The 124,724-nt window shown below is 35.6% G+C and overlaps 5 protein-coding genes and 1 long non-coding RNA gene across 10 annotated transcripts; 2 read left to right on the top strand and 4 right to left on the bottom strand.

Annotated features, from left to right (window-relative positions):
• Positions 1 to 9,719: 9,719 nt before the first annotated feature.
• On the bottom strand, positions 9,720 to 15,392 carry LOC127862847 (uncharacterized). Of its 2 annotated transcripts, XM_052402104.1 has the most exons (9): positions 15,320 to 15,392; positions 14,146 to 14,161; positions 13,479 to 13,717; positions 12,792 to 12,931; positions 12,002 to 12,262; positions 11,540 to 11,637; positions 10,741 to 10,853; positions 10,297 to 10,405; positions 9,720 to 10,145 (listed from the first exon to the last, which is right to left on the bottom strand). In XM_052402104.1, the coding sequence occupies exons 4-9, from the start codon at positions 12,797 to 12,799 to the stop codon at positions 10,003 to 10,005; spliced, it is 732 nt and encodes a 243-aa protein (XP_052258064.1). In that variant the 5' UTR covers positions 12,800 to 12,931; positions 13,479 to 13,717; positions 14,146 to 14,161; positions 15,320 to 15,392; the 3' UTR covers positions 9,720 to 10,002. The 2 variants fall into 2 exon arrangements, with proteins under 2 accessions (XP_052258064.1, XP_052258063.1); XM_052402103.1 differs by lacking the exons at positions 12,792 to 12,931; positions 13,479 to 13,717; positions 14,146 to 14,161; positions 15,320 to 15,392 and having other exon boundaries at positions 12,002 to 12,513.
• Positions 15,393 to 43,430: 28,038 nt separating this feature from the next.
• LOC127862268 (uncharacterized) lies at positions 43,431 to 48,423 on the bottom strand. Its single transcript, XR_008040524.1, has 3 exons — positions 47,806 to 48,423; positions 46,705 to 47,105; positions 43,431 to 45,192 (listed from the first exon to the last, which is right to left on the bottom strand). It is a non-coding gene; the product is annotated as an uncharacterized LOC127862268 (long non-coding RNA).
• A 5,049-nt stretch (positions 48,424 to 53,472) lies between these two features.
• On the top strand, positions 53,473 to 83,986 carry LOC127862257 (ornithine decarboxylase 1-like). Of its 3 annotated transcripts, XM_052401316.1 has the most exons (11): positions 53,473 to 53,640; positions 59,739 to 59,864; positions 63,224 to 63,391; positions 64,289 to 64,385; positions 64,678 to 64,754; positions 72,489 to 72,661; positions 73,297 to 73,600; positions 74,340 to 74,499; positions 76,601 to 76,731; positions 77,221 to 77,435; positions 82,164 to 83,986. In XM_052401316.1, exons 3-11 carry the CDS (start codon positions 63,293 to 63,295, stop codon positions 82,309 to 82,311), a joined length of 1,404 nt encoding a protein of 467 aa, XP_052257276.1. In that variant the 5' UTR covers positions 53,473 to 53,640; positions 59,739 to 59,864; positions 63,224 to 63,292; the 3' UTR covers positions 82,312 to 83,986. The 3 variants fall into 3 exon arrangements, with proteins under 3 accessions (XP_052257276.1, XP_052257279.1, XP_052257277.1); XM_052401319.1 differs by lacking the exon at positions 82,164 to 83,986 and having other exon boundaries at positions 63,222 to 63,391; positions 77,221 to 77,439; XM_052401317.1 differs by lacking the exons at positions 53,473 to 53,640; positions 59,739 to 59,864 and adding an exon at positions 63,767 to 63,800.
• Positions 83,987 to 86,450: 2,464 nt separating this feature from the next.
• LOC127862255 (zinc finger protein 260-like) lies at positions 86,451 to 98,499 on the top strand. Of its 2 annotated transcripts, none has more exons than XM_052401311.1 (4): positions 86,451 to 86,578; positions 91,036 to 91,332; positions 91,655 to 92,462; positions 93,461 to 98,499. In XM_052401311.1, exons 1-4 carry the CDS (start codon positions 86,546 to 86,548, stop codon positions 93,904 to 93,906), a joined length of 1,584 nt encoding a protein of 527 aa, XP_052257271.1. In that variant the 5' UTR covers positions 86,451 to 86,545; the 3' UTR covers positions 93,907 to 98,499. The 2 variants fall into 2 exon arrangements, with proteins under 2 accessions (XP_052257271.1, XP_052257272.1); XM_052401312.1 differs by lacking the exon at positions 86,451 to 86,578 and adding an exon at positions 88,788 to 88,999.
• A 1,986-nt stretch (positions 98,500 to 100,485) lies between these two features.
• Positions 100,486 to 109,874, bottom strand: LOC127862262 (keratin-associated protein 21-1-like). Its single transcript, XM_052401328.1, has 3 exons — positions 109,843 to 109,874; positions 100,828 to 101,394; positions 100,486 to 100,610 (listed from the first exon to the last, which is right to left on the bottom strand). The coding sequence occupies exons 2-3, from the start codon at positions 101,384 to 101,386 to the stop codon at positions 100,591 to 100,593; spliced, it is 579 nt and encodes a 192-aa protein (XP_052257288.1). The 5' UTR covers positions 101,387 to 101,394; positions 109,843 to 109,874; the 3' UTR covers positions 100,486 to 100,590.
• Positions 109,875 to 112,722: 2,848 nt separating this feature from the next.
• LOC127862263 (keratin-associated protein 19-2-like) lies at positions 112,723 to 114,170 on the bottom strand. The gene is made up of 3 exons (XM_052401329.1): positions 114,133 to 114,170; positions 113,065 to 113,523; positions 112,723 to 112,847 (listed from the first exon to the last, which is right to left on the bottom strand). Exons 2-3 carry the CDS (start codon positions 113,513 to 113,515, stop codon positions 112,828 to 112,830), a joined length of 471 nt encoding a protein of 156 aa, XP_052257289.1. The 5' UTR covers positions 113,516 to 113,523; positions 114,133 to 114,170; the 3' UTR covers positions 112,723 to 112,827.
• Positions 114,171 to 124,724: the final 10,554 nt, after the last annotated feature.

Below are 124,724 nucleotides of genomic sequence, written 5' to 3'. Positions count from 1 at the left end.
ATCAATACTTGCTTCAGAAACTAAGCAATACATTTTTAATGCAACTTAACAGTTGTTGTCATAAAACTGAGCAGTGTTTGTTTCATGTAACTTCGTTTTGTTCGTCCCCGGCAACTGACCATTGTTTGCTTCATACAACGAAGCACTTAAATGAGAAAGGTTTGCGTCATGCAACTAATCAATCTTTGCTTTATCAACTGAGCTTTTGAGCAGCTGATATAAAAAACACCCGAATATATACATTATCGAACATTTGATTAAACAATAATGTTCTTTTTATTTCTAACACATAAGATTAGTTCACTGTAACACGCCTAGCTTAAATTGGGCTGTTTGACAAACTAACTTGTTTTCATGGTGTAAAGTATTGGTGAGAAGCGTTTGAAGTACGCCTATTCAGCCGTTTAGGCAAATCTATTAAAAAGATTAAAATAATAAAGCGTATTTAGCCTTTTTAGCCTACAAAGCAGTCTAGTCTGTCTCCTATTGACTATTGATATATCGAAGGATTCATTGAAATGATTTGGGTTTAAATAATAGTATATGTGTTTATAATAGTATGATGTGTGCTTGCCATATTATGCTGTGCGTTTGTGATGGTATGCTGTCAGTGTGTGTTTGTGATGGTATGCTGTGTTTTTGTGATGATATGCTGTGTGTTTTTGATTATATGCTGTGTGTTAACCATAGTCTGCTGTGTTCATGGTATGTTGTGTGTTTGTCATGGCATTCCATGTGTTTGAAATAGTATGCTGTGTGCTTGTGACGGTACGCTGTGTGTTTATGAGATATGCTGTGAGTGTCATTGAAATGCTGTGGGTTTAAATCATATTATATGTGTTTATAATACTATGCTGTGTGCTTGAAAGAGTATGTGTGTATGTGATGGTATGTCTGTGTGTGTTAGTGTATGCTGTGTGTTTTCGTCATGGTATGCTGTGTATTTGTCATGGTATGCTTGGTGTTTATCATGGTATGCTGTGTTTTTGTTGTACTATCCTGTGGTTTTATCGAACATGATGTCATTTTCATTCGCTATGATGTAAGTTGCGAACAAATGGGCATGCGGACGTACAGAATGGCGGACGGACAGACAAAAAACAGACAGACAAACAGACGAGACAGACGGACACACGGAAATAAGGACACACGGACGGACGGACATACGAACGGACGAACAGAGAGAAAGGCAGACACACCGACAGACAGACAACAGACAGACGAACGGAGAGAAACACAAACAGATAGACAGAAAGACAGACACACAGACAGAAACACAGACAAAGAGGTAGACGCACGGACGGACGGAAATACGGACGTACGGACCGACGGATATACGTATGACGTAACCATTAGTTCTTTGACAAAAACCGAGTGTTCCGAATGAAAATATCACCAACTTACATCATAGCGAATGAAAAGGACATCATGTTAGACAAACCCACAGAATAGTACAGCAAACACACAGCATACCATGGTTAACACACAGCATACCATGACAAACACACAGCATACCATGACGAAAACACAGCATACCATGACAAACACACAGCATACAATGACAAACACATAGCATACCATGTCAAAACACAGCATACCATGAACGGCACACAGCATACCATCACAAACACACAGAATACAATCGCAAACACACACCATACTATGGCAAGCACACATCATAGTAATATAAGCACATAGCATATGATTTAAACCCACATCATTTCAATGACATTCACAGCATACCATAACAAACACACAGCGTACCATCACAAACACACAGCATACCATTTCAAACACACAGCATGCCATGACAAACACACAACATACCATGACAGACACACGGCAGACTATGGTAAACACATATCATATCATCACAAACACACGGAATAACATCACAAACACACAGCATACCATCACAAACACACAGCATAATATGGCAAGCACACAGTATACTATTATAAACACCTATCATATTATTTAAACCCACATCATTTGAATGAAACCATCGATATACCAATAGTCAACAGGAGACAGACAAGGCGTTCCATATATTAAGCCTTTGCAATGTTATTATATAGGTTGAAAATAAATTATATTCAGCTTTATCTCATTTAGATTTAAACTTATATCTATTTTGACCATTTTAGCCTAATAAGCCTATTTAGCAAATTTGTTAAATAGGTTTAGTTACACATTATATGCAGACCTCTTAGCATATTTAGCAACCTGCTTAACCTTTTTTTAAATTCAGTTAATAGGTTCAAACATTCACCATATTAGCCTTATTCGGCCTATTAAGCCACCTATTTAGCCTATTTAGCAAATTAATAGATGATATGTGTTGGATTCGATGGAATATCGATTTTATTTCACGAGTGATCATATAAAATGTGTATTTTCTATTATCAAGAGTGAATTAAAATCGATATTTCATCGAATTCAACACATTTTCCTTTTATTTTATGCTTTTTTTTCACCGTTAATTTAAATTGTAAAAGAGTTTAACTGGATAATTTCGCTGCATTTATGACGTCATTTCGTCGAAAAAATCTCGTCATTTCACAGTAAAACAGTGAAAAATATCAATTTTTCACTATTCAAAACAGTGAAATACCAGTTTTATTGCACTGATATTTCTCTATAAACCACCGGAAAGCATACAATAAAAATGCGTTTCTAAAGTTATTAAAAGAATGTCGGTTTATCGGTAGTTAAATAATACAACAGTTACTGACTAGAGGGTCATTTCATATGATCTGGTATTCACATGTGAAAGGCATATTGACCGAGGCGATTTATGTGAAGTTAGTCGATAGGTAATAGTTAGCCTATTTAACATGTAGTCTAACAATGATGAAATAATAAACTTATAAGCTTATTTAGCAGCCTATTAAGCATATTTAGCCTACTAAGCAAGTAACAAAAATACGATGGATAAAATGCCTAGTGAATATATGCAGTATATTTAGCATAATTAAGGGAATAAAGCATGATCATGAATCAGATTAAATAAACGCCTTATTTAGGCATATTCATGTTTTATTAGTAAGGTGAAATACACAAAACCGTTTGCATTCTTTCGTGTTGTATGCAGTATATTATTCAGCTTATTTTACTTTTTTGCCACGTTTACCTAATAGTATGAGATATAAGCCCATGTAACATAAGAACATATGATAAGAAATAAAATAGTACAATGTTAGCTTAGATAGCAAAAGGATGCGTTCTTTATTCAGCTTATTTAGAAGAAAAAAAGGCCTACTTAGTTTATTTATCTTTTAAAGTAACATGTATACAACTTACAGCCTACTTAGCTATCTTTGTAAATATGATAAAAATGCTGCATACCGGTAATAGTAAATGGACCGTGATTTGTGAAAAGGGCGTTTAATGCATGTACGTAATGTGTCGTCACAGGTTAGCCTCTGCAGTCAGCGGAGACTTATCAGGGAGGGCAGTTTCCTCTTTTACGGTATTTTTCAATTACAGTATCTTCTTAGCAAAAATCCATTTATGGCGGAAAGTGTCGTCCCTGATTAGCCTGTGCTGACTGCACTGGCTAACGCGGGGCGAAACTTTAAGCACATGCAGTTTACCCCCTTTTCACAGAGCACGACGCATATGTATTAAAATAAACATAATACGCATATAAGGTAAACAGGTAAAAATGAATTTTTTAACTTGGTTGAAAAATTCCACACAGTGCATGCGGCAGAATTAACAAAGATGTCTTTAATGTAATAGAAGTTCACATAATATAGGTTACACAAATATGTAACTTATTAGATATATAATAGAGCGACGCAGAGAGAAGGATCGAGGGACTAGCATGCACAAGCACCATCCACTGCCAAGCAATAACAATTACATACTCAATAGTAAAAATAATAACAAAGCATTTTCGGCAATCAAATGCCAACGCCTGCCTACATGCATTCTCTTCTAAAACAGTTGATCCGTCAATTAATATGAGGTCCGACTGTAAAAAGTTAACTGGACGCTAACATAAGTGGTTCGGAGGGTCACATTGACGAAAGCTGTGACAATCGTCGCATTCATAATATTCTTGAGCAACTTTCAATGGAAACAAAGCTTCATCAAGCAAGGGACTTCATACCTCCGAGCTTCAAACTACTTAAACCAGAGGCATGATGTAAAAAGATATCGAGGATGAAAAGGCCACGACGTTCCGAAGACAACCTTATGAAGCACCTGACGGACATTAAACAATAGCAAAGTCAGTGACCAAATGATAAATCATGCAATCCACAGTCCACGACGACAATTAATTGTCTGTGACACTGCCAGACAGTACATAACTGAGAATGTGGTGCGATTCGCGACAGCGAGTTGTACGAAGCAAAGTCTTGTTTAATAACTGCATTGGTGCGCTTCATTAAGTGTCTGACTGTCCATCAAGAACACGCTGTATGAAATAGAATGGTTATCATACGCCATTGTCATAAGACAATATGCTAGAGAAGTGAGACAATAGCTTCACAGACGAAACAACCTGTAGCTTCCGGGAACAATGGACTTAGGGTACGGGTACCACCGGAAGAAATAACAAATAGGCACAACCCAAAGAATGAAGTGTCGCCATTTTTATTTATCCACCAAACCCTGTCGCTGTTAAGTCCTTTAGACTTGAGTTGCCCCATTACACACTGGACAACATACCCGAGATCGAAACTTCTTTTTATGAAAGCGCTAAAGCGATAATCATTCATATAACAGACGACGGAAATCTTAACAGCTGCAAACATACGGAATGGAAAAATACAGGCATTGGATTTTGGAGATCCTGCAATTACTTGGCTGAATTAACCGTCTGCAATTATTCATATTGCGATTGAAACTGGTGATTTATTATCTGTCTTTGTGTTTATCCTGCCAGTTAATGTATAGTCGGTCGACAACAGATGTCGTAAATCAGTAATGATTCTAACATACGTGAAAGGATTGAATATTGCACATCTGGTAACCATGGTTTAAATTCAGATTGTAAATCTACTCATTTTGGCACTTTTTGAATAGATTTATGAGCGGGCCGTTATTCGAATCTTGGCCAATACGAGTAGTTTCGATTTAAACAATCCGATCGCGCGACATTCACTTAACAAAACGGCGACCACACGAAATCTAAGCCACCGATGATTAACAATTTAGATTAAAATAATTAAACAAATCGAAAATAATCATGTTTATACGCGGCCCACAACTCTTGATTGTCAGAAAGTGGCCATTTATTCCTATGCATTCCCTGTAAAAATTGCATTCAGCATGATGTACATCCCTTCTGATCTCCAACATGATTAAAACCTTTGCATAAAACTAGGTCATACTGATGGGCAACCAAAAGGTGGTTGGCGTTCACAAGTTCGCTACTGTGGATAAGTGTTGTTTGTCGGAAAGAGCGCCCATCAAAGGTGTCAAACCATTCACTGGACATAATAAATGTGGTATATATGTGTATCATCTGACCCCAACCCTAATTAAAACCTTGGAGCAAATCTTGATCATCCCGATGGGAAGCCGACTGGAGCTCGAGGTCTCTACCAGGGGATAACAATTGTTTGTGACAAAGGGGGCATTGAAGGTACCTACTAACTAACTGGACATTACCCCATTGGCATTTATTTACATCCTCGACCCCCTAATTAAAACCTTAACCCGAAACGGGTCATACGAACGAAGGTGTGGCGTGTACTAATTCGCTTATTTATTTTGTTTTGTGGGAGGGGGGGGGCATTGCAGCCAAGTCTTAATTTCAAAATTTGTCATTATTATAAGATAGACATATTATTGGGAATTCAATTTCCAATAAATTAGATGCAGTGTATACACTAGATGTGCATAGTCTGCCTACAATTGATTTGGATGTGCATATCGTCAGATTAATGTAAATACCTTCACTAAATAATTATCTTTAGGATTATTCTGAACATAAGTGTTTTCTCTCATGGTATGTATATGCATTTACAGAGTAACACAATGTTTGAACACGGACCTGACCTTTGGGTTTAACCAAAAGTTTCCTGTTTGTAGACGACAATTAGGTATTTCAAGAAACTTGTTTCCAAAGCTTGTTCTAATATCTCCTAAAAATATTATAGCTTAATTAGTAAAAAAATAGTTCGTGTGAAAACAGCAAGAAAACTGTTTCTATTCATACGCAAGTTCAACTCAAAAAAATATGTTGAAACAATACATTAACATACAATTTGTTTAATCAAAAAATCAGACGAAAAGTAGTCAGTTTTTCGATATTAGCCTTACCAAATGTATACTCTAAATTTGTGTATATAGTTTAATCTTAATATTTGATTCGGATTTTCAAAGAGAGAATGATCAAGTTAAAGCAAGCAGTCGGTGATGAACTTGTTTTTTTTTGTATACTGCAGAGTCGCGTACGTATTTTTGATAACGCCGAAATCTCGTTCAATCTAACATTCAAAGCCGGATTCGTTGGTTTTGACATTTTTGTGACCAATTACGTTATACTTTGATCAAGTAAGAATGTTAAGCAATAAAAACTCACGGCAATCTTTTGTCGACACTACCAGGCGTTACAACTTATATAAGAATATAATTGACATCACCGACTTACACAAAATAAAAACGTTATTGTCAAACTGAAAACTCATGACTAATGTTCACAAGGTATACCGAATGACACTGATTGAACGATTTCTTGTAACATTCACCGCTCTTACCAAAACACCCATTTTAACCTTTGCCAAAAACTAGGTCTTCCGGAGGGGTACCCGACGGGAGGTTGGCAAAGGGTCTGAACGAAAAATAACTTTTCCTAGTCAGAAAAGGGCCAGTAAAGGTGCCGAACCATTCACTGGAAGTTATGTCCTCGGCAAGTATATACACCACCTTATTTCCACCGTAAACAAAACATTGGACCTAAACTAGGTCATCCTATCTGGCCGACGGCGGATGGTTAGCGTGCAATATGTCGATAACGGAGGGCAATTTTTATTTGTCCCAAAAGGACCATTAAGATAATGCTGTCAAAGCGTCTTTATAACCTAAAGATGCTTAACATTTCGTTCTACATAGGCTATATTTGTTATCGTTTTTCATAAACATTTCTTAATATTCCAAGAAGGCTAAATAAGCTGCAAAATATGCCACAGTTACTTAATTGGCTGTTTTATCATTTTCAAATAGAATTCGTCAAATAGATTTTTAAAAGGTTAAATAGGCTTACTTCACATACGTGATACGCGGTCAGTTTCTGGGTACGTTCAGGGTTACTTTTTAAGTGTGTAAATGTGTTTTATGTGCTCTTACTAAAATGTTATGTATGTGTATGCATAATTTTTGCAAATTGTATTCATTATAAATTCAGTATTTTGTTCGAATAACAGGATATAACAGTCATAAATTATAATCACATTCTTTGCGATAATATACAAAACGTTTAGTTACCATGTTGTCTATCAGTCCATCAGCCATTTTGAAACTATTTAAATGTGATTGTTTCACGATTATAAAGGTGGTTACAAAGTTTTTATTGCGAAGCCCAATAAGTTTTAATGGAATTGCATTAGGAATATATTAGTAATTTATTAAGAATTTCATCACGAAAAATAACTCGCCTCGACTGTTTTTGCCGTTCAAAATGTGTGTATTCCCCCAAGGGAACACATTAAGTAATCGCATCATCAGTTCGATCGTCCGTCCTCCTTTTATCCCACTACTCTTTATTTTTTTTAATTTTTCGTAATGCAATGAAATGTGCGCAAATTAAGTTTAAAATATAATACTGTCATTCAATGTAACTTACCGGGGAATATGTTAACTAAACAGCATTAGTGTTATTTTATATAACGGCATCAACTTTATAATATTAGAACCAGACAAAAAATAAGAGACGGTAGCAAATTATTTGTATCACATTCATCAGAATTTTCGAGAAATCATTGTTAACTTGTTAGAAATATCTATCATTTGTGATAGATATACAATAGCCACTGACAAGAAAAAAGTTTTTCATTCATGTCACCCAGCCTAATATCGTTAAGAGGTCGCCGTGGCGAAATGGATAGGGTGTCCGTCTAGCGACCGGGAGGTCATGGGTTCGATCCCCACCTGAGCCTCCTTTAGCTCTCTCCCATAGACACCAAGTACGGGTTCGAGAATCGGACTCGAGAGTGTTTATATAAGCCTTAGGCTTTCGATGCAATCGAGCTAAAATTAATAGCTTTATACTTAAACTATAAATATTGTTATAACATTGCCTTTAAGTTTCTTGCATCGGCGTTTGCTTCTTCAGTAAAATGTCCATGTTCACTTTTATAAAAAGACAAGAAGATAGCCCACTCGTCGATGGCTGACATTGTTTAAGCTAGTCGTCAATGTATTCTTTTTGTATTAATAGTTTATGTATTATTACTCAACCCGGCGACGCCTCATTCGTAGTGAACGATCCGAGAATCAAGTGACACAGCGGTTTGGTGGTTTTTTCACGTATCAATCGATATCACATATATAAACGACATCATTCACAAATTAGAACGCATGACTCATCGTATAGTGTCAGTCAAATCTTTACGGTTTATACTAGGTATTATTATAGAACAATTATTAACTATACAACCATATAAAGTGGCTGCGCCTCTGCCAATATCAATGAATATCAGTTCGTAATAATGTACCCTCTAGTTAATAAGTGTATATTGTTTTAACACACACTTGTTATTCATTAGTAGTTTCAAATCATAACTTTGCAAACAACCTCGTGTTTCAATTAAAATTAAAAGGTAGTAAACCTGCAATTATCAAAAGCTAACATGCATTTCGGCCGGATGTCGCTTGTAGCTTCGTCTTTGTTTCTGAAAGTGTAATCGGTTATTGTGATGACTTTGACTTCAATTTGGTGTTCCTCAATTGCCCTTTAGTAAGTTTTCTTGTGCTTTGCATACTTCCCTTAGTATTGAAGGTATTTAAATATAAATGTTCGCACTGATAGATAATATTGAGCGTAAATACAAAGGACAAGGATCAAAACTTGCTTGTAAGCATATTTGGAGTGCTTGCATTTTGCTTAATGTTATATTGTCTGTTTCATGTGTCGAGCAACTTTTGAACAATTCAAATGAATCTTCATAAAAGCATAAATGCCGAGTGAATGGCCGTTACACTATCTTTCTCGGCATATACAGAGTTTTTGCCGTTGTTGTTCCATGTGTGGGTATTCATAAGTATTTAATGAGTTAAGTTGTTTTTTTCGATTTTTAAGCTTTACTCTTTCAGTTTTTCGGGAATTTAACAAACGTTCATACAGTGATAAGAACTACTGAGGAGCAGTGCATAGTAAAAATATCATTACTTTTTCTGGGGCGTTTCCGAGTGATTGTTATTTCTGTTTGTTTGGTTTTTGTTGTTGTTGTGTTTCATAAATAAATATAACGTGCATGTTTTCCCTTATTATAATAACACGATCAATCGTTTGGGTCAAAACAATACTTCACCGGATATTTTAGTGACATAACTAAGTTATATCTCTGTTTGTGCTCGTTGTTTAGAGTATGGCGACCGCAAAACAGAATTTTACTGGGATCTCCTTTCTTCAAATCCTGCGCGGAAATATATGTTTATTATTGTTTAATTAAATTACAGCTTAAAGGTTTTTTAATCTTCATACATATGTCGGCGTCAGGTAGTATACCAATACAAAACATGTCATAAAACAATATTGCGCATGTAATTAATAATTTATTCATTTTAAGCATGTTAAACAACATTTTGCACACCTCCAGATTAGTATTTGTAGAAAAGAAAAGTATACTTTTGTATTATTGCTAAATTAAACAGGTTATGTAAGTAAACGAGTGTTAAGTACACAGTTGAATTAATTAAAGTCGTAAAATGAAGGAAACATACGTCACAAAAAACATCATACAATCATTTTATTTCGCGATTCGTTAGTTTGTTTGCCGGTTAAATTTAAAAGCCCGGTTTTTCTTGGAACCTGACCGAACGTTGTTATTCAGTGCGCAGTCGACACAAGACGAACATGGCTACCATGGTAACAATCAGCAAGGTGATACCAAGCACGACAGCGAGGATCCAGTAGGTATTGTCGGCGACACATTCCTGAGCATGTATGTTATTTACCGAGCCAATATCTGGTAATGTAAAGAAACAAATGTTGCTTAATGGAACATGTCAGTAGGTATTGCATAATATTAAAAACGTTCATACATTGTTTACTATTTGCATTCAAGTTCAATATGTTTGGTAAAGTCGTGTATTTATGTATGTGTAAGAAATGCTTACCTTGTTTCATGAGGGCTTCTCCGGGCATTGCTATCTGTATGTAAAAGGAAAGTGTTGTATTTCCTCCGTCGTCAGTTGCCCTTTTATTTCTAAGAGTTGTGCAGTAGTTCTACAACAAACAGATTTTAATTGCTACGGCGAAAATGGTTGTGATATAAATCTCCCATTCAATAATTTAAATCAATGTCAAAGTCAGTGTCTTCTTTATTTAAATATAAAGGTAAAATACATATGCATGCTTTAATATTACGTAAATTAATTAAGAATGATACTATGTAATCTGTTCAGTCTGTTAAAGAGTTCAGTTGTAGTTTTTGTTGTGATATATCATGTACATTAAGTCTTACACAAGGTTTTAACTCATCATGACATCATGCCATTTCATTTATTCAAATTGGAGAAAACAATAACAGATCTATAATGTAATTTGAAAGTTGCTCCTACCGTCTGATTGAAGCATTTTTGTTGATTAAGGTTGTAGCACTCGGCCATGTAGCGTACTTTGAAGTTAAGCTGTTTAGATGTAGTCGTGGCAAACATAGCAATTCTAAACGGTCCTTAAACAAATATAACAAATGAACCATACGAGTTAAAAATTATATGCGGACTTAATGAATGTTATATCTTGCGTTTCTTATTTTAAATTGTTTTTGCCAATATGAAACCACCAAAATCATGCTTTGAAATTATTCTTGGGAATTTAAACGTGAACGGCATACATTAATTGTTCTGAAACTTAGTCGCCACGAATCATCAAAGATTTTTGTATTGTAAATCTGACAAAAACGGAATATAAGTTGAACAGTTATGTAATTAGTTATAAATAACTATACAATCAAGAATTGTGTTGAAATGGTATTGTTCCCATAAAAGAAAAGTTTAGCTCTGAGCACAAACAGAACACTTTCTTTAACAAAACATATACCTTTTACTTTTCCGTTAAAAGTTATTCTAATAATTAAGACTTAGAAGACCTATATTAACTATCAATAACAACGGTGGTTAATGAATTATAGAAAACAAGAAAATTTAATCCACAATCATATATGGCGTAATAATAGATTAAACGCTCTTAAAAATGAGTTGGGGGGGGGGGGGCAAACCTACGCAAAATACTTTTTGAAAAAAGAATAATGCACTTTTAATTTGTAATTATGTTTTTATAATGCTTTAACGAATGAGATTTGTGATGTTACTCACGAGTGTCATTTTAATGCAGCCATATAGAAACAGTTCTTCTAACCTGTCTCAAACACTCGTCGGGTTCCAGTACTACTGAGTCGCCTATTGTATGCAAACGTTTGTGTCAGGCCAAATGGATTTGGTGTGGAAGGAACACACCTTGATAAAATGAAACAGCAGAAAATACACAACGAAGTAACCATACACATTTCATTAGTATACTATATATTAAAATACAAAATGCAAGGAAATCATGATAATTATACTAACTCTTATAATCATAATAAAAATGATAATAATTTTATATTATTATTATTTTAATGATGATAGGGATAAAAACAATAATAATAATAATAATAATAATAATAATAATAATAATAATAATAATAATAATAATAATTATTATTATAATAATCATTATCATCATCATTATAAAAATATCAATAATCATAATAAAAATCATATATATGTAATACTAAAAAAACATAATACTATAAATAATTTTAAAAAATGATAAAAATACCCATTGTCGGTAATAAGTTGAACCCGTCCGCTTTCTCCATTCCCTGGTCCTACTGTTAGATCAAAGTTGTGGAGGCCGATCGGGTATTCCCCGACTGTAGCGGCAAGATCGAGTGTGTAAGTCATCCGCACCCGTACCCTACCACCCAGGAGGACCGGATTTTTTACTGGAAAGCCGCTGCCTGTTCCACCCACTTTGATCAACTGCACGGTCACTTTGTCCTTTCGAGTGACTGCTGCGTTAATGGTTGGGACGTATGCTCTTAAAAATACCAGAAACAATAATCGTTGAATATACAGTAAAAATAATAAGGAGACCCAACGAACGAAGTTGAGTAAATTGTTTGTTTCTTTGATTTGTTTTGCAAGAGTAATCACATACATTATAATTTTAAACTTTTGGCAACTTAGTTAAAAGGCACCCTGAAAAACTACTCTAACCGTCGTTTAAAATTTTAATATATTTTCTTTTCATCAAAGTAATAATCTTGATTTTCGAAAGTTCATGCTTTCACTTTAATTGAAGTTCAGTCTATTATTTCTATAACGTCTTCATTTTTAAATCCCAATTCAATGCGCTATTTGTGATTTAAAATAAAAATATTGTGCTCTGCATAAAACTCAAGACTATGTTTATAACCCGTTCAGTTAAATGTCATTTTTTGTAATTTTGATCGCAAACAGCCATAGCTTTAGGTACAAATATAAACAACTTTTTAAAATCAGCTAAAATGTATAATAAACGTTAATATGTATAAGTGGAACTTTGATGTCGACCGGTGAATACCTACATGTGCATGCCTAACAAATTTTAAAAACCTAAATCTGCAGCGTTTGTGTTACAATCTACTTCATATAAGCGGTCGGTTATCGTCACAAAATCCGGGTTTCCTTGTACTGCTACCTTTACACTAAATGTAGCGGCTGAATACTGAAAAAAATCGTTAAAATATATGAAGTATTAATAGAACATTAAACACATTAATTAACATTCACATCTTTTATTTTCTTAACAAGTATTTAAAAATCTGAATCAATAATATAAGCATTTTTCGATACGAAATTAAATCCTATCAAATGGGAGACATAAAGGTCTAATTAATTTGGTGCTCTAACTTAAGACAATAATACGCAATGAGACTTAGCCAGGTTCACCAGGTTTGATGCATTTACCACAATGAATAAAATACCAACTTATTACATGCATGTTAACAAGAATCATTGATATCAAACGAAAACCAAACAAACAAGTCGAACACAATGTCATAATAAGGAACTGGCACAGCCATGCGACACTTGAGGACTGCTATACGTCATACGTAAAGCCTTATGGAAAAAACAAAAGATATTGCCTGGACTACCATAAATAAATCAATTATCCATCAATAAATTGTATTCAAATATTCTACCAAAAGCATCAATATTAAATCAGGAAAGGAGACTGATATATTTTTTCTAGCTTTCAAAGGACAAAATACCGTAACAAAGCAGTCGTTGGTTGACGGGTTCGGGGTTGTTTGAGTAGCAGATGATATCTTGTATTTGATAACCAGCTCGTTAATTGATCCCGTGACTTCGCTTTAACAATTGGTCGGCGCGTTGCTTATTCCATTCAACGCAATGATTTGCATGGCGTCACCGGTAAAGAATTGTGCACGCATTACCAACGTATAGACGTCTGCATCATCATTGTCGTCATGATAGCACCGTTTTTCAACTGTAAGGCGAAACCAACATTTATAACTTCAACGGACATTAACAAGCAAATGTTTAATATGCATTAAGTCATAATTTTAAATGAAAATACCTTGAAGTAATTATTTTTTGTGCGAAATGTATTATCGTTGACTTTGAGGGTATACCAATCCACGAAATTTGAAATTTACGAAAATACAATGAACGACATAATTGTTTTTCTTTTTTTACATAATCATAAATCATAATTTTTATGTGTCCACGAAAAGGTACTCTTTTTACCACAATATTTCATGCCGACGACATAAATTATTTTCCTTAAATGTATTGATAGATATTGCTGTATTGCAGAAAAAAAATTGTCTTTCACGAAACTAAATTTGAGTGGCACTGTATCTGTACAACATATATTGGATAATCTTTACGAAAAGAAAGCAAAGTTTTACTCACATCCATAAGCGCCATTCTGAAATAGAATATAACTTACAAATAGTCAGATATTTAGTTTATTATACATGTATAACCTTAGTAAATAGCACATACAGAATAGACAGTATTTGTTGTTGTTCGCCTGCGAATAACAAATGTTACTACGTCTTACTGTACTTTTGCAGCGAGAAAGTCCTTTGATTCACCAAAGCTCACACAAATATGTTAAGTTTGGACTGTAATTTTTTTTTCCTTTTTATGACACTTTCTATTCGGATTCACGAAGAGAAAAAAAAATCCGTTTGAAGCTATTATTGATTGTTTAATGGTTACCTTTTTTTATAATAACATTTTAATTTTTAAGCCTTATGTCCTTCGCTAACAAAACAGTTTAATCAAAGCGGCACCTATTTCGTTTTAAATTAATTGTGGCAACAAGCATTTAGTGATTTATATTAAGTCATTTTGTTTTTATTATAAAAATAATTAAATGAATTGTGGCCTGTTAAACCACCCTTTTATGAAAACCTAACATTGGTGCTCAACTTCAAAGTACGTTACCGTAGGAATGCACTTTTGTGTCAAATAGACTCTGGTTTTTAACAACATGCATTGTGATCGATTTTTTGCTGATTGTTATCGCAAATTTTAAAATAAATTACAGTTTTACATATCATTCTTTTCCTTGTAAATCTGCATAATAATCCTGCCCACCAGCGTGATCATCAGCCACAGAACACCTATGTCATCAAAGCGTCAATAATGTCGAAAATACCAACCATCATCATCATTATCATCATTAATGACAACACAACAATCGTTGTCATCAACAGTGACTTACACGTCAAAATCATCTTTACCGACATCAAAGTATTATCATGCGATCGAATTATAAGCAAATACTACACGGTATAAAAATCTTCATTATAAATGTATTTATATCATTTAATTTATTATTTTGACAAAGACAACCAAAGTGCGTTTTCTTTCATTATATATATGTACCACTTTGATGCAATGTTGGTCTTAAAACCCGAAGTTAGATTTACACCAAAGTGCGATACTACAGTGCCTTCTGCTAATACACTAGCAAACTACTGTATTGCCGTCAGCGCTCTTATTTCAAATTACTCTATAGCTAACAAGTGCATTCACTCATTTTTTTAAAGAAATTATTAGATGATTAAAAACTCACGATTAACACGATGGCGATTACAAGGAACACTTGCAGTGTGTTGTTGTTGGTCATCGTCTCTGGCAGTATTTATCTAGTTTGCTCATGCAAGAATAAAGACATAAAACTACTATTCAACGAACAAAGGGACAAAAGGCGATTAAATGATCCTGAAAATATGTTTTTGAAATTCCAAAACATCGAATAAAAACCTTTCAGCCTCTTAACCCATTTATGCCGAGTGGACTCTTCCATCCTTCTAAATTGGATCAATTTATTTCCAAAATAAGGGATGTCCATTTATTTCTATATTTAGAATATTTCTTACAGAAATTCCTTTAAGCAAACAGCGCAGACCCAGATGAGACGCCGCATCATGTGGCGTCTCATCTGGGTCTACGCTGTTTGCAATGTCCTTTTTCAGGACGCTAGGCATAAATGGGTTAAGTAAACAAATTCCAATCTGAACTTGTGTTTTACAAAATTTGTGATCCGTTGATTATTTGCAAATAATCCCTGCAAACATAAATGTTTTTGTAGGTAAATATTTTTTAAATTCATTCTGAAATAAAATTATATATTGTTTTCCCTTTCATAATAATCGCTTAAATATTTCAACGAAACATATAATGTGCTAAATAAATCTTTAAATAATTACCTTATATCCTAAAAAGCGATTGTTTGTCGTGTTTTACAATAAATTAATTTCCCCCAGATATGTGTATCCTAAAAAGCGATATTTCCTTTGAAAATCACGTTTACCGCATAACTGTAAACAGTGTTGGGTTTACTTCATTACTGAGTCAGGCAACTGTAATAGCAATAGGTATAAACACAGGCATGTACGCATAAACGAGTTTACATTTTTATTAGCGTGTGAATTTGTTGTGATTTCTGCGCATATACATTGGAGCTTAATTGAAGTGTGTATCAAATTATAGTAATATGTCAACAGACTCATAGTAGTTGTTCTTGAAGGACAAACGATCAGACTGCCATTGGAATGGTTCACAAATAAAACACACACACACATATACATATAAGCAAATTCTTCTGACATGTTTATGGTAGTGCTGCTGTTACTGGTGACGACGACAAAAGCTACATACAATAGTTATGCTTGTCATCATAATCAAGACATTAAGTTTCTTATGGTGATTATTTTTCAACTGGACGTGAACGGCTGCGGCGTTAAACTGGTTATTTGTTTCTTTTTACCTGAGCGAACATTATTATGTGTACCGACCAAATCTGTTTGAATGGTATTCCAGATCGAGTTTTCGAAGAAACTTGATAAATTCACTGAATTTATTTTAAGATGTGCGATCCTTATAGCTACACAATGAAATGTGCGCTAAATTCGTTTAAAGCCTGCGTCTAAAATAGGATTGTTTGTCGTGTTTTACAATAAATTAATTTCCCCCAGATATGTGTTTTACATTTTTCACTCTCAATTGACGTTGGCCTCCAACTTCTGATAATAAGGCGAAATGGTTATAATACGGATAACCAATACTGCCACACCCCCTGCTTCACATGAGTAATGTCAATATGAAAAATGCAGTTTTACAAGAAGCAACCGAGTAATTCTGACCCAAAATGTAGTGTGGTCATCAAATTATCGAATATAGTCTCACAGTGTTCGTCTGTGCTTAGACAATGAGCGAATCAGAAGCACGCAAGCGAAAGCGATACGTGCAGTCATTAGTAAATAAATGAAGGGAAATAATCCATGCGAATAATGTGGTTTTAAAATGTACAATTATGTTGGTCCCCCTTGCTTCACCGAAGTAAAGTAAAACAATGCAAATAGCCAAATACACATGTTTCAACCGCTTTAATATTTACGAACACATAACTCTGTGACCGATCACAGTCTCTCTGAACTATGTGTAACGAAACCAATATTTTGCTTCCGGTGGAAAAAAACAACACACAAAAACAAAATGTGAATCGCAGCCGTAAAAAAATAACGTTTGCCTGCAACCTGGGTACACCTTGTCTGATCCACAAAACATAATATTCTTATTTGTAAATGATATCCAAAACCTTGTAAAATTAATTTTACTTATCGTTACTTTGCAATTTTATAAGGTCACTGTATTTAACAAGTAATTGTAACATCCGTGTTGACTTTGCAAGATACAGACACCTTTTACTTAATTATATCATTACGTTAGCTTAGTTCAAATATGATTTGATTGGATTGAACATTCATTTTACATGATAACCACCGATCAAAACAGATATTACTGTAAAACAATATCATTTCAATGAACATAAAATTGTAAGAATTCCATACTGTAAGCTACCTTACAGGAAAGATTCACTTGCTGAAAATGCGTTCATCTCTATGCGCTCGAATGTAGATTTGTGTCTTAATCTTGTTTAGACATTGCGTTTCTTCGTAAATAAAACAGTCGATTCTAGTATTCTCAAGTCGATGCTGATTCGAGTTTGAGTCAAGCAACACACTCTAAGGATGACGGAGTTCGTTTAAAGTTTTACATATTGCCTCTTTATTCTTACAAGCATAACATATTATATTGTATTATACTAGCTCTAGATCTATTCTGCTCATATATTGACTAAATAAATTACGGACGTTTGGCGAACAGTTGTCCTGCTTTAAAATTGTCAATAGGATAAAATAGTGCTTATATTCTATGAAATACTCAAACATTCGTTTTACTTTTACTTACAATACCAGTAAAGTTAGAAGTTCATGTAACAAAAATGCTGTTTAGTACTTTTATTTCGTGAAAGGAAAATGTTATTTCTATGAAGTAATAATGTTTGTTTCTTACTGTTTGAAGGCTTTTTGAATTGAAGAACAGAGTTATTTGTTGTTAGCAACTGTTGCCAAAACTAAACGGAAAACTTCCTTATATACCCTTGGGATGCTGCAGATTTGGCTGCAGCCAATCATAATCGTGCAGCATCCTGCAGCATACATGGAAGTTATGCGGCTGCATGTAAACAAGAATACAATTTTATTTATAACAAATCAACAATCATCATAAATATCACTTCTTAATCACAGAAGGCAATAAATTTGATGAATTTAAACAATAAAAATCTTTAAATATGCATGTATAACAATACAATATTAAATGCTGCAGCATGAAAACTTTAGTAATTCTTACCGGCAGTCAGCGGCTCATATAGTTCCCTGCAAATTATTATGTTTTAATAATAAATATGAATGAATAGCTGTCAAGTTAAAACAAAAAATCATCTTTTTATATTAAAAGAGGAGTGAATATTAGAATTGTACAGCCTATTTGAAAGTCAAATGCATGCATAACACTCCACCATATTTCTACGTATGACGTCATCAATTTACATTGCTGCAAAGATTTTGACAGTGCAGGAATTTCAGAAATTTTGGATTATTCTCACAACAAACAACATATAATGGACTAAGCGCAAGGTAAATACACATATATAAATATATATGATCTTGGAAAACATTATCTTGCTAAATGCAGTGCACTGTATACTGTAGACAAAATTTGAACAACAGAAATAATGTACACGGATATTTGGATGAGGAATGAATTCGGATGATATGTACATGTAATACGTGAAATGTACATTACAATACATAGAGAGTAAGAGAAACAATATCAACATGTATATTAGTTCAGATCTTTCAAAAAGTGCATTCATCACTCACTGAATCACTCAATAAGTCACTTTGACATACTAAATATTGGTTAGTGATTGGTTAATTAATTTCATGAAAGCCTTAAACTAGCCCAGGTAACACCAATTTATAAAAAAGATGATCCCTTCAGCGAAAAAAACTACAGGCCAGTAAGTATTCTCCCTACAATGTCTAAAATATATGAAAGGGTTATTCAAGACCAGCTTTCAGGTCACTTCGAACATGTTTTTCACCCCTTTCTGGCTGCATTCAGAAAGCCCTATGGCTGCCAGACTACATTGCTCAGGTTAGTGGAAGATTGGAAGAAGGCCTTAGATGCAAATACGTACATAGGTGCAATTTTTATGGACTTATCTAAGGCGTTCGAATGTATTCCTCATGACCTTATACTCCTTAAGCTTAAGGCGTATGGTCTGGCTGACAATGCCTGTAAACTTATGAGCAGCTAACTCCAAAATAGGAAACAACGGGTCAAACTGCATCAGTCAATGGTATTACATCATCAAAGGGGTACCCCAAGGCTCCATACTAGAGCCCCTTGTCTTTAACATCTTTATAAATGATATTTTCTATTTAATTGATAAGTCCAAATTATATAATTATGCAGATGATAACACCTTATCTTTCTGGAATAAAAATATGAATGTTGTCAAATCTACCCTTGAAAATGAAAGAAGCGTCCTCATAGGCTGGTTTAAATCCAATCAAATGCATGCCAACCCTGAGAAGTTCCAGGCCATCTCAGTAGGGGTTAAATCTAATAAAGAAATTAAGTCCTTTGATATAAGCGGCAATATCATTCAATGTGAAGAACAGGTCAAGCTTCTTGGCGTAGAGATAGACTATCTCCTTAATTTTGCTGCCCAAATCTCCAAAATTTGCCAAAAAGCCGCTAAACAGTTAAACGTCCTGCAAAGATTAAGCAAGTTCCTTCATGTCCCCACTAGGCTCACTATATTTAAGTCTTTTGTAAAGTCAAACTTTAATTTCTGCCCTATTGTGTGGCATTTCTGCAGCAAGGCCAACACAAGCAAACTTGAAAAACTCCAGTAAGAGCCTTGCGCATTGTCTACAATTACTACACATCATCATATTATGATAGTCTACTACAAAAGGTTAAACTCCAAACTCTCCACTTAAACAGGTTACACAACATATTGCCATTGAGACTTTCAAATGCTTGCACCAAATATCCCCACCATATATCCAAGACCTAGCAAAATTCAAATTTTCTGTTTACAATTGCAGGTATGATCATATGATAGAGATGCCTACAGTAAGGACAACAGGGTATGGACAAAATTCCTTCCGTTTTGAGGTTGCTCGGGTGTGGAGCAGTCTCCCCCCTGATTTAAGGCGCTCGGACAACTACAAAGAGTTCAGGAGACTGGTCCGCACCTGGACAGGCCCAAAATGTAAATGTTCTTTGTGTCGCCTGTAGCGCATGCCCTGCTTTATTCTGCTTTATTTTGCATTCCCAGTTGTATGTATTTACTATGCTTTGCTTTTGTTTTTTTGCTTGGGTTTCATTCTTGATTTGCTTTGTAATTTTCTTATTATTTTGCTTGCTTTTTTGCTTCGGTTTATTACATATATTATTAAGTGCTCAGCGTTTTCCATCCCACCAGTATGCATGATGTTTTCATGTTTTTGTGTCTACTTGCATCCTTGTAGGCTATGGCCCCAATCTAGCAGGAGGTAAAATTGTATGACGCCCTGAGGTATGGCTCTCTGCTGGTAGTGAGATACTATCTCACACTGCCCAGAGAGCTAGCTGGGTTCAGGACCATAACACTACTGATGATATGTAGGTCTTAGAGCCATGAATGGTCTACTACACATCCCTACCTTTTCGTTTCGAGTAGGCATGTTCTTCTTCATAGTTCTTCATTTTTATTTTATTTATTTATTTATTTTTTTTCGTAGTAAGTATACATCTTTTTTACCATCTATTGATAATTTAATCCAACACTTTTAAATATCCTTCTAATGCAAGGGACATTATACCTCTTACATCTTTTGTTTAAACTTAGTACTAGTTACTTCCCCTTATCATATGTCATGTTTAACCGCCAAATAGCATTGTACACCATCTGTTAAAAACAGAGTTATGGCCCTTTGTATCTTGAAAAAATGATTTTACTATAGGCACTTTTGTGTCCGGAGCCATATCTTGGAAGTGCTTTGGCGGATTTCATTGAAACTTGGGTGTATATATATGCATAACAGGATGATGCACGCCAAATGGCATCGTACACCATCTGTTAAAAACAGAGTTATGGCCCTTTGTATCTTGAAAAAATGCTTTTTATTATAGGCACTTTTGTGTCCGGAGCCATATCTTGGAAGTGCTTCGGCGGATTTCATTGAAACTTGGTATGAGTATATATATGCATAAGAGGATGATGCACGCCAAATGGCATTGTATACCATCTATCTGTTAAAAACAGAGTTATGGCCCTTTGTATCTTGAAAAAATGCTTTTTGCTATAGGTACTTTTGTGTCCGCAGCCATATCTTGGAAGCGCTTTGGCGGTTTTCATTGAAACTTGGTATGAGTATATATATGGATAAGAGGATGATGCGCGCCAAATGTCATTGTACACCATCTGTTAATAACGGAGTTATGGCCCTTTGTATCTTGAAAAAATGCATTTGTTTGCGTGTCGGCAGCCATATCTTGAAAGTGCTTTGGCGGATTTCATTGAAACTTGGAATGAGTATATATATTGATAAAATGATAATGCACGCCAAATGGCATTGTACATTATCTGTTAATAATGGAGTTATGGCCCTTTTATCTTGAAAAAATGATTTTTTTAGTGTCAAATATAACACTTTTGTGTCCAGCAGCATATTGGCGGGGGATATCAATTCAACGAATTTGCTTGTTATATCTATACTTGCTTGTCTGCCAATCATTATTTCTTTCAAGTTATCCACTGTTATTCCTGTATTACTTTTTATCAGTAAAGTGATGCCTTGTTTATTTGTATGTTGTCCGCTAAGATAAATATCTCCGTCCCATGCACGTTCCAATGTTTGTGCGAAGGTACGTGTGATGTGATTTTCCTGTAAAAGACTTTTTTCGTCTAACCATTTGAAAATTTAAGTGTGTTTGTTTTTGTTATTTAGCCCTTTTACATTTAGAGTACATATGTTAATATTCATACAAAAGGAGGAGAAATACATGCCACTTTTCTTGTTTCTAACATTTTAAAATCATTTTGTAGAGCTAGATTATTTGTTAATACTAAATTATGCAAAATTATATTACGCTTTGACGTTAAAAACAATAACCTTCCATGTCCTACAGGTTGTTGATACAGTCTGTTCATTAAATTGATCTACGTACTTGTTCATTTATTATGCCCCCCTTCGAAGAAGAGGGGGTATATTGCTTTGCACATGTCGGTCGGTCGGTCTGTCGGTCGGTCCGTCCACCAGCTGGTTTCCGGATGATAACTCAAGAACGCTTGGGCCTAGGATCATGAAGCTTCATAGGTACATTGATCATGACTTGCAGATGACCCCTATTGATTTTGAGGTCACAAGGTCAAAGGCCAAGGTCACGGTGACCCGAAAATAGTAAAATGGTTTCCGGATGATAAATCAAGAACTCTTAGGCCTATGATCATGAAACTTGATAGGTAGATTGATCATGACTCGCAGATGACCCCTATTGATTTGAGGTCACTAGGTCAAAGGTCAAGGTCACAGTGACCCGTAATAGTAAAATGGTTTCCGGATGATAACTCAAGAACGCTTAGGCCTAGGATCATGAAACTTGATAGGTAGATTGATCATAACTTGCAGATGACCCCTATTGATTTTCAGGTCACTAGGTCAGAGGTCAAGGTCACAGTGACCCGAAATAGTAAAAATGGTTTATGGATGATAACTCAATAACACTTACGCCTAGGATCATGAAACTTCATAGGTACATTGATCATGACTCGCAGATGACCCATATTGATTTTCAAGGCACTAGGTCAAAGTTCAAGGTCACGGTGACCCGAAACAGTAAAATTGTTTCCGGATGATAACTCAAGAACGCTTTTAGCTAGGATCATGACACTTCATAGGTACATTGATCATGACTCGCAGATGACCCCTATTGATTTTCAGGTCACTAGGTCAAAGGTCAAGGTCATAGTGACAAAAAACGTATTCACACAATGGCTGCCACTACAACGGACAGCCCATATGGGGGACATGCATGTTTTACAAACAGCCCTTGTTATTACCGACTTACAATTTCTAAAACACTATCGAAGCTTTCAACTTCGAAGTCTATGCACTTGTAGAATATCAACACCTTCATCTACTGACAACAGAAGACAACTATTCCATATTTTGTAAGAGTTATTCCCCCTTTCCGACTTCAATTTCTCAATCATTAAAAGCTTTCAACTTGAAATTAAACACTCTTGTAGAATGATTATGTGATGACCTTCTTCTATTGACATGAGGAAACTATTCCTCTTTTTGGATTTGAAACTTAGTCTGTGTTAAGCACTTGTATTCCAGCGTCCTGCACCCGTTGGCAGTGCTCTTGTCAACACTTGATACTGCTTGTCCAGAGTATAAATGAGAAGCTTGACATCCGATTAACACTTCAGTTAAAGAAAACTAGCCTTACTTATGAATCTTCCTCTTCATCTCTTGAAAATGTTTGTCTGTTAAATACAACCATAAATCTAATATTTAATTTAAACTTGTTCATACATACATTGTTTTTATGCCCCAAAGGCAGGCATATGGTTTCTGAACTGTCTGTCCGAAAAATTATACTTTTGCCATAACTTCCATACTACAGAATAATTTTTTCACTTGATATTTGTACTAACTCTTCTTTGATCAACACCTTCCCACGGACATATTTCTTGATGACCTTGGCCCTTGAACTCAAAAGTCAAAGCACCCAATAACTTAACATTCAACATACATTTGTGGTTCGTGATTGGATTTACTTTAAATTTGTCCATAACTCCCCTTTGGACAAGACCTTCCCACTGACCTATTTTATGATGACCTTGACAATTGAATGACCTTAGCTTAAAGGTCGAAGTGTTTAAAACTAGATAGACATATTAAGCACGAGTCCATATTAAACCTTCAACTTCATAACATCAGCATACATGTGCACTGTATCTGGCAGCAAAATAGCGTGGATCCGTTTACATTTACTTCAGTTTAGTCACTACACTTCTTTCCAAGCACCCTAAATCTAGCCCAGGCCTTCAGCGCCTACGGCGCTTTGATTAACCCACTGTATTAACTTTTTAATTTGTACTAACTGTGATAATGTCATGTTTTAAATCCGTCATTGTATTAGTATGTCTTAATATGCATGTCTTTGTTTTATGATTACCATGTGCTTTCATCTTACAGCTGCTTTTATTTTGTTATGTATACCACGTACTGTTGTTTGTCGGGAAAAAGCTATTAGCTTAAGTTTGTTTTTATCATGTCCGACGTTAAATAAATTTTCTTGTATCTTGTATCTTGTACTTCATACCTTACTTGTTTCAGAATGTTTATCAAAGTCGGTATATCATGGAGTATCGAAATTTCAAATTTAAATACTCTAAACATTGCTTGTAATTTTCATTTATAGACAGTTAAATGAATATGAAGTGCTTGTAATTTAAATATAAGTGCTAACTCGTCCTGGACGGAACCAGAAGAGACTATTCCCTTTTTTAGCTAGCAAGTGAAACAAAAGACTGTAGCATCTTTATGTAAATTATCATAACAAAGTAATTTACTTATAAAATCTGACATTAAGTCAAAATAAATTGGTAATTTTCTTCCCAAACTGTATTTATCTAAGTTATTCATTTTCCTCCAAATTTTCAGCATTTAAAGTATGTGGAGTAGTCGTATGATGCTGGCAATTTATGTAAATGTGCGCTGACCACAATAAGTTTATTCTGGATAAGATTGGTGATCATAACAGGCAAAATGTAACAGGATTTGCGCCACAAAACTGTGTATATGAAGTTTTATAAGAATGCAACACAGTCGTTTGAATGAATAAACTCCGGGACTTTACTAAATCCACTCGAGCATTGGAACATATTTATTCTGCAAAAAGTTATCGAAACACACACTCAAAATGTCGAACAGTAGTTCGATATGTTATTTTAATAAAGTGTAATACCACTTTATACAAGTGCGTTTCAGCAATAGATTTAATTCGGAACTCGCGCGCAGTGGGTATTTCCGATTTCTGAGCGCGCGCGGGAGGTACAAACATTGTGATTAATTCAGTAATGACCAGTAGCTTCGCTATCCGATTTGCTTCCCATTCAGTAGTGGATAATAAATAAGTATTTAATCGACAGTAGTGTTTTTATTAGAAATGTGTGTTTAAGTCAACATTTGTATACGAAAATTATTTAGATTTATTACCTAAATCACTAAGACACTATGTCGCAAAGCTTCGATCTTCCATCCTACCACTGAAAATTCAAACTGGAAGATATGCTGGTCAAAATATACCACGAAATGAACGTTTTTGCCTTTGTTGTAACGAATTGGATATTGAAGATGAGTACCATTTTGTCTGTAAATGTCCATTATACGTTGATATTAGAAAAAACTATTTAAAGAAATGTTATTACAATAGGCCTTCTGTTTACAAATTCCACCAGTTGCTGAATACAACGAATAAATTTGAACTTATTAAGTTAGCCAAATTTGTAAAAGAAGCTCTGATTTTAAGAAATAATATTACTAATGTTGTTAATTAATTTATATAGCAATCCTCCATATATTACCTTGCTTTTTCGTAACCGTATACGATGCTGATTATGTTATTGTTACTACTATGTTTATCTCTGTAACTTTTCTTAAACGTAAACGATGCTCCTTATGTGTATATTATTACTATGTTTATCTCTGTGACATAATTGTATGTGAAATATCTAGTGTTTAGACGATGTACACAGTGCAAGTCTGAATAAATATTTGTCTTGTCTTTGTCTTGTGTTTGATGGTATTACTATTATTATTAATAAATACACATAACAAATCAATCACTGATATACATGTATGCCAGGCGTATAATACAGGATTAAAGTCTAAATACACCGTTCAGATGTACAGTCGCCTATTTGAATGGGTCCAGTAGCTAACATCCTTAAAATACATGAAAAACAGACTTTGTCAGCTGTATGGTAATGACGGAACCTATATAAACCACAGGTGGAAGTAACGTACCTTGGATAGTATTTTTTTTTGGAGCCCAATATATTATAATAAATATAAAAAATCATGTTTAATGAGAAAAAAATTGACAAAGAGCCATGAAAAAATCCCCACCCTCTGATATTGAAATCATAACAAGGTCATTAACTAGACTTTATTATAGACCTGTCTTCGCGGGCCGCAAAAATGTCAAAAATAGCTTTAATCCAAAGCATCCCTTGATCCTCCTATGGGCAATTGGACAACCTTTCAAAAAAAAGTTAACTTCAAAAATATCTGTCCAGCCGTTAACTCACAGTCAGTCGAAAACCGAGCAATATTTCGAGTCCGTTTGTCAACTATAATAAATCTTCTACAGACTTTCAAACAATATTTTTGACTTTTCTCCCCTTATTCGATAGCTCGCGTCCTATTCATTTAAAACAACGAGGCGTGTCACATAATGCATGCATATGCAACCACTTACACCTAAAAACTAATTCCAATACAATCAGAATGATAAGTATTTTTCATTTATTTACTTTTATTAAAACATAGTTGTTGTTGTTGATTGGATATTTATGTGCCTGGCTCTGTCAGTGTTATTCACCGGCATGCCGGGTTCAAGAGCGATGGCTTCTTTCGTTTTCAAGTAAATCAAATTTAGAGTTAAAACAGTTGTTGCAAAGAAAATAAATAACATTTTGGAATTAGTTTTTAGGGGTAAGTGGTTGCATATGCATGCATTATGTGACACGCCTCGTTGTTTTAAATGAATAGGACGCGAGCTATCGAATAAGGGGAGAAAAGTCAAAAATATTGTTTGAAAGTCTGTAGAAGATTTATTCGGGTTGACAAACGGACTCGAAATATTGCTCGGTTTTCGACTGACTGTGAGTTAACGGCTGGACAGATATTTTTGAAGTTAACTTTTTTTGAAAGGTTGTCCAATTGCCCATAGGAGGATCAAGGGATGCTTTGGATTAAAGCTATTTTTGACATTTTTGCGGCCCGCGAAGACAGGTCTATAATAAAGTCTTGTTAATGACCTTGTTATGATTCCAATATCAGCGGGTGGGGATTTTTTTTCATGGCTCTTTGTCAATTTTTTTCTCATTAAACATGATTTTTTATATTTATTTGAATATATTGGGCTCCTAAAAAAAATACTATCTAAGGTACGTTACTTCCACCTGTGATATAAACGACTTGACATACATGTATGCACTATTTCTTCTGAAAAACATTATTCATGTTCTTGTTTTTTCGGCATGCTTTAGCAAATAAAAGTAATGTATTGTAAAGCTCGTTAGTGATGTGCCTTCTAATCTTGAGGTCTTAGTCTTTAGCGAATAATTTTCTTTACTTTTCAGATTAGATTAGAGAAAAGCAACACAATAGAGCTATATCAATAGACATATAAATATCCAACTGATATTGAATGATATATTAGTTCTAGTACTACGAATGGACTGAGGATAGTAAGGTTTTTGTTGTATGGTACTTGTCTGTATGATTTTAAATATATCTGAATGGTATAATATATATATACGATGGAGTCAATGTCTTGGTAGTTTCGTTGACAAACTTCCATTAAAACGGTATGCCCAGGCCTATGCACAGTATATGCAATGACACAGTTACGTGACCAAAGCTTAAATACGATCGAGATTAGTTGATATGCAGAAAAATGATTAAATCGTGGTATTTTGATCAACTATAACGAACGTTTGAGCAGAAAAAATGTGGTGTTTACTATTCAGCGATAAGAGAAATTATTGATTCACACTCTTTTAAAATATGCTATTCAGCTTTTGTTTGTAACTACCGCGCATGCCCAAATATCGGAAAAACCCAGACTGGAGAGTTCCGATTAACAACTATTGGAGCTAATATTAGAGTTGCCCAATTTCAAAATGAACAGAAGGAATCCGTGTTGTTTCAAGTACATAAACGATTTTCTCGAACCATTGTTAGCAGTTGTGTAATATACTATACTTTAATGTAACTGCAATTTGTCAATGATATTCAACATGCCTCAGAAGAAAATCAGTGAAACGGTGAAGGGCATTGTTTTATGCCTTTCGAGATGCAAATGCAGTTACAGAAGCAAAATGGGCTGAACAGATGGGCCATGCTATTTCTTTGGGAAGTATACGGAATATTCGACATGACGCTACTTTACAGCGCAGTACAACGCCTGGTAGCGCTACAATTTAAACTTCAAGTAGACGTCCATATAAGGTTACACCTGACGCCGTATGCAAAATTCGTCGCTGAATCTCTAAAATCATTCCGCCGACCCAGGGAAAAATGGCATTGTACACAGGAATGTCCAGGGGAACAGTATACTACATCATCAGGAATGTTTTGAAAGCAAAACTACGGAAGAAGTGCAAGGTTCATCAGCTCAACATGGCACAGATTCAGAAGCGCAGGGCCAGGTCTTGGAAGCTATATCTAAAGCTTAAATGTAGCAAGTGGATAGATTTTGTTACATCTGACGAGGCGATGTTTTATGTTGATGGAAGTTATGGAAGAAGAAGAGTAGGTTATGTCAGAATGGGAGAAAACGTTGGGGATAAACTGAAGTTTGTAAAACGCGATGCGTTTGCTAGTGGCTTCATGGCGTGTGCTGCTGTATCGTCCAGAGGTAAATCTGAGATCAGAATAATTTCCAAAAGGACCAAGGTAAACTCAGAATACTGTATCAATACATTCTGAAACCATTTATACGAAAGGATGTCCCGAAACTCTTTCCGGAGGGTAAACACGTCATGACGTTCCATCAGGACAGTGCATCTAGCCACACTTCCAAACACACAGTGAGTTTTCTAAAAGATCAAAACATTAAGTTCATAACACCCGATGAATGGATGCCAAAGTCTCCAGATGCGGCCCAAATGGATTTTGGTATATGGGGGAAACTAAAACGACGATTACAGAAACGACAAGTCAACGCACATTCTGGTCTCAAATAAGCTCTGAAGGACGAATGGCGCAAATTCGAACAAACTACCATCAACAAGACTTTGAAATCGTGGCCAAAGCATTGCAGGATGATTTACAATTGTCATGGATCTCATATTGAGAATTTGTTGCAATAAATGTATTTAGATTATAAATAATTCATGTTTTTGTTTTGTTCATCATGACATTGGGCTACTCTCATAATTATACAAGAGTCTGATGAAAATTGCATAAATGTCAGAGAAATTGAGCACATCAGCTTTTATACGTTATTTCAAACAAGCGCACTAACTCTATGGAAAACTTGGAATCGTGAAACAAAATCATGAACGGCACTTGTAGATAATTATTGTGTCAAAATTTGATGAAAATGGAAAGCAAATTGTAAACGGAGTTGCATACATATCCATATAAATGATTTTTTAAGGAACAAAGCCATTAATACATTCAGCAATTGCAAAGTAATATATTATAGCGGGGTCTTGGCTTTATGACAAGGACCAGGCCTTACTTGAAAGGGTATGTCTGAGATTTTACTGGAGCATACCGCCCGTGTTCCATGTAGCACGTGTGAACTTCCGGGCACTGCTATTTAAATGGAGAGTGATGGCCTCATTACTCAAGCTGTGCGGGACAGAATTGAATGTCAATTTCTTTGCCCAAATGTTTGGTTAGTATGGCGTGGTCCAGGCGACTGAGTCGGCTCAGGACACTGAGCTGACACACAGAGACCCGGGCCATCTTGTACTATAGCGGTGGAAGTTCAGGCGACTGGGTCGTCTCGGGAAGCTGAGTCGATACAGGAACCCGGGTTAGCGCGCGAAGTGGTTCAGGTGACTGGATCGACTCAGGAAACTGAGTTGTCACATGGACCCGAACCAGATTTGAGGGTGGCGGTATAGCCCAGGCGACTGGTTCTACTCTGGAAACTGAGCCGATACGGGAACCCGGACCAGTGCGGTTAGTGTTGGTTGAAACTCGGGCAACTGGGTCAAGTCCAGAGGTTGAATCGACTGAGGGATCCGGGCTAGCGATCGGTGTTATGGAGAGGGTCCTGGCTGTGGCGGTGACTCAATTGGATGGGTCAGTGCTGGAGCCCGGATCTCTGGTACAAGAGGGTGTGGTTAACGATATGATGGAGGACGCACATGTGGTCCGTGAGTGGGTGTTTGTCAGGAATGCGAAACTTACGGCATTCGACAGCCACTTTTAACTGGACCGCAGTTGCAGGTTAACCCGGTCTGGTACCCATGAGGGACTAGTGGGGCATTCCATAGGACCTATACATGACGTACTGGGGGGATTGTAGTTTTCTGTGATCCATCCAACTATCCCATGTAATATCCCTGTGTCACTGATTTCGGGTCGGCTGTTGGGTGCACCCAAAAGCATCTTTTGGGGACATCTTTTGGGGACGTTTAGGTGGTGGTAACGCTTGTTGAGAGTGAGGTGAGAAAGGATGGGGTGGTCGCGTTGGAAGAGATTGGTTTGGACCAGAAGCGATATGAGCGAGAGTTTGTGGGGCTGTTAGAGCTGGCTTGTCCTTGGCGACCAGCTGTCCTGCATATTCGGGGGCGGGACACTTACTCTTGCGGGTTGAGTGCTCTTGCTCTCCGTCTTATGCGGGAAAATGTAAGCCCAACACAGAAAATACATCTGCACTGCGAACACTCTCGACCAGGTTCTTAGTTGGTCCGCCGCAATCCCTCGGTGCTACGATAGCATCTTTGGTCTGGCCGCGCGCTTTGATGAGTTGCAAAAGTAAACCGTGCGATGGATTCCGGCGGATAGGCTGCTGGTGGAGACCGACTCTCCCTACCTGCGTGACCGGGTTCAAAATACTAACATACCGACATACGTGAGAGGTGGCAAATGTTCTGGTTCGGATACGGCGTATGACCCTGGAGGAGGTTTTTCGAACCACTGCTGAGAACGGCAGGTGTTTGTATAACCTTTAAGGGGTCAACAACTGGCAATTGGCATAATGCGAATTGGGGATCGCACCATTTAATTAGTGCGAGGTGCGGCCGGTTGTCTGGCCGACATTGGTTGAAGAGTGTGCGCATTATGTCAGAACCTTTTCGGCCTCTTGTGCGGAGATCATAGTATGTGGTATTGGTTCGTGGCGGCGGATCCGAATATTGGGTCCAGAAGGAGTGTGTGCGCATGAGGTCAGAACCTTTTCCAGCATAAATAACAGGAACGCGTTTTAAGATTTATTGGTAGTGTAATTTCTTGCACAGACACCGGGGAGGTTGCACACCACTATATCTTCGGTATTGTATAAATGCCCGACAATACATGACAGTTATTTGGGACCAGACGTGAAGAAGGGGGACTCTGAGGAACAAATAGCCAAGAACGGGCAAATCATGATCTCTGCAATAATAGCCAAAATTGCAGTGGCTGTTCTCATAATTGTTGGCATATGTGCGACTATCAAGTCACGCTACAAGGCCCGACAACTGTCTGACCTGCTAAACATTGCCCCCCCCCCCCCCGGTGAACTGAGAAGCCCTACATATTCCCTGGAAAACATTCCCATCAATACCGACTACAGCGAGATCAGTGCAGGGAGCCTAGACCATTAACTATCTGATTTAAGAAGCCCACGAAATGTGCAACATAGAGTTTTTGTGTTCACCAACGATGACAATCCATATAGTTCCATCAATTCACGTCAATTAAAGGACAGGCGCAGGAACCCATATGAAAATGATGATGAGGAAAAAGACTATATAATTGACCTAAAGGATTAAGTACGGTGGCATAGAGGTTACATTCACTCCTCTTTTTTTAATACACTCCTCGTTTTAGAGGTGCGTGCGTGCGTCCGTCCGTCCGTCCGTGCGTGCGTGTGTTAACTTTTTCTTTAAACATCTTCTTCTCCTAAACTACAAGTCCAATTCTGATAAAAATTCTCACTAATGTTCCTGGGGTGAACCTCTTTCAGATTTGTTCAAATTATGCCCCTGGGGTCAAATTTAACCCCGCCCCGGGGGTCAATAAATTGAAAATATGCTTATATAACGCCTATTTTGTGCAAACTTTAAAAATCTTCTTGTCCATAACCGTAGGGCCTAGGGCTACCAAATTCGGTATGTAGTGACATCTAATAGTTCTCTACCACGTTTGTTCAAAATATGCCCCTGGGGTCAAATTTGACCCTGCTCCGGGGGTCACAAAAATGAACATACGCTTAAATAAGGCCTATTTTGTGCAAACTTTAAAAATCTTCTTGTCCATAACCGTATGGCATAGGGCTACCAAATTTGGTACGTAGTGACATATAATAGTTCTCTACCACGTTTGTTCAAATTAAGCCTCTGGGATCAAATTTGACCGTTCCCCAGGGGTCACAAAATTGAACATATGCTTATATTGGGCCTATTTTGTGCAAACTTTAAAAATCTTCTTGTCCATAACCATTGGGCCTATTTCTACCAAATTTGGTATGTATTAAAATCTTAAAGTTCTCTACCAAGTTTTTTCAACTTATGCCCCTTGGGTCAAATTTGACCCTGCCCCGGGGGTCTCAAAATGAACATATGCTTAAATAATGCCTATTTACCACCGTAGTAACGTTTTCCATATATAAAAATGCTCACCCTTCCAACTTTAAGCGCCCAGTAGGACGAGGGATAGAAAGAGAAAGTCACATGCTCGAGTACATTTCAACACATGCGCATTGCACGCTTTTTTCGCATAAAAAAACAGTGGAGCGATACAGGGTCATCATGGCCCTCGTGTTTCTATCTCGTGGCCACGACTTACTACTAGTATGTCGTGGCCACGAGTAAGCTATGTCGTGACACGACTTACTATGTCGAGGCCACGAGATAAACAAAAAAGGAGTGACAAACTAAATAAAAGAGTAGTGCAATTTAAAAAAGAAAGAAAGGGTGCATATAACAAAAGAGGAGATAATTTTAGCTATCTCGAGGGAACGAGTTAGTCAGCCAATCAAATTTGGCGTAAAATGTGCACATATTCTGTACGCATATATATCTCCTTGGAAGACGATATTTAACTGGAAGAATTGACATAACAAACAATTTGATTGGCTAACTAACTAGTGGCCACGAGAAAGCTAAAATTGTCTCCTCTTTTGCTTAATGCACCCTTCCTGTATTTACTGCACAGCTCTTTTTTTAATTGCACTCCTCTTTTATTTATTTTTGCACTCCTCTTTTTTCTATCTCGTGGCCAAGACTTAGTACCTCGAGGCCACGACATAGCTAACTCGTGGCCACGAGATAGTAAGTCGTCGCCACGAGATAGAAAAAATAAAAGTGCAATTTAAACAAGACTATTGTCAAGCAAAATGGTCCCCTACCGGTGAAACTCCACCATTTTTAGCAATATTTTTAACTTTATTTGTTGCCATAGCAACCAGAATTTTTGACGTAGGAACAAAATTAAATGACGTGCATAATCTCCATATTGCAATCTATCCATGTTTTAAGTTTCGTGAAAAAAATATGAAGAACTTTTTAAGTTTTCGCAGGATCCACCATTTTCAGCAATATTTCTAGTCTATTTGTTGCCATAGCAACCATAATTCTTAACGTAGGAACAAAATGAAATGACGTTCATAATCTCCATATTGCCATCTTTCCATGGTTCAAGTTTCGTGAAAAAATATGAAGAACTTTTAAAGTTATCGCAGAATCCAGAAAAGTGTGTCAGACTCACAGACTCACACACAGCGCGCTAACCAGAAGTCCCCTCCGTTTTCACCGGTAGGGGACAAAAAAGAGGAGTGAATGTCACCTCTATGCCACCGTAATTAAGGGATGTATTCATATGCACGGATACTACTCATTCAACTTTTATGGTAAAATGTGATGTTTGACGTCTAAGTGTGATATTGACCGTTGATGTAATAAGACAAGAGATACATCCAACAATCAGCCACCTCATTGTAAGTTGTCTAAAAATAGAGTAATATATGTTCCAATATAGTTGCGGGAAATGAATTGCAAATATCCATGTTTATATTTATTGGCCTTTTTCTTCTTCTCTTCCGGGTCCGAAGGTCGGTCACGTTCCCAATGCCGAATATGCGTACGAGTATTCTTTACCCAATTCTGACTAAAACAATGTTAAATAATATGGATTTGTTTCAAAACAGCAAGTAATTGTTAAATGTTTTACAGCCTTTATTCAGACTGACGATACAGTTGGATGTCCTCTCATTTGACTGTCGTTTACAAGAAAAGTACACGTTTGCACAATTTTCAGAAAAGTGTAAATGTTTCATTTAATCTAAAATTTGCTTTATAGCATTCGTTCGTAGCAAAGTTATACATTGTATTAAATAAGTATTTACATGTATTTATATTAGCGATTAAATTTGTAATTTATAGACGTTTGGTTTTACGTTTGCATATTCCCTCAGGAGCGTAGCTAGATGAAAATGAAGTGTACGCAACTTCCAATTTCTACGGCATTGGCAAGGAGCGAAGCGCCTAGACGGAGGAGAGTGTGGGATGGGGTAATCCACCTCTCACAAGGGGGTATGGGGATCTCTCCTATAAAAATTTAAATGAAGACGCATTTTGGTTGCATTTTACTCGTTTTTTTATTACAATATTTTTAAGTCGCCGAAACCCAGTCAGAGTTCTTTGATTTATTGATTGGATAGTGCAAAACGCCTATTTCAAAAGTATTTGAGTTTTATTGCGGCGGTCTGTTCAACTGATATCTCATCGGGTACTATACGACAATATTTTTAAGCATTTGGGCCGCTTTCCCCACAATAACAGTGGTGGCTGAGCAATAAATAATGACAAAAAACGTCGGAAAGAAATATTGCCGAGCCAGAAACTCGATCGTCCGTACCCTTGTTTACTTGTTTACAATCGGTTAAAAGTGGTGTATCGCTACCGTCTTAGCTATTGTGTCAAAATTTCAATGACGACTCGATCGCAACTTATTAATCTCACCATCAATTAGATATTTTAATATGTAATATTGTGGAATTTTATTTTAAACAAGTGTGTTCTCCCAAAAAAAAAATATTACCTAGTATGAAACACTTAGAAAACATTGTGGAAAAGGAATGAAAGATTGTTATAATTTTAAAATCTAAGATTCTGATGCTATCACGGCCGTTTTATCTTGTTTAACAATCTTTTGCAAAGCTTATTGAATGTAATTATTTCAGTCGGATCAGTCCTGAAAAAGCAATGCCCATTTGCTTTCTTTTTTTCGCGTAAATATATCCAAAACAGTTTCTCCAGATATTTGTTTTTATCCGTAAATGTTGAGCAAACCTAATCCGGACAATCTCACTGTTATAATTATGTTCCTAAGATATGTTTTACCCTTCGCATGGTGCTAAAGGAACGTTCAGCTGTAGCGGTTGACACAGCCATCCTACCATATACATTAAGTATAGCAAAGATCCCTGGGTAAATGTGTTCGTTCATTGAATTCAGAGTCTCTTGAAGATCTGCCTTGGGATTGCCCTGTCCCGTCCATTGAAACTTGAAACTTGCTAATTTGATGAAACGCCTATTTATATAATTATATTCAATGGCGTTGTACAAAACATATTTACGTACATAAAATTGATAAAAGATAAGAGGTATTGATACTATTATGCAGCATTAGTTAAAGGATTAATGATCTTAAAATGTGTGATATAAATAAGAATGCTATTAGGAACTTGAGCAATAAAACAATACCGGCTACACTATTAAAACACAGTAAAAGTAAAATATTATGTAATAAATTGATATCACTAGAGTTAAAACAATAATTATAATGATAATATGAGCAAATATTTGGCAACATAAAGAAACTGTTTTTCATTAACTAAAAGGATACGTAAAAGGATATTTCTGCTCTCTGGCTGTCGGATCCCACAGCTACCGGTCACCTGTCATACTTAAGGACACTTCTTTTGGGTTTTAACCTAATTTAAACTATCGTGACTACAAGTCACAAATAGACTGACCAAGTGTGACTACAAGACACAACTTGAAGGTTAAAATTACAGTGTGACTATAAGACACAACTAGAAGGCCTAAGCATTACTAAAAGGCAGCTGGTTGATGTAATTCAATCATTGAGCAAAGAAGCCCTAATGATTCTTGGTTACCAGTCACTTGTACAATAAATATCCTTTTCGAGCAAAGAAGCCCGCACAATTCTTTAATTGCTTGGTCCTATGAGTCCTAGTGAACAATAAGCCAGTACAACTGAGTCTCGATTATTTTTTTAAATCACAGGTATTCCAATTAAAATAGATTGTAAAAGTCTCTGAAGAGAAATGTTTTCAAATTCCTTTTGAAAATGTTAATTGGTGCGGAAGTCCGGATGCTTGATGGAAGGTCATTCCACAGTTTCGGACCAACAACTCCGAAACTCCTGTCCATAAAAGTTTTTCTCTTTGTGCGTTTCACATCATAACATCCGTCATACGAGACGGTAGATCGTAGGTTACGTGCTGGTACTTTTTCTTTTAAAAGTTCTGTAAGGTATTTTGGCGCGTTACCAACAGAACAATTATACATGAAGTTCAGTAATTTGAATGTTACCCTAGCCTTTACTGGTAGCCAGTGTAGTTCATACAAGGCATCTTTTGAACTGTCATATTTCTGTCGGCCGAGTACCAATTTGGTACACATGTTTTGGATACGTTGCATTTTGTTTATTTCGCATTGAGCTGTTCCATACAAGATGAGATTACAATAATCTAGATGGGATATTACCAAAGACAAAACGAGTATTTCTGTTGCTTCTTTTGTTAAGTATTTCCTTATGTTTTTGATTTTAAGGTAGTTGTAAATGGCTGTACGGCACTTAATTTTGATGTGTTCTTTAAAATTTAGTGTTTCGTCTAAATATGCACCCAAATACCGTATGCATTTTTCTGCTTTAACAGTGTCACCAGCAATATCTATTTCTTTAGATTGACATTTATTTAATTGGGGTCTACTACCGAACATGATGAATTCCGTTTTTGATGCGTTCATTTTCAGTTTAAACTCGTTCATCCAGTTGTTAATAACGAGTGCACAACTTTCAAGTTCTTGAATGGCAGTTTTTTCAACAGAAGAAGATGTAGGTTTGAATCGCTTGTTTGCGGTGTGGTCGTCTGCAAAACCGTAGACTGTGATGGAGGGAGGAACGACATCAAACATTGTTCCAGCGTACGTCAGGTAGAGCCATGGACCAAGACAACTACCCTGGGGGACACTACACTCCAAAGAACGTGCCGCCGATAAAGCTGAATTAACACTTATGCGACAGCTTCATGGACGAAGATACGAGTCTATCCAGTTTAGTGCCGTGTCACATGCACCGTATTGTTTTTGCAACACGTCTATTAGAATGTCATGATCGACTGTATCGAAGGCAGCACTCAAATCAATGGCGATAAGTGCTGTAACCTCTTGTTATTCCATACCTTCGAGTATATCATTGACTAGTCTAAGTAAAGCAGATTCACAAGAATGGAATTGTCTGTAGGCTGACTGATTTTTTGGAAGGAGATTGTTTTCATTTACGTGTATATTGAGTCTAAACAGAGCAGCCTTTTCAATCACTTTCGATAGAAATGATAAGTTGCTCACTGGTCTATAGTTGGCATAACTCAGGTCTAGTCCAATTTTCTTAAGAAGTGGTCTTACTATTGCCTGTTAAAATTTTGAAGGAAAAACTCCTTGACTCAGAGAGAGATTAACCAATTTTGTCACGAACGGTAGTAACTCGTTTAAAAATGATTTTAGTACTCTTGTTGGCAATGCATCTAGTTCGCATGATTTTGTTTGAAGATGATTGATGATCTTTTTCACTTCATCTTGGGTTAGCTCCTCGAACATACCGAAACATGGCACTTCCTTGTGATCGGGTGTGAATTTTTCGAAACTTGCAAGGGCATCTCGAATTTTGTTAATTTTATCCAGGAAGTGATCGGCAAAATTTTCAGCTATCGCGGTGTCGCTTTTACCTTCCGGCATAGGGTTATCAGTATTTTTTCCTGTTAATTCTGATACAAACTTGTAGAGTTTTTTAGAATCTCCGTAAAAAATCAATTACTTTTTGACTAAGCGAGCGTTGCTTCTCTGCATTCAACTCGAAAGTGTATTTATTTCTGGCATTTTTGAAAAGTTCATATTGGTCTGGTTGTTTGTATTTTCTCCACATGCGTTCCAGTTTGCGTGTTTTACGTTTTAGTTCAAGAATGTTTTCATTAAACCATGGTTTTGGTGCACGACATATTTTGTTTTTCTCAATGTATGGAGCGTTTTTATCAAGAATTCTACAGATTTCATATTCAAATTGCTCTACAAAAGTGTCTACTTTGTCTGCTGTAATTGACATTTCATTGAGGTCGTTAGTAAATGCTGAGTGGTCTATGTTTTTAAAATTTCGAAATTTTATTGTTTGACTCTTGATTTTTTCTTTTTGTACTTTGGTAACGACTTTAACTACACAATGGTCCGAAAAGAAAGGGCCTGGTTCACACGAATTGATTTCAATACCATTTGTAGCCTCCGAGATTACTAGGTCGAGTGTATTTCCCTCTGTGTGTGTGCTGAAATTAACATGTTGTTCCAAACCCATTGCTACAAGAGAATTCTTAAATTCAGTCACAACACTGTTAGTTTTGTTAACATGCAAGTTGAAATCTCCAAGAATCATAAGATTTGAATAGTTGGGAACAATGTCCTCCATGAATTCGAAAAATTCTGTTTAAAATTAAGTCCCTAATGATTGTGGTCTGTAAACGCCAATTACATTACTTGTAATGTTTTTGAGAATCAGTTGCCATATACCATGTTCAAATGTCCGGGTATTACTACTTGACACTTTTCGTATAGTAACCCCAGTCCGACAAGTTAAAGCCACTCCACCGCCTGTTCTATTTGAACGATTTACAGTACTCATTGTATAACCATTTTGATTTAAGTCTGAGGTATCTATTTGGTGTTGCTTTTCATCTGAGAACCAGGTTTCTGTGAATACGGCAAAGTCGATTTTTTCTTCTCTCAGATATTGACCAATCAAAACATCTTTGTTTCTGACAACAGAATGACAGTTCAATGTAAGGCAAGATATTTTTTCGTTTAGACCATTTAGTGTATTGCATTTCTTGGGGTATGAGAGGTTGTTTACGTTTGCATCTGAAATGTTTTGTGTGCTGTGTCTTTTCAAAGATGTTACAGTTGTAATTTGTGATGGTAAACGTTGTAGATTATTTAAATTTACTCCACTATTTGTGTCCCATACACGTAACTCTTGATCTCTACCGCCTCGGGTACCTCTATATTTCAAAAGATTGTATTGCTTTAAAATGGTTAACGTTCCTTTGTTTGGTATTGTATGATTTCTCGACACTGCAGATAAATCCAATAATTGGTCCCTATTATATCTAATCAGACACATTGTGATTGCAAGTATGTTAATCCGTTTAGAAAATGTTCCCCACAGGTAAAAAATTAATCCGTTGAGAAAGTGTTCACCACAGGAAAAATATTAATCCGTTGATAAAATATTCCCAAAATATTAACACAGATCAAATAGTTTCTACTAATATTCTACTTTTAGCATATCTTTTTTTAAAGATAAATTAAGTATTGCATCCGTCAAACATTAATGAATATCACTGACAAAAATCACATTTTTCCTGTCACTGGTATTCTCAAAATAATCCGAAATATGAGAGCACAAATTTTGGCAGCCTACACTTTGGCGCCCACACCATTTTGTCCTCCATCTTCTGATCTCGGAGTGTAACTCGTCTCTCGTTACCGAAAGTTGTTCTTGATATGCCTGGAAAATCTCCTCACCGACCTCGTGTATTATGTCAACGGCTTTCTTTGGGAGAAAATGTTGAGCTATGTGCCGAGTCTCAGATGCCAGGAGTCTTGTTTCTAATTCCGACATCAGGTGGTCAACGAATTGTAGGTACATATTTAGCTTCCGATAGCCAGATGGGTTGGCTGCTGGAACATTCGACCTAATATTGTCTCAAATGTGGTGTCTGTGTTACATTTCACTTAAGTGTACGCACAGTGCGTTATTAAGTAACTTCGATTTTAAAATGTGTACGCAACGGCGTTTGTGCGTACGGGTTGCTACGCCCCTGTCCCTTTTTAGTGTTTTAGTAGATTTGTTTTCATGTACATGTACTAGTATATGTAATTCTGACTGTGCTTACGTTTGCCACTGTACAAGTTACCTCCCTTGAAACGCGTATTATCATATGTTAAGAATTCAGCCGAGACTGCATAAAGTAAGCGGCTGAGCAGTTTGGCAGCGTAAAGTCATGCATTCTTTAAATGTTATTATAAAAATACACAGAGTGCTTTAATAATTGTCACGTGAAAGGGAACAATCCGATCAGCAAAAGTTCTGAGACAACCCTGGTACTGTATTTCATCTGTATTTTATCCGAGACCTATTTTTCTATTGTGGTCACAGTTTTTCGACGTAATGATGGACATTGGACTTCTGATCTTGATCATGTGTTCTGTACGTATGTCATCAAGTTTGTTTACATGACAGGCAAATAATAGTAGTCCTCCTTATGTGACCTCCAAAACAAGCCACCTTGTGTTCACGGATTTTCGTTATTTGAAAAGCCCTTTAATGTTTCAAAATCCAAATCCGAACCTGAATCCACGCAACAATCATTAAAAAAAAATGCATAATAAGAAACGTAAGAAAGTACAATTAAGTAAATTCCATCACCGGACTCGTATATTTGGCAATAAGGAAATATATACAGAACTCGATGTTTTATGATTACTGCTGTAACTAACTATGCACCTCGCTCTGTGAAAATGGGGCTAAATTTATGAGCCTAGGGTGACATCCCAGATAAGCCATTTTGCTTGTATAGAATGTTTCGAATGGTATAGAAATTGTTTTATAATCGAAAATCCAGTCTATGGGGAAAGTCTCTGATAAGCCTGTGCGGACTGCACATGCTAATCTAGGATAACATTTTACACAAACGCATCAAGCCCAGTTTTCCCACAGCACGGTTTATATTTAAGCTTTGTTTTAGTATCTTTATCTGGCTACCTTTAAACGATTTTGTACAATTTTAGCGCGAAATAACCTAATCATATAATGAGTTGTCGAAACAGAATTCTAATAAAGTATTTTTTTTCATTTTATATTTTATATTTTATAAGTGTATCTGAAAATGCAGCGGTTTACGGCCACGTGTAACTCTTAACAAACAATCTATTTAAAGTGAACGCAAAAAAATCTGTACAATTTAATACCTAAACGCGTAGCGAACTTCCGTTCAGTCTTTTATTTAAATTCATGCTTGAGTCAAATTCAAGCTGCCGATTGCAGGTTCAGTTCCATGTGAATAATTATGCTAATGTATTGTTGGTTCAAGGGACAAATTAACGTGAAAAATCCGTTTCACATAAGGACAATGTGGTTTATTAAATATTGATCAGCGCTCTTTGATTTGGCAATTAACCCTTTCAGTGCGGGAACCGAATTTTAAAGGCCTTTGCAAACAGTTTGGATCCAGATGAGACGCCATAGAACGTGGCGTCTCATCTGGATCCAAACTGTTTGCTATTCTGACAGTATTCTTTGAAAAAAAATCGAAGAAAATGCTAATTTTAGAAATTTTGCAGACGACATTTTAGCAGACGACAAATTTCCCAGCATGCAAAGGGTTAATCTGCAAACTCGCTTCGGTTGGTGTTGTGGCAAACGCTTTTCTATTAATTGTATTCAATGAATGTTAAAAATAAGTTGTAATAAAAAGGGTAAAAAACATATGTCTTTTCAGTAATCGATAATCTGTCCTTCCCTTTTACTTGCTGTCAAACATTTTAACACCAGAAAATTATATTGATATCGTTTATTTATATTTTATGCTAATATGAAATCAAATAATATCAACTAATTCAAATTCAGTACCATGTCATGAGGACAAATATGTGAAACTATAATGCAAGTTTGGTGTTTAATACTTATCTTAATATGCGGGTTACTTTGCATAAATAAATACGACGCACTTTTAACACCGTTACATTTGGATGTTTAAGAGACTTGTTTACAGCTTAACAAACTTTCACAACAAAAAAAAGGTCATCAAGTCACAAGAATGTATACCTGTACGGCTTAAACCAAGCGAGCAAATACGCACTTCTGACTTTAAAAAATGATACAAATGTCGTTTTGTTTATGGAAAATTATCAATCAAAGTCGGTTAAATAATACTGCGTTTTGAATGCATTTTATCGAAAATAAATGCATGATACAAAAATACAGTTTTAAAGCATGACTGATCACGCGGAGGTAATCACACTTTACAGTTATATCGTTTATCAAAATAATGCTGTAGCATAGCACCCGTACCCGTCTAAATATAATCATAAGCATTGAACAAAACGAAAACGTAATATATATTTTAATCATTTTTTTTTTATTTTACAACAATAATATCCATGAATACAGAATACATAATACTAAAGTATAATAACAGCGTGTATTTGTACACTTAAACACAGCAATTGCATGTTCATTAAAGGGATCTTTTCACGCTTTGGTAAATTGACAAAATTGAAAAAAGTTGTTTCAGATTCGCAAATTTTCGTTTTAGTTATGATATTTGTGAGGAAACAGTAATACTGAACATTTACCATGGTCTAATATAGCCATTATATGCATCTTTTGACGATTTTAAAACCTAAAAATTATAAAGCGTTGCAACGCGAAACGATTGAATAATTTGGAGAGTTCTGTTTTTGTCGTTAAATTTTGTGAAACTACGAAGATTGCTTATATAATGTATAAAATACATCATCTATGTGTAATCGGCGGAATAGCTCAGTAGGCTAAAGCGTTTTTACTTCAGGACTCTGGCAGGACTCCAGGGGTCACTGGTTCGAAACCTGGTCCAGGCAATGTTCTTTTCCTTTTTTAAATGTTATTCTTGATTTTTTACTGGAGCTTTTACGATCCAATGTTTACATTTATCGATATAAAGCATTTAATGAATAAGTTAAAAAATGCCAAAATCTGTGAAAAGGCCCCTTTAAACAATGAAATACAGATATGGACTGTGCTCTGTGAAAAAGGGGTTAAATGCATATGCGTGAAGTGTCGTCCCAGATTAGCATGAGCAGTCCGCAATTGCTAATCAGGGACGACACTTTCCGCTTTTATGATATTTTTTGTTTCAAGAAAGTATCTTCTTAGCAAAAATTAAGTTTATGCGTGAAGTGTCGTCCCTGATTAGCCTGTGCGGACTGCACATGCAAATCTGGGACGACACTTTACGCACATGCATTGAACCCTCTTTTCACAGAGCACGGCTCATATATTAAACACTATCATACATCGGGGAAACAAAATGGCATTTGCTGTTTGTGCCGCGTATGCAGTTGAAATTTCTGATTTACTCCTGTGACTACGACTTTGGATTCAAAGTCATATCAACATTGGACTTATGTTACCAAATACCAAACACGCGTTAAAATGCACAATACATGTATCAGAAATCAGATAAAACAAAAAGTGGGGGAATGTTTCAAAGGTACAAATTATTATTTTAATATGTGTTTCAACAATGGTCATATAGTATGTCTTCTAACTAAACGATCAGAACTCGCCTTTAAAAGATATTACCCTTAAAACCAACCCGAACAGAACAGAGGATTCTAAATGTATAAAATGAGCAAAAACAGGCTTAAGAAATGTTATAATTTAAAGAAAGCAAAACTGAAACTTGTAAAAATTCTTGCTAAGCTTGTTTATAATTGCAGTCTTAACAATCACGCGATGCTCGACAACTTTCAATACAACAGATCGTCGTGGTTTCATGGATATGGCGTCCGCCTAGCGACCGGGAGAACACGGGTTCCCACTGTGGGAGCGTTCTTTAGATCTCCCACATAGGCACCAAGTACAGGTTCTAGTACAAGAAAACGAACTCGAGAGCGTTTTCAAAAAAGCCTGAGGCTTTCTATGCAATTGAGCTAAAATAAATAGGTTTAAAGCAAGAAAAAAAAATCTGAACAATCAATAGATCCTTGAAAAATTATGAACTGGGAAAAAGACGATAAAGTGATGGTTTCAGTGTTATTTTATTACAACAAAACGATACGAACAATTCACTTCCGTTGAAGGATAATGAACCTAGCAAAAACAACAAGCATACACGAGTGAATGATGGTTTTAGTATTGCTATTTACCATTACATGATTTCTGCACAGTGTTGATTATTTGCCAAAGTAAATGGCGATGAACTTATGAAGTAAGCAACTAGATCGCTCACATATGTAATAGGGCATTACCAGTTTCAAACAAATGGGAATTATTTTAATTATCTTCATAGAGGAAAACAATCTAATGCCACACACCTGATAAAATGTGTAAGTTATTTCATACAAACGTCTTTATAAAGCATTTGACCTCTAAGGCGTGACCAGTTTTTTCCCCAAGGGCATGACTTTGATAATGTAAGTAGAGGACTACTAGCAGCAGAGCAGGACCCGAGTTCACCAACCAATACTTATACTTACGTCTAACAGAAAGTCCCAGGCGAGACAGCATTTTTCGCCGTGTTATACCCTTGATTTCTTTAATAAATTGTTTAAATGACGCTCACTTACCAGCCATATCGACAAGAAAGCGATAAGCGTTTATATCGTATTAATATTCGATCTATATCTCGATTTTACTCGATGCGAAATTTCTTAGAGGGTCACACTATTACAGCTCCCGCTAAGGAAAAATTCGCAGCGAGTTAAGTCGAGATAAAGAGCGAATATTGAAACAATTAATACAAGTAATACAGGGTAAGAAATGGCGAAAAATACATGTCTCGGCATGAACGTCGCCATCTTGTTTGTCACGTGATTTCCCCTATGTCTAATAAGAGAGAATATTCTTTTAACTGTCGTTTTTGTATAGAATTATACAGTTAAATATCGTCTAGAATCAAACACCTCCAACTAGCGATTCTGCATTTAGAACAATGTATGAATGACAAAAACATGTGTAGCCTGTATATGTTAAGACACTGAACATATGTGTTTTGGTTTTTGGTTCTACTTGTATTCTTTGATAGGAGGTTTTGGCGTGACGTCACAAGAGGGGTTTTCCGTTACTAAAAATAGATTGGCCGTCAACCCTCTCGATCGCGGCCATTTACATTGTATTAGAGTAAAGGTCGTCGGAAGACTTAATACTGACAATTTCACAAAACAAGACTATAAATTCCCGTTTTCTTTCTTAAAGTAGGACTTAAATAAAAGATAATTCAAAAATAACAAAACATATAATAATTTGATTATAATTATAAGTGGTGTGGATGCGATAGTGTTATTTTTCATCAGCGATAGAAATGTATTGTAATATGTGCATTGTTATAAAAAATAGCCCTAAAAAAAGCGCTATACATTACAATCTTTCAATGTAGTTTTAATTTTCTTTTACACTGAATGAATTTTCGTTTGGTTTTTCATTGAATGAAATAATTAATAAAATTTAGCATTCAAATGGAAAAAAACAACACCTGCATATTTTGAAAATTGAACTGTCGATCTTTACATGTTAATTGAAAACGATTTACTAGTGATAATGAGCGATACAAATCTAGCATTTAATGTAGTAGCATTTAATGATACCATAAATTATACATTTTAATTATTTTACGCAAGTGTTTTACATCCCTACTATGATCAAACGTTATTGCTTGTTTTCATGATGATGTTTCGAACACTGCAGTAACGCATGATCTTTACAAATTATAGCCGAGTTTACATTTGCAGGTACCCGTTAAATACGTTAATTGTGTAGCAGAAAATTAGTACAATATTTTAAATTTATAGTTATTAAACACTTTATTGTTATGCTTAAACTGGCTTATATATATACACTGTACAGTTCCTGTTGATCCATTTATGAAAAATGTATATTTTTTAAATATGTTCAAATATTTTATTAAAGTTACTGTTAAGTATTTTGTATTTGGCTTAAATGACTGCTCAATATGCCAAGAGATAACCTGGAGGTATCATAAATTGTGTTTAATGACCAGACACATGTGGTTTATTCAGGGTATAGGTTCCCAGATTTATGACACCCTGTTTTGTTAGTAATTGTCTGGACAGTATCCGATCATAACGAGATAATCGGTTTGTGATGAACAGGGGCAATTAAACACTGGGTTAAAAATGCTGAAACAAAGAGTGTCAGAAGTGGTGTGAACAATTAAATAAAAACAAATTTATCAAGAGGATTTAGTTAATCTGTAACAAGGTAAGTTTTTACAGACAAATAGATTCAAATCAGTTTCTAAATGTTGATTACATGAAATCAATCTATTGTTGTTTATTTTCGTCCTTATTTGTGTTCGTTCATTGAATTTAATTGATTCTGAAAGAATTTCAATTTCTGAGTATTTTGTTGTTCTGTAAAATGGTCGCGAATATGTGTCAAGTAGAGATTATTATGATAACCTTATCACGATGCGGTTCATCAAATGCAAACAATAGCGACATGGCCGCAGTGTTGACGGCCAAAATTCGAGCATGCGCAAACGTGACGTCATTATCGGAATACCCAAAACCTCCTATTTTACGTCCAAGAACATCGGGTGGATTCGGGTCCTAAAAAATATGTACAACAAAAAGTGTCACTCTATGACAATTTCTGTAAAGTTTCTTGATAATTCTCCGGTAAATGATGAGATGCCGTTGGAAGAAAATAACTGACGCCAGAGGGCCACCTTCCAAAATAGCTAACAATGACCACTTCGTTCTCATGTGAGCTAACAGTCGAATAACAAGCAGGTTCGCGTTGAAAAGTCTTCATGGTCCGATGATGACATTTATTTGCATTTTACCTATTACAAATGATAAACCATCGGTGATCTTAAATATTAAGAATCTAAGAGAGTACTTTGAAAAACGAAACTGTATTTTTTTCATTCCAAAACGAGCTGGTCATCTTTTCTCGAAGGCTAGTACCCTGAAAATATAAAACAGTAAATCGAATATGGTTATTTATAGACCATTTTTTAATTTATCGATATTATCTTGAATTACTATAATATAAAATAATATAGCACATCATTTACCGTGTTCTGTCGTTATTTATTATTTTTATATGAGTGTACATTTGCATTACATGAATACATGTATATGATTCAATCCTAATACACCTTATTAATTCATTTATCAAGTATGTTAAGAATTATTTCGATGAAGTTTGACTATGTATTCAACTTGCGATGTATTGCCTTGCATGAAGCCATGTTTGTATTAATAATAAAAAGGAAAAAATGTTGATGACAATTTTTTTTAAAGAAAACATGTTTCATTTGGCGCTAGCCAATATATTTAGAAATAAACGATCATGAAAATGGCGTGTGATTTGTTTTTCCAAAATATCAACTGAAACATTGGATAGTCTTTCATTGTAAAGGTCATGTTTAAATAAAAGCTATTACGAAATACTTGCTAATGTTTTGCATAAATAATGTGTAAGAAGTTGTTGAAAGAAATGTTCCAAGAACTTTCGTCATGACTCTTCATCAGTTGCTCGAAATGTATTTTTGGCGAAAATAAACCTGTTCAGAGTTTGCATTTTAATATCTAACTTTCACGAAATAATATGTCTCAAATTGTATGTTTTAATTATTTGACGTGCAGGTAAAAGAGATCCTTACAATATCTGTAACGGCTAAATCGTGGGTAGTAAAGGTCACATTCGTCCTCCGTAGGGTACGACGCATATCTGGAACCGAACAGCTCGCTGCGATAGGTGTACGGGGATCTGTAGCCATATTCGGACATTGCACCACGGCCATAGAGCGACCGGGAATAGCGCAAACCGGGCACGTCATATGCGAGGCTGTACGGATATGGTGGGATGTAACCGTCGTAATATCCGGTGTCATAGTATGTCCTTTCTGGTCTTCCGTACTTGTTGTAATATGCCATCGGCCAATGCTTTGACATATTCTCAGAATTCTTTGTGTGATAAGACATTGCATGCTATATTATGCACTCTAAGTATGTGCCATTTCCTCCGATTATGACTTAATAAGGAGTTGTTGTTGTTTTCGTCAATGCTTTAAACTGCCCAAAATATAGTTGCTTCCAAGTTGTACACTACTGCAAGCGAATGTGCATAGAATAAATTAAATCTCCTAACACAACTTCCGTCTTAAAATGGATTGACAGCTCACTTGCAAGACCGAATGTTTAATGTATACATGTATAAACAATGGCGTCCATTCATTTAATTATACAAAAATCATATTCATCGCACACAAAACTGTTTTCCTCTGAACACAATGTACGCAAACGTTGAAAGCTAAATATTTATGTAGTCATGTTTTCCCAAATACCATAACATAGGACTTTTTGGCACAGACACAGATCCGCGTTTCACTCGTGCGCAGCGATACGCGAAAAAGTTTCATTGTGCGTGGTCGATTTACTTGTAATTCTACCCGCTAAAATATTACAACTATGTCAGGTTAACTTGCGTCATGACCGGTAACTTTTTATCGTTTGTATGGTATATAAAGCCCGTTATATTTAAATGTACACGCCTATGGTTTGTTAGGATGGGGAAAATATAAAGCATGTAATAAAATTTACTTTATGTGCGAAACAAATTAGATATAACAAGGCTATTGTCATGCAATAATTATGTTCCCCTTCCGGCTCCACCATTGTCAGAAATTCCACCATTTTCAGAAAAAAACATAATTATTTTTTGGTTGCAATAGCAACCACAATTGTTGACGTAGGAACAACATGAAATGACGTGCATAATGTCCATATTGCCATCTATCCATGTTGCAAGTTTCATGAAAAAAAATATTTAAAACTTTTAAAGTTATCGCAGGATCCAGAAAACCACCATTTTCAGCAGTATTTCTAGTCTATTTGTTGTCATAGCAACCAGAATTTTTGACGTAAGAACAAAATGAAATGACGTGCATATTGTCCATATTGCCATCTATCCATGTTTCAAGTTTCATGAAAAAATATTAAGAACTTTTAAAGTTATCGCAGGATCCAGAAAAGTGTGACAGACTCACAGACGCACAGAGCGCAAACCATAGGTCCCCTCCGGTGAAACCGGTAGGGGACAACAATGCAAGAGTTGAAAAGACATGTTAAAGATTATCACAATCGGATACAGTGAGGAGCACATATGCTGTGCCACTCCCCTCAAATTTCCGGGTCATACGTATATGAGCTAATAAAACGAAAAAAGGCAATATTTGATTTGTTTTTTTCGAGCGTATTGTCAAAAATTGTGTATTTACAAAAACGCTTTACGCACAGGATAATCAGAGTCGACACTTTCCGCCTTTATGATATTTTCGATTTAACTAAGTCATTTCTTGCCAAAAATCTTGTTTCGGCGGAAAGTGTCGTCCCTGATAAGCTAGTGCGGACAGCACAGGTGAATCAGGGACGAAACTTGACGCACATGCATTAAACACACTTCACAGAGGGCGGGTCATATATATTTAATAGTCCATGACCACATTCAATTTTATTTACGCTTTTAAATATTACTCATCTAACGCCACGTACGTTCTATTAGTCAAGAATCATAAGATAAGGTCAAAATTAGAGATAAATCAAACTGTGGTGTAAAACGCGCGTGATTTAACTCTGTAAAACACGTTTGTTGTCAATAACCGCAAACTTTGTGTGTTAACACACCGCTTTAAAGGGGCCTCTTCACAGATTTTGGCATGCATTAAAGTATGTCATTCAATGCTTTATATTGGTTAATGATAACATTGGATCTTAAAAGCTCCAGTTACAACTCAAATAAAATTAAAGAAAGAGAAAAGTAACCCTTAACTGGGCTCGAACCACTGACCCCTGGAGTAAAAGTCTTTGACTTAGACCAATCGCCCAACCAAGCGGATATAATAAGTGATGTATTTTATACTTGAAATAAGCAATCCTCGTAGTATCACAAAAAAATAACGACAACAACAGAACTCTCCAAATTATTCAATCGTTTCGCGTATAACGCTTTATTATTTTTAGTTTTTTTAAGTGTCAAAAATGCATGTAGGCCTAATGGATATTTTAAAGCATGGTAAATGTTCAGTATTACTGTTTCCTCACAAATATCTTAACTACAAAGAAAATTTGCGAATCTGAAACTTTTTTAAGTTTTGTCAATTTCCCAAAACGTGAATAGGCCCCTTTAACAGACTGCAAATTGATTTTAAATGCTTTATTTATGAATAAATTTCGAATTCGTGGGAATTCAGTTCTAATACGTTTGAATCTTGAGTTTTATTGCGTAGGAATTGAGTTGACATATCACATGCGTGAAATGCAGTTCTTATTAACATGAATGCAGTTTCAATTTATGAGCATTACTACAGTTATATAATTATGGACTATGTACCGCCAGTATACTGAGACGTTTAACATACTTTTCAGCTTTGTCGTCCTGCCTTAAAACATGCCATCAACTTAATAAGCATTACGCATGTCAAATATATTTTATATTTATGTACGTGTTCAACCAATAAAAAGGTTTTTGTTAAATAAATTACAAACATATAACTATGTTTTGAAAGCATCCATTTCAAGTCAATTAATTGAAAGAATGTCACCGAGAACAATCGTGTAAGTACGTGTTTCATTTTAGCGCTCATTTTGACTATGTTCTAAAATATAAAATAATTAAATGTGCTCCAACAACTTATGTTCCTTATACAATTTTGTTTCGATACTGGTACAATATCTTTGATATGTTTATTAAAAATAATGTTCGTTTAACATCTATTGATATTGTATCGCCTGGTTAACAACCAGGGCAAAAGGCGTCCATGTTAACTTGACCTCAAGACGGTTTACTCAGGACATGTTACGACGCAGACACCTTGTTGGCCCAACAATAGCTTTAAACTGAAGATGTTAACCCATATTCAAGTGCACAGGTGGTTAGCGTGTGGCTATGCTATTAATTAGTGAAAACATCATTTTGAATGATAAATAATCATATTATAACAAAAAATTAACTTTTCTGAAAAAAAAATTTTCACTATCAAATATATATATATATTTGATAGTGAAATATTTTTTTCAGAAAAGTTAATTTTTCGTTATAATATGATTATTTATCATTCAAAATGATGTTTTCACTAATTAATATCATAGCCACACGCTAACCACCTGTGTTCAAGTGATCCGGATATGCCAGTTTGAAGCTAGAGTCAACCGGTTTGGAGAATACAACACCATGCCCACGCGTAATCGGTAGTTCTTTTAATGGGTTTAAAGAAGGTACACAGTTCGACTTGTGCTGTGTGAATGAAGTACGTCGTATCCATACGGAATACCGTTAGGGCCATCGGGGTTATACATAAGAATCCAGAGGGCGACAATGCGATAGTACGATGGCGACAAGGCGATAGTACGCTGGCGACAATGCGATAGTACGATGGCGACAACGCGATAGTACGATGACGACAATGCGACAGTGCGACAATACGATGGCGACAGTGCGACAATACGATGGCGACAATGCGATAGTCATATCGTACTGTCGCCATAATATTATCGCATTGTCGCCATCGTACTATCGCGTTATCGTACTGTCGTCATCGTATTATCGCATTGTCGCCATCGTACTATCGCACTGTCGCCATCGTATTGTCGCACTGTCGTCATCGTATTATCGCACTATCGCATTGTCGCCATCGTACCATCGCACTGTCGCCATCTTAGTGCCGCACTGTCGTCATCGTATTAGTACATTGTCGCCATCGTACTATAGCGTAATCGTACTTACGTCATCGTATTATCGTATGGTCCCCATCGTACTATCTCACTGTCGCCATCGTATTGTCGCACTGTCGTCATCGTACTATCGCATTGTCGCCATCGTACTATCGCATTGTCGCCCTCTGGATTTTAATGTGTAACGACGATGGCCTAACGGTATTCCGTATATCCCCGTCAATATCATCTATGCGGTACTAATCCCAGTCTTCAGAGGCGACCAGCGTTAATGTAACTTCGATTTGTGCTATTGAGGCCTGTTTTAGACCTTTCTTATGCTTTTGTGTGTACTTGTGTGTCTCGTCTTATGCATTTTGTGTGTGTGCCTCATTGTATGGTTCCTTGTAAAATAATATATACCCGGATTGCATAATTACTGCTGGTGCAACTGCAGTTTCACATTATATGTGTTTAAAGACCGAAACATTCTTTTAAGAAATCGTGCGACATAACATGATTATATTTTACCTATTTGGTAATGCAAAGAATTGTACTAGATCTAGTTAAATATGTTATCACAATGAAATTATCATGTAAAAATAACTCATGTGAGCTTTAGCCTTATGATATATTTGATAACAGGACTTATTTTTAAAAAGCACGAATGATACCCGAAAACCAACACACAAGGTTAAAAAATATGCGATGTGTGTATATCCTAATTAATGCAAACAATGTAGTGTATTGATTGCTTTAAAATCAGGCTATATTTTAAAAAAATCGTTACAATTTTCGTGAGTCTAGTAAGGGTATTGTGCATAAGTACTGGGACACACACCGGGACATCATAAAACTCGAAATACACATACCTGTGTTATTTTCAGCTCAAACCAGAAAAGCATTATTAAAGTTATGGTACATGTAGCTGTACGACTTAAAGCTAGCCGTTACTCCATAAACTCTATATATCACTATAGATCGAAATTGTTTTTCTCAACCTCGACTTTAATAACAGAACACCAATTATAGACATACATTGATTAAAACTGGATTCATGCTTATAATAAAAACAGTCAATGCCAAGCGTTGTGATAAAGCAGGGACCTATTTGTTTGTTTAGGTACCTGGATAAAGTAAACAAAATATATGACAATGCTTCACTCAATAAGAACTATACGTACATGTGTGAAATAGTTATGCAAGCGAAAGGCAACACATTGTTCACTAAAAAAAAATCTGTTTCAGAACATGCGCGTCTAAATATTTGAACAATTTATTTATTTATGCTTTTGCGAAACAAATGATGTTTCGCACATTCCATTGGACACAACACGGAATTGTACTGGTAAAAATGAGGCTGACGCATTCCTGATCATTTCAAGTTCAAAAATTAATAAATATATTTTTCCCTCCGCGCAGAGATACGATTCATGATATTTTAAGCGGGATACTAGACTGCACTTGGAGTTTGAATTTTTGTATTTAGCGGTTTGGTTGAAACAGCCATCTCCGCAAACCAGACCATTTCTAAATGCGTTTATCATAATTTAACCAATCACGACAAAAGCCCACTGTTTAAACCGGTGCGATCTCGTTTTTGTCCGATCACGTGATACTCATTCGGCTCGCGTTGTGATCACAGTCAGTCGGTAAACAGCTCGTGTAGGAGAAACACTGAAACAGTGACCAACCGCGATATAAAAATTTTCTTTTTGTCGACATAAAACTGGAAAATTACGTCCACAAAGGAACGAAGATTTCAGGGTTTGTTAGCACGTAAAAAGGTACGTCCTTTTCGATTAGATTCGTCGTTTTATTAATACAAATTCAAGTGTTACAATCTGAAAATACTGAAGTCAATACACTGACGATCTCCAATATTCTAATGGCGTTAGCGTTAACTTGCCGACAAAGAATGAGTTGGGCGCATGAGTATACATTTGTTTTATCTAATTCTCCTTACTGTATTGATAAAACAACAACGAATTTTTATTAACAAGATAATGATAATTACTTACATTGACTGAATTATGTGTGTCCTAATTTCGACTTAAACGATTGTGAAATTTATTGACCTTTGTATGTGGGTTGAAAATCGACCAGAACTTGGCAGAAGCCATTATTGTGGCATGTCAGACAGGATTAAGTTGGAAGTGGGAGATCATAGATGTGTATGTTGAGTTATATTTGTGAATTTATGGTTAAAGTATTGTCTGAAAATGTTGTAAAGTGAGTCCCATGTTCTTGTTTAAAAGTGGGGGCTTGCTATTATTTAAGAAAATGTTTTAAAGTTTTATGAATGAAGTATTTCTTGCAGACTAACATTAGTTCCAGGGACTTCGCTGTTTCTAAAATATGATGATTCTGATACATCCCTTGTGCTTTCCACACAAATTTATCACCTGACATGATGCGGGAGTGTTACACAACAATCATTACACCCACCCTTTCCATGTAAATTACATGGCATACATGCTACATATTTTTCACGCCCGTAGGACAAAAGATCAAAACAAAATGAATAAGCACTCTTTGAAGCAGGGATCAAATTTAACTTTTTTTTTCTACTTGCAAAACATTGCGAGCAGCTTTAATACCAACTCGCAAAATCCAAAAACATTCTCGCAAATTTTAGTAATATATTAAGTTCTTGTTCCCACATTTTCACTGTTTTCATAGAAGGATTAAATGTTGTTTTTTTAACTCAACGGTTATCTTTGCTTCATCTTTCGTATTGTTATTTCCGTCTGTAGAAGTTATTTTTCGCTTTGACGCTATGTCTGTTCAAATTCAATGAACACGTGTGAATAGTTGACTGTTTCACGTTCTTTGTATCAATACCATCCTCGTATCCATACTATAAGAATACCAGTCTACACTATACGTTTACTTGTCTACATACAAGGTGCGCGCTTCCGCATACGGGTATTCAGACGTTCTATAAATTGATCTACGGTTTAGCGATCACGACGTCTAGCGCATTTACCAATATTTTTTCACTATTTCTTTACTCTCAAAAAATTTCTAGTGGCTTAAAAATTAACTGGCAATCAGTATTTTTCACTCGCATTTTGCGAGTGTGGGAGTGTTAATTTCGAGCCCTGCTTTGAAGCTTGAATTTGTTTAGATCACATTCAGGGCTTTTCATCAGGAAATTGGGAAGACCCTAGCCTTTCAAATTGGGAATTTCATGCGCGATAACCAGTGTTTTTTTGGATGAAATATTCGGCATTATTCGGCCCCATTCCCCCATCTCTAGCAGGGACTACATGTACCATAGAAACATGGAGAAGTTTGGAAAATCAGGGAGACGTTTGTGCGAACAATATCAAAAACAAAACATGTTCATTTCACAACTTTTATTATTTCTATCAATATACTATACTTATTTGTAACAAAACAATAAATTATCATTGAAATCTACTTCATCATAACACATTTAAGTCATTTAACACGTTTAAGTAATTTATGACATGTACCAGAAGCACCTTTTCATCACATTTATTGTCATTATATTATCATCATCCTAGGTTGGCGCTAAGGAAAAAAACTTAGTCGCCAAACCTAGGGGGGTCCGGGGGCATGCCCCACCTGAAAATTTCCTGAGCAAAATTAAGACTATTTTTGTCTGAAATTAGCCCTTTTTTTGCTTGAAAAATTTTCTTCGCTGGTGAGCCACTTGCTGACATTTTGCAGGAGATTTTTTTGTTTACACAGACACCGGTGGCGTAGTGATAATGATACATTACCACCGTAAAACAGTTTTCGGTACATGTGGTATTTAGGTTAGAAACCACATAAACAGCCCTCCCGTCTGGGTAGTAAGTATACAACATTTTATGAAATCCAAACAAAACTTTTTTTCATTTTTTTTTTGTTTTTGAAGAAATGCGTGAGAATAACTTAGTCAGCATGAGACCGTCATTCCATGTCAAAAACCGTGAGACTCACGGCGAAACCGTGAGACTTGACAGGTAGATGTTTCCGATTCTGCATTCACGTCTGCACTATTTTAGACGTCGTCGGATCGTGAACCTAACATTTGGTCATTTCCTGAGCTTACATTATTCTGTCTGCTTTCTTTTCTAAAGAATTGTGTTAATTTCTGTTGCTTTGACTTTCCATTTTCGTTCACAGCATCCATTTTTCCCAGAATCTGCAACTCGCTTTCGAAATCGGTCTTTCATGTCGCATAGCTACCGTAAAGGGAAGTTACTCATATCTACTTTTTTAGCCAATCAAAATCGTTGTTTCTTTGGAAATTAGTTTTAAGTGGCTATGTCAATGCCATAAGGCCAAATAAAAAAATAGTCTTGGTTCAGGGAACATGGCCAGAAAAATGTAGGAGGGTAGGTAGGTTTTTCTTTTTTTTTTTTTTTTTTTTTACCAGTCGACTGATTTCAGGGTGAAAAAGGGTCAGTTAATGCACCCATGATTGTTTAAACACTGACCAAATGATTAACATTGCACATGTGGTATTTAGTCGTTGTATATTATTCAATATTCCTAGCTCTTTATGCACTTCTTCAGGGCTAGCGCTGGCCCAAAATTTCTTTGAGCCAACCATTTTTTGTTTGTCTGTAATAGTGTGACCTTCATATTCAAAAGTGAACAAGCCATCTTTATCAGTCTCTGGTGTTTGGGGTGTGACCTTCAGAATTTTTTTCATCATGAGACCTGACCTAGTCTCCGACAGGTGCTCAAGAGTCTGAATAATGGCTGTCAAAAGGAGGGTAACCTCAGAATAGCACAAGTCTTTCTTCTGGTACATTTTTTTATAAAATGGCAATGGGTTTGAGCGCATCGCACAGGAAGTGAGCAGTGTACAAAAATTTGAATGTTGCTATTGGTTTGTACAGGCTAAGGGCGTCACAGTACATTGATTTTGATTCATTATCAAAGCGAAGCCAATTGTTGTCAAGTTTCCATGACTCTTGGAATGCTCTAGTGTTTTGTGTTTTAATTTATTTTTTTTATGACTCTTTTTCGTCCAACGACGCTTTAAGGTTAAAGACGCCATGTTAGCGACTGTAGAGACAAAGTGGTTAATTCCATTTTTATAGTAGACTAGATGAATGACTCTTCCTATGTGTTAAAAATACGAAACTTTAATTACAATTAAACCGCGCGTGTTTTTCACATTTTCATTTGATTAAAATACGCTGCTGCTAGTTAGCATAGTGTGCGAGTAAAACAAACAAATTAATTAATTATCATCTTTTCATTTGATCGGAAATTGACAGAAAGTTGTAACATCATCGACATAGAACTAATTATTTAATTATCACTTTTAAATTCAGATCAATAGACAGCTTGGAAATAATTAAATTATTGTCACGCTTCTTTTCATTTTTAATCTTTAATAATACGACATTTGCGACCGGCCGCTATTTTGTTTGCAGACGACAATTTTAACTGTGTATTCAAAGTGCACAGTGTCTGCGCATGAATTACCGAATATTACTCCATAGCTCCACCCATTTTTACATTTCATTCAACAACGTTATTTCATGTGTAAGCGAGCTCAATGTTGATTGGCCAGCTAGCATGCGCACTTCAATAACAATAAGGTCAAGCAATGTCTCGTATACAGGTGCAGACCGGTTTTTGTTCACTGTTCAAATTGCGAACACTTTCATTGAAACAAAGAGAAAAATATAGAAAACCAATCCAGGTTTAAATGGTGGCTGTTTTCAATGAAAATTTACGAGATTTTAGCATTTTCGCCATCAGATTTTTTTCCATGGACCAAAAAATCGTTAGGGTCGGGGGCAAAAAATAGGGTCCGTCGGGTTCCCTGAACCAAGACTATTTTTTTTTTTGGCCTAACTCTGCCCATCTGATTAAATGACAATTCCGTACTGGTCGATTCGATGGCGTTGAATCGTAACATCTAGAGCATAGGCCATTACACGGCACGCTTCAGTGATTATCACGTAAATCTCCAAGTAACCCAAATTCTCGAAAAGTCTGGTCGCAGTGTAAAGCATGACCACTTAAGACATTAGCCATGTGGATTATCGACCTAGGCCGTCGTCATTATCCCCTGGGGTCTTTCCGGTAAGGGTAATGATTGTGTAATCTTGGCGATGTTTCTGGCGTTTTATACGGTCTGAAAACAGGCATTTAGAGTGTGCATTTGTAAAGCATAGGGTCTTTTTTTTCAATCGCCAATTTCATGAAAATCTCATTTTTAATCGCCAGCCAGGAATTGTAATCGCCAATGGCGATTTTGGCGATCGGTAACGCTAACGTGGATCATCCCTATGACTGTTTTGTAACAAAACACAATCGTAATGCATAGAACATCTAGTATATCTTTTACTGTTTATCCGAATACTATACATTTCCGAAATATGTACACTTAAGAATGCCTTACCTGTTTAACTTTAATAATCCAATTTTACCTTGTTATTATCTGGTTTAACAAACCTAGGGCCCCCCTTTTTTTTTACAAATGATAATTAATAAATCTCTTATTACAACATTGTAATTAATTTATTCCTCATTGTAGACATTATATTTGAATGGTAAATAATAATAATAGGAATAATATATTCTAACAATTATTAATAACATATAAATTAACATGCAACAGAAAGCATTCCACATACGCCATCGCGCTGGAAAGTGCCCTTTTGGCAAAATACTGGCATCAAAAGTGCCCTTTTGACAAAAAAGCCTTCCCTGCCCTTTTCAAATCCTAGCTGGAGCACTGAGAGTATATATTTTTCCCCCAAATATTTGAAAAATTTCCCTCTTGGAAGTGTAATTCAATTTAAATCAATACCTCATTTAAATACGTCTTTCGTTACGAATTTATTTACTATAATTTTCCTGAACTGCCGCATGCGTGTTTACTTTCTTTTAGCCTTTACTCCTTTACCGCAAACTGTACGTATTCCACCATGTCTCACAACAGCAAAAGCTATCTGGAAAAAAAAGACAAAAAATCTGTTTTAACTTTAAAAAAATTGATATTCTGTTTAAACAAGCACAACTGAGTCAGTCTTCTTCAAATGCCGGCAGTGTTGAAAGACTGGTTAGTTTGCTCAACCTGCTTTGCGCACCACACAGAAACAGGCTTGGGGAACTTGCTAAGCATTGAAATTTCCCCTTTTATGCGTGAACCCCCCCCCCCAACCTCAGGTGACCTGACCCCTTTCCCCAATAACTGAAAAAACCCCACTGATAACTGCTTATTTTGGGAAGACTGTTTTTGAAACCGTTTTTTTATGCCCCCGTATCGAAAGATTAGGGGTATATTGTTTTTTGGCCTGTCTGTCTTACATTCATTCATTGTTTGTGTCCCAAAACTTTAACCTTGGTTAAAGTTTGATAACTTTTGCAATATTGAAGATAGAAACTTGATATTTGGCATGCATGTGTATTTCATGGAGCTGTACATATTAAGTGGTGAAAGGTCAAGGTCATCCTTCAAGGTCAAAAGTCAAATATATGGCTTCAAAGCGGCGTCAAAACTTTAACCTTGTTCATAACTTTTGCAATACTGAAGATAGCAACTTGATATTTGGCATGCATGTGTATCTCGTGGAGCTGCACATTTTGAGTGGTGAAACATCAAGGTCATCCTTCAAGGTCAAAGGTGAAAAAACAAATCCAAGGCAAGTAAAAAGCTTTGAAGGGAGATAATTAATCATTTTCTCCCATTTCTGTTTGCAGGGGAGGCAGTTCAGCCACTTTAAGCCCCATTCTCCCATTTCTGTTTGCAGGGGATGCGGTGCAGGCAGTTCAGCCCTATTTGCCCATTTCTGTTTGCAGGGGAGGCGGTTCAGCCACCTTAAGCCCCATTGTCCAATTTCTGTCTGCAGGGGAGGTAGTTCAGCAACTTTAAGCCCAATTCTCCCATTTCTGTTTGCAGGGGAGGCGGTTCAGCCACTTGCGTTGCCCAGACGGGTACGTTCCGTTGAGACAGCTTAACTTCAACAAAGAGCCGCCTTGGGACCCCAGCTAACACCTGCCGACAGCAAGTGTCCTCACTGGCCAGGTAAATTATCCCTTATATATTATCCATTATGGCTTTGGTTGGCCCTTTTCCTGCTCAGCAGCACTTTGAAAATGGCTATAGGCAAAGAGGGCAGGGGACAAGAATATTTCAATAATGTTTAGTCTTGCAGGACCAGGCAGCGCCTTACACTTTTGACACGTCCTGCAAACACATGCCCTCGTCCTTAAAAAGTGTGAGACATACAATAACAAGGGGCTGATATGATGTATAATGTTTATGAATAAATGAAAGCCATTATCTTCCTTATCAAGGCCTATGGTTAAATCAAAGGATGGCTGCTACATGTTCCTGCATTAGTTACCAAATATGTACTGTTTACAGCAGTACATGTACTTGGAATAATATACAGAGCATTCATAAATATAGGGCTTTTTTCCTGCTGTGAGAATGGTCATTATACAGAAAATGAATGTGCATGAAAAAAACATTAGAGTTCTAGGTTCGGCATATATATATATATATACTTTTGGAAAAGGAATTTAATACAATGAAAAAAGTCTTTATAAGGTAAAAAATACATATTTAAACTTCAGATTTTGTCACTTGTATTGTAGGACATGAGCTTTTGGGATTTGTCACCTGCAGAGTAAACCTTCTGGTATTGCAATAGACTCAACAAGTTTTAAAAAGTAATAACAATAACAATACAACCCTTTTTATACTGGGTATGATGTATCACTATGTGTTACTATCAACACTGTTTACATCCAGGTGTAACGTCTATTGCTTCATGTTTATTCTTTCCTACAAGATCTGCTTTGCTCTTGTTCTGGGCTAACAGTGCATGAGTAACAGTGCTTTCTACCTAGCAGGGGTTTTTTTTAGAAAAAGGGGAAGACGCTGGGTAAAAGGGGAAAATCGAGCGCGAAAAAGACATATTTGGGGAAAAAATAAAAACTGATCATTTCAATGTCTATAACTCGCCTACAGACTTCAGGTTTTTTTTAGAAAAAGAGACATGTCTCTGACCTTTTTGTTCTTAAACACATGAACAAGTATGATATTAAAGTCAAAGTCCTAAATAAAGTTGCAGGGGTAGATCTTATAATGGGAAATGTTTTCAACTGGGGCTGGGGAACGATTTCAATATTGTGATTTCAATTTCATGATGAATGGGTTGACGATCTAGATCTGCTACAGTATTGGAAGGGAAAGGTGCGGCAGCTGCCGATTGTCTACTTTCACTTTCACAATAATCCGACAGTATTAATCTATGTTGATTACATGTACCTCCGAATCCTGCTGGGTTTCAACGGTTTTTGATGATTCATTCTTAAAAAATGCGTCAACGCAATGAATATTTTCCGAGTCCGAAAGTTTTATTTTGTTCGTGTATGAACGCCAATTGTGAGACTTTTTTTCTGTTTTAACGTTTATACCCATCTTGGCTTTCACATAACCCGGATGAAAACTCGGCTGGTTTCCGGTAATTAATTGACGAATCACCCTTCTCGTGCAAGACCGGAATCCAGTAAAATAGTCACATGATTAATACGATTAGTTGCCCGGTTTCCATGACGTAATATAAGAGCTATATATAGAATCACTGGGATTCCCAGACTTGAGTGTTCGTCGGGAGAGAGAGAGAGCGAGATCGTTGTACATGGTACAAATAGGATAAGTGTCGACTTCCCAAAAGAAAGAAAAAAAACATTTCTTTGAGGGTAAAATATTATGTTTTGGTGAAAAATTACATTTTTGGAGGGGAAATGGTAGTTTTAGGGGAAAAATTCTGGTAGGGGAAGACGCCGATTATCGGCGTCACTTTCTTAGTAAAAAAAACCCCTGCCTAGGCTACATTTAATAAACTCCAGCCATACATGCAATCTGTAGCTAGTTGAGATGGGGAACTAAAATCTTTTAAGCATGTTAATGGCCCATAAAATTGTATTGCACTCATTATTCAGGAAGTCTATAATTGTAAACCTTTTTGTTAGGCTGTCTTCTGTTTAATTATTTATTATTAAACTGTAAAATGTGTATTGCTAGCTCTCATTGTAAGAACAGAGCTCAAAAAATGTATTGTTATTCATTGCCTGAGCACGATGCAGTGCTATTAATAACAGTTTCTTGTTACCTCATATTTTTATTTGGTTGGATAGGGCATACATACATGTAGTTTACAATTTTTACCATTACCATTATTACAATTGACCTGTTCTTCAGCAGCAGATATAAAGAGTTCTTATTTTGGCATTCAAAATACAACTGGCTTCCTGATCATTAATGTTCACTTATTCATATATTAGCAGGTAGACAGGCCTTGACATACTCTTGTTATGTTTTATATAAAAGAAATAATTAATTGCATTCCTGTTCCTGTGATGTTATTCACTGTGAATTTGCTCATAGATCTATGTTATAAAACCTTACAATAATTGTAAGCAATATTATGGGCTAAAAGACAAATTATTGATTTTATATCCCTTACATTTCCCTACTAATATTAAACAGCGATTTTCCTTGTCCAATTGGGAAAAGTACCCGTACCGGTCCGATTGGGAAAAATTGAGTCGTGAAAACCTCAAAATTGGGAAAAATCGAGTCGTGAAATCCTGAAATTGGGAAAATCGCGTCGTGAAGTTTGGGTCTTATTGAATACATCATACAGTTCATACTTAATTGAACATACCCATTTAAATAATCATTTGCAGGCATGCCTTAATGACCATTAAGTTATAAAGTTTATATAAATAACAAAATATTATAAAGAACACACCAAATCAATTACTAGTTGTTTTAATCTCTTTTAAAGCAATGTCTCTCTCTTTCATTTTTGTGAAAATTTCAACAATCTTTGATGTTTGATCATCACTCAGTTGCTTGCATCCCTCCCTGCACAGCATCATTATTGCTGTCAATGTGTCCTGTGATAGATGGTTCCGATTGGTTTTTTGGCATAATATTTGCTATTATGACTCATTTCAAACTGCGATAAGGTTACAAACCGACGTAAAACAGTACGCTGGCTGCCTGGCAAAAGAACCGGAAACAGTAACAACTCTATTGATTGAATGCGCTGAATAATAAAACCCGAAATTAATCGAGCGCGTGGTTACACACAACTATACGATTTTCTTTGTTCGCTCGCCGAAAGTTGGTTTTTTACGAAACTTTCTATCGTTTTGAGAAAAAATTCGGACGCTGATTGGGATTTTTCCAGATGCCGATTGGGAATTTGGGAATTTTCGCTTGATTGGGAAAGTACCGTTTTGGGAATTTGGGAATTTTCGTTCGATTGGGAAAGTACCGTTTACCGGTACTTTATAAAGAAGGAGGAAAATCGCTGATTAAACAACATAAAATGTAATATTTTTTTCTTTCTTCTCGTTTCAGAGTGTTTATATAACCATTCTTATTTGTGCTACTAAATTCCTGTAAACTTTAAACAAAAAAAAGAAGAAATCATGAAGCAGTACCTAGGAAACCAGGCTGTTGATATTCATCAGAGTGGCCATTCTACCCACTCCATCATTGAAACACATGTTGCTCACGCTAAACTCGAGGTGGGTCATAGCCAATCAGCTTGTTTATTATACATCCATGTATATATAGCTTAAAGTGTGTCATTCTTGTAAATAAGTTCAACAGCTTGATCAGTTATGCAGCTTTAGACTTAATTGAACTGGTTCATTTGAACATAGTAAACCATATGTTGTCAGATCAAATAAATGTCTCTGACACTTGGTATAAACTGTGTGAGCTTGTTGATATTTGCATTGTTTTGCATTAGCGTTGCAGTTTAAAAGTTTTAAGTACCAGTACATGTAGTTTAAGTTGTCATTCATCATTTACTTGACATTTAAACAGGTTACCCCACTATGGGCTGTCTGTTTTGAGTTGGCTATAAACACCATGCCTAATGAGATTATTGTTTCCAGTTCTCGGATGATCCTACCAGACCAACAGACAGTGGTAACTTTCTTGGTGATTATAAAACACATAAGTCTTTTGTAAGGTTGGTTGAATGGAATTTAATGATAGCTATTTCAGGGGTGTGATTTCTCCTATTTTCAGCTGATTTAGTCTCTTTGAATGTTAACTGTTATTCATTTTGAATTGTTGATGAATCTATAAACAAATGAAGAGTTTAGTTTAAATCTGTGAATCTGTGAGGCATTTTCCTCCCCTGATGGGGTGCCTAAGTCACGCCCCTGCAATTTAGAAATAGCAAACAACACTGAAGTTTTTGGCCTTTTTGTAACCTTCCATATTACTTACCAAAGTTTCAAGCTCAACGTCTAACTTATCCCCTCTGACAATCAAAGTTTTTCTTTCGGTTTAAGACGTGGTAAACTTAATATACTGCAAGAAGTATCATATTTATGAAAGGTATATTATTTATATTTCATATATTGCAGACATTTTCAGTTTTTAGTTCTCATGTTTGTTTTGTTTCTTAGGGGGGTGACGAGTCACTGATCATTGGAAACCTTGGTGACATAGTCCACAAGTACAACAACTGGGTGAGAAAGATTCCACGCGTCAAACCGTTCTACGGTAGGTTTTCTGCACACACTGTCTTCAATTGCATGTATCCAGTCTTCTGAAACACCCGAAACTTTGTATCAAAAGTGTGTCTAAGACATGCACTGGTTAATTTTTAATTTGATATGTTGTGTTTTCATTTGTCCTTAAGCTTGCATTTCTTGTAATCTGATTTCAATCAAAGACTTTTATATTTGAATATTGCTATGAGTTTTAGTTTTGACTGTAACATTTGTACAGCAAAGGAATCGTTAAGGTTTGTCTTCAAAATGCAGCAACAAACTCAGTGTTTCTATGCTTGCAGCGGTCAAATGCAATGACGACTCCGCTGTCCTGCAAATCCTTGCTGATCTGGGAGCCAACTTTGACTGTGCAAGCAAGGTCTGTTCTATTTGCGAATACATGATATGCATGGGTGAAAGTTTTCCGGGTTAACCCGGAATTCCGGTTTTTGGATGGCCGTCGAGGTCATTTTTTCAAATCGCGTAAATCCGTTGAGAAATTCTGGGGGGGGGGGGGGTAGGCACCCTATAGATAGCAGGCGCCAGTTCAAGTACCTCGATGTTGGCATCCTTTCAATCATTTGTCTTTATTGCGTTACGCCTGAAATAGTTATCCGTTAATGATATGCACAACGGTTCTGCTACAAACTACTTCTGACCAATCAAAAAAATTACTCGATCGTTGGATACGCCTTTAACCAATCGCTATTGTTCAACTTCACATGGTATATTTTTTGATTGGATGAAGGTGTGGTTTCGTTGATTTATTCACAAAACTGTCCCACTATTAATGCATAATCGTTTCGTAAATAAATAGATCTTATCTGAGTGAAAATTGCATTCATTGTTTGATTATAATAATATTACGCACTCACCTGGATTATTAAAAAGTGTAATTGGACATATTAAATACACAATTACTTTCGATTATCTGCTAAGTATTATTAGATAAGACGTTTTTCCAGAATGCAGAAAATTTTCCTCGGGTATCTCGTGATTTACGAATATAGCGAGCGATGCGAGTGTTGGTAAATTCACGTGTTTCACGCATAATGGCAAAAGCGTTGTTGATTATTTGAGAGCAAGTTACAATTATTTTGACCATATAATGAATTTCTGCGTTCAAGATTTTACAGAATTTTCACATCAATAGCACTAACATTTGAATACAAAAACATCTGCTCATAATATAAACGCTGAAAGTTATTACATTAAATGGGATAATAATTTTAATTTGTGAAATATATATTAAGTTCGAAATAATAAATGATATGTTATTATGATTTTGAACAATAAAATATATTTTTCGTGATAATTAGTAATTGAAACGTTGAATGTATCGTTTAAAATATATTCTTATTATTAATATCCCAAAAAATGTCAACTGCCGGTACAAAAGCCCTCAGAACCATGACTAAAACTTCACTTAATCATGTCCGAGATATTGAGGAAATTTACCCCCCGACTTATGGCAGAGTCAAGGCAAAAAACCAAGTTTTTCTAGCCACATTATACCCCTCGACTTATGGCCGAGGTAGACTTATGGCCGCGAATGTACGGTATGTATTCCTGTAGCAGTGGAATTAAGAAATGTTTTCTAATAATTTAAAATGAAATTGTTATTTTTGTAATCACCAATTACGATCTGCTGATGCTTGTACAAATCATAAAATTATAGAAGTGCAAATTTGTGAAAGCAATTTTGCCATAGAGGGCTTATTTGAATAAAATACCTTAACTTATTTTTCTGAACACATTTTTATCTGGCAACTTCTAATAACGAATGTTTTGTCATAGTGCTTATCTTTTCAATATTGTCCTCTGTTGATGCTTTCTAATTTGACCAGACATAAACTTTTAAAAGGAATAATGGGTTTATTCAGCTTAGTCATTTAGGGAACTTTATAGAACACAAAATATGAAAATGTCATGTCAAAACTAATTTCTTCCTATATACTCAGTTTAGTTCATCTGCATCTGATGACTTAAAACATTAAGACCAAAGAAGCATTCCCAGAGACAAGGAATTTCAACTTTTGGTAAAAATTTTCTGTTACATTTCAAAATTAATGTAATTTTGGTATCACTAGATGGTCTTTTGAAGTATCATGAGAAGTACTTTTTCCTTACTAAAAATGGTTTCCAAAAAGCTAAATTCCTGCAGCTTCGGGGGGCTTCGCCCCCCAGGCCCCCCCACCAGGGCTTTGCCCTGGACCTACCTGGGGGCCCTAGCGGCCCCCAAGACCCCCAGCAAAATTTTCAGGTTTTAGAAAATTTTCAACTTTCACCCATGGATATGAGCTTAGCTCTTGAAGAACACGGCTAAATGCATTTGTGTAAAATCATGTCCTAGATTAGCATGTGCAGTCCACACAGGCTTATCAAAGCAGATGCTTTCCCGCTAGACTGGATTTAGTTTAAAAGATACTTCGCTTGAACACAAAAATGAACAAAAGTGTAAATTGTTGTCCATGGTAAGCCTGTCCAGAGGCAGTGGTTAATTAGTGAAAACACTCAACGCATACATTAAAGTGATATTATGGGCATTTGGTTGAATGGAGCTGAAAAGAATTAACAGGTCAAAAAAGTTAGTTAAAATGTGGTTACTGACCAATTATCTGCAACTCATTTTGCTACCAGTTGTTTATTAAAAATATATTTTATTTTCGATATTTTACATGACTCACCCGGTCCTCTAAGCCAAAATGATCCGTAAAACAAAATTGTGTCTTTGTGTCGTATGAACGAATCTGCACTGAAACTAAATTTAGGTTCACATCGTACATGCATGATCAGTTGTCAAACGAAAGTACGGTTGATATTCAAATGCATTATTTTTCTCTTACCGGGATATTGATTTAGTATCTTGACGCTGCATCAACAAATATAAATGTTTATGAAGTGAAAACACCAAAAATAAACAACAGTTGCGATTGACTCCTATAAACTGTTAGATGCCCATTATATCACTTTAACCCTTTCCCACTCACAAGCAAGTCTGTTCAGGTTTAATGCTGTTTTTTCCTCATCAGTATATAAGGGTTGTAAATGAAGCCTTTAAAATTTGAATCTAATAAGAAAAGTCTTTAATAAAATTTAACTTTCTCAGGGCCTACAAATGCGTCAAATTAAGTGTCTAAGTGGTGAAGGGTTAAGTCCCCTTTCTCAGAGTGAGACTTGTCAGTGTGGTTTTTTCACCATTTTGGGAATGGGGCCGGGTCCCTTTGGATAGGGAAAATTTGCGTCGTTTTGAATAAAATTTGGAAATTAGTGATGTTGTGCTAAAAAATGCTTCAAAATTGAGAATGCAAGTGTTTTAGTATTTTATTTACTAAGGTTGAATGTTTATGGATGGGAGTTAAACAAAATATTGAGAGAAAAAAACTTTTTTGGAAACCTTCCATTGGGAATTTTAGCTACATTTAGGGAGAAAATAGATACTTTTTCAATTGGGATAAGCGGATTTCGAACCCAAATGAAAAAACACTGCTTGTGTTGAAGTTACGCTATGTTTTCAACTTGTGATTACAGTTGTTGTTTTTTTCAAGTGATTCAAATGACTATTCAGGGGTTTTTTTTAGAAAAAGGGGAAGACGCTGCGTAAAAGGGGAAAATCGAGCGCGAAAGAGACATATTTGGGGAAAATATAAAAACTGTTCATTTCAATGTCTATAACTCACCTACAGACTTCAGGGGGTTTTTTTTTTAAGAAAAAGAGGCATGTCTCTGACCTTTTTGTTCTTAAAAACATGAACAAGTATGATATTAAAGTCAAAGTCCTAAATAAAGTTGCAGGTGTAGATCTAATAATGGGAAATGTTTTCAACTGGGGCCGGGGAACGATGTCAATATTATGATTTCAATTTCATGATGAATGGGTTGACGATCTAGATCTGCTAAAGTATTGGAAGGGAAAGGTGCGGCAGCTGCCGATTGTCTACTTTCACTATTACAATAATCCGACAGTATTAATCGATGTTGATTACATGTACCTCCGAATCCTGCTGGGTTTCAACGGTTTTTGATGATTCATTCTTAAAAAATGCGTCAACACAATTAATATTTTCCGAGTCCGACATTTTATTTTGTTCGTGTATGAACGCAAATTGTGAGACTTTTTCCTGTTTTAACGTTTATATATTGGCTTTCACATAACCCGGATGAAAATTCGACTGGTTTCCGGTAATTAATTGACGAAACACCCTTCTCGCGCAAGACCGCAATCCAGTAAAATAGTCACATGATGAATACGATTAGTTGCCCAGTTTCCATGACGTAATTTAAGAGCTATATATAGAATCACTGGGATTCCCAGATATGAGTGTTCGTCGGGAGAGAGAGAGAGAGAGCGAGATCGTTGTACATGGTACAAATTGGACAAGTGTCGACTTCCCAAAAGAAAAAAAACATTTCTTTGAGGGTAAAATATTATATTTTGGTGAAAAATTATATTTTTGGAGGGGAAATGATATATTCGGCGTCACTTTCTTAGTAAAAAAACCCCCTGCTATTAAAGCAGCTTTAAACACTAAAGATATTAACATACATAGTACATATGCCCAGACATTCCCAAAAGTATTTTAAGTCCACAGGACATCCGGTCTGGTAGTCTTAGATAACTTGCAGGACCGTACTGGGATTCATAGGACCGAAACATCAATGTACAAACATATATATCGTATTTATATATTTGCGAAGTTAAGTGTTATGTTGTTCGGCAACAACTCAAATGCTCCATTAAAACTAAGTGTTGGTTGTTTTCCTAAGACGATAAGTTGTATGGTTACATATTTGTTTTCTTAAATCCAGGGGTGTCAATTGACCCAAATTTGAAATCTGGAAAATTAAGCTAGGGGCCTGGGAGTGCAGGACCCCAACGGGGATTAAGGGCTGAGTCTCTATGGGGGACACCACCGTGACCTAGCTTATTGTACTTTTTGTAGTATTTCTAGTTGCAATTTCCGGTGACTACAATGCGAAATATTATAAACCATACCATCCCTATCACCGCATGTGTATCGTCATTCTATAAAAGTGTTATAAATAAAGAACGTCGAAAAAATAAATTAAAATTGACGAATCATACTGTATCCAAATACGACAGTCTGAAAACATGTACATGTTTTGCACATATGATAAAATGTGCTTTATACATATCGTTTGTAGAAAATGTAACCAGTAACCTAGCAAATATGTAATCAATATATAATTCGGTTAACATATTGCTTTACAATATGCTACTGCAGTGCTTAACATTGCTATAAATAGATCACTTAAAATTTCAAGTTGTGGACATAAGCAGCATTTCGCAGAATCGTAAGATTTTTCGGAAAGTAGCGAAGAGGTTTCGTCACTTACCGTTCATTCTTTGCCAGCCACTAACCAATTAGAAATCGATAAAAAAAAGACCGGACGAAATTGGTACCAAGCGCAAATTTCCGGAATGCCCAGGAATATTCGTTCTCAAATGATTGCACACTGGAACGAATTCTATAAAATAAATCAACTTTTCTTCTTGAATTATTTCCCGGACATTGGACCGGTAACATGGCATTTTTAATCGGACCTGTCTTTAAAACGTATGTCAGGTCCGACGGTCCGACACTTTTGGGAATGTCTGTGTGCCTAGTAACATTTATATTGGTTTTAAAAGGTGATATGTATATTCTTTCAAAAACAACAAACAGCATTGTTAGTCCCCCTACCGGTTTCACCGGAGGGGACTTATGGTTTTTGCTCTGTCAGTCAGTCTGTCTGTCACACTTTTCGTGATCCTGCGATAACTTTTAAAGTTCTGAATATTTGTTCATGAAACTTGAAACATGGATAGATGGCAATATGGACATTATGCACGTCATTTCATTTCGTTCCTACGTCAAAAATTCTGGTTGCTATGGAAACAAAAACACACAAAAATCTGACAATGGTGGAATTTCTGACAATGGTGGAGCCGGTAGGGGACATATATTGCTTGGCAATAGTCTTGTTAAATTATGTATGAAGAAAGAAATCTTAAAACAAGTTATTGAATGAAAAAGCTGAAATATTTTAGCCATGCTCTTGGAATACTGGGCTTAATGTATTAGGGTAAAATAACGTCGCAAACTAGCCTGGGTAATTCACACAGCAAACCACAGGGGTCTCGATCTGCAATTTTTGGGGGCCGAAATACTCAAAAAGTATATATTTTTCCCCCATTTCAGACGAAAATTCCCCCTTGGATAAAACAAAAAATTTCTTAGTGCTGTGTAAACTTTCCGCGCACCTGCTTTAACTGGTACCCGTTTCTGATTCTATAACAACACATAGTTTTAAATACAGCATTAACGAAAATAGCTGAAAGGCCAGTGATTATTTGGGAACCAAAGCTTATATATGGATACATTTGGTCTTTTTTTTTGTCATGTCGCATAATAAAAAATCATGGAAAGAAAATTACGAAAACCATTTATAATTCATGCAAGAAAATTGAAATTTATTGAAAACACTTAGTCAGATTAAAAGTACCGGTAATGAAATCGATGACGAGACAGAACTTGGCAAATTAAATGAAAATCAACAATGTGTCGATACCTCGACGTTCTTACCGCTTCCGAAATGTAATGAAAACGAGACACTGTCTCGTACTGAAATTGACAGCCAAACAATTATCGATTCTTCGATGTGATTACCCCACCCAACATGTAATGAGTTTAAATGTTTTTTAGTTTGAAACTGTATTGACAGTAAGAAGATAATACAAACCAATAAATGATGCAAAACGTATATATTTTGTATTCATATATTAGTTGGTGGAAAATCCTCCTTTTTAAACAAACTACGCTAATTTTCCCCCTTCTGAGGGTGCAGGTACTGTTCCCCCAGACCAGGCAGAGACCCCTGATCCAGGGACAACGCTTTCCATTTTTATGGATTTTGTTGTTGTTGAAAGGAGATTTTAATTATACAAAAATCCTGTCTAGGCTGAATGGCTTGTCCCAGATAAGCCTGTGCAGACTGCACGGGCTAATCTGTGATGACACTATGTCATTGAATTAAGCCCCCTTTTCCCAGAGCAAGGTAAATATTTTTTTATCAAAACCATAACATGCTTGGCTTGTCACTTAGCAACTGCGCAAATCTAAATAAAGATTAGTCATTGTGTTTATTGATTTATTCCTTTGGGAAAATAACTTTGCCATTGAATTATATGACTCACAATGAAATGTTTCATGTGAAAGTAGATTTTCTCTGTTATGCTTTTAACATGGGGAAAGTACTGGAAAACCATGTTCTGTATCTCATACAATATCTAAGATGCGAGTAAACAGCTCTGTAGTTGGTTTAAACCAGTTACTACTGGTGAAACTGGGTGGGAGAAGTGCTTTTCTGTTTGATCAAACATGCACTCAAGTCTTTGTAGCCAAGTACTATTGAATGAAACCTTTCTGTTGGCAGTTCTTTTGTGTGCTATTAATGTTGGGTCCTGATGATTTATACATCTCAGTCCAACGCAGATTTATTGTTTGATGTTTTGTAAATACGCTAAAGAACTCAATTGTAATAAATGTTACTTGAATATGGTATTGTGTGTTTTTAATGATCACAAATTAAACATTTTTTTGTTGTTATTGGGAAGTATATCCATGAGCAATATTAAGTATACATGCACCCCCAAAAAAAAAAAAAATGAGTATTCAGAATTATAGATCAAAACTCATAATTATATTCTTGCCCTGCGTTAGAAAATAAGAATTAGTGTACATCATGTGATTTTTCCTCTGGGAAAGCATGGGCATTACCGGTAAATTTGAATGTCGCATGGGAGATAGGGATACAGTTGTTGAGGTACACCACTGTTGAACGTTCAATATTTATACACACAAAATGCAATTGCATATCTTCACGTTCTCAAGTGTGAATTAGTGTCTCAAATTAGCGTCTTAACAAGTCGTGACACATATTACTCAATAACATCTGCCAATTACGAAGTGCAAAATGACCCCCTTTCACACCTACCCACGTGGAAACCTACAGTACAATAATTTTCTTTCTTCTTAGACTGAAGTTTAAGAGTTGTTTGGTGAATACTGGGCCCCGGTATTCTTACTCTCTCATCCCTTCATGTTCACAGGCCGAGATCCAGAAAGTGCTGTCCATGGGTGTGTGTCCCTCACGCATCATCTACGCTAACCCTTGCAAGCAGTCCTCCATGATTAGATTTGCAGCCAAGGCAAATGTCGAGATGATGACCTTCGATAACGAATCTGAATTGCATAAAGTGAAAAGTCTCTTCCCCACTGCCAAGTAAGGTTGTGTAAATGAACAAATTTTTTTTGCTGTAAAATAATAATAATGTAACCGTCACCTGTGACTGAAGTGGAAAGTGGCTAAATACATGCCTGGAGTGATTTGTAAAAACAGATTTTAAATATTTTTACAATCCCGAACGGTGGAAATATTGAATGTAATTGAATTTTGAATGTATACAAATGATCTTTGTGTCTGGCTAGTTCGTAGGTTTGGACAGAGATTTATTGATTAAAAAAATCAGGAATGTTTCTAACTTAAGTATGTGTGAAACTAAAAGAACAAATGTACTTACCTTGAAATGTAATCCAAACTTTGTGCAATATCAACATTATTTATTAAGTTTGGTCGTATTCACCAATCCATTCTTATAATAAAGAATATTGATATCAGGCTCTATATGAAGAAGGATGTAGATAGTGTTGCTTAATGCTAAGTTTGATTCAAAATATTTATGTCATTATTATAATGTTCTTTATAAAAAAAAGTGCTGTAGATAGAAGTTGTTAATGCCATGTTTGATTCAAAATTAGAACAGTATATCAATATTCCAATGTAAAGAATATTATTTATTTTTAAACTTAAGTTTTGTGGATACAGACCCTGGCAACAAAGCAATTCTGCATTTTCAGGCTGGTTCTCCGCATTCTACCGCCCAGCAACTTCAAGGTCCAGTGCGAGCTGGGCATTAAGTTCGGTGTGAACCCCGCCAAGGCCATCCATCTCCTGCGCGCAGCCAAGAGCCTAGACCTGGACGTCATGGGGGTCAGCTTCCACGTAGGTAGCGGGTGCCAGGAGCCTGAGGCGTTTGTGGCAGCCATCCAGCAGGCGCGCATGGTGTTTGACCAGGGACTTGACCTCGGGTTCAACATGACCCTGCTTGACATTGGTGGAGGCTTTCCAGGCCACGCAGGCTCCTTCATCGCCTTTGATGCTGTGAGTGTTTGTTGGACAGTTGTGCCAGGAAATTTACTCTTGAAAAATGGGGCTGAATCCATGTTAGTAAAGAGTCATACCAGATTAGACTCATCCGACACTTTCCGCTTTTAATAGACTATCGCTGAGAAGAGACTTCATTTAAATAAAAAATTTAATGGAATGGGAAAGTTTTGTCTCTGATTAGGCTTATCTGAGACGACACTTTACGCACAAGCATAAAGTCTCCTTTACCCAGAGTAAGGTTCAGTTATTTGTTAATTTCAACATTTAACTTCCTTCTGTCTTTATTGTTTGCTATGTGTAAGATGTACATGAATGGGTTGAAAGTCGCACTTGTAATTTGTTTCAATTGATATTACAAATAAAGGAAGGCCAACATTAACTGTCAAAAAATATTTTGTTGTATCAATTTATTTTAGGAATAATATTTGTGGGTCGTAGTTTGTATCAAATAACAATGGTGGAAAATTAAGGGTTAAAAGTTTGAGCCAAAAGCACATTTGATTTGAAACCATGCATTAAAACTTCCCACTGTGGCCTTTGCGAATATGGCATTTATCTCAGTTAGCACAATAATCCTTCCTTTAACATAAAAAAATATATCAAATTCACACAATGTACAAAGGTTTGTAATTGTATGTATTATTAATATGTAATTGTATGTATTATTAATATAAATAATGATTATTAATATACAAATAATGTAATATTGAAAGTGTCTACTTCATGTTTTCAGATCTCCCAGGTTGTGAACATGGCACTTGACAAGTATTTCCCTGCCGAGGAGGGCGTGACACTGATTGCTGAACCAGGTCGTTACATGGTTGCCTCCGCCTTCACACTGGCTGTCAACGTCATCGCCAAGCGTGTGGTGGCTCGCGACCAGAATGGCAGCAGTATGTTGTCATTGTCTTTGGATTAAGCCGAATTAACCCTTTACCACTTAGATATGTATTTTTAGCTCACCTGAGCACGACGTGCTCATGGTGAGCTTTTGTGATCGCTTTTTGTCTGTTGTCCGTTGTGCGGCGTCAGCATATGCCTTGTTAACTCTCCACTTTCATTGCCCAATCTTCATGAAATTTGGTCAGAAGATTGGTTTCAATGATATCTTGGATGAGTTCGAAAATGGTTATGTTTGCTTGAAAAACATGGCTGCCAAGGGGCGGGGAATTTTTCCATATATGGCTATAGTAAAATCTTGTTAACACTCTAGAGGCCACATTTATTGTTCAATCTTCATGAAACTTGGTCAGAAGATTCATCCCAAAAATATCTTGGACGAGTTCGAAAATGATACCGGTTGGTTGAAAAACATGGCCGCCAGGGGGCGGGGCATTTTTCCTTTTACGGCTATATTAAAACCTTGTTAACACTCTAGAGGCCGCATTTATTTTCCAATCTTGATGAAATAAGATCAGAAGATTTGTCCCACTGATATCTTGGATGAGTTCAAAAATGGTAACGTTTGCTTGAAAAAATGGCCGCCAAGGGGCGGGGCATTTTCCCTTATATGGCTATATAAGGCTATAGTAAAATCTTGTTAGCACTCTAGAGGCCACATTTATAGTCAGAACTTCATGAAACTCGGTCAGAAGATTCATCCCAGTTATATCTTGGACGAGTTCAAAAATGATGCCGGTTCAACTGTTGGTTGAAAAACATTGCCACCACGGGGATGGGGCTATTTTCCTTATATGTCTATAGTAAAACCTTGTTAACACTCTAGAGGTTACATTTATTTTCTGATCATCATGAAACTTGGTCAGAAGATTTGTCCCAATGAGATCTTGGATGAGTTCGAAAATGGTATTGGTTGCTTTAAAAACATGGCCACCAGGGGCAGGGCCTTTTTCCTAATATGGCTATAGTAAAACCTTGTTAACACTCTAGTGGCCACATTTATTGTCCAATCTTCATGACATTTGGTCAGAAGATTGGTCTCAATGATATCTTGGATGAGTTTGAAAATAATTGTTTGCTTGAAAAAAATGGCTTGCAAGGGGCGGGGCAGATTTCCTTATATGGCTATAGTAAAATCTTGTTAACACTCTAGAGGCCACATTTACTGTCCAATCTTCATAAAACTTGGTCAGAAGATTCATCCCGATAATATCTTGGAAGAGTTCAAAAATGATGCCAGTAGGTTGAAAAACATGGCTGTCAGGGGGCGGGGCATTTTTCCTTAGATGGCTATAGTAAAACCTTGTTAACACTCTAGAGGCCGCATTTATTTTCCGATCTTCATGAAACTTGGTCAGAAGATTTGTCCCAATAATATCTTGTGATCTCAGGTGAGCGATTTTGGGCCTTTTAGGCCCTCTTGTTACGCATTTGTAGCCCCTAAGAAAGATAAAATTAATTAAAAACTTTCTTACTTGATACAAGTTTTAAGGCTTCATTTCCAACCCTTAATACTGAAGAGCAGCAAACAGCATAAAACCTGAACAGAGTGTGAGTTACTTGCAGGCTGTTCTGGTTTTATGCTGTTTGCACATAGCCATTTTCACTTTGCTTCTGAGGGGTAAAGGGGTTAGCACAACATGTGTGAATTCCAAATTAATATTTTGTTGTCATAAATTAATATGTGCACTTTTCTTTCTCAGTTGTACACACATTGTAGCTTTATTTGCAAATTTAAAAAGGTGACAACACAAAGGGAGAGTGATAAATTGCTATTGATGAAGACTGTTACAAAAGTATAATTTATCTGAAGGATAGTTTATAGGATAGTCAAATGGGCCATGCTCTGGGAAAACAGGGCTTGATCCTTGTACTAAGTGTCATCCCAGATCAGTGTGTGCAGTCACCACTGGCTAATCAGGTATGACACTTTCAGCATAGACTGAATTTTTGTTCAAGAGAGACCTTCCGTTTACAAATAAATGCCTTAGAAGCGGAAAGTCTCGTCGCTGATAAGTCTGTGTTGACTGCCGGGTTTTCCCCGAGCAAGGCTTATACACTTTCAAGTGACACCATTTTGTTTGTCCCCTTCAGCTGAGGAGCTCAATGGTGAGCCAAGCGTGTCTGACCAGCCAGCGGTCATGTACTACGTCAGTGACGGGGTCTACGGCTCATTCAACTGTCTACTGTATGACCATGCCGAAGTGAACATCAAGCCACTCAAGGTGATGATTTGTGTATATTGGTTTATATTTGCCTTCGCTTTTAATGCTGGCTCTTTTATATCTTCTTGTACAGTCCTACTAGTGCCTCAAAAATTACACTTGTCATGAGTTGAAAGTCACTTTACGTAACTTCAAAATGAAACTTAATATACTTTGTAAGTTGTTTTGAGTTATACAACATCTACCTTTCGTAAAATGTTCTCATTTTTTTTGTTGTCCCTGATTAGGGATGTGCGGAATGCATAGGTTAATCTGGGAGGACACTTAACAAACATGCATAAAGCCATGTTTTTCTCAGAACAAGGCCGACTTGTACTTTTCTAATGTGAAGTTCTTCTTTTCCATAAGTATGTAAGACATTTACTAGTTTCCTATCAGTCGGATTAGCGCCCAAAAATACACTTTCCCTGACTTGAAAGTTACTTTCACATACAGTTATGTCAAAAAAAGTTGTATTTACCATAACATCATTTCGTTTTCCCCCTTCAGTATGTGGATGTCGATGACATGACCTTTGAGAGCAGCGTGTGGGGGCCGACATGCGACGGTATGGACTGTATCCTGAAGAACGTTCAGCTGCCTATGCATGAGGTCGGCGAATGGTTCTACTTTGAGAACATGGGCGCGTACACTATCGCCGCGGCGTCCACCTTCAACGGAATGCAGAATCCCACACGCTTCTACTACTGCGATGCTGACATTTGGTAGGTATTCTGAGTGAATTATTTTTCCTGACATACTTGTTTCTTATTACTTTCATTCTAGAAATATTTTTTCATGTTAGCCCTTAGTTATGTTTTAGGCCTGATTAAACCAGTATAAAAAAAAGAATAATGTTGAAATCATTTTAACATAAAGTTCAACATTTAATTTGATTTTCTGCTAAGTAATATACACAGGAGAATTACCTAATCTGTAAACACTACCATCAACAAATTAAAAAATTTATTATTTTTTCTCTTTTTTTGGAGGGGGGGGGGGGGGGGGTCATTCAGTTTGGAGAGTTTGGAGAATTCTATAAACAGTGGAAACTTCCTAACCAGATCCTATCTAAACCCAAATACTGTACAAACAGGATTGGACAATTAAAACATCTCCACAATACTGGAATTGCATTCCCAAAACTCAGCTATTTTTCTATTGTATTTGCTTAGTCCAGGGCTTTTTTTCCTGACTTTGTGAAGTGGCGCTGGCCCTTCACTTTGTGAAAAAATGAGTCGCGAACTTGTCAAAATTGTGAAAAATTGAGTCACGAACTTTTCAAAATTGTGAAAAATTGAGACGCGAACTTCTTAAAATTGTGAAAAAACGAGTCGCAAACTTCTTAAAATTATGAAATTTAAAGTTTAATGCATTAGTATAGTTAAAGCATGTTAAACACTTAAATATTATCAAAATTTCCTTAAATAATGCAATAAAGGCATATTTTCCTTCTATGAATACTGGATTTGATACAATAACAACACATATACATATATCTTATTTGCAAAACATTCATGTTCCAAATGCAACTAAAATACCTGGTCAAAACACTTTTTTTCCACAGGAATAACATTTATAAACATAGAATATTTCAAGGGCACATAACTCAGACATGTTCTGGACTTTACAGCTTAAGAACTCTGTTCTTTTTACTCTTGAAAATGTCAATAATTCTTTCAATATCTGAAAGGGAACATTCCTTCTTCGTGATAATTTTCATGTTCTGTGAGCCTGACCCTCACCAGTGCATGATGATCTCCCAGGGAGGTTGTCATTTGATCTGAAACATTAGGTATACATTGAACAACAGTACTTTTGTAAGAAATGTAAACAAGTTATTTTATTTTTCACATTTTTTAACAAAGCATAAATAGACTACAATACTAACATACAAAGTTTGAATCATGAATATGCGTCATGAATATGCATTTAAATTAAAAAAATATTTATGAAGGGACCACAGTATTACTTTAACCAGGATTTACAATCGTAAACAGATACGAATAACAAGTCTCGGCCATCAATACTAGGGGACGTTTTGACTAGGGGCCGTTTTGACTAGCTTCCATCAATACATAAGCCGCGGCAGATGCTTTCACTTTTATCAAATGACTTTCCTTATAATGTTATCAATGTGCATGTTTCAAAACTTACCCTTCTGTAGATAGCTTTTGTTTCTTCACTGTTATCCCCAAATTTCAATAAAGCAGGATTATTTTGCGTTTTTTTAATTCGTGTAGTACCACGGCAAATCGCAAAGAAGGAAAAAAAGCCCTGTACCAAACATAAAATTGCATCCGAAAACTGGTCTGTGATTGTTTTTGGCTACTTCAAATAGTGTCAAAAGTCTGTGTTTTGGGGATTTAGTGTTATCAAATATATAGACACGCCTTTAAAATGAGCATGTAAAAATCCCCATGGAAAATGGAGAATAATGACAGGGAACAGATTGACTTTGTGTGTTTAGCATGATATGTTTATTTTTGTAATCAGGGGTTTTTCTGCCTATTTTGGGAAAAGGAGTCTGACCAAATTGGGATTTTTTTATCGACAAAATTTGCCAATTTGGGAATTTTTGCTTCGATGAAACGGCTCATTTGGGAAAAAATTGTGAATATATCATGCTTAAATAATTCAGTAGTTTAACAAATAAATTTGTATTTATTTGTTATTTTGTCTTCTTTATATAAACAGATGTAATATTGGGCATGTTCAACGTTTATTCAAGTACTGCAGTTTTGTTTTTCAGTTACAGATACACTCTGAGATAAGAACTGAACAGTCAAAACCTTATAGCAGATATTTTTGACCAAACAAACACTGGTTAGTCACGCAAGTTATAAGACACTTCATTCTTTAAAAAAAAACAAAAACAAAAACAACTTTTTTTTGGAAATTGGGATTTTTTTTATAATTTCGGTTTGGGATCGGGTCCGTTTGCTTTGGGAGTGCCTCTGTTTTCCGGAGGCGCAGACAGTGCTGAAAACCCCCTGCTGTAATATCATTTATATGAAGTTGATTTAAAATCTGTCTGCTGCTCATGTCAGGAATATATCACTGTTGCTAAAATAAAAAAATGGAAACAAAACTGAACAAGTTAAATGCCTTGTAAGCTGTTAAATAAATGCCCAGTAGATTTTATTTTTAACCAATTTATGCCTAGCGTCTAGAAAAAAGGCCTTGGCAAACAGCGTAGACCCAGATGAGACGTTGCATGATGCGGCGTCTCATCTGGATCTGCCCTGTTTGCTTTAAAGAATTTCTGTCAGAAATATTCTAAATATAGAAATAAATATACTAGACTTCCCTAATTTTGGAAATAAATTGATCCAATGTAGAAGGATGGGAGAGTCCACTAGGCTTAAATGGGTTAAAGATATGTCGGTTTCCTTATTGTTGATAATATTTTCGTAATTAAAAAACACAGGAGCCATAGAAGTTATGTTGGAACTGAATCAAATATTATATAAGTGTGAAGTTGTTTGGCCTATGAAAGATTAATATCAAGTGCATCCATGCTTTATTATTTAACATATAAGCTATTTTTCAAGCACAAGCAAAATGTCAGCATTGACTGTTGATAAAATATTATCATGCTTGTTGTCAGTTGCAATCACATACCTTATGCATTGTATGTGGAAGATGAAATATGTTGGCAACATCAATATAGACTTGAAATCTGAATTGTTTGGAGACCCACAATGATTACATTGGATCTTCAAATTTGTTATTGATATGAATGTAGACGTGAAAAACACTTTTCTTGCCAAGGGTTCTACACCTTTCTGAGTTATTTGCCCTTGAATAAAGGTGACACAGTGGTGCGAGGTATACAATATATGACAAAGCTGTAGTTGGAAAAAATAACACTCCTAAAAACGGACACATACTGTTATCAAATGTATAAATAAGTAGGACTCAATCACACTTCAGCCTTTATGTTCACTGTTTTGGGAAGGGGGCTAGGATTTTGAATTTGGGAAAAAAGCCTTGTTTTGACTAAAATTGGCAATTGTGTTGTTGTTTTGCCTACAAATAATTTAAAATTGAGAATTGTTTTTACAATTCTGTGTTAGGAAAGGTTCGACTAACACAGCTTTATAGGGAGATAATCTTAAAGTGGAATTTTAATTTTCTTTTGGACACCTTCAATTTTTGAATATAAGGCAGTCATATGGGAAAAAGATATACTTTTTATACGCCCGTCTATGACGGGACGTATTATGGTATACCCCGCGTCTGTCCGTCCGTCCGTCCGTCTGTCCGTCCGTCCGTCTGTTAATGTCGTACGCTACGTCAAATATCCTTTGACAGATTTTCTTCAAATTTTAACACAATCTTTATATTGATAAACCCTGATCCCCTTTCGTTTTTGACGGAATTCTGAATTGTCGTTCCAGAGTTATGGGACTTTGTTTGTCAAAATTTCGTGATTTCATTGAATGTCCTACTGTAGCTCAAATATCCTTCAATGGATTTTTTTCAAATTTCAACACAATCTTAATATTGATAAACCCTGATCCCCTTTCGTTTTTGACGGAATTCTGAATTGTCGTTCCAGAGTTATGGGACTTTGTTCGTCAAAATTTCGTGATTTCATTGAATGTCCTACCGTAGCTCAAATATCCTTCGATGGATTTTTTTCAAATTTCAACACAATCTTAATATTGATAAACCCTGATCCCCTTTCGTTTTTAACGGAATTCTGAATTGTTGTTCCAGAGTTATGGGACTTTGTTCGTCAAAATTTCGTGATTTCATTGAATGTCCTACCGTAGCTCAAATATCCTTCGATGGATTTTTTTCAAATTTCAACACAATCTTAATATTGATAAACCCTAATCCCCTTTCGTTTTTGACGGAATTCTGAATTGTTGTTCCAGAGTTATGGGACTTTGTTCGTCAAAATTTCGTGATTTCATTGAATGTCCTACCGTAGCTCAAATATCCTTCGATGGATTTTTTTCAAATTTTAACACAATCTTAATATTCATAAACCCTGATCCCCTTTCATTTTTGACGGAATTCTGAATTGTCGTTCCAGAGTTATGCGACTTTGTTCGTAAAAATTTCGTGATTTCATTGACTGTCCTACCGTATCGGATTTACCATGTTACAATGTTAAATTATCAAGTATTCACATATTCAACTGGATGAGATTTGACTGGAACATTGGAATTCCATACACACATACTCAAATGGGTGAGTTGAACATATTTTTTTGACAAATATTCCAGCTGTCTTCTGCCAACTGAAGTAAAAAAATGATTCAAAGGGTTATTTATTACCTTACTACTTCATTGGCGAACGACGGGCGTATCATGCGCTCATGGCGCAGCTCCTCAGTTGAAATTTGGAACCGGGTAGACTTTCAGCCTGAAAATTTGACCAATTAAACCCTTTATCACTTTAAAAGTATTTTCTTACACAGTAGTTGTGTTGTCTTCCAGGTTTGACGTCTACCCAGAGGCTGTGACAGGATACCATAGCGCCCAGCATGGCCTCCCCTTCCTGCGCGCAGGCCACTCCCTGCATGACACCTTCGAGACCGCCTCCGAAATGTTTGGTGAAAGCAACGGCATCATGTGTAATTACTAGAACAACCACAACACTCTTCCCTGGAAGTAACGACCCATCGAAAGAAATGGACCTGATACTGCTTCAATGATTTTGACTTTTTACACTCGGAACTTTTTGATTTTAGTGTTTTTTAATTATAGTTTTGATACTTTGTGTTTTATCAGAACCCTGTTTTTTTAGAATAAAGTATCTTTTTCGGGGGTAATGTCCATTTTCTTGACTGGTAATATTGGAATGGTTTTATAAAAAGGGGTATAATATGAAGAAATGCTATTAAAACAGGGTTCTTAACATTTTGTGTTGGTCTTTAGATTTTAAACATTACTTTTATTCCCCATTCTTTATTACAGTTGTATTATTTTCCAAACATCGCATGTACTATAGATGCCATCACGTTACTCATGACCTTACCATCATTTATTCATGTGTGTACAAAGATTTATTTGCGTATTCACATATGATATATTGGACCAATGTTTTTGCTCATTGTTTACATTGTCAAGTTCTTTATAAACATGTGTTAAAAATCTGTTTAATTTGTGACTGTCTTTGCTGAAATATTTGTTGTATTTGAAAGTCATGTTTTTTAATCAAAGTAAAATTAAATTGATACATAACTCATCATGGTCAGGTATTTGAAGAATTATTTTTTAAAAGTTCAAATATTTACCAACTATTCACTAACTATTTTTGTATTGCGAATACATAGAGATGACCAATTGACAATCTTATTGTTTTCAATGTTTTACATGTCTCAATGGTGCTGGACATTTTTATTCCCATGTCATTTTACTTTTGGTCAACATGTACATTTTACAACTAAATTAATAACATGGCCGGATTTCTCACATAATTTCTACATTTGTAAACGTAATACTAGTACAATTTGACTGCTGCAACATCAATATAATGTAATTAATGGTTGTTCATTTACAAATATACCACGTTTTAGTTAATAATGCATTATGGGTGTCAACTTTAAACAACCAATCATTTTCTGCTAAATTTTATCTGTAGATTGTATGTTTGAGGAGAATTTTGTTGCCTGTCAAATTGCTAGTGTTGAAGCATGTTGCTTCCATTTGTAACATAGCGGGCATGAATTACGTTTGGCATCTATGGTATTATGTATATTCCTTATTTCTTTTTTAAGTGTTTGGTATTCATTTTATCATGAGGGGTATGTGAATGTTGTTTTGCTTATGACTATGTAACACTTGGTGTAAGAATTGAATGCAAATTTCCCTCTGCAGATTTATTATATTACCAAAGTAACTGCCAAAATAATGGTCCAAAATAACGATTTTTACGATCATTTCATTAATCATCTGCATTGGCAAAAGAAATGTGCCTTCAACTTCTTCACATTATGAAATATATTCCTAGTTTTTTCAGTCATTTTTCAGCGTATAAACCCCAATCACTTAAAACGGAAGATAACGGAAAGTAATAGTTGCTCCTTGAATAGTGTAATTTGATATTAATGAAACATTCATGTTCTATTCATACAACCAATAGCTAACAATAGATTGGTTATATAAACACTGAGGGCACTTGCTTGAAAGCTCCGTCTGGCCAGATTTTAATGTTGTACCTTTAATTTACACCAGTGTCTTTATTGTGTTGAGTGTATTGGTGTAACTTACAGTTACAGGTGTTCATTATTGTCTAATAAAGTGCTTCATAAACACAATACTAAGTTGTTATTTATCTTAAGTCTATGTCTTTAACCTATAGATCAGAGAGAGTTGTGAGCGTATGCAAAATATATTTTATGTTGTTAAAAAAAGAACGCTTCGTGTGCATGGTTTTCAACAACCAAATTTTATATACAAAATAACCACTGCATTTTATTTAACTGGTTAAATACTTATTCAAAGAATTAAGTACAGACTGATAGGAAGAATATTTGCGATCTAGATCGACAGCTGTAGTTTAGGTAACACTTCATATTGCCAGTCATAGGAAACTTCCACTGCCTTGTCCACCCATTTATACTTTTATAACGATACATGACTCCTGGTGCATTGATTTTATTTCAGTATATCTAGAGCGCATTACATGAGATACACGTTGCGCCTGCTGTCAATTTTCAACATGCCGGAAAGTCGAATAATCTGAAACCTTATCTAAAGACATATCACTTTCTACTATGCAACACAAGAGACGACTTTTGGTTACATAACTATTGTTTGCCACACAGTTTCGGCATTTTGAGTTAGCCTAAAGTAGTTACATTTCATCAGTAAGTGATAGTCACGCTTCTTCAGTAAGCGATCCGGATAGCTCTTATTCGTGGGTGGGAGTGGGCTGTGGAATAATAAAGATAAATAGAACATGTTGTATGGTTTGTGAAAATCATTTAATGTAGCCTACCTGTTTGTATCTTCATTTTAACGTTGTTGTTGTTTGTTTGTTGTTACAAAAAAAGAGAAAGTTGCTTACGACGTGACGTATGATACAGCATAGTATGATACCACCTCACCGTGTAGTTGAAAGGCAAATATTACAAATCTGCCATTGTTCGTTTTCTCTCAAAATATTTGATCCATCATCAATACATCAACACATGTCAAATAGTCAATTTGAAACACGGAACATATCAAAAGACCGCTCAATTGAAAGTGCATGCACACCTTTACCCAAAGAACGAATAAAGTTGGTTTTCTGTTAAAGACATAGTGTCGTAATACATAATTATAATCTTACTTATTCCACAGGTGGTTAGCGTGTGGGTTTGTTATTAATTAGTAAAATATCATTTTGAATGAAGAATAATCAAATTATAACGAAAAATCAACTTCTCTGAAGAAAAAATAACTATCAAATATATAGAATAAGTGAATTTTTTTCAGGGAAGTTGATTTTTCGTTTTAATTTTTTCATTAAAAATGATGTTTTTACTAAATAATATCATAGCCACACACGCTCACCACCAGTGACTTATTCTGGGCGTTTGTTACTCTACATATTTTATCGCGAACACGCGCTTTTTGAAGCCGTAAAGACACTGTACTTATAATAATGTAAGTTTTTTTAAGAATCAATACAATTGGTTTGATCTACCGCCATGAAAATCGACGATTTCATTTCAGGGGCCTTTTCACGTTTTGGTAAATTGACAAAATTCAAAAATGAATTGTTTCAGATTCGCAAATGTTCGTTGTAGTTATGATATTTCTGAGGAAACGGTAATACTGTATATTAATTATGCTCTAAAGTATCCATTATATGCAACTTTTCACGATTTAAAAACCAGAAATTTATAAAGCGTTGCAACGCGAAACGATTGAATAATTTTGGGACTTCTGTTGTTGTCGCTATAATTTGTGATACTAGCAGGATTGCTGATATAATGTATAAAAAACATTACTCATTGTACGAGCAGGGATGGCCGAATGGTCTAAGCGACAGACTTTTACTGCAGTGCTCCAGGGGTCAGTGGTCCGAGCCCAGGTGAAGTTACTTTTTTATTTACTTAAGTTTTTTTAGACACAATGTATACATTAATCAATATAAAGCGTTTAATGAAAAACTTTAATACATGTCGCATGTGAAAAAGCCCCTTAAATGACAATTTATATTACTTAATAAACTTATTGACAAAATCAGATAGGTCTACCTACGCCTTTGGCATTTACTATCGTCAAAACCCAGGAAGGCTTTAATATGTTGTTCACGTACTGATAACAGAATGCCGTCTTTAGGTGAACAGTTATTAAGTACTAATGTACTTTCTTATTCAACGTTGACTGTTTTTGGCAAACGATTACAATGCAGTCTAGTTTACTCTTATCCAGTTGGAAACACGTGGGAATCACGAACGGACAATCTTTGAGACACATTAATTTATATAACCAAGATGTTCGACTAATTCACATGGTTCATCAAAGTCACCGATACGTCCTATAATCATGAAATGATCATGTTTTGTTTCGTCATTGTCGTACAAAGTTCATTCAGTGAGCAACTGTACAATCATACGAATAGCGAACTTTGTAACACCACGAACCGGCCGCATGATTTTGTGTTCATATTGTAAACAGAAACTAGATGCTATCACTCGCTGATCAGGCACACAATGCAATATGATTGGTCAAACAAGTCAAACCCTCACTTTCCATTGGTCCCGCCTTTTTCATTATGCTAATGTCAGGGTCATATTTATTATGGTTTTTAACAAACTATGGTAATATGTAGCAAGATGCTATTTTTCCATATGTTCAATAAAGAAAGATAAAGACAAAAGAAAATGGATGTTAACACATTAATTTCCTCAAATGAGGTAAGCCGCAACACCTTTCTTTTTTATACAAAGCGAAATACAAAATATTGTGTTTATCGTCTGCTTCCAGTTCCATGTGAAAATCATGCTCAGTTATTTGTAAACATTATTTTCAACATTAATTTGATGTCAATTTAATTATGCACGTTCTTTTATTTCGGTGAAGCTCAAATGTTAATTATTTTCAGTATATACTGTGTTTAAAATATTACACAAAATGAAAAGCGCATCAAAGTAAAGCCTAAAGCAGTAAAGGGTGTGCCAACGTAATTGTTTCAAAAGGCAGCAAGTAGGGTAAAAATACATTACGGTTTGTGAGAGCATTTAAAATGGTATTAAATGTATATGTGAAGATTCTTGTCTTGAATTAATTGAGATATTCAAAGCGCATTCGGATTTTAATTTTAACTATTGCGTCGCATACGTTTTGTACTGCAGACTACGCCTACGGTTCAAACGTTCACTCGCATGGCTCATGATAGTATGACACAGGGTTGCTTCCCTTGTTTGCCATTGACTTACATACTCGCACTAATCACGCTTCACCCAGTAACATTTTTCATGCTGACAGCGTTAACAAATTAACAAAAGAACATTATTGTGTTAATAATATTGATTTTTGTTCTTAATAACTTTAAAGTTGTCGTTTTAGATACATAAATCGATCAGCCAATTAGGGCATGTCTAGATGGGGTCCACCAGGAATGTCTAGTCGTCTAGTCTTATCAATATATGACCGATTTGTTTTTAGGGTTAAGATCTGTAACGTTAAACGTGTGTAACCTTAGTTATTCAACACTTTATCCCTTGAGGCAGTGTAAGATCAGGTGTAATTATACATTGATATAGTCAAGACTTGAAAGATTGGAGGAAGAAATGGCAAACAATAACAATAATGACAAAACATGTTTCTCATACTAACAATAGTAATATTATTAAATTAAAACCATTATTAAGTAGCTAATGTTAAAAAATTTAATAAGCTAGCCTACATAACTATTATAAGCCGTACTTCATAGCTCAGTTGGGAAACTAGGCTGTCTGGTAAGGGCAGTGGTTGGTAAAAATGCCTTTCACATTAAATTTAAAACAACCCGATTCAATCCCCATTGCCAGAAGAATGTGATATGGAGTTTGGTTGGTAGTCGCCATACTGAATAGGTGGGGTCTCCTCCAGGTTCTCTGGTTTCCCCCTAAACACAAGTCCACACCTAATTTAATAATATCTTTCAATAAAAAACTAATAACTTAAGATTGCAGTTATAATACAAAATTCGTCCCAACGTTCGCGTGTATAATAATTAATAAGGTAGGCGCGCTAGGACACACTTCAGGTCCTCAAATAATCATGATGCAGTCTCATTTGTGGAACTTGGACTTTTTTCTTCATCTGTTGATGCGGCAGTATAATCTATTTCCACCCTCATGTTTTGAAATAACTAACAATTTACTGAGTCAATTAAATATTTACCCAAATCTGCAATTAACAATTGAGTCAATATTAAGTTTTGCAACCACTGTGACATCATTTAATCAAGGGCTCCTAATCGATTTAACAGCTTTAAAACAGTTTGACTTTGAGCCATCCAATAATTAGACTCTTGCGAACCGGATCCAAAAAAACACACATGATCATCTATATTAATATCAACATAAAAGTAGTGGCACTTCAAGAAGAGCCAAACGGAAATTCAAGCCAAATTTAACTGGTTTGAGTCATCGTGTTCTTTTTACAACAATAAATGATCTCTCTTTTGGTTTAAGTCTTATTATGTGGATAAAATCCATAATTGCAAAACATATTATTGCAAACTGGTCTCTTATTTGCATCTATTGAATTGTTTGCTGTTTAACTTAAAACTAAATTGTCTTCATGTATTAATTCTAGATTACATTGTGAGAGGCTTTATGGACTACTTAAATAGCTTTGGTGGTTAATACAAATGGATATATTGACTTTACTCGGGTTTTAATCCTGGTTTTCCAGCTGAATGAATGTCTTGTTAAAGTCGTGTTAGTAAAACTTTAATGAAATCATTAGAAGACAAGGGTGTAATCATTTATTTCCTTCTTGAGATATTTGTGTTGATTATAATTATGTTTGCGTGAGCTCTATTTTGAACTGAAAGCTTCTATACATTTTGGAAGTAGGTCAATTTCACAGTATTTGTAATTTGTATACTGCTGTGTTCTTGTTTAGTTAGGAGTGTGTTAAAATGGCTATTATTTTGTATGCATAGAGGTTTGTTTTATAAAGGAATTTTAAGGCTTTATCATTTGCAGAACTTGATAACACATATTGTGTTACTGACTTTTTGGTGTTGAATTCGGACTTTGGATAATTATAGGGAGAAAAAATGTGACCCAACCTGCAGTGATCCAACAAAGTTCAAGTTATTTATTGTGTTTTAAATTATCTAAGTAAGTTAGTGTTTACCATACTTAAGATTTATTTCTTAAAGGGATACTGTTTGTGGATTGAGAAACATTTCTCTAATTATGAAATTTAGCTTTTATTTCAAAATTACAAATCTGTGAAACTGTCCAGTTAAAGAGACAGTGTTTATTGATTAATTATAAATGTTTATAATGTGGTGTACATGAAATGATTACATTTGAGGTTTACAGACTGTTAAAAAAATCCATAACAACCAAAGAAGAATTATTATGCCCCCCTTCGAAGAAGAGGGGGTATATTGCTTTGCTCATGTCGGTCTGTCGGTTGGTCCGTCCACCAGGTGGTTGTCAGACGATGACTCAAGAACGCTTAGGCCTAGGATCATGAAACTTCATAGGTACATTGATCATGACTCACAGATGACCCCTATTGATTTTGAGGTCACTAGGTCAAAGGTCAAGGTCACTGACCCGAAATAGTAAAATGGTTTCCGGATGATAATTCAAGAACGCTTATGCCTAGGATCATGAAACTTCATAGGTAGATTGATCATGACTAGCAGATGACCCCTTTTGATTTTCAGGTCAATAGTTCAAAGGTCAAGGTCATGGTGGCCCGAAATAGTAAAATGGTTTCCGGATGATAATTCAAGAACCCTTATGCCTAGGATCATGAAACTTGATAGGTAGATTGATCATGACTAGCAGATGATCCCTATTGATTTTCAGGTCACTAGGTCAAAGGTCAAGGTCACGGTGACCGGAAATAGTAAAATGGTTTCCGGATGATAACTCAAGAACGCTTATGCCTAGGATCATGAAACTTGATAGGTACATTGATCATGACTGGCAGATGACCCCTATTGGTTTTCAGGTCACTAGGTCAAAGGTCAAGGTCACAGTGACCCGAAATAGTAAAATGGTTTCCTGATGATAACTCAGGAAAGCTTATGGCTAGGATCATGAAACTTCATAGGTACATTGATCATGACTCGCAGATGACCCCTATTGATTTTCAGGTCACTAGGTCAACGGTCAAGGTCACAGTGACAAAAAACATATTTACAAAATGGCTGTCACTACAACTTAGAGCCCATATGGGGGGCATGCATGTTTTACAAACAGCCCTTGTTTCAGTATTCACGACTGCAAGAATGTAAATAGCAATATGTGTCTTGTTCTGATAAAACTTGGCATAATGCATGTGTGTAAAGTGTCGTTCCAGATTAGCCTGTGCAATCTGCACAGGCTTATCAGGGACGACACTTTCCGCCTAAACTTGATTTTCGGTAAGGAAGGACTTCCTAAAAACTAAAAATACCATTAAAGCGGAAAGTGTCGTCCCTGATTAGCCTGTGCGAACTGCACAGGCTAACCTGGGAGACACTTTACGCACAGGAATTAAGCCCAGTTTTCTCAAAACAAGACACATATGACAATTTTCAAATATGTAGTAGAAATAGCAAGTTTTTTCTTTTCTCAGTTGGGAAAATATCTTTTACAGGTTCTATATCAAGTAGGAAAAAATCGCTTATCTATGTATGAGCCTCGCTATGTGAAAAGGAGGTGTAATGCATGTGCATAAAGTGTTATCCAAGATTAGCCTGTGCTTTCAACACTGGCCAATCTGGGACACCACAGGGCTCAACATTAACCTAAAAACCAACTTGCCCTTCCGGGCAAGTGCTTAGAAAATCTACTTGCCCTGAACGTAAAGCCGCTTGCCCAAACATGAAAAATAACATTAACTGTAAACCTCATATTCTTTAATAAAGATCAAAATGATACACCACAAAACTTTTTTTTTGGCACATTTAACAAAATCATTACAGCAATTTAAGTCAAATTTAAGTCTAAATTAAATGCTCTTTGTTATTTTTTGCACTTGCCTGGGCGGACAACTAGATTGTAAAATAACTTGCCCGGACCCAACTTTTACTTGCCAGGGGCAATAGGACAACCATTAATGTTGAGCCCTGCACCACTTTATGCCAATGCATTGACATGTAGACCCGGTTTCCCAGACCCAGGCTCATAGTCATATTAATTCTTTGGTACAGGTCCGGTCAGACCACGAGCATTCCTGCAGCAGTCCACGCAGTTCCGTAGATGAATGTGTAGAGTGTCAGGCGGTGGAGACCCTGTTGTCCATCTCTGCATCCAGTCCGGCCAGCAGTGACCGCTCCTCTGTCAGCATGGACTTTGACATTGACCAGGCGTCGGTTAGTGAGTCATGGAGTTTGAGGGACACCCATTCCCCCCCAGGGCAAAGTTATTCTGCAACTCCAATATGTTTCCATGGTTCAGGGTCGCCTTTATATACCCCACCCCGAAGGAGGGAGTCAATATTAGCACAGGTTTGTTTGTATAAAGGAGTTGTGTTGTATCAGTTATCATTTAAATTAGAATGTTTCTTGTGGATGGCTTGCTACTGGTTAGTTTTCAGGAATCATCAACATGATACAAAAACTTGTATGATGAAACAATGGGAACTAGGATTGGAAAGAGCATCATAACCAGTATTATTTGTGACATGTTTTGAATTTTATGCATATAGTTTCACATTTAATTCTTTAGCCTTTTCCTTGCATATATGGGTCCGTTAACTTAAACAGACCATTTTGCAATCATAATGCATTTGAAAGACATTTACGTATTTTATGTGGTTCTCGTTAACAGCTCCTGATGGAAGCACAGAGTGTTTCAGAGTGCAGGCAACCGTATGTCTGCACATCGCCCCCTAGACAAGACCACTTGAGAGGTCAGCCTGTCTCAGTCATAGTGGAAAACAATGCAAACAGAGTGGACTTAAGTGACAGTATTTCCAGTGCATTGGCAGGTTTTAAGTCAAACAGTTCAGCCTACACTGAAACGTTACCATCATCACCTGTTAAAAGTTTTGCACAAGATCCCGTAGTTTCTAGTCATTCTAATTTACCAAAGTTGTTTTCAGAAAAATCTCCTATTCTGCGACAGCACCTGTGTTCTCCTAAATTTAGTACACAAAGTCGGCAAATTCTTGGACTCAAACCGTTATCAGGCGACAAACTGTTGAAAGTTTCTCAGTCCAATCAAACAGAGGTTTCAGATAGTGCTTTATCAACACCATCTCCATCAACCGTAGCATCAATAATGGTCACTCCTCAGCAGATGTCAGCATGGGGAACGAATTCCACGTCCACAATTAAGATCCCAATAATGCTGCAAGCGCCTCCAAACTGTTCAATAGCTAACGGTGTCCCACAGATTCTTCAAGTAGTTGTAATGAACAATTATTGTCTACCAAATACTACTTGCACACCACTAGTCAATGATGGTTTGTGCAAAATTGCGCCGACTCCGTTTACAAATGGACAGAGCTACAAGTTGCCAGTGAGCTCTGAGACCAATGACAGTCACAGTCGACCACACAAATGCACGTACAAAGAATGTGGCAAGAGTTACATCAAGAGTTCCCATTTGAAGGCACACATTAGAATACATACAGGTTAGTACAAAGTATTACATTAAATATGTGCATAAATAGTTGTCCCAGATTAGGCTGTGCAGTACACACAGGCTAATCAGGGACGACACTTTCTGCTTTATGGAAGTTTTCATGAATTACTGTTTAAGTGATTGCTTATATTAAAATTGTGTCAGTTGGACATTTTTTAACATACATGTAGAAAATCAGTTCCTTTTTTTAGTCCCCTACCAGTTTCTTCGGAGGGGACTTATGGTTTGCGCTCCGTCAGTCTGTCTGTCTGTCTGTCAGTCTGTCTTGTCTGTCAGTCTGTCTGTCAGTCTGTCCGTCACACTTTTCTGGATCCTGCGATAACTTAAAAAGTTCTTCATATTTTTTTTATGAAACTTGGAACATGGATAGATGGCAATGTGGACATTATGCAAGTAATTTTATTTTGTTCCTACGTCAAAAATTATGGTTGCTATGGCAACAAATAGACTAGAAATACTGCTGAAAATGGTGGTTTTCTGCATCCTGCGATAACTTGTTAAGTTCTTACTATTTTTTCATGAAACTTGGAACATGGATAGATGGCAATATGCGCGTCATTTCATTTTGTTCCTACGTCAAAATTCCGGTTGCTTTGGCAACACATAGACTAGAAATACTGCTGAAAATTGTGGTTTTCTGGATCCTGTGATAACTTTGTAAGTTCTTAATATTTTTTCATGAAACATGAAACATGGATAGATGGCAATATGGACATTATGCACGTCATTTCATTTTGTTCCTACGTCAAAAATTCTGGTTGCTATGGCAACAAATATATAAAAAAAAATCTGGAATTTCTGACAATGGTGGAGCCGGTAGGGGACTTATTTTGCTTGACAATAGTCTTTTATTTCATTCTTTAAGTTGAACATTTCTGTTTACTATAAAGATTTTGGTGAATAATTCAAAGTTTTCTCACATAGAAAATTATCAGCAACATCATCACACAAAATACAAATTCCAACAATGTACTTTTTATGTTTTAGGAGAGAAACCATTTTGCTGCACATGGGACAGCTGTGGTCGTAAGTATGCGCGCTCAGATGAATTATCCCGACACAGGCGCACTCACACAGGCGAGAAAAAATTCATCTGTCCGCAGTGTGGCCGCGGTTTTGTGCGTAGCGATCATCTCACAAAACATATTGGTCGCCATAGCAACACTAGCAGACAGAAGAGCTATAAGGTCACCAATGATGTTCCTTTAGCAATGAAAAAAGTGTTGGACGAGATAATAGATCCGCTTAAAGCATTGGAGGACGACTTGATTATTCCTCTTTCCGGTAGTCGAAGGATCATGGCCAGTAGTTCAACTGTGATAGAGTCATTGCATGAGGACATGAAGTTCTCTAGCATGGACAACGATGATTCTGTTATGTCATGGTCCGCAGATGCTCTGTGCAAGGATGTGCCCCAAGCTGTCTGCGATTAGAGCCATTTTTGTGAACTGACTCATTTATTTATATTTCTTTGTTCAGTAGAATTGTGTATTAAATACTTAAATATTTGAAATACTGCATAAGTGTTTAGGCGGAAGAGGAAATCCTGTTATAAGGCCTTGCCAAACTAAATTCACAGCTCCCAATTGACCTTTGTTGATTGTCAGCATCTTACTGATTGTAATCATCAGGGTTTTGGTAGTATGTTTGATTTTCATCTTTATGTTTTGCCAAAATGTCATTTTTTTTTCACATTTTAATGGTAGAAACATTGGCATACATTTTTTTATCAGTGATCAGTTATACTATTGATGATCAATTTGGATGATGTTGGAATATTACATGAATTTATTTTAATTTGTCATTTAACTGTATAGCTTTGCATAATCACATCAGTGTAATTTGAGGCAAAATTTCCTTTCAGTGGTCCCTTTTCCAAAAACAGTTGCCTTAACATCTCTCTTTTTCAAAGAATCTTGTATCAGGTACATGTGTATGTCACTGAAGCAGTAGTGTTGCTAGAAAGCAAAATAATTTGACCCACCCCTAAGCGTTCTGTTAAGTCATATTCTATCAACAGTTGTTCGAATTGTTTAAATGGTGCATTTATTTGCTCAGTATAAATGTTAATCATGTTTAAATAAGTCAGCCATATAGATATAAATTGCACTGTTTATCTTTGATTGTATTTGCATGTGCCATTGTTAAGCATATAATTTTTTACATGTATATAACATGCAGCATTTTCATTGACATATTTGTTTAAAATCCAATGCATTATTTATTTTATTTAATGATATTATAATACTTCTCATACGTTTTAATAATACATGTAATCTTAGATAAAGTAAATCCAGTATTCCTATAATAAGTCCTTTCAATTAACATGTTTCACTTTAGATTATAAGAGTTCAGTATTATTTTGTAATCCTAGTACATGAGTTGATCTCTTGGAACACCGACTTAGTGCACACGCGTAAAGTATTGTCCCAGATTAGCCTGTGGAGTTCGTTAAGTTTAATCAAAAACGTAACTTTCTGTCTATACTGGATTTTCATTTGGAAAAGACTTTGATTAAATAGAGGATATTTGTTGAATTCGGTGGATTATCGATTTTAATTCACGAGTGATCATAGAAAACGATATTTTCACGAGTGGCGCAGCCACCAGTGAAAAAATATATTTTCTATGATCACGAGTGAATTAAAATCGATATTCCACCAAATCAATCAAATTTTCTTTTTATTTTATGATTTTTTCACAGTTTATATACATCGTTAAAGAGTTTAACTAAAGAATTTCGCTGTGATAATGACGTCATTTCGTCACAAAAATAACGTCATTTCACAGTAAACAGTGAAAATAAACGATAATTTTCACTGATAATTTTTACTGTTTGTAACAGTGAAATTATCAGTTTTAATTCACTGATATTTCTCTATAAACCATCGGAAAGAATAAAATAAAATGAAATATTCCATAAGCCGAAAGTGTCATGCTTGATTAGCCTGTGCAGTTTGATCAGGATGGTCCTAGTTTAATCAGCTCATAATTATCAAGTCTACTCCGAGAGTGAACTGCGTGGGAACTGATAGAATCTACATGATAATAAAACGATGGGAGGTCTCCGATATATTTGTTATCATACACAGCTTGCATGCTAATGTTGGTCTTTTGGCTAGTCCCAATACCGGTATTTTACTTTTTGGTAAAGGATGGTTAAGAACCAAATATAATGAAGCATTCCATTTAAGGGTAAATTTTCGAACAAAAAGCTTGTGCTTGCAAATCTTTTGATAATTGTATTTTTGTATTAAATGCATGTTTTGAGGTTGAGGTTTTAGAACTTTTTGATGACATATATTAAGCAATAAACTTCATGTTAATTATTATAATCACTGGCCTGCAATCCAAAAATTACACGACTTTGTAAAGTCATAGACATTGTACTGAGAACCCCCATACCCCCCTCCACCTCCTACCAACCAATGGAACTGTGTCCATGATTGCATGAACGCAATTTAAGTACAGTAAAATGATTTAAGTACGCTATCCCTTTTAACGAAATGGTAATGAAAAACATCATATGATACCAAATATATAGCCAGAATAAACATTATAATGCTCTTATGACATAACTTGTTAAATTAATTCATTATTGGGCAAAGGAAATGTAAACATGTTAAAAATCAATAATGGTTTATTTTTGTATTCCTTATTTCTGTTTTGAATTGATGTCTTTCAAATGGCATTTAATGAATGTGACATATGACTGTTTCAAAATGACTGCCAGTTAATAAGTATTGGCTTTAGTATGTAGATAAAAGAAATTCTGGATATATTTGGTTCTTATTGGCTTTAACAGTAGAAATCTGGTTCTGTGACCTATATAGGACTAGTTTTGCGTATTGCCAATAATATTGGCATTATACAATGTTTAATGAACCAATGTTAATGTTGGTTGAAAATGTGAACACATATATGACATTGCGCCATAAAGATTAAGGCAGGAAAGCCAAATTCATTGAACATTTGAAGTTGAAGGTAAATATTGTGACAGAAATGTTTACAAACATAATTTTATCATGCTGCAAAATAAAAGATCATATATGATTCAATATAGGGATAATACATGTTTTCGAGGGCATGATCATCTGCGAGCGCTCGAAAAATCATATGATGAGAGCTCATATTAATGAGATTTTGAGAGCGCCCGCAGATGATCATGTCCGAGAAAATGTGTGTTTTTGTTATTATTGCATAAACAAATCACACATACCAAAATAAATTAAGATAACATTGAAAACAATATGTTTTGTTCATTCGACATTGACAAAATAATTTGATTATTTCAATACAGTTCAAGGTTGTGTTTTACATATGCCTCACTCGGTCATCATCCAAAATGACGAGGCTTTACTTTCTGAGAGTCAGTGTTCGATTTAAAATGTGTTTAAACTGTGGATTAATGCAAAGTTAAAATGCAGCCACGCAAAGTAAGAAATGAGGAATTATTTTGAAATTTAAAACAGGATTGTTGAAGGTACATAAACACTTACATTTACAGCATAGTATTTGAAAGTGTTGAGTAAATAACCTTAACTTCATTGACGTTGCCAATAAAATAAAGCTGTTGTCAAGAGAGTGCAGATGGTATTATTTGAAAAGTGGATTGAAATAGTCATTGCAATTATCCCTGCATGCATGAGGAAACTGGTGCTTATTCAGTTCCCCATTTATGCTTGGAAAGTCGTCTAAGGCTGGAGAAGGGAAGTAACTGCGCGTGGACCAGATTATGGATATGAAGAACAGATAACAAGGCTTGAACGGCATGTGAATCGCCTTGTTAATACACAATTTCTCCTGTTCAAGCCCTACTTTTGCCAAGTTTCTGCACCCCGCCAGAGGGCATTATAGATAGAGTTTATGCAATAATGAGAAACAATGCATACAAGTTTGTTCTCTTTTCTTTTTCATTAAAATTGATTCCATGATTTTATTTATTTAAACTAAATAATTAAATTGGATTCACCTATGTCACTTGTATGCTGTTGAACCTTTGTTGTTGCTGTTATGAACAGTTTAGTGCTTATTTTAGCTGTTAGTTTGATGTTGATCTTATGCTTCGTTGTTTATGAAATATTGAAGTGATGTATTTTATGTAGTAGATACAAGTTATAGATATGTTAATGTTGTTGTTTTTTTAAATAAGATGTAGAAACATTATCTAATAACATGCAAATTCTGAATGTAAACATGAATATTAATTAAAATACACTAGGTTAATAAATGAAAGAAATTGTGAAATGCAATTCAAATAAACATTAGTTATGATTTTTCAGACATGAATAAACCATCTTCAAATAATGTATACACTCTATTGAACTCTGTCGTTTTAAGTTTAATATATCAAGTTGAAGCAGTGCATAATTTTTAGAAAGGTTAAAGTATATTTCATAGTTCATGTGGAACTTATAATATAATCTGTTGTGAATGATCTTATTGCCATGGTGGATTTGCGGAGATTGTGTATTATGTTTGTTAGAAATCCAATGTATAAGTCATACATATGAGCCTCGTTCTGTGGAAAGGGGTGTTTATGCATGTTTGTCAAGTGTCATCCCAGATCAGACTGTGCAGTATGCACAGGCTACTCAGGGATGACACTTTCTGCTTAAACAAGATTTTTGCTTTTGCTAATAAGAAGCTTTCTTCAAAAGAAAAATATCAAAGCGGAAGGTGTCTCAGATTAGCCTGTGTGGATTGCACAGGCTAATCTGGGAAGGCACGTTACGCACATTTACAGAACGAGGCTAAGTTTTTTCATTTAAGATTGCCCTGTAAAATGACAAGTTGACCTTTTCCAAATGAAACAACGATTTAAGAAGCTTTGTTTGAAAATGTTGTACCATTTAGATTGTGAGATTATTACTTGTTTATTTTAAGCTACTGTGCTATTAGTATCCACTACCGTTTCGTAATTACATCAGATGTCTCTTGTGGCTTTATACAATGCATAGTTATTGATTTGTTATTGGTCTATTACATTGCATGAGTTTAATATGGATTAAAAAATTAAAAAAACAGATCTTGTTCTTTCGTATTTCTACGTGGTGATCTATTTCTACCCGGTCTGCTATTTCCTATTTCTTTCCCGTTGTTTTGAAATTCTGTAAACCTGAAATTTGTTGATGTTACTAGTATGATTTGTTGAATATGTTTTTCTTAAGCATATTAAACCAGGCGAGCTCTACTCTCATAAACGTCTCCAAATCCGTGATAAATTATAATATTTCCCTCATGTTTTAATAGTGAAACGAAACCATGTTACAAAAAAAACTACTGTCGTCCATAAGGATGTACAATACTTATGTTTTACTTTAGACACTTATTGTTACCTACCAAACTGACCACGCGGGAACAAAGGACGTGCAAATGCCACACCGACTAGCTTGGCTGGAAGAACGCTTTTTGTCAATCGGGATCGATCCCATCCCGGCCACAACTTGTGTGGGGGGTTGCCAGTCTTCTTTTTTCAATAAAGACTTCTTAGCGTGAAGTCTAGACGTCGCGTTGGCCGATGGCCTAATGATCACGATTTAATTGGCTATACCCATGTTAAACGTAGCACGCAATCTTACTGATGACTACTGCGGGTGTGGGAGGTACACTATCCCATATTTTCATATATTTTTACAAACGATTTTCCTTCTTATGACTTTAAAATAAGCCTTAAAACAATATTTGATTGGCAACGGGGTTTAGTCATTTGGAATTCATTTGAAGTACCTGATTTGTTTAAAGATCTGCACTATATAATTTATATAGTCGGTGTTTTCCCAATGGCTGTCCGAATAAAGCAGTGCTTGTTAAACGCGCTTCTAACTTAATAAACCGTTTTTCAATTTTGAATCGCGGCACAGCATGTGAGTTTGGTGTGTATGCTACATGCTACATTTCCTCATCGTAATCGGACTTGTAAACCCTATCAAAATTGAAAACTTGATGGATGGAAAATTATTTTAAATTTGGTCTTACTTTCGTGGTGTAATAAACCAATTAGACAGAAAAGCTGGGACAAACTATAGGTCCGCAAATTACTAGTATTCAGTTTCGGGCGCGAAAGGACCTCATAAACATTTAAATGCACACGTGTCGCCGGTGTTTGACCGTTAGATTGGTCCTTGCTAGGTATGGTAACATATTTCACAACGGGATTGGTATCAAACCATATCCAAACAAGTGATAAAATATAGTGGAATTACTTGATAAATCAGAAACCATTTGGGTTAGAATTTATTATATACTATACGTTTGTCATTAAATGCAAAATAATCTATCGCTCTTTAATAGCGTAGAAAGGTAAAACAAAATAATATAAGAAAACTATTCTTGTTTGTATTCAAACATGACATATTAATCATTTATGTAAATAAACACTGGAAAAAACGCTTTAATAATAACTGAGTAAACTCGTCGTCGAATATAATATGCTTACCATTTTAATATCAACGGGAGAGTACAACGCTTGACACCGTTTTAAAAACTGGTGCGACGAAACGAGTTGCGCCCCTCTTCGTACCAAGATTCGTGTGTGTGTGTGTGTGTGTGTGTGGAGGGGGGGGGGGCTCTTAAGTTCTGCGTCCAACTTATCCGTGTACAGTTTTTATTAAGTGGCCTGTGTAAACTATTAGTTTTAGTAACATACAACTATAATATTACAGTGGACTATTATTTAAATGAGCGTCATACTGCCAACATTAACGCCTTCTACATGTATTTGATAATACTTTACTGCGATATTCTTTTATCTATTTTACAGTTTCTGCATTGATTTGGAAAAAAGAAATCTTTTACGATATAAAAATATTCATGCATACTGTTCAGTGTCAGTACATTGTTGGCGAGCTAGAGGCTTTTGACAGTGAACAGTCTTTCGTCAAGAGATAGTTTTTCGGCCAGGACATCATAAAGCATCGGACCGAGATGTGAATTACGTTGTGTGGTGTTATATGTATAATGCAACTCAGTGATTTTCTGATATAAATAAGTAACAACCAATACAAAAATGCATTTGAGTGTATTGCACCGATTGGAATAACAACAATATGGCGAACATATAAGGCAGGTAACGAGTGAATATGCGTTGTCACAGCAACTATTGGAAAGTCGTCTTCTTAATAGTAGCTCTTCTTTCCTGAAAGCAAAATCATGATAAGTGAACACTTGTATGCAAATATACAACTTTATCAGCAATAATTCGTAAAGGTTAAACCACGCACCCAAAATAAAATGTGAAATACAAGAAGTCAGATTCGATCAATCAACGCGCGATATAGCCCGGAAGTTTATTGTCCTTATGTAAACGCTTACGTTAATATACAAGTTATAAAGTGTGCAGCTGGCGCACTTACCGTGTCTATAGCTACCATGGCCATAAAGACTACCGTGGCCGACGTGGTCATAGCCGTAACGCTTGCCATAGAGACCGTTTCCATAGAGACTGTTTCCATAGAGACCGCTTCCATAGAGGCCGTTACCGTAAAGGCCGTATCCGTTGCTGTAGAGGTTGCCGTATCCACCATACAGGTTTCCCAAACCATATCCGTTGCCAAACGTGCTATATCCATTGCTGTACAGTCCGTTGCCATAGATGTTGCCGTAGCCACCATAGCGACTACCATAAAGACCACCGTATCCCCCATAAACACCACCGAAGCTGCTTCCATACAACTGACCCAGGCCGTATCCGTTACCATAGCTTCCATATCCGTTTCCATAAACGCCGTATCCGTTGCCATAGGCGCCATAACCGTTGCCGTAAAGATTTCCATATCCTCCGGACATGCTGCCATAGTTATCATACAGTCTTCCTAACCCATGACCGCCGCCATAATAACTCCTGTATCTAACGTACGCCTGTACTGAAGAAACGGCCAAAACGGCCAACAACAATCCGAACGCAGTATTCATGTTGAGGTCTGCAAAAAAGAATAATAATCAAATAATTATTATCTCACGTAAGAATTACTTGTAAATGCTGTACATGTTACGACCATAGCTTTCATCATAAGCATGAAACATTAAAACACCTTTTAATTTACAGTTTATCACCACTGCAAAAAAACAACAGCAACATCAACAGCACAACAAACAACGGCAACGTATATGGATGTACTTAACACTACTAGTAACATAAAAACAAATAGCTTATTACTACATGCTATATACTGACGCTAGTTCCAGAAGATGTGAAATGACTCATTTAAATCGTGCACTGTTAGTGCTGCTTCGATATATATATATATATATTTGTTATTTGAACCATTCAAACAAAAACAACAGTGAAAGCCCAAACAGAGTACACGTCGTAGAAATGTGTTCATCAGTACCAGAAAAAGCACTTGACTAATTTTTTTGTATATATAAAGTGCTTTAGAAGTTACTTTTTTAGATTTTGTTATTGAAGAAATTATTTATTAGTTATCAATAAATTTTATTTCATTATAAAATACACAATTGAAATACTATCATATTTTTAAAATATTCAAATTAATTTATATAAATATTTTTTTAATTAGTATCTGTGTGGTTATTCCCCCCTCCCTACTTACACTAGAGTAAACTGATTTACCGGTAAGAACGTCTTCTGATTCTGTGGCTAGCAGTCGGAATATGCACACTGCAGTCAACGTTTTACTTATATACTTTTTCACTACCCACAAATTAAGGAAAATGGTCATCAATGAAGCCCACTCATTAGTCAAAATTACCCACAAACCCACAACAATCAACTTACGAACACGGTTATCAACCACTTGGTTAATGACGTCAAAATTATTTGCGAAATCAATGAACAGAGTTCAAAATCTCGGCGGTTTACGAGACATATTACCACCATAATGATTGATAACGTCGACAAAGGACCGAACATTCGTGGAACAAATTCATTATAATTTATTTAAGTGCATATCGTGTGCGCTTTAAATCTGTAAATTGTGTAAAATAAAGCGTTTTTTAATTATCGCTTTATACGTCAGAAGGTTACGTTTGTATGCTTGTAATGCAGCAAAGAATTAACATCATTATGCTTTCTTTATACTTATGAAACGTTTACGTCAGAATAAACTACTCTAACGTATTTTGACTTTGTAAAACAGTCAAACTAGTGTATCAAATATGCGTGGACAACTGTTAAGTCATCGGGATACTCTATTTTTTGCTTTAGCAAACGGTAATTGATATGCTACGTGTTTATAAACCAATTAATTTTACGTTTTTTTTAAACTTATCTGGGAGGAGCCATTTATTTGTCAAAAATGTAAGCGCATTGTTTTTCTGCCGATTGCGCTTGTTTAAATTTAATTATTATTCTTAATGACATAAATCAAGTGCATTTGAATAATAGTAAAGACATCAATACGATATTAGTAAATATTCTTTCGGCGTTGCAGTCTTACCCAGTCTTAATCAGGGACGACACTTTCCGCTTTTATGATAATTTTCGTATAAAAAAGTCTCTTTTTAGCAAAAATCAAGTTAAGGCGGAAAGTGTCGTCCATGATTAGCGGACTGCGCAGGCGAATCTGGGACGGCACTTTACGCCCATTCATTAAACCCCCATTTTCACACAGCACGGCCCATTTAAATGATGAATAACTTGGCTTAAAAAATTAGATTTTCTCCAAAGACACCAAGTACTGGTTATAGGCCCAGGAAACGGACTCGAAAGTGTTTCTACAAGCCTAAGGATTTCGATGCAATCGAGCTAAAATAAATAGGTTTAAACTAAAGATAGTCAACAAGTTTTTTCATAATGAAATTTTACACGCGTTGAAGTCAAAGCAGGACGTTTTCCATTTTGCTTAGTTGAGGTTTTTTTTTAAACAAAAGCGATAACAGGGTGCAGTATAGACGGGGTTTTCAGGGGTTTTCACACGGGCTGGACACATTCAATCTAATCACACCGTTACATTTTTTATTTTTGCAAATATCTTTAGTGCATAAAAGCCTTTTTATAAGAATAAATCATTGAATACATCTGAAATCGTTGACAAAATTTCACTTTTCGTGAAACATAACCTTGTAGTGCAAATCGAATTTTGAACAATAATACAGGCGTATCAAATCAAGTAATTATGATGTATTTCACAATGCCATAAGACGCATTAAAACCTGTTTTTTATGCAATAGTTGAAATCATTAAGAGAAATTGTTTATAAAGTTATTTGAAATAAAGCACCACCAACCGTCGTGTTTAAATCCATTAAAGCTAAAAGTGGAACCCCACAAAGTCACGTTATCCTGCACCCTGGACAATACAGTTATCAATGCGGGCCTACTGGTGGTAAATTTCTGCAACATTTTATTTGCTGTTGATAAAGAACAATCACAATGAAAACATGGTTTAGACAGCTTCGCCGAAAAATCAGAAATGTCGCTAATGTTTCGTTTGTATATGAAAATGTATTCTTATACAATGAACAATGCACTTGACCACGCGTTTGTTATATACATATAATGAAGGAAAGCTGCGTCTTAATGAAACGCTAACATATATTTAAATCGTGAAGATCAAACTGATGTTAAATACATAATATGCCGGAAGACGCGCATAATGTTATCTGATGTAGTATTGTTAATATCTACGTACACATGTCAGTGTGCATTTTGAATATACGTGTAGTGTGCATTTTGAATTTACATGTAGGGTGTATTTTGAATTTACGTGTAGTGTGTATTTTGAATTAACGTGTAGTGTGCATTTTGAATTTACGTGTAGTGTGTATTTTGAATTTACGTGTAGTGTGTATTTTGAATTTACGCGTAGTGTGCACTTTGAAATTACGTGTAGTGTGTATTTTGAATTTACGTGTATTGTGCATTTTGAATTTACATGTAGTGTGCATTTTGAATTAACGTGTAGTGTGCAGTTTGAATTTACATGTAGTGTGCATTTTTAATATACGTGTAGTGTGCATTTTGAATATACGTGTAGTGTGTATTTTGAATATATGTGTAGTGTGCATTTTGAATTTACGTGTAGTGTGCATTTTGAATTTACGTTTAGTGTGTATTTTGATTATACATGTAGTGTGCATTTTGAATATACGTGTAGTGCGCATTTTGAATTTAAGTGTAGTGTGCATTTTGATTATACGTGTAGTGTGCATTTTGAATTTACGTGTAGTGTGTATTTTGAATATACGTGTATTGTGCATTTTGAATTTACATGTAGTGTGCATTTTGAATATACGTATAGTGTGCATTTTGAATTTACGTGCAGTGTGTATTTTAAATGTACGTGTAGTGTGCATTTTGAATTTACGTGTAGTATGCATTTTGAATTTACGTGTAGTGTGCATTTTGAATTTACGTGTAATGTGTATTTTGAACATACGTGTAGTGTGCATTTTGAATTTACGTGAAGTGTGCTTTTTGAATAAACGTGTAGTTTGTATTTTGAATGTACGTGTAGTGTGCATTTTGAATATACGTGTAGTGTGCATTTTGAATATATGTGTAGTGTGCATTTTGAATATACGTGTAGTGTGCATTTTGAATATACGTGTAATGTGCATTTTGAATATACGTGTAGTGTGCATTTTGCATATATGTGTATTGTGCATTTTGAATATACGTGTAGTGTGCATTTTGAATATATGTGTAGTGTACATTTTGAATATACGTGTAGTGTGCATTTTGCATATACGTGTAGTGTGCATTCTGAATATACGTGTAGTGTGCATTTTGAATATACGTGTAGTGTGCATTTTGAATATACGTGTAGTGTGCATTTTGAATTTACATGTTGTGTGCATTTTGAATTTACGTGTAGTGTGCATTTTAAATTGACGTGTAGTGTGCATTTTGAATATACGTGTAGTGTGCATTTTAATATACGTGAAGTGTGCATTTTGAATTTACGTGTATTGTATATTTTGAATATACGTGTAGTGTGCATTTTGCATATACGTGTAGTGTGCATTCTGAATATACGTCTAGTGTGCATTTTGAATATACGTGTAGTGTGCATTTTGAATATACGTGTAGTGTACATTTTGAATATAGGTGTAGTGTGTATTTTATATTTACGTGTAGTGTGCATTTTGAATATACGCGTAGTGTGCATGTTGAATAAACGTGTAGTGTACATTTTGAATTTACGTGTAGTGTGCATTTTGATTATACGTGTAGTGTGCATTTTGATTATACGTGTAGTGTACATTTTAAATATACATGTACATATGTATTATGAATATTTTTTTATATCCTTTACACTCTGCAAATACCAGCATATATAAGTTGATAAAAAGCAAAGGCAATAGGTGATATGTACCATTTATTGGTATACACTGTATAAGCGACTATCATTGGGGATACATAATTGCAATAAATCTTCTGATTTCAGTTAAATAATTTAAAACATAAATGTTCAACCTTTATTTTTCAACTGTTGTTATACGCCACATATCATTTTTAAAGATAATTGTTGATTTATTTCAATATTTGAAGGTTCAATCACATCAGATATATCATTTTAGGTTTATATTCGCAAAAACATTGGAAATAAAACAAATTATTCATTTCTATAAGGAATAATTTCCATCTATTTTTGAATACAAAACGGGTAAGGTTGTTCGCTACCTCGTATCAAGGGACGCTAGCAGGTTGCTAACGCCGAGGTTCTCCGAATTTGCACAGGTGGCATTTTCTGGAATGCTACTTCCTTTTCAGTCAAGACGAAATTCAGTTCAGACAGACTTTAAAGCTTTTGTATAAAATCGCATTTAATCTCAGTCAGCATGAGAGGTAGAGGCGCGCGACGAAAGACAGGGGCGCAGAAGAGGCCGAGGTCGGTAAGCCCGGATGGCAACAGGCTAAACGAAGGGGATAAAGGTAAAAAAGTTATCGATTTTGATCTACTACTTAGAGAGGCCGAGAACAGGAAAAAGAGAGTGCCAAATGGTTCAAGCACCGCTATCGTTACAAGTGAACCCCTTCATGTTAGTGTACCCACTTTTAGTTTGCAGCAGCCGAGCCAGTCAACAATGACCGCCGCGTCGAACATCACAGTAGCGAGCGCGGCCATGCAAAACATCGGGATAGTTTCGGATGACGTAGCGGCCCACATCCCCGATCAGTTAAAAGAACAAATCGGGCAGGGTGAATTTGTTAATTTCGCATTATTGTAAAAAGGGTCCGTAGAGCTCCAAAGTCATATGTCAGGGGCAACACTTTCAGTTTCAGCGGACGGCCGCCTGGTGGCGCAACAATAAGAATGCAAAGACACGATGGTTCGATCGTGAAATTGTCAGACGCATTCATAATCTTCATGTCTGTGTATTTATCTTTTGATCATAACAAATCAAAAACACAAGAATTGTTGAAATATTTTTTAACCATAAGAGAGGCCGCGTACCGCCAGGGTGGGTTGGCTTGGCGCACCTATGACGAGCAGTTCAGGCTCCGTCAGGGCATCTCACCCTCACCCTGGTCGGAAATAAATAATGACCTTTGGTGGCGCTGTATGCTTGTGCAACCCGCAAACGCGCACACATCGGGAACGTTTCTACGCCCCTCACGCGACCAGTACACGTGTAATTATTTTAACCAGGGAAGTTGCCGCCTGCACCCGATTGTATGAACAGTTAAACCGGCGGTTAACCACATACCGGCGGTTAAAAGTCGGTAACATGTTGGTTACTGGTTGGTAAGCGTTTGTATAAAATTTGGTTAGTTATACCGATCGGTTAAAATCCAGTTAAAACATACCCTGCTTCCCCAGGTGGGTAAGTACAAGTAACCGAGAGGTAACTTACACAAAATGGCCGTGGCGCGCGACATTATAAAAGCTTACCATCGACGACCTTCACAATTTCGACGAGTAAACAACAAATTGCAGCGACTGACACTTTATTTGACTTAATTTACAGGGCAATACGATACGTTTTTCTACTTCGGACGACGAATTTAAGGACGCACAGAACGTGTTTCTTATATTCTGTTATGGGTATGCCGTGTGTGATCCGATGCATCTATGGCGCCTATGTTAAAATCATTTCTCCGAGAACAGGGAACAACAAAAGTTCAAACAAAAAAAAAACACGTTCGAACTAGTATCATACCTTTAATAATCCTTTAAAATCCATAAATAATCCATTTAATTCAATAATTGACGAGTTTGCATCTAGGGTCTTTGATAATTATTTTAGCATAGTTAAATAAAGACCCTTATGCCATCATATCATTATATTCAAATGAGAACTCAATAAACTTTCTTCTTCGTCACACGCTACGTCATGTACTCTATGTACATTACTGCTGTTAAAATGAACCGGAGCAGTTAATCAAATGTGTAGTGTTCTGAGAAAAATGGACATAATGCATGTGCTTAAAGTGTCGTCCCATATTAGCCTGTGCAGTTCGCACAGGCTTATCAGGGACGACACTTTCCGCTTTTATGACATTTTTTGTTAAAATGAAGTCCCTTCTTAGCAAAAATCAATTTTTGGCGGAAAGTGTCGTCCCTGATTAGCCTGTGCGAACTTAATAAGCTAATCTGGGACGACACTTTACGCACATGCATTATGCCCAGTTTTCTCAGAACACGACACAAATAATAGCCGTTGGTGAACTCGGTTGCATTTGCAGATTTCTGCATACAAAGATATATTTAAAATTGAACAATGTTTTATTTGTCTATGGTAAATTCCCTTATTGTACAAGAAGGTAAGTAAGTTTATTGTAAACATAAGCCAAATTAGAAGAATAGTCTAGCATGTTACGACGACCATGTATAATTTTTATGTTACATCTAGAACAACTAGAAGAATAGACGTCTTTGTAAGCACTCTCTTGCAGTTTGGAAGCACCAGGGATTCCGCTAAATGATGCAAATCCCGACATCATTATCAATTTGTCCCTGGTCATTTTGATGAACTCATAGTTAAAATTTACACTTTATTTGATTGTGAATTCATTTGTAAATGAATTTGAAAAAAAAAATACATGTCGCTGTTTATAAGCGTGACACTTCGCGCGAAAATTACGTCATTAGAAAATGCATTGTGGACATGTTTTGGTTAAAGTTACCGGTGGTTAAATTCCACTATGCGCGGTTAGGTTACTTTGCGGTATATCGTGTTTATACAATCGAGTTACCTTGAAGGTTACTATACCTGAATAACCGCAAACTTACCAAGGTTTGAATGTTACCGAGCGGTAACTTTAACCAGCGTTTATACAATCGGGTTCCGCCTGGTAAACTGCCGTTTTCCTCACAATTGCTCGCGCTGTCGGGATAACCATCCAGCAATAAACTGTCAGAGCGTAGCGGAAGCTTCGGGAGTCGCCAGGCGCGCAAACACACCGAGGTTCGATGATTCCTTTCGTGGCAGAAATAACCCAAATTCACATAGGTTCGGGCAGCGTCAATTCGGACAAAACCGAGGCAATTTTAGTCGATACACGCAGTAACTGTCAAAACAAAAACATTAAAGACATCGCTCTGTCGCCGGTTAAATTAGACGCGTTACAAAAATTTCTACGAGGGTATGATAATGCGGAAGCAGAGTTTCTTTTTTATGGTTTCAAATACGGATTTTCTTGATTGGTATGATCTTGAAAGCATTTTTGATGTCCATTTTAAATAAGAAACAATGTTTACCCAGACGTTGTATTAACTCAACAGCTATTAATATATCAATTGGAGAGAACTATGATTTATACCGTATTAGTTTCTAGTTAGACGAATAGAGTTGTACCCCTTCATGCCCAGATTATGATTTTATTTGTGAGCGTGAGCAATTTTGCAAGTCAGTCTGCGTTAAGTACGCTAGGAACCGTAACCCGTGACTGCCTGTGTGGATAACTAAAGTAAAAATTTTACAGCTTGTAAGACAACGTTGGCCAGTCTAGTGTTTATCATTGAAATCTGTACATATTGGCTGCATTCAGGGAAAACGGTGCTAAATGCATGTCAAATAAGATTAGCCTGTGCACACTGATTAGCTGTATCAATGATTGGGAAAAAAAACACAACACATCTCGACCAGTGCTTGAAGACACACTCTTTGAATGGGTTGTGGTCATTTCAAACTTGCGAAATAAAAAGCATAATTTTGAAAACTGAGTTGCGTCTAAGATTATACAACAGCGAACAAATTCAGTGCCGTCAGCGCTTTGATTTGAGCCTTTTACTATTGACTCTATCTCAACCGCGTACAGGTTTTGCTGAGTGGTCTGTGTAAAATATAAGTTTAAGTAACAAAACACTCGAATATAACGGTGCACTATAATTTCAATGCTAACATCAGCGCGATAGGCGTACTGAACTAATGCAATATTATTGTATCTAGTTATAATACTTCCAGCTATGAAATGTATATAGTTAAATAATAATAAATTTTCAAAATATTCATGCATACTGTTCAGTGTCAGGTAATTGTTTGCGAACACATGGTTCACGTGGCTGTGTTGGGTTCCCAATAAAACGTTAAGGTTCATGTAGAGGCTTCATTTTGAAAAATGTGGGACCCCAAGCATTGAACTCAAATTTGACTAAAGGAAGATTGCCACATTGAAAATGTATACATATATGCTTTAAAGGATGTTTTTCCTTCAAACTGCTACCAATTTTGTACATCAACGTATCATACCATCCACAAAATCAATCAAAATACAAAGCGATTTTAACACTAAAATATACATTATTTTCAAAAATCTGAATCATGTTTATTCCACGTATTTCGGCGGAAAATTATATAACTAGTGAATAATATCGACATTGACGAGGGCAAGTTACGCTAAAATAGTAAAAAAAAGTTTACATATCTAGAAATATCAAAACTCGAACACATGTCATTTCATCACCATGGGGGCAGCCATTTGTAAATTCATAACATAGAAAGAAACATGCTAAAAACTAACTCATCGCCTAATTGACATTCCAAACGGTTGACGATGACAAATGCATTGGATTGTAATCTTTCCGTTGATGTTTTCAAACTGCACGATCAGACCTCATAAACACTCAAAAGAATAACTATGTAAGAAGCATTTCACCAATGTTTACAATTGTTGTCGAATCACCATACTTATATTATTGCGCATAAAATAGTACGCTTACAGACTGACAGAAAGATCGATACGTAACTCCGTTAAATTCATCACGGTATACTATTCTATTGATAATATATAATAACACATCGCTTTAACAATCTAAAAGGAGAAATAATTCTTTTAAACAAAGTTTTTAATAACGAAAGTGAAAACAACGGAAGTTAGATGGAAATTCTGTGAGATGCACTTTGGCTCCAGAAAAAACAATACAAATAAACTAAAAAAGACGTGTGGGGGACAATTTTCAGCTGGAAAATATTTGAAATAGGGTAAGTGATGATATCTCTACGTGGTCATTTCTGTTATTGAGTGCGATCTCTTGCTGATTAATGTTAATAGTTGTTTTACTAGTTGCGAACCAACTGTCAAAATATGTTTGTGTTTTCTCAGGTATGTGTATACACATACCCGGTTTTCTCACTACTGCACGTGGTTTCGACCGATTTGTTTTGCACGTTTTTCTACGGAGCACAGCGAGGGCCACGCTTTCAAAATGGGTAGAAGTAATCGAAATATAAAATCAATCGGTTTGCCAATTTCTTTATAATTCTTTACGATTTTATATGTCGTCTGCAATCTATTTCAATTTTAGATGGTTTAAATTTGCAATTTGGTTGAGAGGTAAATAACAAAATTGTTAAGCCTTTGAAAAAGAATTGTGACTCTCACTATCCACCATACCTGGATTTTTAAAAAGTAGTTACGTTTTAGTTATTTTTAGAACTTTGTTTAGGAAATTTATCCAAAATAGGCAGTTGAATAAAAACTCATTTGTTGTTTTATGACAATAATTTTCTGTGAAATGTTGCTAACTTGACCTTGTATATGTATATAGCTTTGTATTTATTCAACTTAAGGTAGTGCATATCCTTCCTAACTTTAGATTGAGATTTTGTAAATTAGTGTAAAAATGTATTGGTTTTAAACCAAAATATGAATAATGCACACAAATATTGAATGTCAAAAATGTGTTTATGTTATTCTATCCGTCTTTAGCTTTAAAATGATATATAGTTTGACCATATTGTACCACATTGAATGAAGAAAAACCAAAGCGAATTTTTAATGAATTTTATCCCCCCCATGAACCTTAAAGGGATCTTTTCACGCTTTGGTAAATTGACAAAATTGAAAAAAGTTGTTTCAGATTCGCAAATTTTCGTTTTAGTTAAGATATTTGTGAGGAAACAGTAATACTGAACATTTACCATGGTCTAATATAGCCATTATATGCATCTTTTGACGATTTTAAAACCTAAAAATTATAAAGCGTTGCAACGCGAAACGATTGAATAATTTGGAGAGTTCTGTTTTTGTCGTTAAATTTTGTGAAACTACGAAGATTGCTTATATAAGGTATAAAATACGTTCATTCTGTGTACGCGGCGGAATAGCTCAGTAGGCTAAAGCGTTTTTACTTCAGGACTCTGGCAGGACTCCAGGGGTCACTGGTTCGAAACCTGGTCTGGGCAATGTTCTTTTCCTTTTTTTAAATTTTATTCTTGATTTTTTACTGGAGCTTTTACGATCCAATGTTTACATTTATCGATATAAAACATTTAATGAATAAGTTAAAAAAATGCAAAAATCTGTGAAAAGGCCCCTTTAATGGAATTAAACACAACGGGGAGCGCTGTTTTTCGTTCCAAATACATTTTAAAAAAATCTTAAGAATTTCAACTAGCGCATAAAAGACAGATTTTTAAACTGCTTGTGGCAATGTGAAATACCTCAGAATTATTTTATTTAATAAGCACGTGTTCTTGTTTAAAAATTCCATGTATGCTGCACGATTATGTTTCACGCAACGTGAACTTTTTTCACCGATTTCATATGTATTAAAGGATGTATTCTATGTATATCGACACAGTCTGCAAGAAAAACTGTATTTTATGTACTAAAGATTGTTGCAAAGGTATTTATATCAATAACTTAACATATTTTCAAAAATAAAGTTCTTAAATGTGTTTTTACATTCTATACAGCCCGTGTGTAAATCCCTGAAAACCCTGTTGATTCACCCTGAACAAGGTATCATGAAAAATGGTCTTTTGTCAAGATATAAGCTTATCGTATTGCATCAGACCGTAAACACGTGAAGGTACGGACTACGTGTGTGATGTTTTATATGTTTAATGCCCTTCAGAGAATATCTTATATACAAAAGAAAATAACCAATGCACATTTGCATTTTAATTTATTGCACCTATTGGAATTACAACAATATGGCAAATACATGAGAGAGGTATAGTAGTTTGCGTTGTCAGATCAACTATTGGCGAGTGGTCTGCTTAATAGTAGCTCTTCTTTCCTGAAAGCAAAATCACCATAAGTAAATACTTGTATGCAAATATACAACTTAAGCAGTAATAAATTGAAAAGGCAAAATCACACAACAAAATAAAAATGTGAAATAAAATGTGTCAGATTCGATCATGCAACGCGCGATATACACGGAGGCTTATTGTCCTTATGTAAAAGCTTACGTTAACATATAAGTAATTAAAGTGACCAGCTGACGCACTTACCGTGTCTATAGCTACCATGGCCATAAAGACTACCGTGGCCGACGTGTCCATAGTCGTAACGATTGCCATAGAGACCGTTGCCATAGAGACCGTTGCCATAGAGTCCGAATCCGTTACCGTAAAGGCCATATCCGTTGTTGTAGAGGTTGCCGTATCCACCATAGCTGCTGCCATAGAGACCGTCGTATCCACCATACAGGTTTCCTAAACCATATCCCTTGCCATACGAGCTATATCCGTTGCCATAGAGTCCATATCCGTTGCCATAGAGATTACCGTAGCCACCATAGCGACTACCGTAAAGATTGCCATATCCTCCGTACATGCTTCCATAGTTACCGTACAGTCTTCCTAACCCATGACTGCCGCCATAATAACTCCTGTATCTCACGAACGCCTGGACTGAAGAAACGGCCAAAACGGCCAAGAGAAATCCACACGCAGTATTCATGTTGAGGTCTGCACAAAAGAACATGATAAACAAATAACAATTATCGCACAATAACTTAAGATTTGCTATTTAAATCATTTAAATCTTATCAATTTTACAACCATAGCCTTCATCAGAAGTAAATTTTTAAACATGAACACTGGACATGGAAAGACCAAGTAAATAACTATTTATCACACATGCAAAAACTACAACAAAAACAACAAAACAAGCAAAGGCAAATTATATGGATGTTTCAAGCATAGATGTTATTAGTAACAAAACAATTTATTAACTATTACTTAATAGCCTATAAAAACGCTAGTTTCAGCGCGCAAGCGAAATCACTAATCTCGAGTTTTATCATGGCATGCACTGTTAGAGCTGATACAAAATACATATTGGTTCACAGAGCCATCAAAACAAAAGAAAACATAATACACGTCTAATCAAACAGGCACAGTAATATATAAATGTACTCAATTAGTTTTTCTGCACATATTAAGAACTTAAGCAATTATGTCTGTTGGATTACGTTATGATAAAGATTTAACGTATACTTGACATACAATAATATATGTTAAAAATTCACAACTATTTTTCTTTAAATATTTAGTTGTTTTCGTTTCCCTACTTACATTAAGGTAAACTGGTTTTGAAACGCCTTCTGCTTCTGTGGCTCTTAAGGAACTATAAAATCTGTTTTCGACGTATTACTTATATACTATTCCCTACCCACAAATTAAGGAAAATGGTAATCAATAAAGTCCACTCATTAGTCAAAATTACCACAATCCCACAACAATCAATATAAACACTGGGTCCATTACGTCACAATCGTTTGCGAAATAAATGAGCATCATTTATAGTTGCGGTTACTGACAATATATACGACCACTAATATGTGGGTATACGGTTTTTACGCAAAGGACCGAAAATTCGTGCAATGATTCGTCATAATTAATCAATTTGTTAGTCGATTGTGTAATATAACAAGTATATAAATTAGCGTTTTTAATTATCGCTTTGTACGTCTTCACCGCATTAGGTAACGTCGGTTTGCTTACAATGCGGTTGTGAATTACTTAATTACGATTCATTAATACATTGACATGTTGACGACAGAATAAATTACAGTAAGAAAGCTAGTCTTTTGTGTGGAATATGAAAACCGTAAAGTCATTGTAACACTTCATCATCATTATTTAAGACAATAGATACTTTATATGTTACTTTATTTTAGATCTTTGTTTGTTATTACACCGAGGCATGTTTTTTTTTATTAAAGATTTAAGAAGGAACCACTTAACATACATTTTAGAGGATTTTTTCCTACACTTTTTTCTAGTTTGAATTTAATTTACACTCGTAATAGCATACATCGAGCGAGTTTTGCATTATAATAAATACATCAACAGGATTTTAGTTAACATGTTTTTTTAATTTGATGTATTTGATGATTCAATTACATCAGAATTATCAATGCATATTAATACTCGCGAAGAACATTTCAGATAAGATTTAAGTGTCAAGTTTTCTTTCGTTTGGTTAAGGGATAATGTTGTCAAATCCTTGTTATTGACTACTCTATCCAAAACTGGTTTTAAATATGTTTGTAAAATGTTCTTAAACGTTGGCTCTTTTAAAACTATCTATTCATTGGAAATAATTTTGTTAAGTATCTTACATGTGTAGTCTTTTTCATGTATAGTTCATTAATGTGCGACCAAAGATATATATTTGCTGATAATGCAAACTAATTGAACTGAAATATTTGTAAATTTTTGACGAGTCACACAACAACGGACGAAGTAAGTTTACAGTTTTTTAAATGACAGTTTATATCGTTATGTAACTTTCGTGTTTTTTTTCTTATGGCATAACTATTTGGTGTGTTAATTATTTAAGCATTATGTCTACATGTGAAGCGTATTTAAACGCATGATACATACATTTAGATATCGCAAAATTGATTGTTTACAGAAATGTTTACCTTCGATATTTTTACCGCTGATGTTCATTTCTATTAGATCTAGTAAAAATATTAGTAACACGAATCTTTTACATGTAAGTATGAATAAATAATGGATTTAAACGGGTTTAAAGTTGCACGCGTTTATACTTATATATAACAGCCATGGTCACTTTATCATTATGCGATTGTTATTTTGCCACGTTGGATAAAACAAATAACTGAAATAATCAGGTTCACTACAATTATATATGACCGTGCTCTGTGAAAAAGGGGGTTAATGCATGTGCGTAAAGTGTCGTCCCAGATTAGCATGTGCAGTCCGCACAGGCTGGTCAGGGACGACACTTTCCGCTTTATGATATTCTTTGTTTTAGAAAAGTCTCTTCTTAGCGGACTGCACAGGCTAATCTGCCACGACACTTTACGAACATGCATTAAACCCCTTTTTCACAGAACACGGCTAAGTTATTTAATGCCTCACCCATGAGCAGACATTTACCTAAACTATTAACATACATATAGTCAGTCCATGATATGTGTTTAATGTACCGATTAAAGACAAAACAAACCATGGTCGTTCATGTTTTTGATTCATGAATTGATCCGGGATATGGTTTAATTTTGTTTTGGTTCTGAGAAGAAATGCACAAGGATCCAAATGTCATCACTGAATCATATCACCCTGACCTATTAATTCCAATGTTTAGCAATCCTAATACCATCGATACGTGATTGATTTAATTACACCGAATAGCCATAAAATTAACTCTCTTAACTGATATACAAGCAGATTCAAATGGTTAAAGATAAATACCTCCTGATTATCTTTTAAATTATTATGTGCTACACTCGGATAGGTGCGGTTATGTATATGAGATATTTATAATGTTATATAATACTAAGTCCATCTTGTTTTTATTATTCTTAAAGTTAGTTATTCAATTATTATCTATAAAGCTGATATGCCGCATGTTTATAGGATAAACAAGTGCGCAATTGTTGGTTTAGTTTGTTGATATTACGACAATATTCCAACAATAACAACACAATTGCAAATCAAAGTACTGACAGTACTGGTGTGTAGATCCTTTTAAAGAGGATGGATATAAAAGCAGCAATTAAAGTTTATCTACATCACCATAACTATGTATGCGGGTATGAAAATTTTGGGTACGAAAAAATTTGGGTACGAAAATTTTGGGTACGAACAAATTATGCCCAAAATTTTTTAGGTACGATAAAAAAATTGGGATAGAAAAAAATTGGGTACGAACAAAATGGCTTCGAACAATTTTTGGTACGAAAAAAAAGGGGGAATACGGGGGGTAGTACCCGTGGGGAACTTGACACAGAAACTTGGAGGCGGGTTACATTCTCGATAAAATCTAACAAGAAATATCTTTAAAAAGATATACGGCGTTGATGTTGTAATGTTTGCGACTAGTGAAAGGAGATGGAATGAAGCGACCATGTATTTTAATGAAGGTAGTGAGTGATAATAAGATAATATATTTTGATGTATTAACAAATATATACATTAAAAAACAAGAATAGGTGAAATTGTATGTTTTATTGTCAATAAGTATTGAAAGGACTAGGTTTTCATAATTGAACGAGTAATACATTAGTTTCAATAGGAAAAGGAAACATATTCGCCACTGAAAAACTATGAACATAATGTTGGAATGCAATAAAAGATAATGTGTTATGATATGTACAGATGTTAGTAGAATGTAAACATAAAAGACTCAATATTGAAAGCATCATAGTAATATGAATTTTTTTGCAGAAAAACAGAGCTTTATATAAAAAATGAACAAAACGAAGTACAAAGAAACATTTTTACACTAATAAACGCAAATATGGATTATAATAAATCAAAACAGATATATTTCCAACACCTATATATTTCCTTAGTACCGCCCAAACCCCCGCTTTGTCGATAGTGGTAAACAACTGCGTACCGGTAAAGTGCAATCTAGCCTGTTTTTGTAGTGTTTAGTTTGGCCGCTACTGCATGCTATACTGCTTCGTAAACTAAGGAGAAACGTTTCGATGTAATGTTTAGAGGATGTTTTGTATCATGACAGTTTTTAATTTATTGTAGTTTACATGTAATTTACAATATATTCATATTTCATTTTCAGTTCAAATGATATGCATCCGATGTTTAAGTCTGGGAACAAGACTACCAATGTTTACGGTGATTTTTATATTATTAGCCAATGAACAATTTGGGTTTATTAATTTCGGATATATCATGAATGAAGGTCATCTAAGGTCAAAAGTGACATTAAACAGCTATGCCGAAAAATAACATGTGTACAGTAAAATATAACATAAATCACGATTATTTTATTATATAGACGCGTTTTTATGTCTATAAATTTATTTAATGCCGAATTATACCGGGTTAACCCCCCCCCCCCTTTAGGAAATAAACTTCCTTTTAAGCACATTTTGGGACCTGACTTCCAAATGATAAACAGCTCTTTCCTATGTTAGAAGGTTTTATGTGAAATAACTTTCGTGAATGAATTCCGCATTGGTGCGAACGTTTTGGAAAACATTTTCACTTGAGGAAATCAAGTTATCTTTTTTCGGCGTTAGCTGTATACGCCAGCTTTTCACCTTAGCCTGACCTTTGTTAGCGTCCAATAGAATTCAAATAAAACTTCCCGCGGCCAAGTACAGATGAATACACTTCATTGACTGCATTGGCTGATTTGAGAATACGACCAGAACATTGGAAACATGTCCGCGTCTTTGTAACACTGTTTTACTGCGTGTTCAGCATGAAACAATTTTATATCTAATGAAAAGGCTTAATAGATAGAACAGTTTTACACTCAATCTCAACATCAATACAGTTTGTGCGTCCACCTTTTATTTTCAGAAGATTTTCAGCGCGAGAACTTTTGCACTTAAAGGCTATGTTCTAATATTTAGTACTAACTTCCATATTCTTGTCAACATGTTTACATGTTAAAGTATAGAGAGCAGTGGAAGCGAAGACTCACTTTAATGCATTGCATTTCAACTCGCGAGGTATATCGGGTCAATTTGCGGCCACTGTGTGTGAATGTCAGAGTTTACATACAGGTCATCGCTACGTCTCTACCCTATGTGCTGATCGGAGTTCGCGGCCAGGAAAATAATCGTTACACAATAAAGACGCTATAGCGTGAACTAGGTGAACTGGAATTTTCTTTAGACCAGACAGATGTTAAATGAAGATATTTAGCGATATCATATGGTATGTCAATAATAGATTCTTAATGTGTTTTACAACAATACCATGATAAATATTATTTTTAATTAATTTAACAAGAATTATGCCATCATATTGACTAATGAATTAAGCATGAGCGCAATGATTCTCGATACTGTTAATAATCGAATCAAATAGCAACGCCAGACAAACCACTAAAACAGGTTTGTTCGAAGAACGCGCGTATAAATATTTAAAATATGTACGGATACTTCGCGTGTGGCCGATTGACTCATATGTTTTAATTTCACTTCCATTCTTCTTTTGGTTTTCTGTTTTGTATCTATACGTTTATGACCAGCAATATGTAATAATGTAAAATAAGCCGCGAAAACTCCGCGTATCATCCCATTTGGTGTGCGGTAAAAATGCCAGAGGTAAAAATGCCATAGGTAAAAATGCCAGAGGTAAAAATGCCAGGGGTAACAATGTCAGAAGTAAAATGGTAAAAATGCCATAGGTAAAAATGCCAGAGGTAAAAATGCCATAGGTAAAAATGCCAGATGCTATATAGAAACATCGAGTTTTGAGCAATATTTTTAAGGATAATGAGAACCGGTATTGATTGAATAACATTCTATGTTTATGTTACTTATTACATTTTTTTACTCATTGAACATGCTATATTTATTCTAAATTTAAGACTGTAATTTAGTGTTTTTTCGTAATTTATTCATTATGTTTATTGAGAAATAGGATAATTAATATTGGATATATTAGATAATTAGAGTCAATAACATTGACTTATTTGCATACCCCTCAATGTTTTGATAAATTGTATAAACTTCAGCTAGCAATATAGGTGGACATGAAATGCAAGAACAAACCAGGACACATTTGCATCTTAATTTCGGATCTCTAGATTTACTGAGAGCGCGCACTTTCGGTAATAGTACCAAAAGCGATATGCAGTTAAATATTATATACAAAATTTCAGTGGTGGGAAGAAAATTAACTCTCTAATAAATCTATATATTATCGGCTCTAAGTTTAAATGCTTTAATACAGAAATAAGCTAGACGTATCAATACATATTTTCTGGTCTCATTTTATAATAAATGTAAACATAATCACCATCAAAACCCTGCTTGTTTGTCACATTGCTTTAATAATTTATTGTCCTCAAAAATCGAAAGATTCAATTCCAACAATAAAAATCAAACAGCTTTTAAAAGGAATATAACATGTTTAATTAAAAAATGTTTCAGTAACGTAAGCAAAGAATGTAATTCCTACAATACTCAATATCCTGAAAAAAATGCTCAAAACTCTATTTTACTAAATAACATCTGGCATTTTTACCTATGGCATTTTTACCTCTGGCATTTTTACCTACATTCCGTACTGCGTTTGCTGCAGCTAAGAACTGCACACACAGAAAAAGACATTCGCTATCTTTGATCTCATTCATTGAAGTCTTTACCTTTCATTAACTGCAACCACAATCAACGCCGTATATCTTTTTTAAAGATATTTCTTGTTTAAATTAATTGTTATATTATTAATTTTTATTATCACATATTTTATCGCGTACTTAATGCTTACATTTGGTGTGTGTAATATAAGACATTCGACGGTATTATTAACACAGTGTAATTTTTACCTGTTTATTTTAACACATATGAACATACCTATGTTTGAATATGCATCAAACGGAATACTATGCCCACCAAACGGAATACAATGCTTACTATTTCCAGATATCAAGACGCCAGTTATATATGTCGAGGATGCCAAGATTAAAAAAGACGGCGAAACGAAGTGTGTACCACTCTAGAAAGCGAAAGGTACATGAAAACCCACCAATCAAACAAAAAAGATTACGTCGAAGTACCACGCCAAACAATCACATGTTCTTGCAATATAGGTGTAATGAAAAACAGAAAAGAGTAAAGCCGTTTAGATACTAGTATAAGGTTGCTGTAACCTAATACTGCCATTGTTGCGATTCGGAATACATGAGGCAATTTGGAATACCTGACACCTGCTTAGAAGATGCATATCGGTAGATGTTTTTTTATGAAAACTTATATATTAATTGTTTAATTAATACAATGACATTAGACACGTTTTACCATAACGATACTGATACATGTATGTGATTTTGATGAGACACATTTTGGACGACCTTCTTCTAAACAAGTTCTGAGTTGGTCACTATATTATAATTGCAAAAAGTGAATTTGTAGTGGATAGAAAGATTTGTGCAAATGCTATACACGATATGATTTCAGTAGAAGTGATTAATATATATATATATGTGTGTATTTTTTCTCTTTTATACACATGTAAATACTATATTTAATGTTGTATTGAGGGAATAAAGTATTGGTTCACTTAGAAAGATAATTTCGTTTTTTCCTAACATTGCCTTCTAATCGTTAGTTAATATGTCAAATTCATAACGAATTCATTCCGATCCAAATCGTTTTTATCATGTATGTAAGTGCTGAATACAATTGAAAATGTATGGAGAGACTTCGTTGGAAGAAATAACGTAACACAGATAATGGTTTATTTTCATAAAAAAGTGAGAAACTAGCATCATGACACATACGGAACAAAACGTGTAATTAAGTAGCACTCATAGCAATTATATGTCAGACTTGTCTATGTAGAAATAAAAAAACAAAACAAAAAAAAACCACATATACATCAGCTGTACATTTTTTGTTTGGTTCGTTTGTTTTATTTGCTGTTTTAGTCCGGCTCTGTTGAAGGACTCTCTCTTGCATATTCTACATTTAAACTCATGTGGTCCATGAATGAGGTATGGTATCCCAGTCCTCCGCTAATGTTAAATTCTTATTACACAATTTTATACTGCAACAAAAAATGCACTTATTATCGCCCTTTAACCTTCGTCATCTGAAAAGACAGTAAAATAATGGTTAAAGAAAATTTCATATCAGAATAAGGTCGACACGTCATAAAATACATTTAATTAATTAAAATATTACTGAAAGGACTGATAAAAAACCAATATATTATCTCGTACATCAGCCGACCCACAACCCATCTTCTTTAAAATCGGTGAATTGATTCAGTTGGTCGGCAGGATTTGTGTACAACATTTTTATAATTATACAGTAAAATGATTAAGAAAACACTTATATTGCACCACATAAAATGCTATAAAACTATAATATTGAAGTACATGCACACGTATAAACTTTATTATAGATGGGTAGGTATTTCGTGTCAATCTCTTTCACATATGAAAGAGCTGTTGGTTATTTGGAAGTCATGTTATGCTGCTTAAAGTACATATAGATGCATAACTTAATTTAGATTAAGCAAAATAAAACACTAGGTATTTGCCAAGATTCATAAGAGTCAAATATATACGGGAAGTAAGTGCGCAATCGTGCACAGCGACGGTTCGTCATGTATAATTGAACCTCTTATTGCTTTCTTTCGAAATAATTTCATGTCTCCAAACTAATATGCAATACGTCTGGTGTTTTTGAAAATATGCGGATTAATGTTCCGTTTTAAATCCATAATTAATGAACGCCTCAATATTTTCAAAAATTAACACCGGATTAATGTTCACCGACATGTTTTCATACATATTTGATAAAAATATTATAGAGCTGAACAAAGAATACATTAAGCCCTGATTTCCCGTCACACGCGTTGGACATACATCTTTAAAAAACGCTATACCAATTCCAGTACTTGTGCACTTAATATATTGTAAACAATGACAGATGAAATCCGTACGTGGGATTTTTTTCTGGTAACCAAGAGCGACGTCAACGTTCATTAAGCCTTTCATTCATAAATGTATATATGCGTCGGGTGTTAAAACCAGCATCACCGGATGTAAAATCTATTTTTGACCTGCATATTATTCGCTGCTGTGTGCACCCGCCAATTAGTTTAAAATGGATTCCGAACCGGTAAGTCGATTACATAACATCAGAACAAAATATCCCTTTCAAAAAGGGCGCTAAGCTGCTTAATAGTACATGTATATTGCAAAAAAGTGAAGCTCCCCACGTATAATGTCGCAGTTTATAACAATACAAGTTATGTTTCATCTTTTGTAATGTAGCTTGAGGTTTCGTATCTTTGAAAAGTATGAAAGAGGTATACATTTAAAGAGAGGAAACGTTCTTTAAAACATTCATATAAATGGTAAATTCATTCACGACAGAAAGTTCGTGTATTACCTTCTTACATGGGTATGAATTGTGTTGGTCATTTGAAAGTCATGTCCCAAAATGTGCTTAAAAGGAAGTCAGTTCCAATAAGAGGGATTAAACCAATAATTTTTGGCAATCAATTAGTTATAAGAGAGAAAACGGCGACGGGAAAATGAAATAATCATGGTTTTAGTTATATTTTACCGTACACGTGCATCAATACTGTGTATTATAAGAGAAAATGATATTTGCACATCCCATTTCTCGAACGTCACGTAAGGAGACAACAGATTTGTGAACGGTTTTCCTTCAATAACTTTTTTATTCCGATGTCTACGATCTTGAAACAAAAAACCGAGGGAAGCACAAACACCGGAGAGCCGAAAGGGCGTATTCATTCAAAAGAAATATAAATTCAAACTGGCTTACCGGGTGGAAATATCCGCTACTCCTTCACGAAAAACACTAAAACGACGCCATCTTTGAAGTTTTGCTCCAACTTTCTCACTTAAACGCGGTAAGCTCCCATATACGCAGGCCCCCTGCTCTTGTGAGCAGCTTTTAACAGCATAATGCACACGGCTGCATTTATGTCGGCATGCACATTGGCAGATCAAGAACAAGAACCATGCGTGACACTTTCTGTAATTATCGGCTTTTTCCCGCACTCCATATGCTAATCTGGGATGACACCTCACGCACATTCATTAAGCCCAGTTTTCACATGACGAGACTTTAAAGATACATTTCGTTAAATTAACAACTAACTGAAAGCAAACAGAATTGATTTTCAGATAGTGTTTCTTAAGTTCCATTATCAGAATTTGGCGCCTAATTCATGGGTGCGTTTGGTGAGGTCCTGGCTTAGTCGTGACCGGTCTGCATCGTTCAGAGTACAGTCGCAGTTGATTCTTACACATCGTAGTGAAGTCGCGACCCTATTCGCAAGACTTCAACCGAACCCCACGATTCGTCGTAACTTAATCGTACCAGTGTCGTAGCTGAATCGTAGACTGTCACGAGTCTTCCCGATTCAATAAATGTGATAAATCGTAGCGAATCTTGGGCTTGTTTTCGTAGTGGAATAGGGCCATTTTACGTCTTTGGGAATCCAACCGTTGTCCATCTGATGCACAAGGCCCAGTCATCAAAGACGACGCTGACCAAGAAGAATAACAATGCACGGGATAGCTACAATGTGCAGCACATCGCTATGAGTTAGGTGATCGCTCCAAGAGATCTCAAGTACAATGTCCATGACTCGTTTGCATGCAGAAGAGTGTTTTAATCAGTCCTGGTATCATTTTGTTTGTAGCCAGGGTGTTCTCTGCGATAGTCTGGCAAAAGTTTTTGACGCCTTGCCAATCCCTTGGTTAATATGTGCTTCCAGTGAGAGATCGTCAGTAATGTTTCATCAAAGATATATGAACATCAATTTCATTGTTGTTGATTGTCATGTTGTGTGGTTCGGCATGGTTAGCCATCTTGTCTCCAAGCTAATTGTCAGACTGGAATCGTCGCATATAATTGCAAATCGGTCTAACATTCTTCACAGTTCTGTTTCGGTGAATCTGACCATTGCATAATCTGCATGTCCCTTATGATCACCTCACATACTTTGCATTCAGTCGAGATATGTTGAACATACTGTCGTCTGACCGGGTATCGAGATAGACACCCTCTGTTCAGCGAGACATCCGAACTATGCCGACAAGATTGGGAGCGAGGACGCAGCCCTATTTGACGCCGGTGTGGATTTCGAAGACATGTGACGTCGAGCCAGCATACTTCACAGTGCATTACATGTTGTCATTAAACGGCTGGGTCGCGCTC

This window comes from Dreissena polymorpha, chromosome 16 (genome assembly GCF_020536995.1).
Source record: "Dreissena polymorpha isolate Duluth1 chromosome 16, UMN_Dpol_1.0, whole genome shotgun sequence".
Classification (NCBI taxonomy): domain Eukaryota; kingdom Metazoa; phylum Mollusca; class Bivalvia; order Myida; family Dreissenidae; genus Dreissena; species Dreissena polymorpha.
Note: the sequence above shows the minus strand (reverse complement) of the source record. Positions and strands in the feature narration are given on the sequence as shown.

Bases quoted from the DNA above. Each gene is read 5' to 3' on its own strand.
- LOC127862847 (XM_052402103.1), bottom strand. From the start codon at position 12,384: ATGTATGTGATTACTCTTGCAAAACAAATCAAAGAAACAAACAATTTA. The intron at 11,638-12,001 runs GTATTTTTATCA...CATTTTATCAAG, and splicing joins CAACTTATTACCGACAATGG to GTGTGTTCCTTCCACACCAA. The intron at 10,406-10,740 runs GTAGGAGCAACT...TGTTTGTTGTAG, and splicing joins AAAAATGCTTCAATCAGACG to AACTACTGCACAACTCTTAG.
- LOC127862257 (XM_052401316.1), top strand. From the start codon at position 63,293: ATGAAGCAGTACCTAGGAAACCAGGCTGTTGATATTCATCAGAGTGGC. The intron at 72,662-73,296 runs GTAAGGTTGTGT...CTGCATTTTCAG, and splicing joins AGTCTCTTCCCCACTGCCAA to GCTGGTTCTCCGCATTCTAC. The intron at 77,436-82,163 runs GTAGGTATTCTG...GTTGTCTTCCAG, and splicing joins TACTGCGATGCTGACATTTG to GTTTGACGTCTACCCAGAGG.
- LOC127862255 (XM_052401311.1), top strand. From the start codon at position 86,546: ATGGATGTTAACACATTAATTTCCTCAAATGAG. The intron at 86,579-91,035 runs GTAAGCCGCAAC...TCTTTGGTACAG, and splicing joins CATTAATTTCCTCAAATGAG to GTCCGGTCAGACCACGAGCA. The intron at 92,463-93,460 runs GTTAGTACAAAG...TTTATGTTTTAG, and splicing joins ACACATTAGAATACATACAG to GAGAGAAACCATTTTGCTGC.
- LOC127862262 (XM_052401328.1), bottom strand. From the start codon at position 101,386: ATGAATACTGCGTTCGGATTGTTGTTGGCCGTTTTGGCCGTTTCTTCA. The intron at 100,611-100,827 runs GTAAGTGCGCCA...TTTTGCTTTCAG, and splicing joins CCATGGTAGCTATAGACACG to GAAAGAAGAGCTACTATTAA.
- LOC127862263 (XM_052401329.1), bottom strand. From the start codon at position 113,515: ATGAATACTGCGTGTGGATTTCTCTTGGCCGTTTTGGCCGTTTCTTCA. The intron at 112,848-113,064 runs GTAAGTGCGTCA...TTTTGCTTTCAG, and splicing joins CCATGGTAGCTATAGACACG to GAAAGAAGAGCTACTATTAA.